The 144,179-nt window shown below is 43.5% G+C and overlaps 2 protein-coding genes across 7 annotated transcripts; both read left to right on the forward strand.

Annotated features, from left to right (window-relative positions):
• Positions 1-1,659: 1,659 nt before the first annotated feature.
• Positions 1,660-67,174, forward strand: LOC135025143 (toll-like receptor 8). 6 transcript variants are annotated; one of them, XM_063953509.1, is made up of 5 exons: positions 1,660-1,716; positions 5,445-5,570; positions 9,091-9,202; positions 32,860-33,121; positions 64,003-67,174. In XM_063953509.1, exon 5 carries the CDS (start codon positions 64,009-64,011, stop codon positions 67,144-67,146), a length of 3,138 nt encoding a protein of 1,045 aa, XP_063809579.1. In that variant the 5' UTR covers positions 1,660-1,716; positions 5,445-5,570; positions 9,091-9,202; positions 32,860-33,121; positions 64,003-64,008; the 3' UTR covers positions 67,147-67,174. The 6 variants fall into 6 exon arrangements, 5 of the variants coding, with proteins under 5 accessions (XP_063809579.1, XP_063809581.1, XP_063809578.1 ...); XM_063953508.1 differs by lacking the exon at positions 1,660-1,716 and adding an exon at positions 2,675-2,774; XR_010221983.1 differs by lacking the exons at positions 1,660-1,716; positions 32,860-33,121; positions 64,003-67,174 and adding exons at positions 2,661-2,774; positions 27,226-29,255.
• A 70,905-nt stretch (positions 67,175-138,079) lies between these two features.
• Positions 138,080-141,420, forward strand: LOC135050852 (toll-like receptor 8). The gene has a single exon (XM_063957146.1). It carries the CDS (start codon positions 138,090-138,092, stop codon positions 141,189-141,191), a length of 3,102 nt encoding a protein of 1,033 aa, XP_063813216.1. The 5' UTR covers positions 138,080-138,089; the 3' UTR covers positions 141,192-141,420.
• Positions 141,421-144,179: the final 2,759 nt, after the last annotated feature.

Raw genomic sequence — 144,179 nt, forward strand, 5'->3', positions numbered from 1 at the left:
GGAATAAATTAATTTTTGTCCTTAAAATTCTGCACACAATACCCAATAATGACCACGTGAAAAAAGTTTTTTTTAGAGATTTTTGCAAATCTATAAAAATAGAAAAACAAAGAAATCCCATGTACATAAGTATTCACAGCTTTTGCCATGAAGCTCAAAAGTTTCTACTGATCATCCTTGAGATGTTCCTACAGCTTAATTCAGGTCCACCTCTGGTAAATTCAGTTGACTGGACATTATTTGAAAGGCTCATACCTGTCTATATAAGGTCACACACTTGACAGTGCACGTCTGAACACAAACCAAGCATGAAGTCAAAGGAATTGTCTGTAGACCTCCGAGACAGGATTGTCTCGAGGTACAAATCTGGGGAAGGGTACAGACAAATATCTGATACTTTGAAGGTCCAAATGAGCACAGTGGCCTCTATCATCCATAAATGGAAGAAGTTCGGAACCACCAGGACTCTTCCTAGAGCTGTCCGGCCGTCTAAACTGAGTGATCGGGGGAGAAGGTCCCTAGTCAGGGAGGTGACCAAGAACCCGATGGTCACTCTGTCAGAGCTACAGCATTCCTCTGTGGAGAGAGGAGAACCTTCCAGAAGGACAACCATCTCTGCAGCAATCCGCCAATCAGCCCTGTATGGTAGAGTGGCCAGACAGAAGACACTCCTTAGTGAAAAGCACATGGCAGCCCACCTGGAGTTTGACAAAATGCACCTGAAAGACTCTCAGACCATGAGAAACAAAATTCTCTGGTCTGATGAAACAAATATTGAACTCTTTGGCATGAATGCCAGGCGTCATGTTTGGAGGAAACCAGACACCGCTCATAACCAGGCCAATACCATCCCTACAGTGAAGCATGGTGGTGGCAGCATCATGCTGTGGGGATGTTTTTCAGTGGCAGGACCTGGGAGACTAGTCAGGATAAAATGAAAGATGAATGCAGCAATGTACAGAGACATCCTTGATGAAAACCTGCTCCAGAGCACTCTTGACCTCAGACTGGGGTGATGGTTCATCTTTGAGCAGGACAACGACCCTAAGCACACAGCCAAGATATCAAAGGAGTGGCTTCAGGACAACATTGTGAATGTCCTTGAGTGGCCCAGTCAGAGCCCAGACTTGAATCCGATTTAACATCTCTGGAGAGATCTGAAAATGGCTGTGCACCAATGCTTCCCATCCAACCTGATGGAGCGTGAGAGGTGCTGCAAAGAGGAATGGACGAAACTGCCCAAAAATAGGTGTGCCAAACTTATGGCATCATATTCAAAAAGACTTGAGGCTGTAATTGCTGCCAAAGGTGCAACAACAAAGTATTAAACAAAGGCTGTGTATACTTATGTACATGTGATTTCTTAGTTTTTATTTTTAATACATTTTCAAAAAAATCTAAAAAAAACTTCACGTTGTCATTATGGGGTATTGTGTGTAGAATTTTGAGGGCTGTAACATAACAAAATGCAGAAAAAGTGAAGAGCTGTCAATACTTTCTGGATGCACTGTGTGTGTATGTATATATATATATATATATATATATATATACACATTAATAATGCATAAGTAGTGTAATATGCCATGTGTTTTCCTTCTCAGCATACATACAGTTAAAAATCTTGACAAATGAATATATTGTCCTATTGTTAAATCAACAGTTTCTTCAAAAAGACAAGGCCCTCCACCTCGCAACCTCTACATGAGGAAGTAGCAGGTGAGTCTGGCTAAAAAAACAAAAAAACAAAGTCAAAGTCAATACTAACCTGATGGAGGCTGTGTCACTCCAGCCTCCTTGCCCTGTGTCACTCTGGCCTCCTAGGTTACTCCTGCCCCCTGTGTCACTCCAACCCAATGCATCACCTCAAGAGCTAGTCCCATTCCAGGGGGCACCTCCAACTTACCTTCTTCAAATTAAATTGAGCAAATTGTAGTGCTCATATTCCTCAGCGGCATAGCATTGCAGAAAGGGCTGCTGTCAAGAGTTGCTGGGTCCTCGTGTCAGGTGGCTACTGGCCAACAGTAAAACAAGCTTCTAATAAACTGCGGCAGAACGCTGGCAGGGTGACTCCAGCTGCACCCTCCAGGCCGAAGTGCCCTGTTCAATAGCCCTGTCATACTGCCCCTTGGCAGCTCCTGCACTGATGTTAACATACAGCACACATCTTCCATTTAGTAAATATAGTAGTGTAATTTCCTTGAAAACATGGGCTGTGTAATGCTTTTCTTCTGTAAGCAGACAAACTGTGTACCACCTCCTTCCTCCTCCTCTTAAAATTAATCAAGACAAACTGGTGCATGCATCAATCCACCAAATTTCCTATAACTGACATTTTGCCACACCCAAAGCTGCAAACAAAAAGCTAGCAAATAATATGACACTAATATTTACCCTATCAAATATAACGGACACTTTGATAGTAAATTGAAATATAAAAATTGACTAAAAATCACAACTATTATAGTATTATAATTTAAGCATCTTTCTAAAGTTCTCCATTTTGCCAACTCCAGTGTTCACATTGTGTAGGTTGCTTGTCCCGTCTTTATTACTTCCTGTTATGTAGATGTAATGGTCCTAAACACATCAAGTTCTAAACATGCAACTATATTGTGAAACAAATTTGTTCTTGAAAGAAAGAGGAACTCTTCCATATTTAGCTACACGCAGTCATTTGTGGATCACATTACCATCAGTAAACGAAAGTGCTTAATGCAATCTGAAACATTAATCTAATCCTCAGCAAAACACCATGCAGCAGAGTGATATTACTGGTAAGTTAGTTTTATAAGTATTAAACCTAGAACCATAAATTTAAATTTAGATAGTGGCAGAACATAACAATATGTTTTGATTTGGAATTCGTATTTTGTGCAATCTAATTACATTCTAGATGTGTTACCAGCATTGTATTACAAAAAAAAACAAAAAACTTTACTTATGTATGTTAGTTATGCTTTTTTTTTTTTTTAATCTATGACACTCACAAAGATATGGGTCTCTAATTTTGCTAAATGAAGGTGAACTTAGAAGTTTAAGTCCTAGGAAAGATGTGAAGCAGCTTGCTGCGTGGATAGCATAGCCCTTAGCAAATAAATAGAAAATTTAGTATTAGGTGTCATTGTGTTGTTTTATTACTTGTCCTATAGGTCTGATATAACAATTGTTACATGCAAACTGCTGAGAAAAAAATATTATTTACATTTTAAGTCCGTTTAGTCTTTATAGCTTTCTGCTGCTAATATTTTCCCTGAAGCAATGAAAGCAGGCTTTTCTCAGGGTGATTTTACATGATTGCCTTTCATCCAATAGCCACATACAATATACATAGCAAACTTGAATTATTTTGTGCCTTAGGGGTGACACAATTTGGCATTAACTTAACAGTAAAACATTACACCTATAATCTCCAAGCCAGATAATTTATACCTTAAGCTAATTGCACATTTTATCCTAGGTAATTTATATGCTTTTTTCCCCCTGTGCATAGAAAATAGACTAAGCACTGAGTTTATCCTCTAGATCTGGAGTTCTTAATAATTTTCCACCTTGGTACCTCCTGGCAGCCCACTTACATTATTTGTACCCCAATATATGCAAAACAAAACATTTTTAATGTATTTAATTGCTATTAGATAATACGTTTAGGCATTGCCGTGTATAAAAGATTAAGCAATAAAATACACAAGACTAAAATGAATTGTACATACCCAGTATTGTGCTAAAGTTTTAGGCAGGTATTTAAAAAATGCTGCAAAGTAAGAATACTTTCAAAATTAGAAGTGTTAATAGTTTATTTTTATCAATTAACAAAGTGATGGACAGAAGAGAAATCTAAATCAAATCAATATTTGCTGTGACCACCCTTTGCCTCCAGAACAGCATAAGTTCTTGTTACACTTGCACCACAGTTTTTGAAGGAACTTGGCAGGCAGGTTGTTCCAAACATCTTGGAGAACTAATAACAGATGTTCTGTGGATGTAGGCTTGTTCAAATCCTTCTGTCTCTATATGTAATCCCAGACAGGCTTGATGATGTTGAGATCAGGTCTCTGTCGGGGCCATACCATCACTTCCAGGGTAATTACATGGATATTATTTTGAATCAACTAGAAACTGGTAAAACATATGTTAACATGCAAAGTCATAGGCTGATGTCATGTTACAGGTTCTGACATTAGAAACTCTGTGTCAAAAAAGTATCTAGAATTCACTAGATTCAATTCCCTACCCACCCATTCATGGGAATAAATAAATAAAAATCATAACTTTCCCAACCTGCGGTCCCTTGCCATCTCTCTACATGCGTCCTTACAGTGACTGGCTGTCAGCACTCTGGTGTAGTATAGTACCAGCTATCCACCAGTCAGCATGCTGATAGCCATTCACTGGCTGCAGGCTTGGAGGCAAGTACAGAACGCAGCACTCTGATTGGTAGATAGCTCCAGGCATCCACCAATCAGCATGCTGACAGCCATTCACTTGCTCCAGGCTGGGAGGCAGGTAGAGAATGCTGCCTGGCCACTTTGAGTGTAATTCACAATCTTAGTAGCCGGGCAGCATTCTCTACGTGCCTTCCAAGAAGCTCCAGAGGCACCAGTCTGGGGCCAAGCTCGACCCTGCTCAAAGGCCCTAGGCAGCTGGCCAGTGTGCCCATACATTAAGATGGCCTTGGGAGGATACCCATGCCCTGCTATTACAGAACATTTATTTGTACTCCTGAATGATACAGTAAGTATTGCTAGTTGAGAATCATGTGTTAACTGGCATGACAGACTCTGCCTTCTGTCTCACACCATCACCTTATTTTTCAACCTTGTACAGATGTAGCCACGCTCATCCATCCTGTGGCTTGGCCACACGAGCACATGCGCCATGCTGAGGTGCTGGTACGACTTAGTATGTCCATATATTCCTAGCTGCGGGCACACTTGCCACTCCTGGATTGCTGGATGACCACAGTTACATCTGTACATATTTGTTGTATATTGTGTAATATTTTTTATTTTTTGTGAGATTGCCTGTGTGCCTGTATGCAGGAGTAGAGTTAGAGGTCCTGTGTGACTCGACTAGTGCCTCTTTTTAGCTTGAATGTAGGACCGGTTTAACAATGGGGTGGGTGGAGCTACAGCTTCAGGACTCCCATGAAAATTGGCCCAGACGGTGCTGGTAGACATTGGTATAAAAATATATTTTTTTCTATCACCATCAGTAGCTGCCCAAAGCCCCGCCCACTCACTCCGTTGCCCCCTCCATCCTACCTAGTGCCCACATAAACTCCACCGACACCATCGCTGTTTTAAGTGCAGCGCAGCAGAATGCACTCCCTGCACCTCTGGTGAATCAAGTGCTAAGATGCTGCTGTGGGCTGAAGCAAAACAGGATGAGACGGTCCACGTTTTTTTCCCCTCCACTTACCTCCTACTTTCTGATACTGTTACCAGGGCTCAATATCACGATCTAGTGACTGGCCCTGGCAAAAAACCAGATGACAGGGGGACATGCTGCAGGCACTGATGATGGGAACCCGTTGCTGCCAGTGCTGATGAGAGTTGGACCCACTACCAAAGGTACACAATGACACCTCTACTGGGTAAGAGGGGGAGGGTGGAAGAACATAGTTCGACTTGTACTGAAGGGGAGGGAAAGGGGAATCGGAAGTACACAGTGATGTCTGTACTAGGGGGAGAGGTAGGGGATGTCTGTCTCAACCCATTACTTCTCTCTCGCTCTCTCTCTCTTTCTCTCTCTCACACACTTCACTCCTCCCCTCTCTCTGTGTCTCCCCCTTCTCTTTGTCTTCTCCCATCTCTTTTCTTTCTTTCTCTCCCCTTTCCTCCTTTCTATCTCCTCTCTCACTCTCTCCCTCTCTCTTACCTCCCCCTTCTATGTGTCTCCACCTTCTCTCTTTGTCTCATCCCCTTCTCTCTGTCTCCTTCCTTTCTCTCTATCTATGCCCCCCTTCTCTCTGACTCCCCTTCTCTTTCTCTCTGTCTCCCCCTTCTCTCTCTCCCCTTTCTCTCTTCCCCCTCTCTCACCTCTTCCCCTATCTCTGTCTCATCCTTCTCTCTCTCTCTCTCTCTCTCTCTCTCTCTCTCTCTGTGTCCTCACCTTCTCTCTCTTTCAATCTCTTTGCCTCCCCTTCTCTCTGTCAGCCACCCTTCTCTCTCTCTTTCTGTGTATCCCCCCTTCTCTCTCTTTCTTTCTTTCTTTCTTTCTTTCTTTCTTTCTTCCTTCCTTCCTTCCTTCCTTCCTTCCTTCCTTCCTTCCTTCCTTCTTTCTTTCCTTCTTTCTTTCCTTCTTTCTTTCTTTCCTTCTTTCTTTCCTTCTTTCTTTCCTTCTTTCTTTCTTTCCTTCTTTCTTTCCTTCTTTCTTTCCTTCTTTCCTTCCTTCTTTCTTTCCTTCTTTCCTTCCTTCTTTCTTTCCTTCTTTCTTTCCTTCTTTCCTTCCTTCTTTCCTTCCTTCTTTCTTTCCTTCTTTCTTTCCTTCTTTCTTTCCTTCTTTCCTTCCTTCTTTCCTTCCTTCTTTCCTTCCTTCTTTCCTTCCTTCTTTCCTTCTTTCCTTCCTTCTTTCCTTCTTTCTTTCTTTCTTTCTTTCTTTCTTTCTTTCTTTCTTTCTTTCTTTCTTTCTTTCTTTCTCTCTTTCTTTCTCTCTGTCTCCCTCCTTCTCCCCCCTTCTCTTTCTTTCCACGTATCCCCCTCTTATCTCTCTCTTTGGGTCTCCCCCTCACTTTCATTCTGTGTCTCTTTCTGCCTCTCCCTTCACTCGCTCTCTCTGTCTCCCCCCATTTCTCTTTCACAGTGCCCCTTCCCCTTCTCTCTCTCTCTCTCTGTCCCCCTTCTCTCTCTGTTTCTCATACCTTCCCTCTCTCCCCCTTCTCTCTCCCTCCTCTATCCTCCCTCTCTCTCTCTCCCTCTTTCTCTCTGTTACTCTCACTTCTCCCCTACCCCTTTCTCTCTGTCTCTCCCTTATCTCTCTCTCTATGACTATCCCCTTCTCTCTCGCTTTGTGTATTTCCCTTCTCTCTCTCTCTCTCTCTCTCTCTCTCTCTCTCTGTCTCCCCCTCTCTTTGTGTGCCCTCTTCTCTCTCCCTCTTATTGGGCCAGATGTACTAAGCCTGAAAAGTGATAAATATAACAGTGATAAAGTACCAGCCAATCGGCTCCTAACTGTCATTTTTCAAACACAGCCTGTGACATGACAGTTAGGAGCCGATTGGCTGGTGCTTTATCACAGTGATATTTATCACTTTTCAGGCTTAGTACATCTCCCCCTCTCTCTCTCTCTCTCTCTCTCTCACCTTTCTATCTCTCCCCTTTGCCTCTCCCTCCCCCCTTTCTCTCTCTCCCTCCCCTTTTCTCTCTCTCTTCCCGATTGAAGTATGCCATAGAGGGTTAGGGTTAGGCTGCGGTAGGGGAGGTTAGGGTTAGGCACTAGGGTGAAGGTTAGAGATAGGTTGTGGGAGGGGGAGGTTAGATTTAGCCTGTGGTAGGGTATGGTTAGGGTTAGGCTGCATGAGGGGAGGGTTAGTGTTAGTCTGCAGTAGGGTTAGAGAGAGGGTAAAGGGTATGGTTAGTTTACTTACCAAGAACTGTTGGGATTCTGACCATCAGGATGCTGCTGTTGGTATACTAGCCATCGGCATCCTCACTGTTGCAATCCTGTACCCAAACCATAGAGGAATCATATAGATATTGGCACATATGGACATAGAGGAGCACATACAGACATATAGGACACATACAGACAGACACATTTGGACATAGAGAAGCACATATAGGCATTGTAGGCAGATACAGACATAGTGGAGCACATATGGACATAGGCACAGAGGAGCACATACAGACATACATGAGCTCATACAGATATAGAGGAGCACATGAAGACATTGGCACATATGAACATAGAGGAACACATACAGACATAGACACATACAAACATACAGGTCCATACGGACATAGAGGAACACATATAGACATAGGCATATAGGCACCTAAAGATATAGGAAAGTACATGAGCTCCAAATTCTAACTTACCACTGGAATTGCATCCATGGATGCCACCCCACAGCACAGGGCACACCCCAATATCACTAGTCCCTCCTCCACAGCACTGGTCACACCCCGGTGGTGGCACACAATAGGCCCTTCATCAATTTCAGCTCCAGGCCCATGTGGTCCTTAATTTGGCACTGCTTGAATGTGTGTCTTAGTCGCACAAATTTAACTGCGTAACAAGACTGCACTGATCAATTTGATATGTGATTGAGTCTTTATCCGTATAAGAAGTGCCATGATGCTGTGAATGTGGCTTTATTTTCATACCAAGTTGTGCTGTGCTTCAATTGTGACTTTGTACCTACAGTATATAAAACTAATTCCTGTGTGATTAAAGTCATAACCTGGCATCTCTGGTGCAGATTGAGTGGTATTTCTGTGGTGCAAATGTAAAGAAATAGTCGCTAAACTACACTGCTTGGCATGGCTCACTCACGCAGGGTGTCTCATACTGCATGATGTATTGAGGTTTGGTACATAAGGAAGAGCTTGTATGGTTTATCTCACACACTGTAACCTTTATAGGGCACCCAAGATGGCTGCATCACCTGGTACACTTGTGGGTGGGATGAAAAATACTTGGAACTGATGTTTATGTAAGCGTTCTGCTTCAAGATTTAGTACACTGCAACTTCTCCATTTTGTGTCATCTCTATTCTACCCAGGGTAACCTTTGTAATTTGCCTAATATGGCTGCATTGCCTGGTATCTTTCATGGGTGGGTTACGTAACCAGTGGAATTTATTACCGAAAAATGTCTGCGCAAACCCAAAACAGAATTAATTATATTTCCACCGACCAATAGTAGTAACAAACCTGGTTATCTCTACCACTGTTCAAAACTCGACAATCAATCCTACCACACAAGCTCACTGCCTAGGTGTCATCCTCGACTCTGAACAGTCCTTTGTTCCTCATATTCAATCTGTCTCTAAATCATGCTACATGTATCTAAAAATATATCCTATATATGACCATACCTTACGCAAAACACTGCAATAACTCTAATTTATGCTTTCATTATCTCCCGCAGTGATTATTGCAATAATCTTCTTGCTGGTTTTTCCAAAAAGAGACTCTCACCATATCAATCCATTCTGAATGCAGCTTCTTTGCTAGACATTCATCGTCTGTGCATCCTCTCTGTAAGTCCCTTCATTAATTACCTGTATTCTATTGTATTCAATATAAAATACTTTTACACACAAGGCCATTAACCAAACGACACAAACATACATCTATTCGCTTTTCTTAAAATATCTCCCAACCCGACCTCTTTGCTCTTCACAAGATCCATGTCTCTCATTATTCGCTCCCATTCACGATTGTAGGACTTTCTTCGGGCTGCACCTACTCTGTGGAATGCCCTCCCATGCACAATAAGACTCTCCTCTAGTATCGGAACCTTCAAGTGTTACCTGAAAACTTACCTCTTCAGGCAAGCTTATCCAATTCTGGAACCGCACACATAACCTTCATAAACTTTCCTATCCATTTACAGCCCCACTGTTGAGTCCACATATTTCCACACATATTTTCTCTTTCTTCACTTTCCTATCCTCCTGACCCCAGGCCAACATTGCTATGTGGCCATATCATACAGCCTAGCAAGAACCTTTGCAATTTGGTAGACCATTATGCAATAAATAACACATATCTTTGTGTATCAATGCCTACTTCCCTATATATTGTAAGCTTGAAAGCAGGGACAGCCTACGTCTATGACTATTTGTTATTACCCACTTTTGTTTTATCACTGTTGTTTCCAATTGTTCTGTTTTATTTTATCACTGTTATTTCCAATTCATAAATAAAAAATTGGGCTGATGCAGAAGTGGTAGGAAAGTGGGTGTAATTTGCTTAAAAGTGCACAGAAAATAGTGTTTATAAAGAAATATGCAGAGCTGTATACATTGTGCATTGGTAGCATATGCTCCTAATTTTCTGCAAGTCCTCATCATTAGTGTATTCTTGGATCTGCTGAAGCAAAAGTTACACCTCGTAACACATCTGCATGTGCCGCATCTGCGTGAATACAAACTTACTGAACTTTGATTACCTGAGAAAGCGTCTTTCCTCCCCTACTCTCTCTCTCTCTCCCTCATGTTGTAAGGTTTACAGGGATGGATTGCTCATAAGATCAATGGAGAAAGATCCCCAGTGGGCCGATGTACATGTGGGGCCTGTTTTGTCTGTTGACATGTGAGGGGTCAGGTTGCTGCCACCATGGTTACATGGTATATCTCTGGTGCTGACCATGGGGGTCATTCCGAGTTGATTGCTTGTGAAAAATGTTCGCAGCGATTGAGTGAAAGAGTGGTACTTCTGCGCATGCGTATGCGGCACAGTGCACATGCGCGACGTACTTTCACAACGGCTGATGTATTTTTACACAAGGTCTAGAGACGCTTTTCAGTCGCAATGCCAGCCGCAGAGTGATTGACAGGAAAGGGGCGTTTCTGGGTGTCAACTGACCTTTTCAGGGAGTGTTTAAAAAAAAAGCAGGCATGCCAGGAAAAACGCAGGCGTGGTTGGCCGAACGCAGGGCGTGTTTGTGACGTCGAATCCGGAACTGAACAGTCTGAAGTGATCGCAAGGTAGGAGTAGGTCTGGAGTTACTCTGAAACTTCCCCTTTTTGTTTTTGTAGCCACTGTGCGATCCTTTCGTTCGCATTTCTGCTAAGCTAAAACACACTCCCAGAGGGCGGCGGCTTAGCATTTGCACGGCTGCTAAAGACTGCTAACGAGCGATGAACTCGGAATGACCCCCTATGTGAGGCCAGTTATACAAATTTTTCCAGGCCGCTGTTAGTTCCCAATCCGCCCCTGAAGGTTTCATACGTGCAAAAGTTTGCAGCAGCAGATGTGTGTGGTTGGGCATAGTGAGGCCATTCTTTATAAGTACAGAGTAAGTGCTATTTTTTTTTTTTTTTAACATCAATAGTTTTTATTGGATTTTATGTCAAATGCAAAAAGAAAAGGGGGGGGTACAGAAAAAAGAAAACAGGGTGGGGAGGGATGTACACGTCAATATAATACAACATACATATAAGACAGATAACATAGCACTAAGCAGGTATTCAGGTATCCTAGTCAAATTAACAGAGGGAAGTGTGCAGATCTAGTTCAATAGGGTTTATCTACTCCGCCCCTAGCAATAGGGTGTAAGCATTTAATAGCATTATAGACGTAATGGCTAGTATAAACGAAAAGGGAAATCTTGGGAGATGAAGCACTTAAGAAGTGGAAGATTCCTCATTTAGGCTAAATTGTAATGGGGAAGTCTTCCCTGGGTGTGTTATGAGAGCAGATCCTTCCCCTCCGTGACGTATTCGTGCCATTGGAACCATTTTACAATGGGAGAAGAAGCAGAGGAGGAATAAGGCACATACTCAGTTTCCATGGTATAATGGAAGTGAACTTTATGAAACACTTTTAGAGCAGGAGGGACTACCGCTTGTTTCCAGGCTTGGGCCAAGGTTGCCCTTGCTGCTATACAAATGTGTCCCAATAAGTAGAGATGAGCGGGTTCGGTTTCTCTGAATCCGAACCCGCCAGAACTTCATGTTTTTTTTCACGGGTCCGAGCGACTCGGATCTTCCCGCCTTGCTCGGTTAACCCGAGCGCGCCCGAACGTCATCATGACGCTGTCGGATTCTCGCGAGGCTCGGATTCTATCGCGAGACTCGGATTCTATATAAGGAGCCGCGCGTCGCCGCCATTTTCACACGTGCATTGAGATTGATAGGGAGAGGACGTGGCTGGCGTCCTCTCCGTTTAGAATTAGAATAGATTAGAGAGACACTTGATTTACTAATTTTGGGGAGCATTAGGAGTACTCAGTAGTGTACAGTGCAGAGTTTTGCTGATAGTGACCAGTGACCACCACTTTTATTTATAATCCGTTCTCTGCCTGAAAAAAGCGATACACAGCACACAGTGACTCAGTCACATACCATATCTGTGTGCACTGCTCAGGCTCAGGCCAGTGTGCTGCATCATCTATATATATTATATATCTGTCTGACTGCTCAGCTCACACAGCTTATAATTGTGGGGGAGACTGGGGAGCACTACTGCAGTGCCAGTTATAGGTTATAGCAGGAGCCAGGAGTACATAATATTATATTAAAATTAAACAGTGCACACTTTTGCTGCAGGAGTGCCACTGCCAGTGTGACTAGTGACCTGTGACCTGACCACCAGTATATAATATTAGTAGTATACTATCTCTTTATCAACCAGTCTATATTAGCAGCAGACACAGTACAGTGCGGTAGTTCACGGCTGTGGCTACCTCTGTGTCGGCACTCGGCAGCCCGTCCATAATTGTATATACCAGTGACCTAACCGTGGTTTTTTTTTCTTTCTTTATACATACATACTAGTTACGAGTATACTATCTCTTTATCAACCAGTCTATATATTAGCAGCAGACACAGTACAGTGCGGTAGTTCACGGCTGTGGCTACCTCTGTGTCAGCACTCGGCAGCCCGTCCATAATTGTATATACCACCTAACCGTGTTTTTTTTTTCTTTCTTTATACATACATACTAGTTACGAGTATACTATCTCTTTATCAACCAGTCTATATATTAGCAGCAGACACAGTACAGTGCGGTAGTTCACGGCTGTGGCTACCTCTGTGTCGGCACTCGGCAGCCCGTCCATAATTGTATATACCACCTAACCGTGGTTTTTTTTTCTTTCTTTATACATACATACTAGTTACGAGTATACTATCTCTTTATCAACCAGTCTATATATTAGCAGCAGACACAGTACAGTGCGGTAGTTCACGGCTGTGGCTACCTCTGTGTCGGCACTCGGCAGCCCGTCCATAATTGTATATACCACCTAACCGTGGTTTTTTTTTCTTTCTTTATACATACATACTAGTTACGAGTATACTATCTCTTTATCAACCAGTCTATATATTAGCAGCAGACACAGTACAGTGCGGTAGTTCACGGCTGTGGCTACCTCTGTGTCGGCACTCGGCAGCCCGTCCATAATTGTATATACCACCTAACCGTGGTTTTTTTTCTTTCTTTATACATACATACTAGTTACGAGTATACTATCTCTTTATCAACCAGTCTATATATTAGCAGCAGACACAGTACAGTGCGGTAGTTCACGGCTGTGGCTACCTCTGTGTCGGCACTCGGCAGCCCGTCCATAATTGTATACTAGTATCCAATCCATCCATCTCCATTGTTTACCTGAGGTGCCTTTTAGTTGTGCCTATTAAAATATGGAGAACAAAAATGTTGAGGTTCCAAAATTAGGGAAAGATCAAGATCCACTTCCACCTCGTGCTGAAGCTGCTGCCACTAGTCATGGCCGAGACGATGAAATGCCAGCAACGTCGTCTGCCAAGGCCGATGCCCAATGGCATAGTACAGAGCATGTCAAAACCAAAACACCAAATATCAGTAAAAAAAGGACTCCAAAACCTAAAATAAAATTGTCGGAGGAGAAGCGTAAACTTGCCAATATGCCATTTACCACACGGAGTGGCAAGGAACGGCTGAGGCCCTGGCCTATGTTCATGGCTAGTGGTTCAGCTTCACATGAGGATGGAAGCACTCAGCCTCTCGCTAGAAAACTGAAAAGACTCAAGCTGGCAAAAGCACCGCAAAGAACTGTGCGTTCTTTGAAATCCCAAATCCACAAGGAGAGTCCAATTGTGTCGGTTGCGATGCCTGACCTTCCCAACACTGGACGTGAAGAGCATGCGCCTTCCACCATTTGCACGCCCCCTGCAAGTGCTGGAAGGAGCACCCGCAGTCCAGTTCCTGATAGTCAGATTGAAGATGTCAGTGTTGAAGTACACCAGGATGAGGAGGATATGGGTGTTGCTGGCGCTGGGGAGGAAATTGACCAGGAGGATTCTGATGGTGAGGTGGTTTGTTTAAGTCAGGCACCCGGGGAGACACCTGTTGTCCGTGGGAGGAATATGGCCGTTGACATGCCAGGTGAAAATACCAAAAAAATCAGCTCTTCGGTGTGGAGGTATTTCACCAGAAATGCGGACAACAGGTGTCAAGCCGTGTGTTCCCTTTGTCAAGCTGTAATAAGTAGGGGTAAGGACGTTAACCACCTCGGAACATCCTCCCTTATACGTCACCTGCAGCGCATTCATAATAAGTCAGTGACAAGTTCAAAAACTTTGGGTGACAGCGGAAGCAGTCCACTGACCAGTAAATCCCTTCCTCTTGTAACCAAGCTCACGCAAACCACCCCACCAACTCCCTCAGTGTCAATTTCCTCCTTCCCCAGGAATGCCAATAGTCCTGCAGGCCATGTCACTGGCAATTCTGACGAGTCCTCTCCTGCCTGGGATTCCTCCGATGCATCCTTGCGTGTAACGCCTACTGCTGCTGGCGCTGCTGTTGTTGCCGCTGGGAGTCGATGGTCATCCCAGAGGGGAAGTCGTAAGCCCACTTGTACTACTTCCAGTAAGCAATTGACTGTTCAACAGTCCTTTGCGAGGAAGATGAAATATCACAGCAGTCATCCTACTGCAAAGCGGATAACTGAGTCCTTGACAACTATGTTGGTGTTAGACGTGCGTCCGGTATCCGCCGTTAGTTCACAGGGAACTAGACAATTTATTGAGGCAGTGTGCCCCCGTTACCAAATACCATCTAGGTTCCACTTCTCTAGGCAGGCGATACCGAGAATGTACACGGACGTCAGAAAAAGACTCACCAGTGTCCTAAAAAATGCAGTTGTACCCAATGTCCACTTAACCACGGACATGTGGACAAGTGGAGCAGGGCAGGGTCAGGACTATATGACTGTGACAGCCCACTGGGTAGATGTATGGACTCCCGCCGCAAGAACAGCAGCGGCGGCACCAGTAGCAGCATCTCGCAAACGCCAACTCTTTCCTAGGCAGGCTACGCTTTGTATCACCGCTTTCCAGAATACGCACACAGCTGAAAACCTCTTACGGCAACTGAGGAAGATCATCGCGGAATGGCTTACCCCAATTGGACTCTCCTGTGGATTTGTGGCATCGGACAACGCCAGCAATATTGTGTGTGCATTAAATATGGGCAAATTCCAGCACGTCCCATGTTTTGCACATACCTTGAATTTGGTGGTGCAGAATTTTTTAAAAAACGACAGGGGCGTGCAAGAGATGCTGTTGGTGGCCAGAAAAATTGCGGGACACTTTCGGCGTACAGGCACCACGTACAGAAGACTGGAGCACCACCAAAAACTACTGAACCTGCCCTGCCATCATCTGAAGCAAGAAGTGGTAACGAGGTGGAATTCAACCCTCTATATGCTTCAGAGGTTGGAGGAGCAGCAAAAGGCCATTCAAGCCTATACAATTGAGCACGATATAGTAGGTGGAATGCACCTGTCTCAAGCGCAGTGGAGAATGATTTCAACGTTGTGCAAGGTTCTGATGCCCTTTGAACTTGCCACACGTGAAGTCAGTTCAGACACTGCCAGCCTGAGTCAGGTCATTCCCCTCATCAGGCTTTTGCAGAAGAAGCTGGAGGCATTGAAGAAGGAGCTAAAAGGGAGCGATTCCGCTAGGCATGTGGGACTTGTGGATGCAGCCCTTAATTCGCTTAACAAGGATTCACGGGTGGTCAATCTGTTGAAATCAGAGCACTACATTTTGGCCACCGTGCTCGATCCTAGATTTAAAGCCTACCTTGGATCTCTCTTTCCGGCAGACACAGGTCTGCTGGGGTTGAAAGACCTGCTGGTGACAAAATTGTCAAGTCAAGCGGAACGCGACCTGTCAACATCTCCTCCTTCACATTCTCCCGCAACTGGGGGTGCGAGGAAAAGGCTCAGAATTCCGAGCCCACCCGCTGGCGGTGATGCAGGGCAGTCTGGAGCGACTGCTGATGCTGACATCTGGTCCGGACTGAAGGACCTGACAACGATTACGGACATGTCGTCTACTGTCACTGCATATGATTCTCTCAACATTGATAGAATGGTGGAGGATTATATGAGTGACCGCATCCAAGTAGGCACGTCACACAGTCCGTACTTATACTGGCAGGAAAAAGAGGCAATTTGGAGGCCCTTGCACAAACTGGCTTTATTCTACCTAAGTTGCCCTCCCACAAGTGTGTACTCCGAAAGAGTGTTTAGTGCCGCCGCTCACCTTGTCAGCAATCGGCGTACGAGGTTACATCCAGAAAATGTGGAGAAGATGATGTTCATTAAAATGAATTATAATCAATTCCTCCGCGGAGACATTGACCAGCAGCAATTGCCTCCACAAAGTACACAGGGAGCTGAGATGGTGGATTCCAGTGGGGACGAATTGATAATCTGTGAGGAGGGGGATGTACACGGTGATATATCGGAGGGTGAAGATGAGGTGGACATCTTGCCTCTGTAGAGCCAGTTTGTGCAAGGAGAGATTAATTGCTTCTTTTTTGGGGGGGGTCCAAACCAACCCGTCATATCAGTCACAGTCGTGTGGCAGACCCTGTCACTGAAATGATGGGTTGGTTAAAGTGTGCATGTCCTGTTTTGTTTATACAACATAAGGGTGGGTGGGAGGGCCCAAGGACAATTCCATCTTGCACCTCTTTTTTCTTTTCTTTTTCTTTGCATCATGTGCTGATTGGGGAGGGTTTTTTGGAAGGGACATCCTGCGTGACACTGCAGTGCCACTCCTAGATGGGCCCGGTGTTTGTGTCGGCCACTAGGGTCGCTAATCTTACTCACACAGTCAGCTACCTCATTGCGCCTCTTTTTTTCTTTGCGTCATGTGCTGTTTGGGGAGGGTTTTTTGGAAGGGACATCCTGCGTGACACTGCAGTGCCACTCCTAGATGGGCCCGGTGTTTGTGTCGGCCACTAGGGTCGCTAATCTTACTCACACAGTCAGCTACCTCATTGCGCCTCTTTTTTTCTTTGCGTCATGTGCTGTTTGGGGAGGGTTTTTTGGAAGGGCCATCCTGCGTGACACTGCAGTGCCACTCCTAGATGGGCCCGGTGTTTGTGTCGGCCACTAGGGTCGCTAATCTTACTCACACAGCTACCTCATTGCGCCTCTTTTTTTCTTTGCGTCATGTGCTGTTTGGGGAGGGTTTTTTGGAAGGGCCATCCTGCGTGACACTGCAGTGCCACTCCTAGATGGGCCCGGTGTTTGTGTCGGCCACTAGGGTCGCTAATCTTACTCACACAGCTACCTCATTGCGCCTCTTTTTTTCTTTGCGTCATGTGCTGTTTGGGGAGGGTTTTTTGTAAGGGACATCCTGCGTGACACTGCAGTGCCACTCCTAGATGGGCCCGGTGTTTGTGTCGGCCACTAGGGTCGCTTATCTTACTCACACAGCGACCTCGGTGCAAATTTTAGGACTAAAAATAATATTGTGAGGTGTGAGGTATTCAGAATAGACTGAAAATGAGTGTAAATTATGGTTTTTGAGGTTAATAATACTTTGGGATCAAAATGACCCCCAAATTCTATGATTTAAGCTGTTTTTTAGTGTTTTTGGAAAAAAACACCCGAATCCAAAACACACCCGAATCCGACAAAAAAAATTCGGTGAGGTTTTGCCAAAACGCGTTCGAACCCAAAACACGGCCGCGGAACCGAACCCAAAACCAAAACACAAAACCCGAAAAATTTCAGGCGCTCATCTCTACCAATAAGTACCTTTGGGAGGCCGAGACCTCTAGGGGATACATATGTAGGAGAGCTAAAGCTGGGGATGGGGTTAAAGATAGACATAAAACTTTATTTATCAGCGTAAATACTTCTGCCCAGAAAGCATGGAGAAGGGGACATGACCAGAAAATGTGGTACAAATGTCCTGTTTCTCCGCAGTTTCTCCAACAGAGTGGTGAGCAGGAAGGCCAGAATGTGTGCAGTCTGTCCGGGGTCAGGTATAATCTATTCAGTAATTTAACATGCATTTCTGAATGGTTTAAACAGCGTGACATGCGGAATGTTAAACAGTATAATTTCTCCCATTGTGACTCTGCTATGGGAATACCCAAGTCCCCCTCCCATCGCCTCTGAGCATTTGACTTGTGGTATGGGACCAATGAGATGAGCACATTGTACCAATAGGTAATATCTTTAGTTGATGTAGGTAATACCACGCGGGATAGGATAGACTGAACTAGAGAGTTGGGGGGAGTTTGTACGATGGGTAGACCCTTAAACCAATGTCTGATTTGAAAGTAGTGAAATAGTTCAGTACTCGGGAGGGAGAATTTATCGTGCAATTGGGCGAATGAAAGAAAGGCGGTTCCCTCTAGTAAGTCTCCAAGGGTATGAATATTACAAGCATTCCACGCAGAGATATGTAGGTTGGGAATTAACTTACTCACTGCTTTAAGTGAAAGGGCCTTGTAGGGGGTAGTAATGCCTGGGAGCCTACTTATCAAACTATCCCATATTCGTAAAGAAGAAGCCGTAGATGGAAGGATGGTCAAGTCGTTGGGACGTAGGGCTTTGGGAGTCCACAGCAGATCTGCTAAGGGGTATCCTATGCAACTAACATCTTCGATATGGGCCCACAAGGATACAGGATTGGAGGGGTTCCAGGATTTCAGTTGGGCAAGCACACATGCTTCCTGATACATACTCAGGTCGGGTTACGCGAGACCTCCTCTGTGTCGAGGAAGTATCATTCTAGCATGTGCCAATTTTGGGGGGTGCGATTTCCACAGATATTTCGTCAGGACAATTCTGCATTTATCAAGATATGGTTTGGGGAAAGTATAAGGTATAGTGCGAAATAAATACATAAGTTTGGGTAAAAGGGACATTTTAAAGGCAGATAAACGACCCAGCCAGGATATCTCATACAAAAGCCACGAGGATGTCAGGGTCTGGAGAGTGAGTATCAGGGGAGGGAGATTTAAATCAAAAACAGTAGAGGAGATAGGAGGAATATGTATCCCGAGGTATGTAAGTGAGTCGAGTTTCCAGTTGTATGGGTATTGAGATCGTAAAGCAGCCGTGAGTGTATCGGGTAAGTGGACAGGTAAAGCGTCAGTTTTAGTTGTGTTCAGTTTGTAGTATGAGGCCTCACTGAAGCTATGTAGTATCGAATGTAGATGCGGGAGAGAGGAGGAGGGTCGAGATACAAAGAGAAGAACGTCGTCGGCAAAGAGACACAACTTATGGGAGAGTCTCCCATGGGTCAGGCCGGGGAATGCAGCATCCACTCTGATTTTAGCCGCCAGGGGTTCAATGTCAAGGGCATATATCAAAGGTGAGAGAGGGCAACCTTGGCGTGTTCCATTAGTGATTGGGAAGGCGTCCGACAAGAATCCATTGCTAAATACTCTTGCTGACGGTAGAGTGTATAATGCTAAGATTGACGTCAGGATCTGGGCTGAAAAGCCAAATTTAACTAAAACAGTACGCATATACAGCCAATTTAATCTGTCGAACGCCTTCTCAGCATCCAATGAGAGTAATAAAAATCCCTCGGTGCCGGGGGCCCTGTCTATCAAGTTGAAGACCCTACGGGTGTTGTCCGAGGCCTGTCTTCCAGATACAAATCCAACCTGGTCAGGGTGAATCAACAATGGTAAATAGGCACTAAGTCGGGATGCTATCATTTTAGCATAGAGCTTAACATCACTATTAAGCAATGCGATTGGTCTGTAATTGTGGCAATGGGCAGGGTCTTTCCCAGGTTTGGGGATAGCTACCACCTGGGCCTCCAGCATTTCCTTAGGGATGGTACCAGTACTGGTTATATCATTAAACAGAGCAGTCAAAATGGGGGAGAGACGGTCCGTAAAGGAAGCATAAAAGTCGTTAATAAACCCATCGGGGCCAGGGGCCTTGTCCTTAGGGAGGGATTTAATCGTAGATTCGACCTCTAGTGCGGTCCAAGGGGCATTTAAGGCATCTAACTGACCAGGGGTTAAGGTAGGAAGGTTGACAGAAGAAAGAAACGCTTGTATAGAGTCAGGAGTAGGCTGGAATGTGAGGGGGTCAGCGTGTAAATTGTACAATTTAGTATAGTAGTCTGCGAATTGGTTAGCAATATCTAGAGGGTTTGCAAGCTTAGAGCCTGTAGAGGAGAGAATAAGTTTAATTCTATTGCGAGCTCGATGAACACGAAGTCTGCGAGCAAGCATTTTGCCGGGTCTATTACCTACTAAATAGAATTTCTGTCGTAATCTATTGAGGGCTGCTTGGGTTCTAAAAACCAACAGTTTTTGTAGTTGGCTGCGAATGTCAGATAGTTCCTTACGCAAGAGCCGGGTGGGGTGTTTCTTATTCTTATCTTCAGCTATTTTAAGTCTCTGTTCTAGGTCTAGTTGGAGTTGTTTGGCTTGCTTTTTAAGCGTAGCTCCAGCCTGGATAGCAGAACCGCGGACAGCCGCTTTTAACGCACACCAGTAATTTGGCAAGGAGGTGTCCGAAGGGGAATTAGTGTCTGTATACAGGGACATGCAATCGGAGATAATTTTTTTGGCCAGCGGGTCGTGCAATAGGTGGGGAGATAATCGCCATGGTCTGGGGGGCACGGGAGCAGAGTTAATGTGCCATTTCCAATATAGCGGTGCGTGGTTGGACCAGGTGATAGGTAGGATATCGACCGCACCAGAATCCTGTAAGGTCCATTTATCACATAACACAAGGTCAATTCGTGAATATGAATTGTGAACCGGTGAAAAGAACGTGTAGTCTCTACCTGAGGGGTTGTGAATGCGCCAGATGTCATACAGGTCGAACTCTGCTAACACGTTACGTAGCGCTAATGAGGGGCCAGGGCGGGATTTAGATGTAGTTGAAGAGGGTTGGGACGATTTATCAAGTTTGGGATCTAATACGAAGTTAAAGTCTCCTAGGAGGATTAAGGAGCCGACCCGGACCTTTTGGATAAGCAAGCAGAGCTTCCGAATAAAGGCCACCTGGTTTGAGTTAGGTGCGTATAGAGAGACTATAGTGACAGGTTTACTTTCCAAAACACCCGTGAGGATCAGGTATCGGCCTGCTTTATCTGCAATTTGGGAGTGGAGAGTAAAAGGAACATTATCTCTAAACAACAGAGCTACTCCATTTCTTTTAAAGGGGCCGTTAGCGAAATATCCTATAGGGAACCTGTGGTCTTTCAACACAGGGGGATTATGGGAGGAAAAGTGAGTTTCTTGTAAGGCGACTATATCAGCTTTGTATTTATGAAAGGAGGATAAAGCTAATCTACGTTTGTTGGGGGAGTTTAAACCCTTAACATTTAATGAGAGAATACCAACCATACTTATTTAGTAAAAATACAATGCAAGTGACGACATCCCATCCGGATGGGGGGGGAGGGGAGGGATATAAAAAACACGGAGAAGGGGCGATAGATTCAAAAGCAATAAAACAAAGGGGAAGGAAAAGTAAACTGACCCAGTACATCGGGTCTGCATAGCTACTGCAGGGGAAAATGAATGCAGTAGATAAACGAGGGGCAGGCGGACTCTTCAATCCACCCAGAGTCATTGAGAAAACAGATAGCTAAAGTGTAGGGAGAATAAATGCACATCTCCCTCCAAACAAAAGTGGCACATGGGGAACAAACATCTATTAAAGAAACACAAATGCAGCACAAAATGGTATGGCATATCTTACTAGCGGAAATACATCCGACTGCTGTAATCAGCGTGTACTGTAAAGATAGGCCATTTAAACAGATAAACAGGTAAACTGGGGCATGAACTGAACAGCCACTTTTAAGTAGGAGAGTATGCAGTATGAAATCCAGCAAGGAGAGAATGTAACTGACCTAGAGGAATTCAATAACCATAAGAGCAGCAATAAACAGAATTATAGTAAAGTTAATATCTCTAACGAAATATAGAAAGGCATGTTAGAACATTCATTAATTACGTAGTGCGTTCACTCAGTGGACCATTCCGAACGAGGTGGAGGACGTCTTTCGTGAGAAGATGGCAGTTTCACTGAGATGTCCCAGTCTTCGAGTAGTTTCACTCCGGCTTCCAGCTCCGATATAGTAAATGAAGAGCCGTCGTAAAATACAATCAGCTTCACTGGAAAGCCCCACCTATATCGGATATCTTGGGCCCGGAGGGAGGAGGTGATCGGAGCTAAACTGCGTCTCTTAGAGAGAGTGAGTGCGGAAAAGTCCGGGAACAATTGCAATCCTCCTAGAGTATCCGAGTTCTCTGCATCTCGAGTAGCTTGGAGAATACGTTCTTTGACGGTGAAGAAATGTACCCGGAGTAACGTATCTCTAGGTGAGGAGTTGGAGAGAAACCGAGGTTTAGGAAGGAGATGGAGTCGGTCAATTAACAGTTCCGCATCGGGTACTCCAGGTAGCAGTTTACGGAACAGGGCCATGGCATATTTCGTCAGATCCGAGTTATCGACTGAATCGGGTATTCCTCGTATTTTAATATTGTTCCGTCTGGAACGATCCTCCATATCTGCCATTTTGTTTTTAAATGTGTCCAACTCGTTTTGTTGTTGGTCATGAGCTGTAATGAGATCATTATGTGACGTCACCAGTTCTTCCAATTTGCGCTCTAGAGTGTCGGTTCTATCCCCAATGGCTGTCAGCTCAACCTTGACTTCACGTATGGCAGCTGTGAGGTCATGAGTTAAGTCCGATTTGAAGGCCGTCAAGACCTGGCAAAGGGTCTTCACAGTAAGGGGAGCATCAGAATTCGGATCCACGCCCGACACTGAAAGCGAGCTGGTCAGAACAGATGAAGAGGGGCTTTTCGTAGAAGGGGCTGACACTCCTCGAGATGGCGGGGACGCCTGATGTTGTTTCCGGATCGGGAGAGATACCTGAGGAGGTAGTGTGCCTTTTGCTTTTTTAGGCGCCATAGTGAGATAGAAGACACAATGGAGAAAAAATAAATGAATGATCTGAGAGTGTTGCAGCAGACGGATCCCTCTAGGCTGGTGCGTTATAAAGTAGACAGGATACTGGTTTTCAAACGTAGTTCCATGTTAAACGGTAAGACTCTGGGTGGGGAGGTCACATATTAGAGGTCACATCGCGACGGGCTGTAGGAGTGTAGAGGCGAGGGTCGTCTCAAACCCGATAGTGATGGTATGAAAGCACTAGACAGCACTTGAGAGCAGTCTCAGATTATTATGAGAGGGCACGATTAGATAGCCAAACGTACTGCAGCCAGCAGTGTATTATATGTCTTCAATAGGTTTAGGCCACTTGTATATATATATATAGCAGGCAGGGTTTGTGAATGGAAATGCTGCTATAGAGCTGCTGTGCAGTGTCCCTGTGTTATGCTGCTTGTGGTGACAAAAGCTGTGGGATGCTTTTCAAGATGGCCGCCGCCAGAAGTGCCAGCAAGGAGTCTCTCCTTCTACCTGCTAATCCAGGCACAGGAGAGGAGCCTTCAGCCCCCTGCAGGTACCTGGGGGTCTGGGGAGTGTCTCCACTGGCCAGGGGATGTGTGGAGCGCCCGCAGGAGGTCCGCCGGGTCCCGCCGCGGCCGCGAACGGGTCCCGGAGCTCGTCGCCGGGATGCTTCCTAACTCGAGGCCCCGGCTTCTGGAAGTGGTATAGGCCGCAAGCTCGTAGTGGCGGAAATAGACTCTCAGCGGTGCGGGACTTCTCTCCAGAGAGCCCAACGCTGTCAGCAGCTCACTGGGGTATAAGTCAGGGGCCAATAGAGGGTATATTAGATGCTTTGTGGATGTTTTGAGTTCCTTATTTGCAGGAGCTCTAGCCCGAGGTGACTGCAAAGCACAGCGTCCAAGCCACGCCCCCAGTGCTATTTATTTTAAGGGACATTACTTACTGTCAGAGTTGGCCCTAGGCATAGGCAAACTAGGCAATTGCCTAGGGCATCTGGTATGCCTAGGGGCATAAGAAGCTCCTGCTGATTAAAATGATATGTGGCATGCCTATATTCTGTGTGTAGCATTTCGTATGCAGATACAGCCACAGTCACACACAGTATATAGGCATGCCACATATCATTTTAATCAGGAGAAGCTGCTTGTGCATCCTAGCCACATAGCAATGCAAATAAGATGCATTTTCATCAAAAATAGGCACCCGACGTTATCAGAGCTACCAGTTGACTCGCGCCAGGCATCTCCTGCTGCATGGTGTATGGAGGCAAGATTTATGAGGACACATCTGTATCCAAGCAGAGTCAGAGGTCACAGAGTTAGCGGTCGTGTGAGTGCTGTGTGTGTGTGTGTGAGTTGGTTGGTTGTGCAATAGTGTTCAGCATATGTGTAAGGGTCATTATGCGTTTCATGTGTATAAATGCATTAATAATGTGCAGCAAATGTGTAAAGGGCACTATGTGTGTCATTATGTGTATAAGGGCATTAATAATGTGGGACATATGTGTAAGGGGCGCTATGTGTGTCATTATGTGTATAAGGGCACTAATAATGTGCGGCATATGTGTAAGGGACATTATGTGTGTCATCTGTATAAGGGCATTAATAATTTGTGGCATGTGTGTAAATGACATTATGTGTATAAGGGCATTAATAAGGGTTGTCATAATGTGTAAGGCATATTATGTTTATTAGGACATTAATAATGTGTGTCATGTGTAAGGGGCATTACTGTGTGGCATTATGTGTATAAATGCATTACTAATGTGTGGCATTATGTGTAAAAAATGCTCTACTGTGTGGTGTAACGTAATGAAAGGGCACTACTGTGTGGTCTAATGTGCATAAAGAGCAATATGGTGAGGCGTAATGTGAATAAGGATCAATATGGCGTGGTGTAATGAGAATAAAGAGCAATATGGTGTGGTGTAATGTGAATGAGGAGCAATTCAGTATGATGTTATGTGAATGAGGGGCACTACCGAGAGGAGTAACGTATATAAGGTAAAGTGGTACTACTGTGTGATGTAATGTGAATAAGGGACACTATCGCATGATAAATTGCAAACAAAGTTGCAGTACTGTGTGGCATAATTTGATTTGGGGGTACTATTGTGTAGTACTGCAGTAAGAACACATACCTTTTTTGGCTGTGCGCCGAATGTGCACAATGTTCTTATTTAAATTACAGGGGGTAGGAAAACCAAAATAAGGACTGCTATGGGTGAGGGGTGATGGTGCTGGGAAAGAGGTGCAGGGTCAGAGGCGGAACTAACGTTGGTGCTAGGGGGCATCAGCCAAAATCTTGCCTAGGGCATCATATTGGGTAGGGCCGGCTCTGCTTACTGTGCTGAAGGGAGCACTGCCATTCCCACTCCAATAACAGACTTGATTTTTGTACTAGCTGTGAGTTGGTAGTGAAAATCGCATCCTGTATTTTTAATGGGATGACTGGTTTATAAGTAGTAGTTATTAGGCAAGATATAGAATAAGAGATGACAGCTATCGCATAGCTAGACTATAGTTACAGTATTCAGCAGCAGTTACATCATTTGATTCAAAATAAAGCAGTAACAAAGTGTTGTTAGCAGTAACATGTTTTAGCTGTAATAATAGACATATAGTAGAAGTTGAACCATTGTAAATATGCTTATGTCCTTGTGCCCAGCAGTGAGTACAAAAGGTCTGAGATCTGTTTAAACTAGATATGAGTTTGGGGCTGGTGTGTGTCCCTGTTAATAATGTACATGTTTATATGAACTGACCTTCAGATAACACAGTTGTTGTTTTTCTTTGATGTATGAGATGTAGAGTTGCTATATGTCATGGTTTTCCTGGGATCGTACCGAATTGTTGTCTGCATCATGGCACCTCCAAATGTTCCAGTTTTCTGGGGAGGACAGCCATGGCCACTGTCACTGAGGGCAGACTGGTGGTCCGCCCCATCACAGTCACAGTGTTCAGGCACATTGGTTGGATATGAAATACAGATGATCGGGATTCCAATGGTCAGAATTCAGACAGTGGAATCCTGATGCTCAGAATGCTGGATAATGGTGAGAATTTGAACCCTAACCCTCCCCTTCCACAGCTTAACCCTACCCATCCCCTCCTGCAGCCTAACACTCTTCCCCAAGTTCCTAACCCTAATACTCACCATGGGCATCCATCGGTATTGTAAGCATCGGGATTCTGCTGTCGGAATTGTGACCATCGGGATCCCGACTACCTTACTCTCACACATTTACTATGAAAGACAGATCCTACAGCAGTCTGAACAGGTTCAGTATGAAATAATGGCGATTGGGATGCCGGCAGTCAAATCAACGACAGCAGCATCCCAACACTGAAGTTCCCGACATTGCAGGTTTTATTTAACCCTCCCCCGTCCCCTACCCTAACCATAACCCTCTAGGGGTAGAATCTAGGGATAACCCTCCAGTGGTGGTGGCTAGGGCTAACCTCTCTGGAGGTTTCGGCTAGGGCTAACTACACCCCCCCCCCAGTGCCTAACCCTCCCCCCCTCTAGGCCCTAACCCTGATACTTACCTTCCGGATGTCAGCATCAGTGTTCCGGTGCCTGTCTCCAGAGAGGTGTCGGGATTCCGGTGTTGGTCACATGGCCGCAAGCATCCTGACCGCTGGGATGCCAAACACATCCCGTCTGAATACAGAAGTACCCTGCATTCTCCCAGGGGCCAGCGACTGGTTGCACCAGTGACACAACTACTCCTACTGCCTTTGTCAATAGTTATTTGGGGATTAATACAGCCAAAAAGTAATTAAACTGTTTTAATTATCAGTAGTTTTAGACATTTTGTCTGGACTTGACAACCATAATTATAATTGCAGAAGCAATTTATAGACATTGGGCCGGATGCAATGGCTTGCAGGACGGATGGAACTCCGAGACTTTCTGCTGTCAGAAATGGAGGGACAGAGGTATATATGGAGATATGTACTGCTGTCCCTCCATGGTACATTCGTGGGATACTTAATCTTTGCATGTATACCCCAAAATTGCCTGTTTAAGGGGAATATTCCTCAAATATTGTTTGATAAATAGGCGATAGAGTAATAATGTAAAAGGAAGTAAACAAACAAAAGGGCTGCCAAGATTTCTGCTGATCTTTCCCTTACTGACCTCCCTCCTTTCTTTTTCCCAATGTTTCAGTATAACCAGAACTGTTTTTAAAAGGGTCATTTTTTATTTTGAACCTATTTTCCTTTATTTTCCATTTCCTTTCCTTTCTCTTACTTTCCAACCACCTTCCTCTATCTCAGTGTCTATTTTTTCAGTTTTCCAATTTCTGCTTACTCTCCCCTTTTCTCTCTTCTCTTTCTTGGGTGGAGGAGTAGGGGGTGCTAGGTGCACCTGGAGATAGGTGAATCTCCTGAAAAGGAGCGGTGGAAGGTGGGGAGCAGAAGGACCAGTACAGCGTGGCTGCGCAATGCTGACGGGATCCACTCTACAGAAATGATGGAATAAAAGTTGGTGGTGGCCGGAGTCTGAGGTGTTGGGAAAGTGCTTTAACAATACAACTTATACAGAACTATTTTGGTAAAGAATATGAACATACAAAAAAGAACTTCTACACCTGCCTACTGGATATCGTGGATACTGCAGGACAAGAGGAGTACACTGTTTCCTTTGCATGTTTGCAATCAACAATAGTAATTCATTTGCTGATATCAATTCTTTTTATTTCCTTACTGTATGTAAGGAAATAAAAAGAGTAAGACTCAGATGATGTTCCTATGGTACTTGATGGTAACAAATGTGATCTGCCAGCATAGCATGGAGAAGCTGGCCAGGAATTATGGCCTTTCATTGAGACATCTGCAAACACAAGACAAGGAGTTAATTCAATACAGGATGAGAAACACTGGACAGCAATAAAGACAACAGCCAGGGCTCCAGTAGATTGCTGTGAACTATCATGCAATTGGATTCATTATGGGAAAAGCATTAGGCAACTAGCTTATACCCCCAAGAACCCAAAACATATACCCCACCTGCATGGACTGTTACCACACACACACCACTTGTCAAAATGGATAGTCTCATCGCTGTGCACTTTTCACACTGATGCTGCCACATGAATCAACATATAAATTACACCTGTTGCTCTGCTCGATTCAAAGGGAATATCCTGGATATAACTTTTTACAAGTGGCTGAAGAAAAAAATTATGTTAAGGTGCTTTAGTGATGTGCCTTATCTCAAGGATTTCCATGGCTTAATGAGCAAATCCTCATTTGTGTGAATAACAGTGGGTATAGACTACTGTTTAAAAAACCAAAAACAAAATTCTACATGAAACAATTTTTCTTCCAGTGTCTAATGATTCTTGTATGAAAATATAGCCTTTGATTCTTTTGATGGTCTGGTCTGGAACAAAAGGAATATAATTGTTTTGTGAAAACTATTATCAAGTTTGGGAATTTAGACTTATTTGCTTATGTTTGGGACAGTGTTCCACTTTACAGTGTAGAGTCCTTATATATCATGTGAAATGGGTTTCAAGTGGATTTCAAGTGTCCATTGACCAGGCAACCCTTACAGAACATCATATCTAAATAGTATAAGCTGCTTAAATAAAGCCAGAAGTAAATAAACATCAGTTAACATCTAATTAAATGGAGTAATTTAATTCCGTCGCAAGGAATGTTTCGGCATGGGTAATTGGGTGGAATTCAAATGCTTTTCTGGCCAGCAGCCACTAGATGACATTGAACGGAGCTATTCTAATGTAGCTCCGTTTGGGCGTGATCGGTTGCCATTGTCTACATTTCCAAATGGCACTTTTCCCGATCGCACCTATTAGTTTAGTAGGGTTTAGCCACTTTACGTGGCTATATCCGACTCTAATGGGTGCGATCAGCGCGATAATGGGTGGGATAGACAGAAGATCAGGGTCAATAACATTTGAATCCCCCACATTGTGTCTGCTCTGTAGATGAAATCATAATTGTAGCTGAGAATGGCCTTCACAAATGATCAGATTTCCGCTCTGAAGTACACTTTCCAAAAACACAAATATTTGGGGTATCAAATAGATAATCCCAAATTCCAGCTGTCTGAAGCCTAAAACAAGACTTGTTTCCAGAAACTCAGAATTAAACATAAATTCAACAGTGTCTATTGTCACCCACCACGGTCCATTTCTGTCTTCCAGTATATGCAGCCCGGGGCAGCAGTTCTACACAAAAAACATCCTTGGGTACACCATGTCTGCAAATTATCCCAGTTCACCTCTGGCCTAGATGCTCTGTTCTTTTAGCTCTCCAACAATTTCTTTGATGTACCTGCCCCAACAGCCAGTAATGCCTTACCTTGCCTGTCAGCAAGAACATCACTTTGTGTAACATTAATATGTGCATGACGAACAATTATATATATATATATATATATATATATATATATATATATATATATATATATATATATGCAGTGGGTATTGTGTTGGATACATTTCATTTACTTGTATGTATCATATTTCCATGTTCTGCTTATCTCACACATTGTAACATAGGTAGTGTGCCCAAGATGGCTACCACACCTGGTATTCTCATGGGCAGAATGAATAATACATAATCCTTCTCCTCCTCCTCCTCCAAAATTTCATCCATGTTTTACTTTAACCCATAAAACTCATGAAATGAAAAAAGAAACCTAGAGCCAAACTTTATGGGATCATTAATATTGTATAAACTAGAGATGTGCGGGTTTGGATTTACCTGGATCTCAAAACGGTATCTTATTGGCTCTCAGATGTGACATGTTTTGTGCTGCTTACTGCAATCTGAAGCTCTGCAAACCATTTCTATACTAAATGTATGTTCATATCTTACCCTGTAATCTTCTTACTGCAATCTGAAGCTCCGCAAACCATTTCTATACTAAATGTATGTTCATATTTTACCCTGTAATCTGTTTACTGCAATCTGAAACTCCGCAAACCATTTCTGTACTAAATGTATGTTCATATCTTACCCTGCAATCTGTTTACTGCAATCTGCAGCTCTGCAAACGATTTCTGTACTAAATGTATGTTCATATTTTACCCTGTAATCTGTTTACTGCAATCTGCAGCTCTGCAAACCATTTCTGTACTAAATGTATGTTCATATTTTACCCTGTAATCTGTTTACTGCAATCTGCAGCTCTGCAAACCATTTCTGTACTAAATGTATGTTCATATTTTACCCTGTAATCTTCTTACTGCAATCTGCAGCTCTGCAAACCATTTCTGTACTAAATGTATGTTCATATTTTACCCTGTAATCTGTTTACTGCAATCTGCAGCTCTGCAAACCATTTCTGTACTAAATGTATGTTCATATTTTACCCTGTAATCTGTTTACTGCAATCTGAAGCTCTGCAAACCATTTCTATACTAAATGAACAATATGCAAACAATTTGTTAGATAGATCTGTGATTTCAGGATTTGTTTGTAATTTAAAATACCTGTGTTTGAAATTTTGGTCAGTGCCGCATATTTAATGAAGGCAGACTGGGTTGGTGTTTGCATAGTCAAACACTGTGCAATTTAACCCCTTTGATTAGTGGGACATTTGCCTCAGCTGTAGTTGTGTCAATTTACCATAGTATATCTGTAGCTTCAACCATGCACAGCTGTGCGTGTCAGCTGTGCGTTCCAATACTCAAAGCATTCCTATCTCTAAGCGTTTTGAAAATTATCAGTTAAAAAAACAGTTGAACAAACATTGAACAACATCAAGAAAGAATTCAGGAACATTGTTTACTCACCAAACCTCTGCAATGAAATCACCAGGACCAGGCCTACTAACCCTCTGGCAGAGAATATCAGTAGTGCCTTACATGCCTACCCCTCAAGGTGAGCAGGGAGCACTGGGGGGGAGAGCACCTAGGCCAGGGCCAGCAGGGTCATTTTCATCGGATTTTGGTGTGCTCCCCACATTCTCATACCACCCCTTACTGCTCCTATTAGACCAGGATAATTTCCCTCCTTTCGTTGTTTACCTGCAAAGGTGATCTCACCATGTGCTTTAAAAAAAACAAAAAAAACTTTTACTGCATACTTCCACCCCACCGTGTGGTATTCCTGTGAGGTGTACCTCCACTGATTACACACTCTGCCAGCAGCATCTAACATAGTGCACCCCAAATGGGGGCCTCTGATGGTTCCTCTGCGGGCAGGTTGTGCCTCACATGGATTGTTCATACAGGTTATATCATATGACTACACTAGTGCCCATTCTCCCATGTATGCATTGGGTGCATGTATGGCTTACCTCCCAGTGTAACCTCCGTAGTGCGCCCAACATGGCTGCCTCATCTGGTACGCTTGTGGATGGGATGAAAATACATGGACCTGATAGTTTTGTCGGTACCCTACTCTGAACGTTAGGACGCTGCAATCCCCCCCATTTTGTGTCATCTCTTCTAGGGGTGGACTATGATTACTATATGCATTCTAGGTTTTCATTTTTATGCCTGTGTGTATTGCTGTATTAATCCTCTGTATTATGTTTATTGTTCTAATGTCTGTAAAGCGCCTTGAGTCCTGTTTGGAGAAAGAGCGCTATATAAATAAAATTATTTTTATTATTATTATTATTATTATTATTATTATGTTTTGTATAGTCAATAAGAAAATTCTGGATAAATCTGAACTCACGTTAATTCTGGTGTTAAGAACCGCGTAAATACGAACCCGCACATCTCTAATATAAACCTATGTGATTATCGTATGATAATTTTCTATAGCTCATAATACAGTAAATGATGTGAGAAATCTACAGTATATCTCATAATATATGGTGTTAGAAATTTGCAGTAATACTTCAGAATTCTATACACTCCAAGAAAAATCATAAATGTGTATAACAGTGTAAAAAGTGTTTTAATGTGAGGTGGTGACTTCACACTCACGTTGAACCAGCATATATTCATTCACATCTCATCAGGCTTAGGGGCAGATTTAACAAGTGATATTGTTTTTAACACTAGTTACTAATCTTACATTTTTCTCCAATCAATCAGCAACTAACTGTCATGTGTTTAAAAAATGTCTGAAGCTGATTCGTTGGAACACCATTTAAGATTAGTAATAAGTGATAATGGCCCTCATTCCGAGTTGTTCGCTCGCTAGCTGCTTTTAGCAGCATTGCACACGCTAAGCCGCCGCCTACTGGGAGTGTATCTTAGCTTAGCAAAATTGCGAACGAAAGATTCACAAAATTGCGAATAGAAATTTCTTTGCAGTTTCTGAGTAGCTCGATACTTAGTCTGCCACTGCGATCAGTTCAGTCAGTTTCGTTCCTGGTTTGACGTCACAAACACACCCAGCGTTCACCCAGACACTCCCCCGTTTCTCCAGCCACTCCCGCATTTTTCCCAGAAACTGCAGCGTTTTTTCACACACTCCCATAAAACGGCCAGTTTCCGCCCAGAAACACCCACTTCCTGTCAATCACATTACGATCACCAGAACGAAGAAAAAAACCTCGTAATGCCGTGAGTAAAATACCAAACTTCTTAGCAAATTTACTTGGCGCAGTCGCAGTGCGAACATTGCGCATGTGCAAATAGCGGAAAATCGCTGCGATGCGAAGAAAATTACAGAGCGAACAACTCGGAATGAGGGCCAATGTCAATATCACTCGTTGTTAAATTTGCCCCTTAGTTTTATGATCAACCATAAACAAATTTAAAATATGGCCTTTATTGCATAAAAGTGAAAAACAAAATAAAGGTGTGATATCATCTTGAAAAACAAACTTAAAAGAATTTGAATAGCTAATACGGACAGTGTAAAGAATTCATGCAGTGTCCAAACTGACACTTTCTACGCATTTCATGATACTCTGCTCACTTTTTCTGGAAAAGTCTTTCTAATGATCTAAAAGAGGAAGTCTTTCTTTACAAATTGATGTTGTACAAGAAGATATAGCCCCATTAGTTTATTACACATGCTTAACAAATATTTTCTTCCCCCCCTCAGGAACTCTTTACATGTGAAAGAATCTGCAATGCCTCTAATTCAGAGTCTTGATTCCTGCTTGTGATACTGACTGTGTCAGTAACTACCATTCTCCCACCGGCCATACCCATGACAAACAAAAAGTCCACCATGTTTCTTACAACAGAACACTAAAGCAACTGAGCAACTGACTCCGTAACGTCAGCTTCACACAACAAGTTCCATTTAGGTCCAACTGCCTGTCTGCACCAATCATAATTTGCACATTTTGACAGACTCACAGGTTTGTAACCTTGTATATAGTATCTATACATTCAGCGCAACCTGTTTTTTTTTTTTTTTCTTTTCATTTTTTTATTATGGAAACCCTGTTCTTAGTGAATAGAGTTATTTAAGATGTTTTGCTGCATTTGATATGTTTTTACACATTTCTGTTACAGTACAGATTTTCACTCCCAATGTTTTTGGAGTTATCAATCCCAATAAGAATACCACTACATTTTACATCTAGTATTTATTCATTTACTAATTTATTTTAACACTGCAAAGTTCCATAATCATGATGATGATGATGATGATGATGATCATCATCATCATCAGTATGGAATGTGCACCAAGAATTGTATACCCACATTACAAGCCTCCTGGAAGGTGTATCAGTGGCTGCTTCTGATTGTGCAATTATGGGAGAATACCATATGGTAAAAGTTCTACTCTAGCCTTTCATTTCACTCCCCATTCTGCCTCCTAAGCGTAATTAGGAGTGCAATTAATGAATGCAAGTGTAAAAGTTTTTAGTGCCTCTGCACAGTACAAAGATGTGCATTTTATTCAAAAAATAAAACCATGTGCTGTACATCTTAATTAACATGAATTTCAAAGATACTACAAGTGTGAATTAGAACAAGAAAGACAATCTCAATATTACATAGGAGCAAGACCTACACTGTTTATGGGGGTATTCAATTTGGGCGATTCAGAAGCAGGGCTTTTTTTTTGCGAAGGCGAAAAATTTGTCAGGAGCGAAAAATACGTGTTCCAGGGAAGCCACGTGTTTTCGCACCTGGGCTGGAGAAAATGCTAGCAGTTTTTCGCAGATTTTGAGGCAATTTTTTGCCAAAGCCTTTTCAGAAAAAAAGAGTGAAAAGGCATTGGCAAAAATGCCTTAAAAACGGGCTAAAAATGGCCCTCAATTGAATACACAGGAGGGTGAATTCGATAGCTCCAAAATTGTTGGAGCTAATTGAATACACCCCCATTACTCCAATTAGAAATGGAACAATAAAGTTCCCACAAAAGTGGCTGTTGTGAAAGAAATTGAAAATGTAAATAAAAAATTGTTTTTGTAACCCCCTAACCGATATTTCTCAATTACACACACTGAAGAATTCAAAGGTTATCTTGCATTTCTGATCATATAGTGTTAGGACCACCATATCAGAGATCCCGTGAAGTGGCTGGTGGCTTTATCATATATTTGCAAATATATGTAAATGAGATCTCTGCATTTCTACTATTATATAGGATGTAAATGTAATTTACTGCTCCATTAGAGTGTGCTGGGGCAATTCTGTGTTGTTTTTTTCTTGTCTAGATTAGCCCATCCTTGCAAGCACCAGTAATGGACTAATACTGTAAATTGATTTGAGCAACTTACCATTTTTGTATATAATGGGCAAATATATAAGATAGAGGCCCTCATTCCGAGTTGTCCGCTCGCTAGCTGCTTTTAGCAGCATTGCAAACGCTGGGCCGCAGCCCTCTGGGAGTGTATTTTAGCTTAGCAGAATTGCTAACGAAAGGTTAGCATTTCTGCTATTAATTATTTCCCTGCAGTTTCTGAGTAGCTCCAGACCTACTCCTAGATTGCGATCACTGCAGACTGTTTGGTTCCTGGTTTCACGTCACAAACACGCCCTGCGTTCGGCCAGCCACTCCCCCGTTTCCCCAGCCACTCCTGCGTTTTCGTCTGGCACGCCTGCGTTTTTTAGCACACGCCCGGAAAATGCTCAGTTACCACCCAGAAACACCCACTTCCTGTCAATCACTCACCGATCAGCAGAGTGACTGAAAAGCGTCGCTCGGCCCTGTGTAAAATTGCATAGTTTTGTGTGAAAGTACGTAGCGCGTGCGCCCTGCGGCCCGTACCATGCGCAGAACTGGCGGTTTTTAGCCTGATCGCAATTCTGCTAAAAACATCAGCGAGTGAACAACTCGGAATGATCCCCAGTGTCCCAATGAAAGAAGTACACTGCATATGCACAGTCATCCTCTTATGTTAGCTATATGGTCACATTTCCTTAAATGTCCCATAGTAAAAAAAAAATCTTTGTAACCTTCCCCGCTAGTTAACTGTGCACAGTCTAACTGCTTGTCCATTATGTGCTGAATCATACATTAATTGCTATGACCGTTGTGCTAAATCTTGTCCTCGGAGCGATAATCCTCTTCATAGTTGCAGTAATAAATGACAAGCAAAGCATGTACACCGGATTATATTTTGAACGCAAGTTAAATGTAGGTTAAAATATGTGTAGTTAGCTATATTTTAAGTGTCAACATTTTCATTGTACAGATATTGATACAGGTTGAGTATCCCATATCCAAAATGCTTGGGACCAGAAGTATTTTGGATATCGGATTTTTCAGAATTTTGGAATAATTGCATACCATAATGCTATATCATGGCGATGTGACCCAAGTCTAAGCATAGAGTGCATTTATGTTTCATATACACCTTAACACAGCCTGAAGGTAATTTTAGCCAATATTTTTAATAACTTTGTGCATTAAACAAACTTTGTGTACATACACACAATTACACACAATTCATTTATGTTTTATATACACCTTATACTCATTTAATACAATATTTTTAATAACTTTGCGCATTAAACAAAGTTTGTGTACATTGATCCATTAGAAAACAAAGATTTCACTATCTTAGTCTCACGCAAAAAAATCTGTATTTCGGAATATTCCGTATTTTGGAATATTTGGATATAGGATACTCAACCTGTATAGTCAAAATGTCAAAAAACAAAATATAGTATGCTTATATTTAGAGATGTGCAGTTCGGATCCTCAGAAATCTGAATCCACCTGAATTTTGTGGATCTACACCGAGCCAAAACCCTGTCTGGATCCCCTGAGGAGATCCGAACAGAGTCCCAGTTTAAATTTGAAATCCGAATTTTGGGGTTTTGGATTTCCAAAAATAACATGATTTTATCTCTTTTTGTGAATCAATTTTTATTGATTTTAATCAATGATTATCAATATTTAATCTATTGTAATCCATACCGAAATCTGAATGGAAACCACTTGAGGGTGGTTTTTCAAATAATGAAAACATGGTGATGAATTAGAACTGAAACCAAAACACGGGGGTACGCACACATCTCTACCTGTATTATGAATGTTGACATTTTGACCATGTCTATACTTTAATATGGTCAAAATGTCAACAGTGAAAATGTTGTCATGCCTATATTTTGACTACAGGTTACACTACTGTATGTGCAGTTAACTATATTTTGAATGTCAACATATTGACCATGTTAACATTTTGATATGCTCAACATGTCAACATTTAAAATCCAGACATATAGGTACAATATGTGGACTTACTGGCATCTTCTAACTTCAATGCTAACTTGATATTAACTTAATAAATCTCTATCAATGGCATTCTTTGTGTTTCAACACATTTCCGATAATAATTAAAGACACTACTGTCTTATCTATATCAAATAAAGTGAACAAGTATTTCATGTTCATGCAAATTTCTTACACTGTTTCAAGCTATTCTTATGATAATTAAGGCTAAACTTACTAAAAGTCTATCATAACTCATAATGTAACCAGCACCAAACTGGTCACCCAGGACTGTAATTCCTCTGGAAGTTGGGACGACCAGTGCTTAAAGTGGTCGTAGAGAGGTGGTGGAACTCACCCCCCCCCGCGCGGCCTTGCAGTAAAGGGGGAGTGGTCTAAAAAGAAAGGGGTGTGGTCACACAATAGTAATAATGCCCACAGTAGTTGCACCCCCAATACACATAATGCCGACAGTAGTAGCAACCCGTAATACACAATGCCCACAGTAGTAGTGCTCCTTATTCAGTGTCCACTGTACTGGTAGTGCCCACAGTGGTAGTGCCCCTTATATAGAGCCCATAGTAGTGGTGCCCCTTATGCAATGCACCCAGTAGTAGTGCGCCTTATGTCCCCAGGAGTGATGCCTCTTATGAAGTGCCCCCTTTACAATGCCCTCATTAGTAGTGCCCCCATTACTAATGCCCTTAATGGTAATGCCCCTGTGTAGTATTGCACCCAGTAGTAATGTCGCCTGTAGTAATGCCCCCAGTCATTTAGCCCACGTAGTTTAGCCCCATGTAGTTTGCCCCAAGTAGTAATGCCCCAAGTAGTAATACGCCCATGTAGTTATGCCCCCAGTAGTGATTCGCCCCTGTAGTTTAGACCCATGTAGTTTGCCCCCAGTAGTTTGCGCAAAGTAGTAATGCCCCCAGGAGTTTAGCCCCCAGTAGTAATGCCCCTGTAGTTATACCCCCAGTAGTAATGGGCCCCAGTAGTTATGCCCCCAATAGTAATGTGCCCCTATAGTTATGCCCTCAGTAGTAATACATCACTGTAGATTTGCCCCATGGAGATTGCCCCCAGTAGTTTGCCCCAAGTAGTAATGCCCCCGGTAGCTTGCCCCCTTGTAGTTAGCTCCTGTAGTTTAGACCCCTTATAGTTATGCCCTCAGTAGTAGTAACACGTTTAAAAAAAAAACATACTTACCAATCCCCGCTCCCACTGTGATCCTCCTGGTGTCCACTTCACTCCGCTCCCCAGCACTATGAGAGAGACGTCATGACGTCTCTGTTCATAGCGCGCACTGAGCCGGGAGCGGGAAGCAGGAGTTCAGTTGTGAGCTCCTGCCGCCGGCTGTGCAGGGAGAGCCGGGCGCCGCTGATAACACAATCACAGCAGGTGCCCGGCATCTCCCTGCGGCGCCGACACACATCGGGTTAGGTGAGCCGGAGGAGGCGGAACTGCATTCCGTCTCCAAGTGGAACTGACGGAACACAGTTCCACCCCGTTTCGGCTCATTTTAACCCCTGGGGATGACCCAAAAATGTTTTATTCCCCCTCCCAAGGAATGCCCAGGCCTGGGCTGAAAGCCCGACGCTATTCCCAACACCCCCTGTGGCAGTGGGTGTGAGGTTAATGTGTAAACAATAGATTATAATATTAGTCTTTACAGTTGCATTACAGGTCCCAGCAAGCCTGCCCTATCATGCCAGCACTTGTAAATGCCTGGTCATTAAGTATTAGAAGTACCACATTACATGCCTGCTTGGCCAAACAACCTATATACTATTGCCACCAGGCCCCACAGTAGTGTAAGCTGCTTAGCAGCTTTACTGAGTACTGGGTGTGTTAGGGGCAGGCCGGCCGCTTGTAGAATAATAGAAATGCTGGGGAATCTGGAGACTTTTGGTTGTCAGGAGTTAGGACCCTGAGCTGCCAGCCAAATTCCTAAGGTCAGCCACAGACACACGTCAAAATCGAGCGCAGGACCTCCTCCATCCAAACGGCCCACCCACTGGTTTCCCGCAGAGAGGCTTTATGAAGAGAGCTCCTGTCCTGGCTTGTTTATCTTGAGGCATGTTAGTAAATAAAAAGCTGTAAAGGCAGAAAACTGAAAAATGTAAGTAGTCTGCTGCAATCATTACTCTTCTGCTACAGAATTTATCAGGCAGCCAAAATTAAAAATATAAAGCATGTTTTTTTTCAAAATGTGCCCCTATGCTAGTCCCACTGTACTCATCTGCTCTGCTAGTCCCACTGCTCCCCTCTGCTAGTCTCACTTTACCCCTCTGCTCTGCTAGTCCCACTGCTCCCCTCTGCTAGTCCCACTGTACTCCTCTGCTCTGCTAGTCCCAGTATATCCCTCTATTAACATTTTAAAAAAGAAACATTTTTGCACCCCATTTGAAGCCCCACCTTCACTAAAGCTCCACCCACATCTCTGCCAACCCTGCTCTTTCCCAGGGAGTTCCTGATCCTATTTTTCTACAAAAATAGCACTGAAATAGGCATTTATAGGACTTCTGAAAATTAAAAAATGCAAGCAAGCCCAAGTCCCACCTGTCATTATGCATTAGCACTGTGCACTATGTATCGCGATGTATCGAAAATATAGACAATAAAAATCTAGACAACTCCTCAGTATATTCTGATATAAAACTCCCAAAAATATAGAAAGAAAAGACAGTATCACTAGTGGTTGTTAATATAACAGATGTCAGTGTTGAGTCCACCTCCAAATGATATTGGTTATTGTGGACCATGGATGGGTTCAGAATGAATAGCCGGCGGTCAGGATGCTGGCGTTTAGTATACCTACGCCGGTATCCTGATCGTGGCATTGCCGACAAGGGTGCGCAGGGTAACCTAACCTCCCTCCCCTACCCCCTAACCCTCCCAATCCGCAGCCTAACCCTAACCTCCTCTTTCCCGCAGCCTAAACCTAACACTCCCCCTTAGTGCCTAACCCTACCACTCCCCTGGTGGTGCTTAAACCTAACCCCCTCTCTGTGCAGCCTAACCCTATCCTCCCCCCACCCCATACCCTAACCTTCTTCCCCCATGGAGTGTGCCTAAACCTAATCCCTCCTCCCACACGGTAAACCTAAGACGGCAATGCATACTTACCTTCAGGATCCTGACTGTCAGGATATAGTCATCGGGATCCTGATCCTCTCGGGATTTCCGGTGTCGGAATTCTGTCTACTGTCAGGATTCCAGCATCGGTATTATGACTGCCAAGATCCTGAACGCATACCCCATGGATGTGCCAGGAGAGAAAAAATGGAATACCAGTTGAACTGACTGAGAGATTTCCCCTGCATTGGTTTCAAATACCCTCAAAATAATTAAACAATAGACAGGTATTGGACAGTTGGACAACAGATATTTGTTGAATGCACCGTGGGCGCTCCCACCCTTTGAATAAGAGTCACGTGATAGTCTTAATAAATAGTCCCAAAGTGGATCCTGTGTTTCACTTATAAAATTCTTCTTTCTGGATATTGGTTTCTTCTCCAAAAATAATTCAAGGTTTTCCTTATGTAGAGATATTCGTCATAGAGAGAAGAAATAGCACATATAGTGTAGTAATTTGAATAAAATTGGGTTTATTATAATGCATAAAATATTCATATCCAATGAAAGTGACAAATTCACTCTATAATAAAATTGGAACCGTACCGTGTCTAGCTCCCAGCATGGAGCAATGAAAAGAGTAAAATTGGAAGGTTCCGGAATTCCTCCCTCCTCCTTTCACGCAAAACACCGGTCGCAGGACCTGGTAGGGTTCTCCTATTTTTCTGAATGCAGGTAGATGGATCAATAAGTGCCGCCAACGCGTTTCGAGTTGTATATAACTCTTCCTCAGGGCAGAATGATCCATACCTGCACATGTCTTCTTTTTATACTACATTTGACCTGGAAGTGAAAACGTACTTCCTGTTGATTACTAGTCAATTTTTCATTAAAAATTGCTTTCATGACTTATTTCTTATTTCTTAATATCTACAACATTTGAAACAAGATGCTCTTATTATAAAATATTGCAAAACAAACATATCAATAAAATTGGATCACAATCTGCTTCCTGTGTGATCTCCATAATTACATGTATTCATTCTAAAACTTCATACTTAATATAGAGATTGTTGTGTTCATCAATAAATCGTTAGCTAAACACTTTAAAACGAAAAGTGATCTTTATCTTAAAAGGTATTTCATTAGGAACGCTGTGCGTTCCATTCGCGGCCGCACCCGGAAGTGCCGTGCGTTCCACCGCCGCCGGAAATGCATACGTACTTCCGGGAGCGGCGTGAGCGGTCTGCGTTTCAGCTCTCTGCGTGCCAAGGACGGCTTCCTATTACCAAAGAATAACTCCCTGGTGTGGCGGCCATGTTATATGGGATCCTACCATTATGCATGTATATATTTAAAGTGCAAGATAAATATGCATGATAATAAAACATATTAAAAAACCAATAGATACAGTTTTAAAGGATCATAATTTTACAGCTCTCTATGTATCAAAGATATGAGAAGGCTTCCTGTTGTCAAGAATAACTCCCTGGTGTGGAAGCCATTATATATGTATATAGGTATGCATGATAATAAAACATATTGAAAAACCAACAGATACAAATACAGTTTTAAAAGATCATAATTTTACAGTTTGCGTGGAGTGTTCCTAATATGCATAAAATATTAAAGGAACCATTTTATTTCAAATTCCTTATTGAGTCCTTCAGGGGCAATGGTTTTTAGGTTAAAAATCCATCTCATTTCTGCTTTTGCCAATAAGCTCTCAGAATCCCTATCTTTCCAATTAATTTTTACATGTTGGATTCCTATAAACTATTTGATAGCATTCACTTTGCAATGATGTTTTAATTTAAAATGATTGGATAAATTATGTGATTCTAATCCCTTTGTGATATTTCTCACATGTTCTCCCATGCGTGTTTTTAATGCTCGGGATGTACGGCCTACATAAAATAGCCCACATTCACATTCAATAAGGTAGATGACATTATTAGTGTGGCAGGTTATAAAGTTCGTAATTTTATACTCTTTATTGTCTACTTTAAAATTTGATATTTTTGATTTATTTGCTTGAACCGTCTTGCACATCATACAACTTCCACAACGATAAAAACCTTCTGATCTTATAGGATTGTTCTGTTGATTTGGTAGTGCGCTTTTTACTAGCTTATTTTTTAAATTATGTGATTTTCTATAAATAAATTTGGGAACCTCAGGGATTATATCCTTTAATATTGGGTCCTTTTTAAGGACACACCAGTGAGTTTTAATGATAGACTCAATTTTTTTTATGGTTTGCTCCGAATGTCGTAACGAAGGCAACATTAAAGTTTTCTTCTTTTTTAGTGGATGTTTTATTTTTATATAATAAATCACTTCTATTAATTTTGGTTACTTCTTTATATGCCTTTTTCAATTCCTGTTCCGTATATCCTTGTGAGCGAAAATTGTTGAGCATGGCTTCACTTTGAAGGTCAAATTGATGCCGAAGGTGCACAAAGATCCATCAGCTCCCCCTGGTAGACCCATCATAGCTGGGATTGGTAGTCTTACAAGCAATCTATCTGAAATGATAGATTGTTTTTTACAACCCCTAGTAATTAAAAACAAATCCTATATTAAGGATACTATGGATATCATCAATAAATTAGATGATATCAAGGTTAATGATTCCACGATCTTAACAACCACAGATGTGACATCACTCTATACAGCTATAGAGCATGAGAAAGGTATAGAGGCTATTGATTAGTTTTTGAACCAATCAAACATACCAACCAAGACAAAAGATTTCATTATAGAAGGAATCACTTTCATCTTGAAAAATAATTACTTCTTCTTTGAAGGAAATTATTACCTTCAGCTAGTGGGAACTGCCATGGGGACCAAGTTCGCGCCTAGCTACGCCAACCTCTTCATGGCACATTGGGAGAACACCCATGTGTGGGGTAGTGTAGCTGAGGCATCGAACTTGGTCCTCTGGAAGAGATTTATTGACGATATCATATTTCTATGGGAAGGTCCTGAAGAAGACTTGATATCTTTTTGTAATGAATTAAATATGACAAGTGTTGGCATCAATTTGACCTTCAATAAAAGTCGAGAAGAAATTTCTTAGATTTAACTATATACAAAGTAGAAAACAGTCTTTATACTAAAGGGTACATTAAACCAACAGATTCCCAACAGTATATCAATAAACAAAGCCAACACCACCCGAATTGGACCAAAGGAATTCCAAAAAGTCAGCTGATACGAATAAAAAGGAATTGTAAAGATCAAGCAGAGTGCGAGAAACAAAGTGAAGCCATGCTCAACAATTTTCGCTCACAAGGATATACGGAACAGGAATTGAAAAAGGCATATGAAGAAGTAACCAAAATTAATAGAAGTGATTTATTATATAAAAATAAAACATCCACTAAAAAAGAAGAAAACTTTAATGTTGCCTTCGTTACGACATTCGGAGCAAACCATAAAAAAATTGAGTCTATCATTAAAACTCACTGGTGTGTCCTTAAAAAGGACCCAATATTACAGGATATAATCCCTGAGGTTCCCAAATTTATTTATAGAAAATCACATAATTTAAAAAATAAGGTACTAAAAAGCGCACTACCAAATCAACAGAACAATCCTATAAGATCAGAAGGTTTTTATCGTTGTGGAAGTTGTATGATGTGCAAGACGGTTAAAGCAAATAAATAAAAAATATCAAATTTTAAAGTAAACAATAAAGAGTATAAAATTACGAACTTTATAACCTGCCACACTAATAATGTCATCTACCTTATTGAATGTGAATGTGGGCTATTTTATGTAGGCCGTACATCCCGAGCATTAAAAACACGCATGGGAGAACATGTGAGAAATATCACAAAGGGATTAGAATCACATAATTTATCCAATCATTTTAAATTAAAACATCATTGCAAAGTGAATGCTATCAAACAGTTTATAGGAATCCAACATGTAAAAATTAATTGGAAAGATAGGGATTCTGAGAGCTTATTGGCAAAAGCAGAAATGAGATGGATTTTTAACCTAAAAACCATTGCCCCTGAAGGACTCAATAAGGAATTTGAAATAAAATGGTTCCTTTAATATTTTATGCATATTAGGAACACTCCACGCAAACTGTAAAATTATGATCTTTTAAAACTGTATTTGTATCTGTTGGTTTTTCAATATGTTTTATTATCATGCATACCTATATACATATATAATGGCTTCCACACCAGGGAGTTATTCTTGACAACAGGAAGCCTTCTCATATCTTTGATACATAGAGAGCTGTAAAATTATGATCCTTTAAAACTGTATCTACTGGTTTTTTAATATGTTTTATTATCATGCATATTTATCTTGCACTTTAAATATATACATGCATAATGGTAGGATCCCATATAACATGGCCGCCACACCAGGGAGTTATTCTTTGGTAATAGGAAGCCGTCCTTGGCACGCAGAGAGCTGAAACGCAGACCGCTCACGCCGCTCCCGGAAGTACGTATGCATTTCCGGCGGCGGTGGAACGCACGGCACTTCCGGGTGCGGCCGCGAATGGAACGCACAGCGTTCCTAATGAAATACCTTTTAAGATAAAGATCACTTTTCGTTTTAAAGTGTTTAGCTAACGATTTATTGATGAACACAACAATCTCTATATTAAGTATGAAGTTTTAGAATGAATACATGTAATTATGGAGATCACACAGGAAGCAGATTGTGATCCAATTTTATTGATATGTTTGTTTTGCAATATTTTATAATAAGAGCATCTTGTTTCAAATGTTGTAGATATTAAGAAATAAGAAATAAGTCATGAAAGCAATTTTTAATGAAAAATTGACTAGTAATCAACAGGAAGTACGTTTTCACTTCCAGGTCAAATGTAGTATAAAAAGAAGACATGTGCAGGTATGGATCATTCTGCCCTGAGGAAGAGTTATATACAACTCGAAACGCGTTGGCGGCACTGATTGATCCATCTACCTGCATTCAGAAAAATAGGAGAACCCTACCAGGTCCTGCGGCCGGTGTTTTGCGTGAAGGGAGGAGGGAGGAATTCCGGAACCTTCCAATTTTACTCTTTTCATTGCTCCATGCTGGGAGCTAGACACGGTACGGTTCCAATTTTATTATAGAGTGAATTTGTCACTTTCATTGGATATGAATATTTTATGCATTATAATAAACCCAATTTTATTCAAATTACTACACTATATGTGCTATTTCTTCTCTCTATGACGAATATCTCTACATAAGGAAAACCTTGAATTATTTTTGGAGAAGAAACCAATATCCAGAAAGAAGAATTTTATAAGTGAAACATAGGATCCACTTTGGGACTATTTATTAAGACTATCACGTGACTCTTGTTCAAAGGGTGGGAGCGCCCACGGTGCATTCAACAAATATCTGTTGTCCATTTGTCATTTGGGTGATTGGGGGTCACCAGAATACACCCAGGCTGCTTTTGTCTCCACCAAGCGCTATTCTCTGTTCCATTCACATTTGTTTTCAGGTATTGGACAGTTATTTTCCCGATGTGTGTCCATCTGTATTCTTCATGTAAGCACATGATCATTTTTTTATTGTTTTGAACTTTTAGAGCTCATGCCACTGCACATGGCTCTATAATACAAAATGAACAACATTTTTAATTGTAAACATTTTTTGAATAAAAATTAAATACATAGAAAAAAGTTTTGGATAATTATTTTAATTAAATATCAATAATTAAAGACAATCTATATAATAATTAAGGAAGGGACTAAAAAAGAGAGAGAGATGTGGAGAGAGAAAGAGAGAATGGAGAGGAGGATGACCCCTGTAATGTTGGCCACAATAGCTAGTGACCCAGAGTATGAGATGAGTCTAAAATACTAGCAAAGTATACTATATTATTATTATTAAAAACATAGAAAATAAAAAGGGAAGAGGAAAGGGTGTATGACAGATATAAAAATATTCTTTATTTAATTAAAGTTACCAAAAATATACGATGTTGCAACAGTGCAGCTTCAGAGGTGAGGCTGCAGCACAGTCCAAAATTCAAATAGGGGGCCCACACCAACTGCCATTGAGTCCCGGTCGGCGATGTTTGGCAGTGTTTCTGGAAGCAGTTTGGACTATGCTGCAGCCCCACCTCTGCAACTACCACTGATTACACTGATTAGTTGAAAAACATAAGAAAAATCAGGAAGAAAAAGTGATCAAGAAAAATTGTAGTTGTACTGCACCATCTGAGCATTACACTTAACACACCATTACCAATCATCACACACTGACTGTTCTCATCATTGTTTCTCATCATTGTTTCTGGCAGCTGGCTGATACATATAATGGGTGTCCATTCCTGCTCTCAGAGCTGTCGCTAACCAATATGATGTCCTAGGCAAGATATTGTCTGGTGCCTCCAGTACCACCGCTAGTTCCGCCTCTGACCCTGCATCCCTTTCCCAGCATCATCACCCCTCACCCACAGCCAGGGCCGCCATCAAGGGGGTGCCCTGTGTACACTTGTTCCGGGCCCGGCCACTCTGGCAAAGAGTGGAGGGCCCGGGCTGCTTAAACAGCCTGCCATTGCTATTCCCGGCGACGGCCGCCGCCGGTGGGACTGAGTGCGGATGTGCTAATGCTAAGACCCTAAACAGACCTCCTAATTCCGGCGGCCGCTGCCGGTGAGACTGCCTGAGGCCACCACCATTCCCCTTTACGTGAGACTGTCATCGGCTGCCATCACCCCCCCCCCCCCCTCCGCCCACCGCCCACCCCCCACTTGCTGTTTGTGGAGCCGGATCCGGCGCGGCGTGACGTCATGACTTCGTGCCACGCCAGTGAAGTGAAGAGGAGCCGCCACGCTGGACAACGGACAGGAGCAGACAGAGTGGATGAGAGGACGCTCAGGACGGAAGGGTAATATGTATGTGATTGTTGTGAGTGACTCGGGCCCCTTCCCCTAATGTCAGTACTGCTTCTCCTGGCTGTGCCTCCCCCATTGGCAGGTTATATATATATATATAATTTATTTTTAATTTTTTAGTAAGGTGTTAAAATACATTATGAAACGTGATGGGGGCTCATTACATATTTAAGGGGTGGGGGAATCATTAAATGTTTATGAGGTGGGGCAACATTAAATAAGGGGTGAGCGGGGGTCATTATTATATAAGAATAAATTATGTGTATATAAACACACATTCTATTATTCTTATATAATAATGACCCTCGCTCATCCGTTATTTAATGTTGCCCTACCTCATAAATATTTTATGTTTCCCCCACCCCTTAAATATTTCACGAGCCCCCATCACGTTTCATAATGTATAAATTTGTATTTTTTTTAATAAGGTGTTAAATATTTTTTGTAAAAGTGTGGGGGGGCCCTGCCTATTTTGTCAGTCCCGGGTCCCACAATTTCTGGTGGCAGCCCTGACCACAGCAGTCCTCATTTTGGTGTTCCTACCCCCTATATTTTAAATAGGAACAGTGCGCACATTCAGCGTGCAGCCCAATAGGGGCATGTTCATGCTGGGAAGGAGCTTGGCCACACAATAGTACTCCCAATTCAAATTGCACCACACAGTAGTACAATTTTTTTCACATTATATCATGCGATAATGTCCCTTATTCACGTTACATCACACAGTAGTACCACTTTACCTTATATACGTTACTCCTCACAGTAGAGCCCCTTATTCACATTACATCACACTGAATTGCTCCTTATTCACATTACATTACACCATATTGCTCTTTATTCACATTAGACCACACAGTAGTGCCCTTTCTATATGTTATGCCACACAGTACCCTATACACATAATGCCACTCATTAGTAATGCCTTTATACACATAATACCACACAGTAATGCCCCTTACACATATGACACACATTATTTATGTTCTTATAAACATAATGTGCCTTACACATTATGCCAACCTTTATTAATTCCTTTCTACACATAATGATACACATATGGCCTAATTCAGACCTGATCACAGATGTACTAAATTTACCACATCTACGATAAGTCTTCAGACATGCGGGGGGACGCCCAGCACAGGGCTTGCCTGCCCCGCATGTCAAGCCTGACCCCCCCACACACACAATTACAAAAGCATTGCACAGCAGCGATGCTTTTGTACTGGAAGAGTAGCTCCCAGCCAGCGCAGCTCCTGCATGCTGGCAGGGAGCTATTCATTGCTGCCCGGGTTGCAGCCGCTGCGTGTGACTACATGCAGCCACCGCGGCCCGCCCCCCCAATGGTCCGGGCATGCCTGCGTTGCCCAGACTGCGCCCCCTAAATGGCGGCCAAACACCATCGGCCCGCCCCCTCCCACCCAGCAACCGCCTCTGCTTGTCAATCAGGCAGAGGCGATTGCAGGGCTAAGACAGCCATTGGCTGTCTGGCATGTGCCGGCGCACTGTTCATGTGCAGTTCAGACCTGATCGCTGCTGTGTGAAAACGCACAGCAGCGATCAGGTCTGAATTATCCCCATAATGCCCTTACACATATGACCACATTATTAATGCCCTTGTACACATAATGACACACATAATGCCCTTTACACATATTATCACATTATTGATGCCCTTATACACATAATGCCCCTTTCACTTTTGCCGCACATTATTAATGCCCTTATACACTACACACATAATGCTCCATACACATATGCCGAACACTATTGCACAACCAACTCACCTGCACACAGAACTCACATGGCCACTAACACTGTGACCTCTGCCTCTGTTTGGATACAGATGTGTCCTCATACATCTTGCCTCAATACGCCATGCAGCTACCGGCCAACAATGCCAATGTTGGGCACCTTTTTTGCTGAAAATGCATCTTATTTGCATTGCAATGTGACTAGGATGCACAAGCAGCTTCGGCTGATTAAAACAATATGTGGCTTGCCTATATTCTGTGTGCAACTGTGGCTGTATATGCATACGGAATGCTACGTTACAGTGATTTCCAGGAATATACTGTAACATAGCATTTCATATGCAGATACAGCCGCAGTCACACACAGAATATGGGCATGCTGCATATCATTTTAATTAGCATAAACTGCTTGTCCTCCTAGGCATTTATCTAGTTTGCCTATGCCTGCTCCCTATGGTATTATACTTATACTTCATTAAAAAAATAATTTTAAGAAACATTGGACCTGATTCAGAGAAGGACGTAGATTGCTGCATACTCAGCCAGATCTGCGTCTATCTCCTCACATGCTGGATGCCGCCCAGCACAGGGCAAGGCCACCCAGAATGTGTGACAGACAATTAGATTGCGGATGCATCAAACTAAGTTTAACCATCAGGCAGTCAGCTGCAATATTTTTACTTGAAGCGGCTGCGTGTGACTTCATCCAGCTGCCACGAAAACGGTTATGGCACGCCCCTGTTTGGAAAGCCCTGCCCCCCAACACCATGTTATTGCTCCACGAAGGGCCGCCGCTGTCATCACACTTCGGCTGCATCCTTCTGGAATGCGACCGCAATGTGTAAGGTCAAGCATGCGCACTGCAGCCAATGCACATGTGCAGACCACTTGAATGTAGCCGGAGCGTACAGACACGTGGCTGCGTTCGGGTCTGAATGACCCCCAGAGTGTTCTTTTACTAACTAATACTTTTACTAATTCAATATTCCTAAGAATACTGTATTTTTTTTTAAAAACACTACCCATTTATTAGCACTTTCTAACTTCCCTTTTCAGCTAGTAAACATGTCAATCATACTGAGCTATTGCTACATATTGTCTAATCGTAATTGAACCATCTTGTTGCTGTTGTTGTTAAGTAAAAGACTGAATTGAAGTCAGACTTAGAAAACCAATTGATTATTTATTAGAAAGATCACGCCCGTATACAGGTTGAGAACCACATCCTCTCAGCCCGGGTCAAATACTTCAACAGAGAAAAACATGGCGATGCACTAGTTTTTATAATATTCAGTTACACCTAGTGATGAGCGGGTTCGGATTCTCGGGATCCGAACCCGCCCGAACTGCACCTTTTTTTGCACGGGTCCGAGTAACTCGGATCCTCTCGCCTTGCTCGGCTAACCCGAGCGCGCCCGATCGTCATCATCCCGCGGTCGGATTCTCGCGAGATTCGTATTCTATATAAGGAGCCGCGCGTCGCCGCCATTTTTCACTCGTGCATTGGAGATGATCGTTAGAGGATGTGGCTGGCGTCCTCTCAGTTTCTATGTTCAGTGGGCTGCAAATTGTGCTGCAAATATCTGTGCTCAGTGTGCTGCAAATATCTGTGCTCAGTGTGCTGCAAGTGCAAATATCTACGTTCTCTGCCTGAAAAACGCTCCATATGTGACTGTGCTCAGTGTGCTGCAAATATCTGTGCTCAGTGTGCTAATTGCTTTATTGTGGGGACTGGGGACCGGCAGTATTATATAATAGGAGGACAGTGCAGAGTTTTGCTGACCAGTGACCACCAGTATTATACGTTCTCTGCCTGAAAAACGCTCCATATCTGTGCTGCATTGTAGTATATAGTAGGAGGACAGTGCAGAATTTTGATGACCACCAGTATAACTATATATATAGCAGTACGGTACAGTAGTCCACTGCTCTACCTACCTCTGTGTCGTCAAGTATACTATCCATCCATACCTGTGGTGCATTTCAGTTTTGCACAGTTTGCTGACCACCAGTATATACTATATAGCAGTACGGTACAGTAGGCCACTGCTCTACCTACCTCTGTGTCGTCAAGTATACTATCTATCCATACCTGTGGTGCATTTCAGTTTTGCACAGTTTGCTGACCACCAGTATATACTATATAGCAGTACGGTACAGTAGGCCACTGCTCTACCTACCTCTGTGTCGTCAAGTATACTATCCATCCATACCTGTGGTGCATTTCAGTTTTGCACAGTTTGCTGACCACCAGTATATACTATATAGCAGTACGGTACAGTAGGCCACTGCTCTACCTACGTCTGTGTCGTCAAGTATACTATCCATCCATACCTGTGGTGCATTTCAGTTTTGCACAGTTTGCTGTCCACCAGTATATAATATATAGCAGTACGGTACAGTAGGCCACTGCTCTACCTACCTCTGTGTCGTCAAGTATACTATCCATCCATACCTGTGGTGCATTTCAGTTGTGCGCAGTATATAGAGTAGTAGGCCATTGCTATTGATATATTACTGGCATATAATTCCACACATTAAAAAATGGAGAACAAAAATGTGGAGGGTAAAATAGGGAAAGATCAAGATCCACTTCCACCTCGTGCTGAAGTTGCTGCCACTAGTCATGGCCGAGACAATGAAATGCCATCAACGTCGTCTGCCAAGGCCGATGCCCAATGTCATAGTAGAGAGCATGTAAAATCCAAAAAAATAAAGCTCAGTAAAATGATCTAAAAATCTAAATCAAAATCATCTGAGGAGAAGCGTAAACTTGCCAATGTGCCATTTACGACACGGAGTGGCAAGGAACGGCTGAGGCCCTGGCCTATGTTCAAGGCTAGTGGTTCAGCTTCACCTGAGGATGGAAGCACTCATCCTCTCGCTAGAAAACTTAAAAGAGTTAAGATGGCAAAAGCACAGCAAAGAACTGTGCGTTCTTCTAAATCACAAATCCCCAAGGAGAGTCCAATTGTGTCGGTTGCGATGCCTGACCTTCTCAACACTGGACGGGAAGAGGTTGCGCCTTCCACCATTTGCACGCCCCCTGCAAGTGCTGGAAGGAGCACTCGCAGTCCAGTTCCTGATAGTCAAATTGAAGATGTCACTGTTGAAGTACACCAGGATGAGGATATGGATGTTACTGGCGCTGGGGAGGAAATTGACAAGGAGGATTCTGATGGTGAGGTGGTTTGTTTAAGTCAGGCACCCGGGGAGACACCTGTTGACCGTGGGACGAATATGGCCATTGACATGCCTGGTCAAAATACAAAAAAAAATCACCACTTCGGTGTGGAATTATTTAAACAGAAATGCGGACAACTGGTGTCAAGCCGTGTGTTGCCTTTGTCAAGCTGTAATAAGTAGGGGTAAGGACGTTAACCACCTAGAAACATCCTCCCTTATACGTCACCTGGACCGCATTCATCAGAAGTCAGTGACAAGTTCAAAAACTTTGGATGACAGCGGAAGCAGTCCACTGACCACTAAATCCCTTCCTCTTGTAACCAAGCTCCTGCAAACCACACCACCAACTCCCTCAGTGTCAATTTCCTCCTTACACAGGAAAGCCAATAGTCCTGCAGGCCATGTCACTGTCAAGTCTGACGAGTCCTCTCCTGCCTGGGATTCCTCCGATGCATCCTTGAGTGTAACGCCTACTGCTGCTGGCGCTGCTGTTGATGCTGCTGGGAGTCGATCGTCATCCCAGAGGGGAAGTCGGAAGACCACTTGTACTACTTCCAGTAAGCAATTGACTGTCCAACAGTCCTTTGCGAAGAAGATGAAATATCACAGCAGTCATCCTGCTGCAAAGCGGATAACTTAGGCCTTGGCAGCCTGGATGGTGAGAAACGTGTTTCCTGTATCCACTGTTAATTCACAGGGAACTAGAGACTTGATTGAGGTACTGTGTCCCCGGTACCAAATACCATCTAGGTTCTATTTCTCTAGGCAGGCGATACCGAAAATGTACACAGACGTCAGAAAAAGAGTCACCAGTGTCCTAAAAAATGTAGTTGTACCCAATGTCCACTTAACTACGGACATGTGGACAAGTGGAGCAGGGCAGACTCAGGACTATATGACTGTGACAGCCCACTGGGTAGATGTATTGCCCCCCGCAGCAAGAACAGCAGCGGCGGCACCAGTAGCAGCATCTCGCAAACGCCAACTCGTTCCTAGGCAGGCTACGCTTTGTATCACCGCTTTCCATAAGAGGCACACAGCTGACAACCTCTTACGGAAACTGAGGAACATCATCGCAGAATGGCTTACCCCAATTGGACTCTCCTGGGGATTTGTGACATCGGACAACGCCACCAATATTGTGCGTGCATTACATCTGGGAAAATTCCAGCACGTCCCATGTTTTGCACATACATTGAATTTGGTGGTGCAGAATTATTTAAAAAACGACAGGGGCGTGCAAGAGATGCTGTCGGTGGCCCAAAGAATTGTGGGCCACTTTCGGCATTCAGCCACCGCGTGCCGAAGACTGGAGCACCAGCAAACAGTCCTGAACCTGCCCTGCCATCATCTGAAGCAAGAGGTGGTAACGAGGTGCAATTCAACCCTCTATATGCTTCAGAGGATGGAGGAGCAGCAAAAGGCCATTCAAGTCTATACATCTGCCTACGATATAGGCAAAGGAGGGGGAATACACCTGACTCAAGCACAGTGGAGAATGATTTCAACGTTGTGCAAGGTTCTGCAACCCTTTGAACTTGCCACACGTGAAGTCAGTTCAGACACTGCCAGCCTGAGTCAGGTCATTCCCCTCATCAGGCTTTTGCAGAAGAAGCTGGAGACATTGAAGGAGGAGCTTAAACAGAGCGATTCCTCTAGGCATGTGGGACTTGTGGATGGAGCCCTTAATTCGCTTAACCAGGATTCACGGGTGGTCAATCTGTTGAAATCAGAGCACTACATTTTGGCCACCGTGCTCGATCCTAGATTTAAATCCTACGTTGTATCTCTCTTTCCGGCAGACACAAGTCTGCAGAGGTTCAAAGACCTGCTGATGAGAAAATTGTCAAGTCAAGCGGAACGTGACCCGTCAACAGCTCCTCCTTCACATTCACCTGCAACTGGGGCTGCGAGGAAAAGGCTAAGAATTCCGAGCCCACCCGCTGGCGGTGATGCAGAGCAGTCTGGAGCGAGTGCTGACATCTGGTCCGGACTGAAGGACCTGCCAACGATTACTGACATGTCGTCTACTGTCACTGCATATGATTCTGTCACCATTGAAAGAATGGTGGAGGATTATATGAGTGACCGCATTCAAATAGGCACGTCAGACAGTCCGTACGTATACTGGCAGGAAAAAGAGGCAATTTGGAGGCCCTTGCACAAACTGGCTTTATTTTACCTAAATTGCCCCCACCTCCAGTGTGTACTCCAAAAGAGTGTTTAGTGCAGCCGCTCACCTTGTCAGCAATCGGCGTACGAGGTTACTCCCAGAAAATGTGGAGAAGATGATGTTCATCAAAATGAATTATAATCAATTCCTCCATGGAGACATTCACCAGCAGCAATTGCCTCCAGAAAGTACACAGGGACCTGAGATGGTGGATTCCAGTGGGGACGAATTAATAATCTGTGAGGAGGGGGATGTACACAGTGAAAGGGGTGAGGAATCGGACGATGAGGAGGAGGTGGACATCTTGCCTCTGTAGAGCCAGTTTGTGCAAGGAGAGATTGATTGCTTCTTTTTTGGTGGGGGCCCAAACCAACCAGTCATTTCAGTCACAGTCGTGTGGCAGATCCTGTCGCTGAAATGATGGGTTTGTTAAAGTGTGCATGTCCTGTTTATACAACATAAGGGTGGGTGGGAGGGCCCAAGGACAATTCCATCTTGCACCTCTTTTTTCTTTCATTTTTCTTTGCATCATATGCTGTTTGGGGACTATTTTTTAAATCTGCCATCCTGTCTGACACTGCAGTGCCACTCCTAGAAGGGCCAGGTGTTTGTGTCGGCCACTTGGGTCGCTTAGCTTAGCCATCCAGCGACCTTGGTACACCTCTTTTTTTCTTTGCATCATGTGCTGTTCGGGGACTATTTTTTAAATCTGCCATCCTGTCTGACACTGCAGTGCCACTCCTAGATGGGCCAGGTGTTTGTGTCAGCCACTTGGGTCGCTTAGCTTAGTCACACAGCGACCTTGGTGCACCTCTTTTTTTCTTTGCATCATGTGCTGTTTGGGGACTATTTTTTAAATCTGCCATCCTGTCTGACACTGCAGTGCCACTCCTAGATGGGCCAGGTGTTTGTGTCGGCCACTTGGGTCGCTTAGCTTAGTCACACAGCGACCTTGGTGCACCTCTTTTTTTCTTTGCATCATGTGCTGTTTGGGGACTATTTTTTTTTGAAGTGCCATCCTGTCTGACACTGCAGTGTCACTCCTAGATGGGTCAGGTGTTTGTGTCGGCCACTTGGGTCGCTTAGCTTAGTCATCCAGCGACCTCGGTGCAAATTTTAGGACTAAAAATAATATTGTGAGGTGTGAGGTGTTCAGAATAGACTGAAAATGAGTGGAAATTATGGTTATTGAGGTTAATAATACTATGGGATCAAAATGACCCCCAAATTCTATGATTGAAGCTGTTTTTGAGGGTTTTTTGTAAAAAAAACACCCGAATCCGACAAAAAATTTTCAGGGAGGTTTTGCCAAAACGCGTCCGAATCCAAAACACGGCCTCGGAACCGAATCCAAAACCAAAACACAAAACCCGAAAAATTTCCGGTGCACATCACTAATTACACCCAATTCTTATCACACTCCCAGATGATTTCATGCATCTGGAGTACAATGTTATGCTCATATTAGGACAAGGTACCAGCTAGAAGCTAGTTAGCCTTATTTGGTGTTAATTCCAATTCTATTTCACACAATGAGTCTGCTGTTTTCCAAACTCTGTTTAAAGGTACATGTATCTCAGGGCTGGTTCGAGCCCTCTCTGCGCCCCGGGCTGGAAATGGGGGCATGGCTTAATACAGGGGGCGTGGTAAGTTACGCCCCCTGTACAGTAGTAGCGCCGCTGAAATGCTGAGCAGTGCGTGATGACATCATCGCGCACCACACAGCAAAGGTCCTCTCCACGAAGGGAAACTAGACGCGAAGCGTCTAGTTCCCTTCACAGGGGGACACAGCCGGGGGACACAGCGGGCAGCGTAGGGCACTTCAGTAGCAGATCTTGCCATGGTGCGGTGCCCTCCGGAAGGCGCCCCGGGCAAAAGTCCTGCTTGCCCACGGCAAGATCCGCTACTGATGTATCTGATAAGTGAACTAATGTCTGTATAAAGGTCACCTATCTAACAAAATGGATTAAGAGTTAAGGTATGTTATATGATAAGGTATGTTACCGTATATGATAAGTACAGCTGTATGCTGTACCTATGAAATATGTGACTATTTTGTTTTAAGAGAATAAATTATATTCGTTATGCATTCAGATATTTAACAATATATTATAGACTTGTCCTCCTATCATGAGGTAGGAAAGGCGTTGCCCCGAGTGAAGGAGAACTGCCCTTCAGGTTTTGTATTATACACTCTACTAATATATATATATATATATATATATAGTCTTTTGAAAAAGAGGGCACTCACCAATTATTTCTTAAAAAGGTCAGAAGGTCATTTATTGGTACATTCTCTGGTCGACGTTTCGATCACATCCCAGTGATCTTTGTCAGGACAGCAAAGCGGTGTTGTGTGGTGACAGAGCACCAGAAGCAGAGTGCCAGACATGTTCAACATCTACAAGTATTTATACCATCATCAATTTGAGTATCACGCCCCTCCTACATATGTCACTTCCTGTTCTATACTAGACTGTCAATTAGGAGCTAAAACCTGATATGTATACAATGCAACTACTATGGGGGAAGGGTGTATAGCACCTTCGTGTTAACCCCCATGGAATATGTTTTTTATTTTAAACGGTGCTGGTTATCAAAAACCGCACCACATACAAGATTCAAAGAAACCAGGAAGTGGTCCATGCGTTCCAGCAGTTGCTGGAACGCACGCGCTAACCGGAAGTGACTTCCGTAAACCGGAAGTGGGGTAATAAGAGCCAAAAATAGGAAGTGGAGAATCAAAATGCGTTCCAGCGGTACCTGGAACGCACAACTATACAAAGGAGATGACATACATGTCAATAGAGATGACAACAAGTCCAAAAAAACCGGAGAATAATAAAAATATAGTAACATGTAAAAGAGTGACAAGCGCAGATGTTACAAAGTAGGTCGGCCGGGGATCTCAAATAGATGGTGGTGTACAATTTCTCCCACATATTAGAAAATTAAAAATTTATAATAAAACGTAACTTTTAATATATCATTAAAGGAAAAATGAATGAAAAAATATTTTAAACAATAAAAATATATATATTATGCAGGCCACGGGGTATATAGGGCTTTAATGAGGCCGCCATATTACTGGCTGGTATCAAAAGAGCCACAACATAAACCCGGGTCACAGAACTATATATACAAATATGCCTGAGACAAAGTAGATAAAATGTAAATGTAAATACACCATGACTGCAAATTATCCTAGGAAGATACCATATGGATTTGTCTCATTGAGACCTAATGGAATAAGTGTCTCTAATTCAAAAATCCACCGTGATTCACGTCGTTTCAATTTCAATTCTCTATCACCACCTCGGATCGTTGATGGAATATGGTCAATTAACATGCATTTTAGACTTGAGACTGAATGTTTTTGTTGTAGCCAGTGTTTAGCTACTGGTTTATCCGTCTTATTGGTCTCTAATGCCTGTCTGATGGAGTAACGGTGGTTCGCCATGCGTTCACGGAAACACCGTGTAGTGAGTCCCACATAGTATAGCCCACAAGGGCAGATGATAATGTATATCACAAAGTCGGACGTGCACGACAACTTGTGTTTAATTGGAATTCGTTTTCCACTTTGTGGGTGAACAAAGGAAGATCCACTCATCATAGATCTACATGTTGTACAGTCCGGACATCGGAAACAGCCCAATTTTCTCCTCGCAAGCCATGTTTGGTTTGTGGTGCATGGTTGTAGGGTCGGACGCATCAGCAATTGTCGCAAATTAGGCCCCCTGCGATAGGAGTGCATCGGTGGTCTTTGGCTCAGACCCACCAGTTTGGCATCTGATGCAACTATAGGCCAGTGTTTCCTGATCGTTTTTTCAGCATCCTTAAGTCCAAGGATGCTGAAAAAACGATCAGGAAACACTGGCCTATAGTTGCATCAGATGCCAAACTGGTGGGTCTGAGCCAAAGACCACCGATGCACTCCTATCGCAGGGGGCCTAATTTGCGACAATTGCTGATGCGTCCGACCCTACAACCATGCACCACAAACCAAACATGGCTTGCGAGGAGAAAATTGGTCTGTTTCCGATGTCCGGACTGTACAACATGTAGATCTATGATGAGTGGATCTTCCTTTGTTCACCCACAAACTGGAAAACGAATTCCAATTAAACACAAGTTGTCGTGCACGTCCGACTTTGTGATATACATTATCATCTGCCCTTGTGGGCTATACTATGTGGGACTCACTACACGGTGTTTCCGTGAACGCATGGCGAACCACCGTTACTCCATCAGACAGGCATTAGAGACCAATAAGACGGATAAACCAGTAGCTAAACACTGGCTACAACAAAAACATTCAGTCTCAAGTCTAAAATGCATGTTAATTGACCATATTCCATCAACGATCCGAGGTGGTGATAGAGAATTGAAATTGAAACGACGTGAATCACGGTGGATTTTTGAATTAGAGACACTTATTCCATTAGGTCTCAATGAGACAAATCCATATGGTATCTTCCTAGGATAATTTGCAGTCATGGTGTATTTACATTTACATTTTATCTACTTTGTCTCAGGCATATTTGTATATATAGTTCTGTGACCCGGGTTTATGTTGTGGCTCTTTTGATACCAGCCAGTAATATGGCGGCCTCATTAAAGCCCTATATACCCCGTGGCCTGCATAATATATATATTTTTATTGTTTAAAATATTTTTTCATTCATTTTTCCTTTAATGATGTATTAAAAGTTACGTTTTATTATAAATTTTTAATTTTCTAATATGTGGGAGAAATTGTACACCACCATCTATTTGAGATCCCCGGCCGACCTACTTTGTAACATCTGCGCTTGTCACTCTTTTACATGTTACTATATTTTTATTATTCTCCGGTTTTTTTGGACTTGTTGTCATCTCTATTGACATGTATGTCATCTCCTTTGTATAGTTGTGCGTTCCAGGTACCGCTGGAACGCATTTTGATTCTCCACTTCCTATTTTTGGCTCTTATTACCCCACTTCCGGTTTACGGAAGTCACTTCCGGTTAGCGCGTGCGTTCCAGCAACTGCTGGAACGCATGGACCACTTCCTGGTTTCTTTGAATCTTGTATGTGGTGCGGTTTTTGATAACCAGCACCGTTTAAAATAAAAAACATATTCCATGGGGGTTAACACGAAGGTGCTATACACCCTTCCCCCATAGTAGTTGCATTGTATACATATCAGGTTTTAGCTCCTAATTGACAGTCTAGTATAGAACAGGAAGTGACATATGTAGGAGGGGCGTGATACTCAAATTGATGATGGTATAAATACTTGTAGATGTTGAACATGTCTGGCACTCTGCTTCTGGTGCTCTGTCACCACACAACACCGCTTTGCTGTCCTGACAAAGATCACTGGGATGTGATCGAAACGTCGACCAGAGAATGTACCAATAAATGACCTTCTGACCTTTTTAAGAAATAATTGGTGAGTGCCCTCTTTTTCAAAAGACTATTATCAGGAACCCAAAAAATTCCTTGGAGTTGAGCACCACCGTGTTGTCCCCTGGAGATTCAGTACAGTGCGGATGCTTGCATGTTCTATATATATATATATATATATATATATATAAAAATTTTTTTTTATTATTTAGACATCATGAATCAAGTGTACAGCAAATAAAGTATAGCATTGTTAATACAATGAGACAATGGAATTTCTCAATTACTGAATACTAATGTCACAACAGAATTGTAGTAACCAGCATAAACATTATAATGACAGCTCAGATTAAAATAAAAAACAAAAACAAAGAAATAATAATAAATGACTGAACATTTTGTTAGTCACAATGTTGCATCATACTATATATCCATGAAGGGAGACGCCAAGTCTCCCTTCTTGACTTCATCAGTGAGATGAATGAGATGGGTGGATCCTGCACCGCCAATTGTGTGAGATACCAGGTAGTGTTTTTAAGGCTGGGGTGTATTTGTCTTATTTTTTTTTCTTCATAATTTATTGTAATGTTATCTAGGTGCTGCGGAACCCTCGTGGCGCCATACAAATAAACAATAATAGTAATATGTATTCGTACCTTTAATTAAATAAGGAATATTCTTGTCTCAACATACACCCTTCTCTCTTCTGTTTTTATTATATATATATATATATATATATATATATATATATAAAATGTTATTAGTTTTTACATTTTAAAATATATATAATGTAATTTTCCCAAAATAATTTTTTGTATTTTATTTAAAAAAAAAACTCAGGAAACTATTACTATTAGAACTAGTGTTCTATTGGCACTATAGATCCATTATTATTCACGCAAAATATAAAAGCTAAATAAGGATCATGAGTTTTCCTGAAGCATACAGTTGGACATCAGGAAATAAATTTATTATCTATATCCTTTCTTTTGCCTCATTAATGTGAGTATAGTTAACATCAAAGCATGGATAATATCCTACTCAGTTCCATCAGTGCACACTATTATTCAATTATTCATTTACTGGGCACACATGTTCCACAATAACCCATATTACCTGGTGAATGAACACTGACCACACTCCAGTGGCGGAAGTCGGGAGTGGTAGTCCCAGGTGCAAAAACATACTTTGGGCCCCCTTCCTCTGACCCACCCCAAGTTCATAATATGGCAAATGCCAGTGGGTGACAGGGAGGGTAGATGTTGATTTATTGACGGACACAATACCAACGGTCATAATCCCGACAGCCATTGACCTACAGTCAAAATACTGACACGGTCAAAATACAGACATTCATTATGCCGACATGTTCAAAATGCTGACATAGTCAGAATACTGACATTTGAAATGCCAACATGTCAAAATGCCAACATGCGTTTTTAGGCATTTTTGCCCCAAAACAGACTTGTTCATACTTTACCATCCTAGTGGACCTGGAGGGGGAATATAATAGTGTGCCAAGCACAGTGAGGCACCGTACCCAAAGCATGGCGAGTGTAACGAGCCATGTGAGGGGACGCAGAACACTTAAACGGTGTCCATGTTGACATATGTTGACATTGACACAAACCCCCCCCACAAAAAAATCATGTCAGTATTTTGACATGTTGGCATTTCAGATGTCAGTATTCTGACAATGTTGGCATTTTGAACATGTCGGCATAATGAATGTTAGTATTTTGACTAACTAGATATTTTAACTGTAGGTCATTGGCTGTCGGGATTATGACTGTCGGTATTGTGTCTGTCGGTAACTCATGCTGAACCCGACAGGGAGAGGCAGCGGATTACAGGGAGAAGCAGTGGGTGGAAGAAAGAGGTACAGAGTGACAAAGAGAGGTAACAAGTAACAGACTCTAGTCTTCTTGTGCTCACAGGAGGTCTCATGCCCTATCGCAAGATGGCCACCAAGATAACTATTGAGACTGTGCAGGGGCCATCTTATTTCTTTACTCCATAAGACTGTGTAGTGACATGGTGAGAGACAAATGTCTCCTACTTAGCTCATATGAGAAACCTAGTTAACAACTGCCATAAACCTGTTCCAGCATCCCTGCACAGCTACCTGTTTGCGGCATACACTCACTATCTGATGAGCTGTATGTAACCTCACTCTGCTCCAGCTTCGCCCCATCACCAGTGTACATGTAACAGTGGGTATGGCTGTACTTGCTATCTATCAATAAGCCAACACCACTTGTTAAGTAACTGGGCTGTTCATAGTCTGAGCCATCCGGTGGTGTGTCTATATAACTCTGTAATATCAACACCTGCACACATATCATGTCCTGCTTCGTCAGGACATGATGAAAGAGGATGTTATGTCCTCTGAAATGCTGACCAGATAAAAACTACTTCAAAGATTGATAACTGTCTCCTGTGAGTGCCGTCCTTCTATGCTGCCTGTACTATTCCATTGTTCAGGCACCGGGAGTGCTGATTACGGTAGGAGCCAGTGCCGACCTCTTTGCAATATACATATATGTGTGTGTATGTGTATATATATATATATATATATATATATATATATATTAGTGCTTAACCAACCTATTTCCAGTAAGGAGAGGATAGTGTCTCAAATATCCGAGGTTAACCTGTCACTTGAACTAAACATAACCGAACCTCTCAGAGAGCAATAGGAGGAAAGGAAACATTGATATTTTGAGTCCTAAATGTATTAAAGGAAAGCTTGGTAGTAAGCAACTGCTTATCTGCTGTGTAAAGGGCACCGACAGCTCTCTCAGTGTTGAGAGAAAATCTTTACTTTTTTACCTCAAAGAAGGAGCTCTAAGAAGAGTGAGAATGACGATATGTGTACCAACGACATGTCTGTGAATGCTGTAATTCACAGACATATCGCATCAGCTCTCCTGCACACACAATGCCCAATATATCTACAGAGATATTGGTGCATCGTTGTGTGTGTATGGGCGGTCAGCTGAACTTAACTGGGTGGGTGCATGTAAATGCATGCCCAATTTGTGATGTCAGACACGTCGGATCAGGCAGTGTGTGATCCATTGATCTGCAGATATATCTATAAGTATGTAACCAGCAGAAGAAGGACGAAGTGCAGTGAGGGACATACTAACACACAAAGGCCCATAGGAGCTGCCTACCCTGTTGTTCTGCCTGGCCAACTCAGTGACTGCAATGAGCATGCAGCAGCTCAGATCACAGCACAGCCCCTTAGGAATTCCAAGACTGGCCCGCAAAATATTAAATAAATAAAATAATTTGTGCGCTGTGGCAATAGATCGGTTGGATGGATGAACGGAGGAAGGGTTCTAGGTATCCCCTGTATACGCCACTGCAATCCATATTTATTACAGATATAAGGTGAGTGCAATTCCCTGCAATATCAGAATTTTTCATATACAGTTGCTTACACTGTACATTATTTAAAAAAAATGTCTTGATCTCCTTTTTGGGTTTTCACATATGGCTATACTAACTAACATTGATACATGTTACATCAAAAAAAACATTTTGTTGAGGATCTGTGTAAGCCAGAATTCAACCCCATTTCTAATTGCAAAATGAGTTGCAAGACCTAGGATAGAAATAAAGGAATGTAGCTAAAGCCCTAGTATGCACAAAACCTGAATGAGCAGATACAGTAAGTCAGTGGAGGAGAGGAGTCTACTCTACATATTGCTTATATAACAGCACAAGTCTGATGATCAGATGTCAGTCTGCTACTCACCCCTTATTCAATGCCCTATTAACCCTCACCACCCCTTACACTCTCAATACTTATTCCCCTTCTTAGTCCTGCAACGTTGTCACTGTCAACATAATGGCTGCAGACAAAACATACCCATGGAATGAGAAAGAGGGATGCCAGTTGGCTTGTCCTTTATTACTGAACCTGGTATACCTGTGCTTGTATGGGTTCGGTATGTATTACCGGCGGACAGGATGCCAGCTGTCCATATCCCAACAGCGGCATCCCATCTACCAGAATGCCAGCAGTAAGGCGAGTGCTAAGAGTCACATTTGAGGGCTCACCAAAGTCCCCTTGCAGGCTCGCTATTGGTGTCGTGGACATTTACACATGGGAATAGCCCTGTTGCACCTGAATTCCGGCCAGCGGCATTGTCAGCTGTTGGGATTTCAGCGTAGGTATCCTGAACTGTGGGATCCCAACCGCCTCCAAATTGACTGCATCCCATTTGTATATAGTGTTCTGCCACATGTTCATGGCTTCTTTTGTGGCTCTTTTAAAACCTGTTCAACCCTTAACTAGTTTAAAAACTATGAATATGTTCTCTATAAAGACATGGGACAAGATTAAACAGCAATCACTTTAGATTTAGAGATGAATTAATAGGAGTGTTGGGATCGGTATGAAATACCTACAAACAAAATCCTGATGGTCAAAATCCCGACAGCAATTGACCAACGGTCAAAATCCCGACAAGGTCAAAATCCCAACATGGACAAAATACCGACATTTAAAATACAGACAAGGTCAAAATACCGACATGTAAAATGTCGACAGGTAAAAATGCCGACATGAGGTTTTCATTGTTTTTGGTGTGCATGTCGACATAGGTCAACATGGACACCATATAAGTGTACTGCGTCCCCTCGCATAGCCGCGGTGCCTCGCTGCGCTCGGCACACTATTATATTCCCTCCAGGTCGACTGGGATTGTAAAGTATGAACAAGTCGGTTTCAATGAAAAAATCATGAAAAACTAATGTCAACATTTTACATGTCGGTATTTTGACCTTGACGGTATTTTAAATGTCAGTATTTTGTCCATGTCGGGATTTTGACCTTGTCGGGATTTTGACCGTCGGTCAATTGCTGTCGGGATTTCGACCGTCGGGAGTTTGATTGTCGGAAAATTGACTGCATCCCGGAGTGTTATTTCTGGTAAGACAGACCTTGCTTAGCAATGAAAAGCCAGTCTTGAAAGAAAGGAAAAGTCATACAGATAACAGTTCTAAATCTGATTTGCAAAGTCTTCAATTATGTTATAGTTTATAATATTTTGGTCTAATATTTTTTTTGTTTTTGTTTTCAGGACAGAATGTTAAGCTCTTTGAAGTGTCTGTTCTCTAAGCTGCTGATTATCTCTGGATGTTTTGCATTTTACAATGCAACATCAACCAACAAGACATTTCCATGTTCAATTCAAGAATATAACAACTCTATTGTTTTTGACTGCACTGCACGCAGTCTGAGAATAGTTCCTTATCCGATCACCTATGTGTCAAGCAATGTAGAGCTTCTTTTAAATCAAAACCTCATACAAAGCATATATAACCCCTCTTTTCAGCATTGGCAGAATCTTACAAAAATAGATTTAAGCATGAATCATTATCCAAAATCAAAGCTTGACAACCCAATTATATGCAAAAGAGGTCTAGAGATAAACAATGAAACATTTTCAAATTTAACAAAACTGGAACAATTAATTATTGATCACAATTTTCTATGTGAAATCCCTTCTGGATTGCCAGATACTGTAACATTATTAAGTTTTCAGTATAACAACATTCTCTCAATCACCAAGAAAAGTGTCTCCCGATTCAAGAATCTATGTGAACTGTATCTGGGGAATAACTGTTACTATGGTAATAATTGTAATGGTACTTTTGATATTGAAAATGGAACATTTAGTAATCTCACAGAATTAACGGTGCTTGACCTCTCATTTAACAATTTAACCAAGGTGCCTCCTGAACTTCCACCATCACTGCGGAAACTTTACTTAAGCAGTAACAAGATACAAATCATTTACAGAGATGACTTTAAATATCTAGTAAACTTAGAAATTCTTTTTCTGAGTGGAAATTGTCCAAGGTGTTACAATGCTCCATATCCATGTGAGCCCTGCACCGGAAAATCTTCTTCAATTGAAATAGATGATTACGCTTTTCAGAATCTCAAAAACTTGACTATGCTTCATCTAGGAAGCACATCGCTGAGCTTCATACCAAAAACATGGTTTCAAAACACAACTCAGTTGAAAGTACTGAACCTTCAATTAAACTACTTAGTGGATGCAATTGCAACAGGAGAATTTTTATCTTATTTACCTTTCTTAGAAAAACTTGACTTGTCTTTTAATTACAAGTTCAGATCATATCCAAACAATATTAACATTTCTGACAATTTCTCTAAATTAGTATCCCTTAGGGAGTTGCATATACAAGGCTATGTCTTCAAAGAAATTACATCTGAAAATGTGGCCCCTCTAACAAAGTTAAACAAATTAAAGATTTTGAACTTTGGAGTGAATTTTATTAGGCAAGTTGATTTTAAAGTATTTCAGAAATTTGCAAGTTTAGACATAATTGATTTGTCTGAAAATAGAATAACACCATTCTCAGAGACCACCAACAGAAGTAAAACATTGGAAGCATTTTACAACAAGCAATCAAAATCAATAGAGTCTCATTTTTCATCTAATATTTTAGACAATGCTAAAGTTTCTCCAAAAAACATTGTCTCATTCAATAAACTTGTGAAACCAGAGTGTAGTGCATATGGCAAATCATTAGGTCTCAACTCAAATAGTATTTTTTTCATTGATCCAGAAGAATTCCGTCCGTTTTCAGATGTAGCTTGCTTAAATTTGTCTTCCAATGGCATTGGACAGGATTTAAATGGAACAGAATTTATCTATCTGCCAAACCTAGCATATTTAGATTTGTCATTCAATAAATTAGATTTTGCTTCCTTATATGCGTTTCAGGAACTGAAAAACTTAACGGTCTTGGATGTCAGTTTTAACAAGCATTATTTTATAGTAGAAGGAGTTACTCATCATCTCAAGTTCATTGAAAATCTTCACAAACTTTCTATTTTAAACTTAAGCTATAATGACATCTCTACTCTAACAGAGTATCAAATTAATAGCAATTCTTTGACAGAGTTAAGGTTTGCAGGAAACCATTTGGATATTTTGTGGAGATATGGTGACAGGCGCTACATAGATCTTTTTAAAAACATTACCAACCTGACACTGCTTGACATCTCTCACAACAGGCTTCAAACAATACCTGATGATGCAATTAGTAACCTGTCCAAATGTCTTTCTGAGTTGTATCTAAGCAATAATGGATTAGAGTTTTTTGGGTGGAACAATTTGAAACATTTAAAAAATCTAAAGGTTCTTGACCTGAGTCACAATAAAATAACAATGATAGGACATTTGAGCAATTACACAGAATCATTGGAGACACTTATAATTAGTCACAACATGATTCAAACTTTGACAGAAGGATTTCTTACTAGTGTAAGCAGTCTTACCAACCTTGATTTAAGCTACAACAATATTCAGAGTATAAATAAATCAATATTTTTGTCTGGGAATGAAAACTATTTGGATGTTTTAAGCCTGAAAGGAAACCCATTTGAATGCACATGTGATATCATTGACTTTATACAGTGGATTAATAACAATAATGTCACAATTCCACGGCTGGCTACTGATGTCACTTGTGCCACTCCAGATAACTGGAAGAAGAGAGGAATCATTGATTTTGACATACATGCTTGTAATTTGGACATGATTGCCCTGTTGTTGTTCCTGATGTTCCTATTTCTCATTATTCCTATGACAGCATTGCCAATTATGAAACATTTGTTTTACTGGGATGTATGGTATATATACCACTGGTTTATGGCAAAGCTGAAATATAACAAAGTCTGTCATTCTGAAAGTCTCTATGATGCATTTATCACGTACGATGAGACAGACCCAGCAGTCACTGACTGGGTTTATAATGAACTATGTTACCAGGTGGAGGTCAAAGGAGAAAAACGCATACTTCTCTGCTTAGAAGAACGAGACTGGGAGCCGGGAAAAGCTGTTATTGATAATATCGTCCAAAGCATTAACCAAAGCAAAAAAACTTTATTTATTCTTACTAAAAAATATGTAAAAAGTGGAAAATTCAGAACAATATTTTATCTGGCCATGCAAAAACTGATGGATGAGAATATGGACGTGATTGTCATTGTACTACTGCAGCCTGTTCTTCAGCATTCTCAGTATCTGAGACTCAGGAAAAAAATTTGCAAGAGTTCCATCTTGGAGTGGCCAAAAAATCCCCATGGGGAATACTTATTCTGGCAAAGAATGAAACATGTTTTACTGACAGAAAATGTTAGCCGATACAATAAGATGTACACCGATTCTATTGCTATGCATAAATAAAATATTACAATTTTACTGGGCGACCACATATGTGGTGCAACACATCTATGTCATTACATTAGAGTGGAGTAAGGCATGAAGAATATATTATCTATCATAATTCTTTGAGGCTTAGTTAAGGGACAGGCGTTAAATAGCTTAATATTAAATTGGCCTAAGATACCAATTTTAGGTTTGTTTAATTTTTTAAGATAACAAATAGATAAAAGAAAGACTGTCTGTCTTGTTATGGCAAGAGGTTTGCGTGTACTAAGCACGTCGCATGTTGCTTCCTAGAAGTGTTTTGCAAGTGTGTATTTCTTACATTGTGGTTCACATTGTGGTTTGTGGGGAATACAGTATTGCAGATACAGTATGGATGGAGGCTATAATAAAAGTGAATTTTGATCCAAGGCAGGGCTATCTTAACAGCATTGTAGGCCCTGGGCAAAGCATGCACTGGGGCCCCTACCTACCCATCCACGGGAACCAATTAAAAATCATAACTTAACCCTCCTGCTGTCCTGCACTATCTCTCCACATGTTCCCATACAGTGAATATCTGTCAGCACTCTGATTGGTGGATAGCTCCAACCATCCACCAATCAGCATGCTGACTGCCATTCACAGTCTTACTGGAGACTGAGAGGCAGGTAGAGAATACTGCCTAGCTGCTCTGATTGTGTATAATTACAATCAGAACGGACAGGCAGCATTCTCTACCTGCCTTCCAAGAAGCTCCAGAGGCACCAACCTGGGGTTCAGATACGTCCCCCCCCCCCCCCCCCCCTGCCCAGTCTTCCCCTGCTCAAAGGCCCCTAGAATCATTAAGATGGCCCTGCTCCAAGTTACTTCTGCACAATCAGTTCTCAGCAGTAGAACATTGGAGCAACCTTCAAACCCCATCCAATATCTGTAATATATGAAGTGCATTTTTACTCCAGTTTGTGTTGATGGAATTGCATTTAGATTTTTTTTTATTTTTTTGTTAAATTGAGTTTATTTCAATCATTTAATCCAGCTCAGTCTAAAATCGTTTTCAATAATTTTGCCGAAATAAAAACTTTATTTGAAAACCCATACTTTTAACATGCACAACTAAGATATACGGTAGGGCTAGATGCATCATCGCTTGGAGAGTGAAAAAATGGAAAGTGATAAAGTACCAGCCAATCAGCTCCTAACTGCCATGTCACAGGCCCTGTTTGAAAAATGACAGTTAGGAGTTGGTTGGTTGGTAGTTTATCACTTTCCATTTTATCACTCTCCAAGCAATGATGCATCTAGCCCAGTCTACTTAAGCATCCAGTTTTGGTGACTGAGAACATACTTATATTTTTATTGAATCAATCAAACACCATGGTTTGCACTTTGTATTTTTCCCTTTTTTTTTTTGCTTTAATCGAGCATCACAAATCCACTATCACACAGAACTGAACATTAATCCTGTTTGTTTGCTTTTAACTAACCAAATAAGCAGATAAACAAATTGAATTAAAAATAATTGTGTTTACTCAATGTATACTATTTTTATGTACACATATGTCATTTTACACATAAAGGGATGTCCCAACAAACACAGATGATTGAAAAAATTCAAAAATATTGAAAAACACCTTATATAGATTTCTTCAGTGAGACAAATTTTATACCTGCCACATTTGTTTGGATTAAACACATACTTTATCAGGGGCAAACACAGGATTTTTATGGGGGGTTTCTGCACATAGCATACACACACAAACATACAAGCATATACATACACAGCATATACACACAAACACACACACAGCACATACACCCACAAACACATCATACATACATACATACATACATACACACACACACACACACACACACACACACACACACAACATATCGTACACACAGCATATACACACAAAAACACACATAGCATACACACAGCATATACACACAAACACACATAGCATACACACACTCAGCATACACACACAGCATATACACACAAACACACAGCATATACACACAAACACACACACACACAGTATGCACACACTCAGCATACACACACAAACACACACACATAGCATATACACACCAAGCATATAAACACATATATCCTACACAAACACACATAGTATACACACAGCTTATACACAAACACACATAGTATACACACAGCTTATACACAAAACACACAGCATATACACAAACAGCATATACACATATCATACAAACATATCACACACAAAAACACACACACATAGCATGCACACTCAGTAAATACACACAAAGAGCATACACACACAGCAGACACACACAAACACACATAGGATACACACACAGCAGATACACATATCACACACACATATTGCATATACACACATATCATACACACATACACATAGAATATACACACACAGCATACACCCACATAGCTGCAGAGGACAGTCACTACCTCACCAGTCACTCCAGCAGCTCTGTCCTGTAGCCACATCGAGGTCTGCCTGGAAGGAGCTGCACACTGCCTCTGCAGTTAGCTCCCGCCCCCATATTTAGAGTATTCAGCCAGCGGCCAGCCTGTGTCTTCAAGCAGGAGCAGGAGGCAGCTGCCGGCAGCCGCACAGGCTGCACTGTTTAAAATTAAATAAACATCAGACAGCTGAGTAGATCAATGGGCAGGGTGGGTTTCTAGGTACATAGAAACCCCCCTTTGTGCGCGTTAGTATATATCTATATCTATATATATATATATATATATATATATATACTATTCTCATATTTGGGATCCAATGGCAACAGATTATTTTCTGAAAATACACTGGCTGTTATGGAGAGCTGTTGGAAGCCTCTTGACATTTTTACAAACCTATGGTGCAAGTTCTTCCACATATCTTTTTCACCTTCTCAAGGCTGGAAATGCTGGAGTGTCACTGCAGGTGGGATGCAGTACGCAAGGGCACACTTGGCTAGGATTTCCTGTTGCCAAGAAATCCCATCCTGCAACTCTTTTTAAAAACATGTATTAGGTAGGTGCTGTTGTGAATTGTTAGGGTCAATCTGGCATTCCTTGTCTGCGAATTACTAATAATAATTATTATAAAGTTGCGTCTGTAAATTCACATTACTCAAGATGGACTACTTTAGTTGATGTTTGATTTGTTAAAGAGGAGGGGATGTTTGTATATAACTTAATGTGTATGTGGTGTTTGTATATAATTATATCTTATATTGTAAAAGTGACATCTCTTAATAACTATTAAAATAACGTAATCTTGTGTATATGGTACTTGATTACATTAATATATTGTGTAAAATAGAGTAATGTGTACTGCCAAGCTAACTGGTGGCATCGTGAACTGTACTGTTACAGTCCACCATGTGGTTCGTACTAGTTGCAGGTCCTGGTCGTTGCCAGGTTAATGAGACACTGTGTCTCTTCCAGCCGCAAGGGCTGTTGGTCCCCACCTGGTGCATAGCAAATCAGATGGGGCAGCTGCACTGCCTGCTGGGAACTGCCGGGTGCTTGGCAACTGGGACACCGGATGCATGCGGTGTTCCCAGTTGCTAGACAACCAGGAGGCAGGGCGGTTACACTCTGCTGGAACGTGCAGCAGTGCAGGTGCACGTTTTTAAGTAATTTCTGCTCACTATCTCTGTCAGGTAGCTGATTGTTTCAGCTACCATTTATATCCCCTCTTTGCCACTCCCTCAGTGCTGGTTATAGCTTATGCCTGCAGTATAAGCCGCTGGTCCCTGATACCTGTACTTGTATTTCCTGTGGATACTCTGCCGGATTTCCTGCCTGTTTATATCTTGGCTCCTGCCCTGCCTGTCCCTTCCTTAAGCCTATTGTGTCATCCTTTCCCTGCCTCCCAGTGTATCAGCTCTCAGCTTGCATACCATCTACACAGCGCTACACCTGCCCAGGCTGAGACTCTGACCCAGCTCTGACCTCACTTCCCGGGCTTCAGTGTGCCTTCACCGTCTGTTAGACCTTAGGGACAGATGTATTAAGCCTGGAGAAGTGATAAAGCAGTGCTAAAGAAGTAATAAGTGGAAGGTGATGCACCAGCCAATCAGCTCCTAACTCTAATTTTTCAAACCCGTAATGATTGGCTGGTGCATTATCACCTTCCACTTATCACTTCTTTATCACTGCTTTATCACTTCTCCAGGCTTAATACATCTGCCCCTTAATACTTTATTCCATAATCTCCAACCTATTGGGTGAGCCCCTACAGCTGGAGGTTCAAGTCCAGGGGGTCCCCTATGTACTGTTGTACGCATTTAGCACTAAGGGAACAGTGAGGGGTTGCTATTGGGGAAAACACTCTTGAGAGCTCTAGGGGCCTCACAGCAATAGTGATGGAGTTCCTCATAATATTCCGCAAGTCCAAGACTTACAACACTCATCAAGTCCAACAATCACAATATTAAGCAAGTCCAAGAACTTACTCCACAAATGTACCAAAATATGTTGTTTTTGTGTTCTCGTTTATGTGTTCAGATCACAAATGTTTCCTCCTTTTAATTATCATTGTTGAATGGGTGGTTCAAGGTGTGGGCTGACTGTAGCCTTGAAGGGCGCAGCACTGTGCCCCTAGCTGAACCTCTGCTGCTTTGTGTGGCCTGGCTGAGGAGATGTGCTGGTGACTGCAATGTCAGTGCATCCCCACCACCCTCTCTGTCACTCCCAGCATAACCCACATCCTCCTCTGTATTCATTGTGGGCTGTGGCTATAGGCAGGCTCCGCTTTGCTTACCTCACCACACAGAGGAGTGCAATGAGTGGTCTCAGAGCTGGCCCAGATGCAGAAGCAGCTGCAGAAGGAGGCACATAAGCCCGGGTCCACAGCGCAATAAGTGAGTGAGTGAATGAGTGTGTATGTTTGTTGTGATTTGCATTGTAAGTGATGTGATCCACTTTATGGAGTTTTGCCATGTGTGTAACCGTGGGGGCAGTGTGTGTGGCTGTGTGGGCAGGCTATAGGGCATTGTGTGAGGCTATGGAAGCAGGCTATGCGGCAGTGTGTGTGGCTATCAGGGCTTTGTGTAAGTGTGTGTCTATGAAGGCAGCATGTTTGTGAGGCTACGGGCAGTTTGTGTGTTTGGATATGGGGGTAGGCCATGGGTCAGTGTGTGCGTGACTATGGTGCAGTGTGTGTGGGTGAGGCTATGGGGTGGCATATGTGTCAGACTATTGGCAGTAAGTGTGTGTGTGTATGTGTATGGGGTTGCCAAAGGAAATTCTTGCCCTGGGCTCCACTTGATGTAGAATTGACACTATTGCTAGTAACTGATAATATTGTTGGCAGAGTGTATTGGAATTGCCTGGTGCAGTGACGTCAGTCCACACACTTAATGACTTAAACGGTAATGCAGTTTTATTCAGTGAACACAGGTTACTCAGATGTAATACTGATATAGGCAATTAGGGGCCCTTATATCATACAAGGTAACAGCAGTGGTAGCGATACTTATCAGGAGTTGTCTCTGGTGGTGAGGGACGGAGGACTGCACAGCTGTGCAGTCTGACTCCCGCTGTAGAGAAGATGCGGCGCCCGGCTCAGCATCAGCTCCTGAGTCGCGAAACATGCAATGGAACACTGTGAGTCTCTGTAGCTGAGATCCGCTCCCAGTCTCAGCTCTGCACGCTTGCACACACCAGGACTCAGTCTCTCTTACTCGCTCACTCTCAGATGGAGGAGCAGGAATTACATCACATAGCTCTGCCTCTGAGTGACTCTTGGCACTATGGAATTAACACTGGGGGATGCGCCCATGGACTTCTGTGTAGAAGGAGCTTTCTCCGTTTCTCCTATGGTATATGTGCAAAAGCTTTGCTCCCAAAGACACGAAGATGACTGATACTTGGCTTTTCTTGGACCACGCCTCCAGTGGCAGTTTACCTTTGATGGCCACTGTAGGTGCACAATTCTTTTGTTATACTGCAGTAGATACTGCTTCTGCCCAAAACTTATTTTCCAGGCCAGCGTCACTTAATATAGTTCGTGCTCTTTCAACAATTCTGCTCACTAATACCACTCTGTTCCGGTGTGTAAGCAATTGTTAGCTGATGCTTTATGCCATATTTCCTAAGGAATGAGGCTAAGACTTTGTTATCATACTCTCCACCATTGTCTGATCTCAGGAGCTTTAGTGTCAGACCTGTCTGATTCTCCACTAGGTTTTTGTATGTACCATTTTGTTGACAACTTCACTCTTTTCTTTAAGGTAGTACACGTGTGTCATTCTTGTGGCGTCATCAATAAGAGTCATGAAATACCTGTAGCCACTGATTGATTCTCCCTCAATTGGACCACACACGTCTGTGTGCACTAGAGCTAGCAGTTTATCTGCTCTACTAACTGACTTTGGGAATGTGTTGCGAGTTTGCTTGCCTTTTATGCAACTCTCACATACAGTATGTGTCTTTCAGTGTTGCTCACAGTGATCCCTGTTACTATTCCATCTAGCAGTTTCTGGACGTTGTCATATCCCAGATGACCCAAGTGTTTGTGCCACAGCTCCATTGACTGTTTTTCATCAGTAGCCATCATTGCAGTACACTCCTCAGTGTCCAGGACATATCGTTGGTTGCACCGGGTTGCTGAAGCAATAACAGTCCCTCTTTTATTCTGCACCATACACTTGCCCTTCTGAAATTGGACTTTGTAGCCTTTTTTTTCTAGAATGCTGATAGCAATGCGATTACTTCCTAAATCAGGCATGTACAACACATCTTGGATATCTGTAAGAACTGTTTCTCCTCCAATTCTTAAATGTACTGTGATTGTCCCAGCTTGTGATGCAGTAAGAACCTTGGCCCTCATTCCGAGTTGATCGGTCGCAATGCGAATGTAGCAGAGTTACACACGCTAATCCGCCGCCTACTGGGAGTGTATCTTAGCTTCTTAAAAGTGCGACCGAAGTAATCGCAATATTGCGATCACAAACCTCGTAGCAGTTTTGGAGTAGCTTCAGACTTACTCTGCCTGTGCGATCAGTTCAGTGCTTGTCGTTCCTGGTTGACGTCACAAACACACCCAGCGTTCGCCCAGGCACTCCCACCGTTTCTCCGGCCACTCCTGCGTTTTTTCCGGAAACGGTAGCGTTTTCAGCCACACGCCCCTAAAACGCCGTGTTTCCGCCCAGTAACACCCATTTCCTGTCAATCACATTACGATCGCCGGAGCGATGAAAAAGCCGTGAGTAAAATTACTTTCTACATAGCAAAGTTACTTGGCGCAGTCGCAGTGCGAACATTGCGCATGCGTACTAAGCGGATTTTCATTGCGATGCGATGAAAAATACCGAGCGAACAACTCGGAATGAGGGCCCTTATTTCCAATCCCTGTAACTGTAGTGGGAACACACACTGTTAAAGAATTGAACAAATGCTTATTGCAACTGAAATGTCTAGTGGCCCCCCAAGTCCATGTACTAGCAATCCTTCTTGTGACTGTCTGCTACATTCAGTGCTGACTCGTTTGGCTTGTCACACTGCTTCTGCGCACCACTGGAATTTCTCATTCTGCAATTTGAAACTTTATGTCCTATCTTGTGATATACAAAACATTTGAATTTGTGCTTTTTGGACTTTGTGCCCTTTGTGATCAAGGCAGAACCCTCAGCTATGGTCTCAATTGGAAAACGTTCTTGGAACTGCAACAACTTGGCCCTTACAATCTCCATTGTCAGCTTAGTGTCATTTGACACTAACGGAACCACCAAAAAAATCAAATTCTGGCGTCAGATTCTGTAACATAGCCATTGCCACATCTTCCTCATCCACCTGTGCCCCCACAGATGCCAACTGCTGAGCTATCGACAATAACTTATCAATGTAATCATTCATGTCCTTGCAGGCACTCAGTTTCGTTCCATATAGTATGCACCTCAAACTTATCCTTCTCATTAGACCTTTGTCTTAATATGCATTTTGAAGGGCTGTCCACATGTCCTTAGCTGACACTTTCCCACTGACTATTAAATAGACATGCTGCTCCACAGCTAAACCTATCGTCCCGATGGCTCTGTCTACGTCTTCTTGGTTTGGACTAGAGATGAGCGGGTTTGGTTCTCAGAGAATCGAATCCTAGCGGACTTCACTATCTGAGCCCGGATCCGAGCCGGGCTCGGGTTTTCCCGCCTGACTCTGAAACCAAAACAAGGCAAAACGTCATCATCCTGCTGTCGGATTCTCACAGGGTTTGTATTCCATATAAGGAGCCGCGCGTCACCGCCATTTTCACTCCGGAGAGTGTAGAGAGACGACATGTCTCCATCCTCAGTGTCCTGCATCAGTTCAGTGTTAGTGTCCTGTGCTGCATCAGTCCAGTCACAGTGGTTGTGTCCTCTGCTGCCATATGTCCAGTGCTGCTGTATAAGTCCAGTCCGGTGGTGCTGTGTTGTCCTGCATCAGTCCAGTGGTAGTGTCTTATGCTGCATCAGTCCAGTCACAGTGGTGGTGTCCTCTGCTGCCATATGCCCAGTGCTGCTGTATAAGTCCAGTCCAGTGGTGCTGTGTTGTGCTGCATCAGTCCAGTGGTGGTGTCTTGTGTTGCATCAGTCCAGACACAGTGGTGGTGTCCTCTGCTGCTATATGTCCAGTGCTGCTGTATAAGTCCTGTCCATTGCAGTGGTGCTGTGTTGTCCTGCATCAGCCCAGTGGTGGTGTCCCTGTGCTGCTGTATATGTCCAGTGGTACTGCCGTAAATGTCCAGTGATACTGCCATATATGTCCATTGCCGTATATATGTCCAGCGGTACTGCCGTATAAATACAGTGATCCTGCTGTATAATTCCAGTGATCCTGCCGTATAATTCCAGTGGTACTGGCGTTTAAATCCAGTGATCCTGCCGTATAATTCCATTGGTACTGGCGTATAAGTCCAGTGATCATGCTGTATAATTCCAGTGATCCTGCTGCATAATTCCAGTGATCCTGCCGTATAAATCCAGTGATCCTGCCGTATAAATCCAGTGATCCTGCTGTATAATTCCAGTGATCCTGCTGTATAATTCCAGTGATCCTGCAGTATAATTCCAGTGATCCTGCCATATAATTCCAGTGGTACTGGCGTATAAATCCAGTGATCATGCTGTATAATTCCAGTGATCCTGCTGCATAATTCCAGTGATCCTGCCGTATAAATCCAGTGATCCTGCCGTATAAATCCAGTGATCCTGCTGTATAATTCCAGTGATCCTGCAGTATAATTCCAGTGATCCTGCCATATAATTCCAGTGGTACTGGCGTATAAATCCAGTGATCCTGCTGTATAATTCCAGAGGTACTGGTGTATAAGTTCAGTCCAGTGATACTGCCGTATATGTCCAGTGGTACTGCCGTATATGTCCAGTGATACTGCCGTATATGTCCATTGATACTGCCGTATAAATCCAGCGAAACTGCCGTATAAATCCAGTGATCCTGCCATATAATTCCAGTGGTACTGGCGTATCAGTCCAGTGATCCTGCCGTATAATTCCAGTGAGCCTGCCGTATAATTCCAGTGAGCCTGCCGTATAATTCCAGTGATCCTGCCATATAATTGCAGTGATCATGCCGTATAAATCCAGAGATCCTGCTGTATAATTCCAGTGATCCTGCAGTATAATTCCAGTGTTACTGTCATATAAATCCAGTCCAGTGATACTGCCGTATATGTCCAGTGATACTGCCGTATATGTTCAGTGGTACTGCCGTATATGTCCAGTGATGCTGCCATATATGTCTAGTGGTACTGCTGTATATGTCCAGCGGTACTGCCGTATAAATCCAGTGATCCTGCCGTATAAATCCAGTGATCCTGCCGTATAAATCCAGTAATCCTGCCGTATAATTCCAGTGGTACTGCCACTTAAATCCAGTGATCCTGCCGTATAATGCCTGTGGTACTGGCGTATAAATCCAGTGATCCTGCCGTATAATTCCAGTGGTACTGGCGTATAAACCCAGTGATCCTGCCATATACTTCCAGTGATCCTGCCGTATAAATCCAGTGATCCTGCAGTATAATTCTAGTGATCCACTGGTACTGCTGTATAAATCCAGTGATACTGGGGTATAATTCCAGTGGTATTGTCATATAATTCCAGCGGTACTGGCGTTTAAATCCAGTCCAGTGATACTGCCGTATATGTCCAGTGGTACTTCCGTATAATTCCAGTGGTACTGCCGTATAATTCCAGTGATACTGCCGTATAATTCCAGTGATACTGGCGTATAATTCCAGTGGTACTGTCATATAAATCCAGTGATACTGCTGTATAATTCCAGTGGTACTGCCGTATAATTGCAGTGATACTGCCGTATAATTCCAGTGGTACTGGCATATAATTCCAGTGGTACTGGCATATAAATCCAGTCCAGTGATACTGCCGTATATGTCCAAGGATACTGCCGTATAAATCCAGTGGTACTGCCGTAAATTACAGTGATCCTGCCGTATAATTTCAGTGGCACTGGCGTATAAATACAGTGATACTGCCATATAATTTCAGTGGTACTGTCGTATAATTCCAGTGGTACTGGGGTATAATTCCAGCGGTACTGGTATAAAAGTCCAGTCCAGTGATACTGCCGTATATGTCCAGTGGTACTGCTGTATAATTCCAGTGGTACTGCCGTATAATTCTAGTGATACTGCCGTATAATTCCAGTGGTACTGGTGTATAATTCCAGCGGGACTGGCGTATAAATCCAGTCCAGTGATACTGCCGTATATGTCCAGTGGTACTGCCGTATAAATCCAGTGGTACTGCCATTTCATTCCAGTGGTACTGGCGTATAATTCCAGCGGTACTCTTGTATAAATCCAGTCCAGTGATCCTGCCGTATATGTCCAGTGATCCTGCCGTATAAATCCAGTGATCCTGCTGTATAATTCCAGTGATCCTGCAGTATAATTCCAGTGATCCTGCCATATAATTCCAGTGGTACTGGTGTATAATTCCAGCGGTACTGGTATAAAAGTCCAGTCCAGTGATACTGCCGTATATGTCCAGTGGTACTGCTGTATAATTCCAGTGGTACTGCCGTATAATTCTAGTGATACTGCCGTATATTTCCAGTGGTACTGGTGTATAATTCCAGCGGGACTGGCGTATAAATCCAGTCCAGTGATACTGCCGTATATGTCCAGTGGTACTGCCGTATAAATCCAGTGGTACTGCCATTTAATTCCAGTGGTACTGGCGTATAATTCCAGCGGTACTCTTGTATAAATCCAGTCCAGTGATCCTGCCGTATATGTCCAGTGATCCTGCTGTATAATTCCAGTGATCCTGCCATATAATTCCAGTGGTACTGGTGTATAATTCCAGCGGTACTGGTATAAAAGTCCAGTCCAGTGATACTGCCGTATATGTCCAGTGGTACTGCTGTATAATTCCAGTGGTACTGCCGTATAATTCTAGTGATACTGCCGTATATTTCCAGTGGTACTGGTGTATAATTCCAGCGGGACTGGCGTATAAATCCAGTCCAGTGATACTGCCGTATATGTCCAGTGGTACTGCCGTATAAATCCAGTGGTACTGTCATTTAATTCCAGTGGTACTGGCGTATAATTCCAGCGGTACTCTTGTATAAATCCAGTCCAGTGATACTGCCGTATATGTCCAGTGGTACTGCCATATAATTACAGTGATCCTGCCGTATAATTCCAGTGGTACTGGTGTATAAATCCAGTGATACTGCATGTATAATTCCAGTAGTACTGGCATATAATTCCAGCGGTACTGGCGTATAAGTCCAGTCCAGTGATACTGTTGTATATGTCCAGTGGTACTGCCGTATAATTCCAGTGGTACTGCCGTATAATTCTAGTGATACTGCCGTATAATTCCAGTGGTACTGGTGTATAATTCCAGCAGGACTGGCGTATAAATCCAGTCCAGTGATACTGCCATATATGTCCAGTGGTACTACCATATAAGTTCAGTGGTACTGCCATATAATTCCAGTGATCCTGCTGTATAATTCCAGTGGTACTGTCATATAAATCCAGTGTTGCTGCCATATAATTTCAGTGATACTGGCATATAATTCCAGCGGTAATGCAATATAAATCCAGTCCAGTGATACTGTCATATATGTCCAGTGGTACTGCCGTAAAATTCCAGTGGTACTGCCGCATAATTCCAGTGATACTGCTATATAATCCCAGTGGTACTGGCGTATAAATCCAGTCCAATATTACTGCCGTATATGTCCAGTGGTACTGCCATATAAATTCAGTGGTACTGCCGCATAATTCCAGTGATCCTGCCGTATAATTCCAATGGTACTGGCGTATAAATCCAGTGATCCTGCCATATAATTCCAGTGGTAATGCCGTATAAGTCCAGCCCAGTGGTGCTGCCTTATAAATTCAGTGGTGCTGTCCTGTGCTGTTTATTATTTACTCCAAATAAAGGGGGTTTTAATATTTAATCCAATTAATTTTCACAGGGTTTGCCCTGTGTGGTGTAGAGGTACGCTCTCCTGTACCGCATATTGTTATATAACTCCAGAAAAATAATGGGGAACAAACATTTTGAGGATAAAATAGGGAAAGATCAAGAACCACTTCCTCCTAGTGCTGAAGCTGCTGCCACTAGTCATGACATAGACCACAGGTTCTCAAACTCGGTCCTCAGGACCCCCACACGGTGCATGTTTTGCAGGTAACCCAGCAGGTGCACAGGTGTATTAATTACTCACTGACACATTTTGAAAGGTCCACAGTTGGAGCTAATTATTTCACTTGTGATTCCGTGAGGAGACCTGTAAAACATGCACTGTGTGGGGTCCTGAGGACCGAGTTTGAGAACCTGTGACATAGATGATGAAATGCCATCAATGTCATCTGCCAAGGCCGATGCCCAACGTGATAGTAGAGGGCACGTAAAATCCAAAATGCCAACGTTCAGTAAAAAAAAAAAAAAAAAAAAAGTTTAAATGGTCTGAGGAGAAAACGTAAACTTGCCAATATGCCATTTACAACACGGAGTGGCAAGGAAAGTTAAGCTGGCAAAAGCACAGAAACCCGTGACGACCGCAGGTCGCCACCAAGCCCGCAGCGTGGCAAGGAAAGTTAAGCTGGCAAAAGCACAGAAACCCGTGACGACCGCAGGTCGCCACCGAGCCCGCAGCGTGGCGAGCGCAGCGAGCCCGCAAGGGGCTTGCTGCACTCGCCCCTCCCCGCCGGGATCCCGGCGTCGGTAAGCTGACCGGCGGTCAGGAGACCGCCGGTCAGCAGTACTACACCCGCTTCCAGATGTATTCCTCTATCCATGATGGTTTAGGTGATGACGGCGTTAAATCTTATGACAGCACTGGATGTCATTGCTCAAGTAGTAGAAGCCATCCCATGGGTGTTGACTATGGTTGCTGCAGTAAAAAAGGACAGTTCATTATGCATCTGTATTGTTCCTGTGCATTTGAACAAAGTACTGATGAGACTGAATCACCCTTCTCAGAACTGTGGAGCAAGTAATACAGATGTAGCCATACTCATCGTGGCTATATTGTACTGTGATCGCACCTTGTTAGGCGCAACCATGTGTGTGTCTGGGGTGCACGAGCATCTTAGATGTGCACGCGCCCCATTCGCACCTAGCCGTGCAAAGAGTTTGTGTTTAACGCAGATGTAGCCACGATGAACGTGGCTACATCTGTAGCTCATATGCCAAATGCAAAGATATTTACCACTCGGGATGCTGGCAAATCACATTAGACAAGGAATCATCCATGCTCACCACATACATGACACCTGTGGGCAGGTACGCCTTCCTCCAAATATGCACTGACAGTGAAGTATTCCAAAGTATTCCAAGATTCCAGTGCATCTCTTTGAGGGATAACCTTGTGAGACTATTGTGGATGACATCCTCATTTGGGGGTCGCAGCATAGAAGAACACGACATGTGTCCACAGAAGGTCCTCCAAAGAATCAGAGAAATCAACATGCAGTTAAACCCTGACAAGTGTCATTTCAGAGTCACTGAGGTACAGTATGTTGGTCACCTCCTAACTTCAGAAGGTGTTAAACCAGATCCTGCCAAAACACAGACAGTCCAACATATGCCTACTCAGTGGTCAAAGTGGGAATTTAGAAGTGGGAGTATGGAAAATTGAATATACTGTCCGGGGTCTGTGGTACACCTAAAACCCTAAAAGCTTTAGAGATTTTGATAATGTGAATTGCATTTTAAATACTTATTAAAACTATAGAGAATAAAATAAACCATATGTTATGATATAAAGTTATCCAAACTGTGTTCCCCACCTACCCTCTGTCCATCCACCACTTCCCCATATCTGTTTTTCACCATTCCTAAATATCTTACGTCAACCCTGCTCTTCTTACCTTTTCTTTGTCTTAATTAACCCCTGCACCTGTTATACCCTCTATCCCTCTTTAGCCCTGCAGTTTTCACTCCCTCATTCCATCTCTCACCCCTGCACCTCTCACTTCCTCCTTCCATCTATCACCCGTACATCTCTCCTTTACTCTCTCACCCCTGCACTTCTCACTCCCTCCTTCCATCTATCACCCCAACTCTCCTTTACTCTCTCACCCCTGCACTTCTCACTCTCTCCTTCCATCTATCACCCCTACATCTCTCCTTTACTCTCTCACCCCTGCACTTCTCACTCTCTCCTTCCATCTATCACTCCTACATCTCTCCTTTACTCCCTCACCCTGCACTTCTCACTACCTCCTTCCATCTATCACCCCTACATCTCTCCTTTACTCCCTCACCCCTGCACTTCTCACTACCTCATTCCATCTATCACCTCTACATCTCTCCTTTACTCCCTCACCCCTGCACTTCTCACTACCTCATTCCATCTATCACCTCTACATCTCTCCTTTACTCCCTCACCCCTGCACTTCTCACTACCTCCTTCCATCTATCACCCCTACATCTCTCCTTTACTCCCTCACCCCTGCACTTCTCACTACCTCATTCCATCTATCACCTCTACATCTCTCCTTTACTCCCTCACCCCTGCACTTCTCACTACCTCCTTCCATCTATCACCTCTACATCTCTCCTTTACTCTCTCACCCCTGCAATTCTCACTCCCTACTTCCATCAATCACCCCTACACCTCTCCTTAACTCTCTCACCCCTACACTTCTCACTCCCTCCTTCCACCTATCACCTCTACATTTTTCCTTTACTCTCTCACCCCTGCACTTCTCACTCCCTTCTTCCATCTATCACCCCTGCATCTTTCCTTTACTCCCTCACCCCTGCACTTCTCCCTCCCTCTTTCCATCTATCACCCCTACATCTCTCCTTAAATCTCTCACCCCTTCACTTCTCACTCCCTCTTTCCATCTATCACCTCTACATCTTTCCTTTACTCCTTCACCCCTGCACTTCTCACTCCCTCCTTCCATCTATCACCTCTACATCTCTCCTTTACTTCCTTACCCCTGCACTTCTCACTCCCTCTTTTCATCTATCACCCCTACATCTTTCCTTTACTCCTTCACCCCTGCACCTCTCACTCCCTCCTTCCATCTATCACCCCTACATCTCTCTTTTACTCTCTCACCCCTGCACTTCTCACTCCCTCCTTCCATCTATCACCTCTACATCTCTCCTTTACTCCCTTACCCCGGCACTTCTCACTCCCTCCTTCCATCTATCACCCCTACATCTCTCCTTTACTCCCTCACCCCTGCACTTCTCACTCGCTCTTTCCATCTATCACCCCTACATCTCTCCTTAACTCTCTCACCCCTGCACTTCTCACTCCCTCTTTCCATCTATCACCCCTACATCTTTCCTTTACTCCTTCACCCCTGCACTTCTCACTCCCTCCTTCCATCTATCACCTCTACATCTCTCCTTTACTCCCTTACCCCTGCACTTCTCACTCCCTCCTTCCATCTATCACCCCTACATCTCTCCTTTACTCCCTCACCTCTGCACTTCTCACTCGCTCTTTCCATCTATCACCCTTACATCTCTCCTTAACTCTCTCACCCCTGCACTTCTCACTCCCTCTTTCCATCTATCACCCCTACATCTTTCCTTTACTCCTTCACCCCTGCACTTCTCACTCCCTCCTTCCATCTATCACCTCTACATCTCTCCTTTACTCCCTTACCCCTGCACTTCTCACTCCCTCCTTCCATCTATCACCCCTACATCTCTCCTTTACTCCCTCACCCCTGCACTTCTCACTCGCTCTTTCCATCTATCACCCCTACATCTCTCCTTAACTCTCTCACCCCTGCACTTCTCACTCCCTCTTTCCATCTATCACCCCTACATCTTTCCTTTACTCCTTCACCCCTGCACTTCTCACTCCCTCCTTCCATCTATCACCTCTACATCTCTCCTTTACTCCCTTACCCCTGCACTTCTCACTCCCTCCTTCCATCTATCACCCCTACATCTCTCCTTTACTCCCTCACCCCTGCACTTCTCACTCACTCTTTCCATCTATCACCCCTACATCTCTCCTTAACTCTCTCACCCCTGCACTTCTCACTCCCTCTTTCCATCTATCACCCCTACATCTTTCCTTTATTCCTTCACCCCTGCACTTCTCACTCCCTCCTTCCATCTATCACCTCTACATCTCTGCTTTACTCCCTTACCCCTGCACTTCTCACTCCCTCCTTCCATCTATCACCCCTACATCTCTCCTTTACTCCCTCACCCCTGCACTTCTCACTCGCTCTTTCCATCTATCACCCCTACATCTCTCCTTAACTCTCTCACCCCTGCACTTCTCACTCCCTCTTTCCATCTATCACCCCTACATCTTTCCTTTACTCCTTCACCCCTGCACTTCTCACTCCCTCCTTCCATCTATCACCCCTACATCTCTGCTTTACTCCCTTACCCCTGCACTTCTCACTCACTCTTTCCATCTATCACCCCTACATCTCTCCTTAACTCTCTCACCCCTGCACTTCTCACTCCCTCTTTCCATCTATCACCCCTACATCTTTCCTTTATTCCTTCACCCCTGCACTTCTCACTCCCTCCTTCCATCTATCACCTCTACATCTCTGCTTTACTCCCTTACCCCTGCACTTCTCACTCCCTCCTTCCATCTATCACCCCTACATCTCTCCTTTACTCCCTCACCCCTGCACTTCTCACTCGCTCTTTCCATCTATCACCCCTACATCTCTCCTTAACTCTCTCACCCCTGCACTTCTCACTCCCTCTTTCCATCTATCACCCCTACATCTTTCCTTTACTCCTTCACCCCTGCACTTCTCACTCCCTCCTTCCATCTATCACCCCTACATCTCTCCTTTACTCCCTTACCCCGCACTTCTCACTACCTCCTTCCATCTATCACCCCTACATCTCTCCTTTACTCCCTCACCCCTGCACTTCTCACTACCTCCTTCCATCTATCACCTCTACATCTCTCCTTTACTCTCTCACCCCTGCACTTCTTCCTCCCTCCTTCCATCTATCACCCCTACACCTGTGACTTTCACTCCCTCCTTTCATCTCTCACCCCAGTGCCGCTCACTCCATCCTTCCCTCTATCACCCCTGCACCTCTCACTCACTCCCCATTCTACCCCCCTGCACTTCACACTCATCATTTCTTCCCTTTCTTATTCCATTTTCCACTTATTCATTCCCTCTCACTCCCTGATTCCATCTCTCACCCCTGGGGTAGGCAGATACAATTATTGGGGAGGATGAGGAATATATGGAGATGGCAGACTTGGGCATGACAGAGGCACAAATGGGTGTGACACAAGGTGTGACAGAGGTACCAGCACCCATGACGGAGGATGAGTCACCAATAGGGGTGGCAGGTAGAGAGATGATTATACTGTATACAAAATTTGAGCCAAAGAGAAAAAAAGAGGAGAGACAGACACTGAAGCAGGGGTTCGTACTGAGGACTTCTAATATCAGGAGGCAGCAGCAGCAGCAGTAGTGCCCGATGTGACATGCAGACTTCCAGGGGAGCTGGTCAGTAACTCACAGGCCAGGCTGGGCAGTGGCAGTCACACTATATCTCTGGCTTGTTACCAGGGGGACAGTAATGTGGGTGACACTCACCATCCTCCCACACGCAGCGTTTTTTCTCTGCCAGTCCTGTCTCTTAGTGCGGGCTGTAGCTGCTGCTTCAGTGCACTGATTATGCAGCAATAAACCTGGAGGTGCTGGTAGCATCACAGCTTAGTAGGATTGCAGCAGCTACAGGCACTTTATATTGCAGCAGGGGTCCTGCCACAGTAGCAGCTGTGGCACTAAGAGGCAGCCTCAGGGACCAGGGGTAGAGTATATGTCTCGGCAGCCTGCAGTGGAGAGTATTCCAAACAAGGGGACCAGACAACAGCAGACAAGAAGGAGGATGTGGGGGATGGGCCCAGAGGTCACCGAAGCTACGAACAGCAACTCTGGCGAGGTAATGGTATCTTACAGCAGGAAGAGTAGACTGGTATCCAGGAAGGCAGTGTTCACAGGAAGTTCTTAACAGTCTAGATCAGTGGTCGTGTAAAAGGGGTAAATTACCCCACATGGGGTAAAAATTAAATTCATGGGGGTAATGGATGGTCGCGCTGCAGAGACACAGCCCTGTCCAGCACCGTCCGGCTCGCGATGTACCACACTCCCTCCTGCCTGCCCTGTGCTATGCTCCTGGCTGCCCTGTGCTGTGTTCCTGGCCACGGTGTGATGTGCTCACATCACACCGCGCCCCCTCACGCCTGCCCTGTCCTTTGCTGTCCTGTCTTCCCGCCAACCCACACACAGAACTTGAAGTGATCTGTGGCTGACCGCTGACGGAGTTCCGCAGGATCAGACAGTGGCCCACATAACAGTGGGAAATTCCCACTGACATTACTGAGGTGAGGATGTGACCATCTGTCTCCTAAAAATTGTGTCCCCTTCCCCCCTCACCCATCTTTCTTACATTCATTCTGGTGTTTTGGGGGAGAAAGTGTTAATTAACCCATTCATTGCCAAAAAGTAATTGTCAAAAAATAAATAAAAAGAAATAATTATATATATATATATATATATATATATTATACAGTATCTCAGAAATGCCATATAAACAGTGATAACCAGTATATATATATATGCACAATAATATATGATTTCCTTCCTTTCAAATTAAGGGGTTAACGTTGGCGTATCTAAATATATTTTGGGGTAAAAGGTAAAAAAGTTCCCTGACCCCTGGTCTAGATGGTGGCTGTGGCAGTAACGTGCTCCAAAAGGGTGGTCTTCTGTATGCCGAATGTCGGGATCCCGGCGCACAGTATACCGGCGCCGGAATCCCGACACCCGGCATACCGACAACTATTCTCCCTCGTGGGGGTCCACGACCCCCCTGGAGGGAGAATAAAATAGTGTGGCGCGCGTAGCGCGCCACCGTGCCCGCAGCGTGGCGAGCGCAGCGAGCCCGCAAGGGGCTCCTTTGCGCTTGCCACGCTGTCGGTATGCCGGCGGTCGGGCTCCCGGCGCCTGTATGCTGGGCGCCGGGAGCCCGAGCGCCGGCATACCGTACGACACCCCTCCAAACACCTCCCGGCCCCCCAGTTCACTGATTATGCAGGTCACAGCTCACTTGTCCAGGTAGAAACAAGAGGAGCATAGTCAGTGGTTCTCAGGTCCTATCTTTCTTATAGCTAGGCAGTTCTCCCTCGTCTCTCCTACATGTGCTTGTAGATGTGTCCTACTGCACTTGTCTGTGTAGTGGGGTTGAGCACTGTGCGGCTTGCTGAAGATCAGTTCTGCAAATTCATTGGGGGAATAGTGGCGGTATGCCACGCTGTTGTATACCACCACACTTTGACCGCTGTACCTAACCCCACAGATAAGCTGAGTCTGAGTGCTTTTTGGATATGACCAACTACCTTTCAAAATTTCTGCCACACTGTAGTGAGGTCACAGCCATGCTTGGTGACTATACTGAGAAACACGTTACAGAGACACAAGCACTTACTTTCATGTGAGAAGTCCATTTCTATTTTTTAATTACTTTACCTTTTTATCTTTAATATTTTATTATTGCCTATGTCATTTTACAAGTTTAGTTTTTGTGCTGTTATATATATGTTATTGGTTCAGAAACATTTTAAAAACAGCTGTTTTATCTTTATAGAAAAAACTGTTTTTAATAGACTGTGGCCCCGATTTATCAAGCCTTGGAGAGTGATAAATTGCACAGTGATAAAGTACCAACCAATCAGCTCCTAACTGTCATGTTACAGGATGTATTTGAAATATAAGTTAGGAGCTGATTGATTGGTACTTTATCACCATGCTATTTATCACTCTCCAAGACTTGATAAATCTGGACCCTGGTTTGTATTCCCCGTGATTTATTCAGTGATGCACTGCGAGTGAGACTAATACCCTAAATACAATCTGCTATATGTCCTTCTATACTACACTGCTCAAAAAAATAAAGGGAACACTAAAATAACACATCCTAGATCTGAATGAATGAAATATTCTTATTAAATACTTTGTTCTTTACATAGTTGAATGTGCTGACAACAAAATCACACAAAAATTATTAATGGAAATCAAATTTATTAACCCATGGAGGTCTGGATTTGGAGTCACCCTCAAAATTAAAGTGGAAAAACACACTACAGGCTGATCCAACTTTGATGTAATGTCCTTAAAACAAGTCAAAATGAGGCTCAGTAGTCTGTGTGGCCTCCACGTGCCTGTATGACCTCCCTACAACCCACACAAGTGGCTCAGCTAGTGCAGCTCATCCAGGATGGCACATCAATGCGAGCTGTGGCAAGGTTTGCTGTGTCTGTCAGCGTAGTGTCCAGAGCATGGAGGCGCTACCAGGAGACAGGCCAGTACATCAGGAGATGTGGAGGAGGCCGTAGGAGGGCAACAACCCAGCATCAGGACCGCTACCTCTGCCTTTGTGCAAGGAGGAACAGGAGGAGCACTGCCAGAGCCCTGCAAAATGACCTGCAGCAGGCCACAAATGTGCATGTGTTTACTCAAACGATCAGAAACAGACTCCATGAGGGTGGTATGAGGGCCCGACGTCCACAGGTGGGGGTTGTGCTTACAGCCCAACACCATGCAGGACGTTTGGCATTTGCCAGAGAACACCAAGATTGGCAAATTCGCCACTGGCGCCCTGTGCTCTTCACAGATGAAAGCAGGTTCTCACTGAGCACATGTGACAGAGTCTGGAGACGCCAAGGAGAACGTTCTGCTGCCTGCAACATCCTCCAGCATGACCGGTTTGGCAGTGCGTCAGTAATGGTGTGGGGTGGCATTTCTTTGAGGGGCCGCACAGCCCTCCATGTGCTCGCCAGAGGTAGCCTGACTGCCATTAGGTACTGAGATGAGATCCTCAGACCCCTTGTGAGACCATATGCTGGTGCGGTTGGCCCTGGGTTCCTCCTAATGCAAGACAATGCTAGACCTCATGTGGCTGGAGTGCGTCAGCAGTTCCTGCAAGACGAAGGCATTGATGCTATGGACTGGCCCGCCCGTTCCCCTGACCTGAATCCAATTGAGCACATCTGGGACATCATGTCTCGCTCCATCCACCAACGCCACATTGCACCACAGACTGTCCAGGCGGATGCTTTAGTCCAGGTCTGGGAGGAGATCCCTCGGGAGACCATCCGCCACCTCATCAGGAGCATGCCCAGGCGTTGTAGGGAGGTCATACAGGCACGTGGATGCCACACACACTACTGAGCCTCATTTTGACTTGTTTTAAGGACATTACATCAAAGTTGGATCAGCCTGTAGTGTATTTTTCCACTTTAATTTTGAGTGTGACTCCAAATCCAGACCTCCATGGGTTTATAAATTTGATTTCCATTGATAATTTTTGTGTGATTTTGTTGTCAGCACATTCAACTATGTAAAGAACAAAGTATTTAATAAGAATATTTCATTCATTCAGATCTAGGATGTGTTATTTTAGTGTTCCCTTTATTTTTTTGAGCAGTGTATTAGTTTCTGGAAGTGAGGGAATGAACAGCCAGACGTGTGCTTTTATAATTTAATTCAATAAAAACAATTTAATTCATTAACCCATTATTATACATTAATTTCTAATTATCATATGAGTAAGAGATTAGGGGGGTCATTCGGAGTTGATCGCTAGATAATAATGTTTGCAGCACAGCGATTAAGTGAAAAAGCGGCACTTCTGCACATGCGTATGCGGCGCAATACACATGCGCAATGTACTTTCACAACAGCTAATGTAGTTGTACACAAGATCTAGCGAGGCTTTTCATTCGCAATGTCCGCCGCAGAGTGATTGACATGAAGGGGGCGTTTCTGGGTGTCAACTGACCATTTTCAGGGAGTGTTCTGAAAAACACACGTGTGCCAGGAAAAATGCAGGCGTGGCTGGGCGAACGCAGGGCGTGTTTGTGACGTCAAATCCGGAACTGAACAGTCTGAAGTGATCGCAAGTGCTGAGTAGGTCTGGAGCTACTCTAAAACTGCACAATTTTTTTTTTGTAGCCGCTCTGCGATCCTTTTGTTCACACTTCTGCTAAGCTAAAATACACTCCCAGATTTCCACTGCGTGGGATTAATTCTGATCACAACTAGAGCCCACAAAATATACTTTTTTTTATTAGGGCTTGTACATTGTTGGTCTAACTAGTTTTAAAGAAAACATATGTGATATCCAATGCCCGCAACACAAACTTATCTCTTAACCCCGTGGGACTTTTTTGGGAAATCCTTCATTCTCCCAGGCTGCAGGACAATCCTTTTCAATTTATTCATTATTTTATTATATTTGGTATTATTCGGATGGTGCCAGTTAGAACATAAGCCTGTGAAATAAGGATGCCACTATAAAGAATGTCGTGAGAAATGTCTCCTGGAAAGGGGGTTTGGATTAAGGGAATTTTAAAAAGTTTGAGATGTTTTTTGAGAAATTGATAGTTCTGTGTGGTCCGCCTGGGAATTATGAACCATCGTTCCAACCCAGTGGTCAGCAAGCCTAGATGGTGATCTTGTGTAAGGTGATTATTCTGTTTTTTACTTTGCATTTGTTTCATACAGTTTTATTAATCATTATTTCATTCTGTAAGCATTGCATTTTTTTCTATATTAAATTCCAATTTAATAAATGATGACCTTATTGCACCCAAAAATACACAGCTTGTTGGAAGAGTCAGATTGCTGCCATTACATTGTGAAATGTGCATGAGAGAAATACTAACTGGCTGACTAACTGTCGCTGAGTTATGCCATTCTGTAATTATGGTATAGGCTTATACTGGCTTGGTAACCCAGAAACAGCACAATTTGTTTTCTACTTTATAGTATCACAAAACTGCTTATAAGCCTGCTGTGCTTGACATTAACTATTATGAGATGTTCTTAACTTCGAAGTGTGACGTGTGCAAACCTGAAAGTGTTCTTTTAATTTGCAAGACATTCCAGAGATTCCTCACTATGCAATATGTAAATGTAATACCATGTCAAATGTAATATTATCCGCTACTAGCAATAGTGTCTTACCCTACGCATGTAACAGAGCAGGACCTGTTCTGCTTCAAGAGGAGCCCAGGACAAGAATTTCCTTTGCCCCCCCCCCCTCCAAACAGACCGACATACATACATTCAATGCTCAATAGTCTCACACACATACTATCCCATAGCCTCACACACCCAACCTCGTTTTCAGGATCACAGCTTGGCAACACCCCGATCTGCCCTCAAATAGCTGCAGCCTGTCCAGCAGGCTGTGGCTTAGGGGGCATTGCATGCGATAACGCAGGACCAGTCCTCCCACCATTAGCGTTGTATGCAAACTATCAAGTCAGTGAACTGGGAGATCAACAAGGCTTCCCTGTGCTGGTCTTTGCATCATGAAAATGCAGGGCCACTGCAGGTGCCCTGCACACACGCAGCGTCCATCCCAAAGCCTGCATATTCTTTTCTTCTTTGGAATAAAGTGCTGGGATATGAGATTATAGACCATAAACAAATGCCAGAGTCCCAGCACTTGACCAATATGGGCATAGCATAGGTCAGTGGGCAGCTCCACAGGTAAGTCACTCTCCACTGCTGTTCTATCTTGTGAGCTGACATTAGTAAAGACACTAAAGGAGTGACATAATTTACACATTCAGTCAAGGGTGAATTTAGGGCTCAGGCTGCACCTAGGCTCAACAATATTGGTATTGGTCCTCCCTCTTCATGTTGCCTCCAGACCGCCAAACCAGACCCAACCTCACCTCTCTCCACCTCCAGCACCAAGTTTTACTGTCCATTCCCCCCCCCCCCCCCCCCCCCCACCTGCCGGTTACAGCATATATAATATGGGGTATATTTACCTTGATGGGAGTTCTATTTAAGATGGGATTCCAGGTATTATCTTCTAGAAGGTACTAGATAAATGAGAAGTAGAATCTGGTTGCTATGGGCAACATCCCATCTTAAATAGAACTCCCATCTTAGTAAATTTACCCCTATGTACAAAGAAAAAGAGAAAGAAAAAAAGCGCTTGGGAGCAGGATATTTATTACTGCAAATAAAAAAGCAAATTTTTATCTAATACATTCAATACTCACCGGTGGTATGGCATGGAAACAATCATTTAAAATCAATTTAGATAATAAAACCAGCAACCCTATCACTTCATATGCAATTCCAATTGTAATGTTCATATATCCCATGTTATTATTTTATTATTCAAAGCATAGTTTACCACAACAAGAGTCACTGTATTGTTAGTGCAAATTAGATTTTAGGATTACCAAAGCAGTTTCCTGTGCTTAATAGTGTTAGTGGCAACAGTCATAATAATATTAATAACAGCAGTCCTTAATATAGGAAATAGCTCATAGCAGGTTGTTCATGAAAGAAAGCCAGATTAGATTACAAGCAATTTATAATCTCTGATTGTTCACTTTTCAGGCATTAACATCAATTAGCCAGCAGGATTAAAGTACCTCATCCAATTTATATGCCTGCCAGGCATAGGGCTGGATACAAAGATGTTTATCCGGTAACAAGTCCCAATTTGATCAATCTCCCATACAGATAATGCAGAGGACCTATAACGCAGCCTTCTCTGGAGTGTCCTTTTTCTCACTGTCCTTTGGATGTATTGGGAAATCCAGCAGCTGTGTAGGAAACCGTTGGTATAGAGACTTAGGGGTACATTTACTAAGCAGTGATAAGAACGGAGAAGTGAGCCAGTGGAGAAATTTCCCCATCAACCAATCAGCAGCTCTGTATCATTTTATAGTATGCAAATTATAGATGTTACTTCAGTGCTTATTGCAGTGTTTTTCAACCACTGTGCCGTGGCACACTAGTGTGCCCTGAGCAGTCTCCAGGTGTGCCGCCATAAAAGCAGAGCCAGGCCCGTCAGTGTTTTGCAGCAACTGAGGCCCTGGAACAATCAATACTGATGGGTTTAGTGGTTGCAGAGCCAGTTCTACTTTTGGGCCCGGGCACTGTTGGGCTCCTCTGGCTTTCTCAGATGTGGCTCAGGCGTTACCTATGGAGAAGCTGCAACATGACATCCAAGGACATGCAACTGCACCATGCATCACTATTATATTTGAGTGTGCCTTGGCAATATTTAAATCTTGTTCAGTGTGCCGCGAGTTGTAAAAGGTTGAAAATCTCTGGCTTATTGGTTGCCATGGGCAACTTCTCCACTGGCTCACTTCTCCACTCTTATCACTGCTTAGTAAATGTACCCCTTAACGTGTTTCCCCGCCTATAGGGCTAGTTAGCGGCTTCCTCAGAAGATAATAATTAATTGTAATGTAAAAAAAAAGAATAAAATCACCTGGCCTCATTTGGGCAGTGGCGTAGCAGGGCTGTCATGCAGCCCCTCCCTTTCATGCACCTTTAAATGGACCAATAAATTGATTTGAACAGCTTGCCTTGTTTGTGTTTCATCTCATGCAGGGGAGCCCTTCCGTCCCTCAGCAAGTGGCACCCCTAGGCATGTGCCTCACGTGACTAGTGGGAAGTCCATCACTGCACTCAGGGGCAGATTTATTAAGCTCGGTGAAGTGATAAAGTGGAAGGTTATAAAGGACCAGCCAATCAGATTTTAACTTCCATGTCACAGGCTGGGTTTGAAAAATGACAGGAGCTGACTGGTTGGTCCTTTATCACCTTCCACTTTATCACTTCACCGAGCTTAATAAATCTGCCTCTCACTCACTAGTGGTTAGAGGACCCCTAGATCTCTGCACCGTAAGACTGTGTAAGTTCATCTAGTGATAGCGCCTGCCTGAACACTGGTTCATCTACTGCGATACTATTTTGCTGTAATCTTGTTTTGAACCTTTAGGGTCACTATGTGATACTTAAAATTAGTATTTTTAATACTGACAAAGTGACAATACAGTACTATTCTGTTTACATGAGGTGTACATTTTCTTAGACCTGTTCAGCAACATGGCTGATGTGTACAGTACAGTATATCTATCTGAATGGGTTGAGGCTGGATGACCAGCGCTGGGGATCCCGGCAGCAGAATGCCGGCAGGTGGGGAGCCAGGGCAACAAATCCCCTTGTGGGCTCACTGCACTCACCACAGGATCTATTCCCACTCTATTGGTGTCATGGACACCCACGAGTGGGAATAGTCCCTGTCAGTCGGGATCCCGCGCGCTGGTCTCATGACTGGATCCCATCTGAACAGTAGCTTAGTCTCCAAAGTGGGTGTGCTGTATTTGAGTTTTCATGTATTTTCCTTTTGTGTGAATTGATTTTGTTAAAGAGGAAGAAACTGATTAAACATTACTCATGCAACATACGGTAATTAGTGAAGAAAAGACAGTTCCTGTAAAAGAATATGATAGTTAGAGGCTATAAATATGAATTATCACCTTATTGGTCTAGTCCTTTCTCTGAGTGATGCAAAATAACAGTTACTAAAGTGCAGGTTTATAGAAGTGGAGATGTTACCCATGGCAACCAATAAGATTCTGATTGGTTGTTATGGGCAATATCTCCAATTCTGTAAACCCGCACTTTAGTAAATATACACTTTTTATTAACGCTGTCAGCATAATAATGCCAAAAACAAATTGATGTAGATTACAATCATTGTGGGGTCCCAGCCTTGGATGCTGACTGCTTTCCTCCATGAGACTGCAGAACTGGAGAAATCACCACTATAAGTATAGTGGGAATTGATATACGGCTGTCTGCACCTTCTCAGTTCTTGGTACTTCAGGAAATCACAGCGTCATGTTTTAAAAATGTATCACTCAAATGTAAAACTACTTGATTTTGTTGGAAAAGTTAATGCCCAATGGTGGTCATTCCGAGTTGTTCGCTCGCTAGCAGTTTTTAGCAGCCGTGCAAACGCTATGCCGCCTCCCACTGGGAGTGTATTTTAGTTTATCGCAGAGTGGCTACAAAACAATTTTGTGCAGTTGCAGAGTAGCTTCAGACCTACTCATCGCTTGCGATCACTTCAGACTGTTGAGTTCCTGTTTTGACGTCACGAACACGCCCTGCGTTCGCCCAGCCACGCCTGCATTTTTCCTGGCACGCCTGCTTTTTTTCGAACACTCCCTGAAAATGGTCAGTTGACACCCAGAAACGCCCTGATCCTGTCAATCACTCTGCGGTCAGCAGTGCGACTGAAAAGCTTCGCTAGACCTTGTGTGAAACTACATCTTTCGTTATAATAGTACGACGTGCATGCACATTGCGCCGCATACGCATACGTGCCTTTTTTGCCTGATCGCTGCCCAGTGAACGAAAGCACCTAACGATCAACTCGGATTGACCCCCAATGTCGGAAGCAGATGAGGCAGTTTCCCCAAGCAGCATGATGGAAGGGCATAACAATGTTTAGTGGAACCATTAAGAACACATATGGATGGACAGATAATGATTATTTAGCTGGTCGGTGACTTATAATTAGATGTGAACATTCTAATATGTGTAAAGCATCTCATACAGATTCTTTTAGACAAAACATATATTGCTTATGCACTATACATAAGGATTCACAAAACATTACTCTATTAATAATTTATTGGGGACAGATGCCCCAAGTCAATACTTTCAGAGGTTGGGTCACTACATTCTGTCTAAACTCATGTAATGCAGTAACAGCTCTCAGCTGAAGAATCCCAAAGGAGCCAAGCAATGGGCAAGTAACACGCTGCTACTCTGATCTAATGGATGGAATAGGCTGCATATTATCTACGGAAAGAAAATCAAAAAGATTTCAACTGCATTAATAAGCAAGTTATAGAGCAGAGGTTCTCAAACTCGGTCCTCGGGGGCCCACACAGTGCATGTTTTGCAGGTCTCCTCACAGAATCACAAGTGAAATAATTAGCTCCACCTGTGGACCTTTTAAAATGTGTCAGTGAGTAATTAATACACCTGTGCACCTGCTGGGTTACCTGCAAAACATGCACTGTATGGGCTCCCGAGGACCGAGTTTGAGAACCTCTGTTATAGAGGATTCAGTATGATATGCCGACTGTCGGGATCCCAGTGGTCAGGAGACCAACGTCGGGATCCCAGCAGCCGGAATACTGGCTGCAAGCGCAGCGTGTCCCTGGTGGCGACCTTTGATGGCCACAGGGTTATATTCCCCCTCGGGTGGTGCCGTGGACCACCACCCAAGTGGGCATTCTGGCCGGCGGTCGGGATTCCATATGGCGGTCGGGATTCCAGCCGCCAGTATTTCACCGGGTGTCGGGATTCCGGCACCGGTATCCCAACAGCCGGCAAAATGAGTATGTAATACAATTTAATGCAAAATCATCTATAACTACAAAATCTTCTATATGCCAGCAGACATATTTTAGCAGAGGCCATACATCAACATAATTATGACAATTAGGATTGCATTATAAAAGAGGAATATTTGCTTTTTATTTTCCAAATCCATGCCAGTATTATTTGGTTAATATTAATATGCTATTTTTCCCGAACCAATTGTTGCAGACAGTTTTGACAGACAAGGTGTATGTACTACTGTATTTCCTTAATTTTGAATTTTTCACATAGTACTTTAATACCATTGCATTACATACAGTATTATAGGGTTTATTTTTCACTGATTGTGGGTACTACACATGACGTTAACCCATTGAGCGCAGCTCCCTTTCGATGGGTAGGAGATATGAGATATGAAGAGGGATCCATTCAGATCCCTTTACATCCTCTGGTTCTCGAAGTGCACACGCATTACCTAAAGTGTTGCACACACAGTAACACTGCTCGGAGGAACCCAGACGTATAAACTTTGACCGCTACTAATAAATGGTGAAAGTGTGCATGTAAGGAATCACAATTGTCTTGACAATTGGAGCAATACTAAATTGCTCTGGTAGATATGGATCAATCAGATCTATAATTTGCACAGCGCCTTTGCATTTATTAATGAATAGGTCACTAAGGGGGAATTCAATTGATGGCGGGAGATTTAAAACCCCCACAGTGCAGGGTTTTTCCTGCAGCACCAAGGTTTTGCTATTCAATTGCAGGTTTTTCCTGCAGCACCAAGGTTTTGCTATTCAATTGCATTATGATTTCTTCTTGCACCCCCAAATCGTTATTTTTAGGGAAAATCACTGAGACTTGCTCCGGCACCCCAAAGGCACATCCCCTGAGGACTAATTAAGCAATTGGAACTCCCTATAGATGTGCTAACTATAGATGCTCTCACTGTAGATGTACTCCTTATAGATGTACAGTAGTTTCTATAGATGCACTTCCTATAGATAGATGCACTCCTTATAAATGCGTTCACAGGCTGCAATCTCCCATGCACAGAGGTGGTTGCCTGGGGCCAGGTGTCTGAGGGCAGTGGGCTGCACAGAGCCGGCCTTAGCTATAGGCAGGCTAGGCATTTGCCTAGGGCATTCAAGCATGTCTAGGGGCATCCAAGCATGTCCCTGCAGCATCTCATGCTGAGAGGGACAGTCCGCAAACTAACTGTTACTTTCCAAATGTATTCAATCAGTACTTGTATACACTGCTGTTTACATTTGTCAAAAAAATGCACACTGTGCCTTAAACTTCCTCTGACATGCTTGAATGCCCCTGACTTGTGAGACCTCAGACAGACAGCAGAAGCCCAGTAAATGCAATTCCTGGACCTGTGACATTTTTACTGACTATATAAGGTTATTACTGGATGGCTTCTTATGATAACACATGTGTATTTTGGAAGACTGCTTCACAGAAACCTGACATCACCTATACTGCTTGTGCACATGGGGGAGGGGGACCCTGCCATCCTGTGTGTGTCCCTTATCCCTGTGCAAACCCCAGGTGTCTGCAGGGACATAACATGGGCAGTGTTCTCCCCACACTTTATTTCCTAGTCAGTCCATACCGTAAAATTCCCCTGCCATCTAGCACTGTAACGTGGTCAGTAAGTTGCGTTGTGCTATTTCTATATGAAACATCAGTGCAGCGTGACTTTTGGACATATCAGACTGGAGGGCAGAGAATTTAGCTTCCACAGTATAAAGTAAAGTGCATGCAGTTAACGGGAGTAACAGACACCAGCAAACACACTGAATAGTGAAGAGAATGGACAGTTTCTACATGTTTGATACTGATCTTTTTGTATAACCAGCAAGTGTGGCAGTATCGGTGGCAGTATATGTGTATTATGGGCATTACTAATGTGGGGCATATGTGTAAGGTGCATTACTGTGTGGCATTATGTGTATTATGGGCATTACTAATGTGGGGCATATGTGTAAGGTTCCTTTACTGTGTGGAATTATATGTATTAAGGTCATTACTGTGTGGCATTGTGCAGAGTTGAACTGGCCCACAGGGTAATCCCCCGGTGGGCCCCACTACCTGAGCGTTGCAGGTACAGATGCAGAACTAGCGGCGGAGCTAGGGGGCAGTGGCACCAGACAAAATTTTGCCTAGGGCATCAAATTGGCTAGGGCCGGCTCTGGGGCTGCAGCAAGTATGCACCCTCCTCTCACCCGTCTGTGTGCACATGCAGGATGCTTGCCAGTGCGGAGGCTGCAGAAGCATGCCAGCACGTTACTCTTTGTCCAGCCCGAACTCCCTGGCATAGTGCCCTAACTTGGGAGGGAGCAGAGCTACTACAGTGTGGTAGCCGCTGCATCGGCAACCGGAGGGGGGTACACTGGCATGACAGCCCCTATGAGCATGTACTCCCACCCAGGATTGCAGCATTGGGGAGATTCTCCTCTACAGGTAAAAAAAAAGGGGGGCTAGCTGCTCAGATGTGGCAGTACTTGGGGAGGGGGAATAGCCTCCGCCCCCTCAAATCCAGCGCACTGTGCACGTGCCCATCCTCCACCACCCCACCCCACCCCTAAAGTTTTGGCCCTGCCATAGGCCACTAAATGCCAACTGGAAATAACCTTATGTTATTCTGCACGCTCCGGAAAACGTAGTAAATCTGACATATTCACAGCTCCCATAGAAATCAAAAGGTGCATACACACGGTGCGATGTAACCTTACGATTTTGACTAATTAGTCAAAATCGTAAGGAAAGTTAGCACATATCGCACCGTGTGTACACAGCTTGCAATACCGATGCCGTGGGGTCGGTATCGCAAGAAAAGATAGACTGTGCAGGCAAGTCAATCTTGACTATATTGTGTACAATCTAGTATACAGTATAGTCAAAATTGGCACATAGTCAAAATCTCAAGTAAAGATAGTCAGTATCGGTGGTTCAGGGCCCCAGGGAGTTCAGGGGAAATTGCAAAGTCAAAATTGGAGCTAGTCAATATCTCACTGTGTGTATGCACCTTAAGTCTGCTGTTGTAAATGGAGGGTCCGCAGCAGATATTAGAGATATCTCCATAGAACATATGGCTCTGTTATCTACCTCTTCCTTGTCACAAGCTCAGAGGGGACTGTAGCAGGGCTAGGGGCACAGGTACCATCTCCTGGGGTAGATGGTAGTGCATAGCAGCCAAGAGATCACACAAGTCCAAGGTTTCTAATGAAATTGGCCTCAGCAGTTTTATTAAGCAGAAAAAATAAAATAAAACATCCAAATAAACACCTTGCCTGTTCGGCACTAACTACACAGAACCATACCCGACTATCCACAACAAAAATATTTTAAAGCAAGCAGAGCTCAGTTGTCCCAAGTGCAGGTTTGTCTCACAGAGACTCTGCGGTCTCTTTCCCCCTGGCAGTTAGAGAAAAAATGACCAGGCTGACCATTTCTGAATACCCTCAAGCAGATGCAATCACTAATTAGCCTACTCTGAGGCTAAAGGTCCTAAGACCCGAACTGGGCCTAATCGATGGATCCCGACCTCACTCTCCATTAGTGATGAGCAGGTTTGGATCCTCGGGATCACCCTGCACCCATTTTACATGGGTCCGAGGCAGACTCGGATCCTCCCGCCTTGCTCGGTTAACCCGAGCGCGCCCGAACGTCATCATCCCGCGGTCGGATTCTCGCGAGATTCGTATTCTATATAAGGAGTCGCATGTCGCCGCCATTTTTCACTCGTGCATTGGAGATGATCGTGAGAGGACGTGGCTGGCGTCCTCTCAGTTTCTATGTTCAGTGGGCTGCAAATTGTGCTGCAAATATCTGTGCTCAGTGTGCTGCAAATATCTGTGCTCAGTGTGCTGCAAGTGCAAATATCTACGTTCTCTGCCTGAAAAATGCTCCATATCTGACTGTGCTCAGTGTGCTGCAAATATCTGTGCTCAGTGTGCTAATTGCTTTATTGTGGGGACTGGGGACCAGCAGTATTATATAGGAGGAGTACAGTGCAGAGTTTGCTGACCACAAGTATAACTATATATATATAGCAGTACGGTACAGTAGTCCACTGCTCTACCTACCTCTGTGTCGTCAAGTATACTATCCATCCATACCTGTGGTGCATTTCAGTTTTGCACAGTTTGCTGACCACCAGTATATACTATATAGCAGTACGGTACAGTAGGCCACTGCTCTACCTACCTCTGTGTCGTCAAGTATACTAGTATCCATCCATACCTGTGGTGCATTTCAGTTTTGCACAGTTTGCTGTCCACCAGTATATAATATATAGTAGTACGTTACAGTAGGCCACTGCTCTACCTACCTCTGTGTCGTCAAGTATACTATCCATCCATACCTGTGGTGCATTTCAGTTTTGCACAGTTTGCTGTCCACCAGTATATACTATATAGCAGTACGGTACAGTAAGCCACTGCTCTACCTACCTCTGTGTCGTCAAGTATACTAGTATCCATCCATACCTGTGGTGCATTTCAGTTTTGCACAGTTTGCTGTCCACCAGTATATAATATATAGTAGTACGTTACAGTAGGCCACTGCTCTACCTACCTCTGTGTCGTCAAGTATACAATCAATCCATACCTGTGGTGCATTTCAGTTTTGCACAGTTTGCTGTCCACCAGTATATACTATATAGCAGTATGGTACAGTAAGCCACTGCTCTACCTACCTCTGTGTCGTCAAGTATACTATCCATCCATACCTGTGGTGCATTTCAGTTTTGCACAGTTTGCTGTCCACCAGTATATAATATATAGCAGTACGGTACAGTAGGCCACTGCTCTACCTACCTCTGTGTCGTCAAGTATACTATCCATCCATACCTGTGGTGCATTTCAGTTTTGCACAGTTTGCTGACCACCAGTATATACTATATAGCAGTATGGTACAGTAGGCCACTGCTCTACCTACCTGTGTGTCGTCAAGTATACTATCCATCCATACATGTGGTGCATTTCAGTTTTGCACAGTTTGCTGACTACCAGTATATACTATATAGCAGTATGGTACAGTAGGCTACTGCTCTACCTACCTCTGTGTCGTCAAGTATACTATCCATCCATACCTGTGGTGCATTTCAGTTGTGCGCAGATATATAGTAGTAGGCCATTGCTATTGATATATTACTGGCATATAATTCCACACATTAAAAAATGGAGAACAAAAATGTGGAGGGTAAAATAGGGAAAGATCAAGATCCACTTCCACCTCGTGCTGAAGCTGCTGCCACTAGTCATGGCCGAGACGATGAAATGCCATCAACGTCGTCTGCCAAGGCCGATGCCCAATGTCATAGTAGAGAGCATGTAAAATCCCAAAAAATAAAGCTCAGTAAAATGACCCAAAAATCTAAATCAAAATCATCTGAGGAGAAGCGTAAACTTGCCAATGTGCCATTTACGACACGGAGTGGCAAGGAACGGCTGAGGCCCTGGCCTATGTTCAAGGCTAGTGGTTCAGCTTCACCTGAGGATGGAAGCACTCATCCTCCTGCTAGAAAACTTAAGAGTTAAGATGGCAAAAGCACAGCAAAGAACTGTGAGAGGTTGCGCCTTCCACCATTTGCACGCCCCCTGCAAGTGCTGGAAGGAGCACCCGCAGTCAAGTTCCTGATAGTCAAATTGAAGATGTCACTGTTGAAGTACACCAGGATGAGGATATGGGTGTTGCTGGCGCTGGGGAGGAAATTGACAAGGAGGATTCTGATGGAGAGGTGGTTTGTTTAAGTAAGGCACCCGGGGAGACACCTGTTGTCCGTGGGACGAATAAAGCCATTGACATGCCTGGTCAAAATACCAAAAAAAATCACCTCTTCGGTGTGGATTTATTTCAACAGAAATGCGGACAACTGGTGTCAAGCCGTGTGTTGCCTTTGTCAAGCTGTAATAAGTAGGGGTAAGGACGTTAACCACCTAGGAACATCCTCCCTTATACGTCACCTGGATCGCATTCATCAGAAGTCAGTGACAAGTTCAAAAACTTTGGATGACAGCGGAAGCAGTCCACTGACCACTAAATCCCTTCCTCTTGTAACCAAGCTCCTGCAAACCACACCACCAACTCCCTCAGTGTCAATTTCCTCCTTAGACAGGAAAGCCAATAGTCCTGCAGGCCATGTCACTGTCAAGTCTGAAGAGTCCTCTCCTGCCTGGGATTCCTCCGATGCATCCTTGAGTGTAACGCCTACTGCTGCTGGCGCTGCTGTTGTTGCTGCTGGGAGTCGATCGTCATCCCAGAGGGGAAGTCGGAAGACCACTTGTACTACTTCCAGTAAGCAATTGACTGTCCAACAGTCCTTTGCGAGGAAGATGAAATATCACAGCAGTCATCCTGCTGCAAAGCGGATAACTCAGGCCTTGGCAGCCTGGGTGGTGAGAAACGTGTTTCCGGTATCCACCGTTAATTCACAGGCAACTAGAGACTTGATTGAGGTACTATGTCCCCGGTACCAAATACCATCTAGGTTCCATTTCTCTATGCAGGCGATACCGAAAATGTACACAGACGTCAGAAAAAGAGTCACCAGTGTCCTAAAAAATGCAGTTGTACCCAATGTCCACTTAACCACGGACATGTGGACAAGTGGAGCAGGGCAGACTCAGGACTATATGACTGTGACAGCCCACTGGGTAGATGTATTGCCTCCCGCAGCAAGAACAGCAGCGGCGGCACCAGTAGCAGCATCTCGCAAACGCCAACTCGTTCCTAGGCAGGCTACGCTTTGTATCACCGCTTTCCATAAGAGGCACACAGCTGACAACCTCTTACGGAAACTGAGGAACATCATCGCAGAATGGCTTACCCCAATTGGACTCTCCTGGGGATTTGTGACATCGGACAACGCCACCAATATTGTGCATGTATTACATCTGGGCAAATTCCAGCACGTCCCAAGTTTTGCTCATACATTGAATTTGGTGGTGCAGAATTATTTAAAAAACGACAGGGGCGTGCAAGAGATGCTGTCAGTGGCCCAAAGAATTGCGGGCCACTTTCAGCATTCAGCCACCGCGTGCTGAAGACTGGATCACCAGCAAACAGTCCTGAACCTGCCCTGCCATCATCTGAAGCAAGAGGTGGTAACGAGGTGGAATTCAACCCTCTATATGCTTCAGAGGATGGAGGAGCAGCAAAAGGCCATTCAAGCCTATACCTCCGCCTACGATATAGGCAAAGGAGGGGGAATGCACCTGACTCAAGCGCAGTGGAGAATGATTTCAACGTTGTGCAAGGTTCTGCAACCCTTTGAACTTGCCACACGTGAAGTCAGTTCAGACACTGCCAGCCTGAGTCAGGTCATTCCCCTCATCAGGCTTTTGCAGAAAAAGCTGGAGACATTGAAGGAGGAGCTAAAACGGAGCGATTCCGCTAGGCATGTGGGACTTGTGGATGGAGCCCTTCATTCGCTTAACCAGGATTCACGGGTGGTCAATCTGTTGAAATCAGAGCACTACATTTTGGCCACCGTGCTCGATCCTAGATTTAAAACCTACGTTGTATCTCTCTTTCCGGCAGACACAAGTCTGCAGAGGTTCAAAGACCTGCTGGTGAGAAAATTGTCAAGTCAAGCGGAACGTGACCCGTCAACAGCTCCTCCTTCACATTCTCCCGCAACTGGGGCTGCGAGGAAAAGGCTAAGAATTCCGAGCCCACCCGCTGGCGGTGATGCAGGGCAGTCTGGAGCGAGTGCTGACATCTGGTCCGGACTGAAGGACCTGCCAACGATTACTGACATGGCGTCTACTGTCACTGCATATGATTCTGTCACCATTGAAAGAATGGTGGAGGATTATATGAGTGACCGCATCCAAGTAGGCACATCAGACAGTCCGTACGTATACTGGCAGGAAAAAGAGGCAATTTGGAGGCCCTTGCACAAACTGGCTTTATTTTACCTAAGTTGCTCCCCCTCCAGTGTGTATCCCGAAAGAGTGTTTAGTGCAGCCGCTCACCTTGTCAGCAATTGGCGTACAAGGTACCTTCCAGAAAATGTGGAGAAGATGATGTTCATCAAAATGAATTATAATCAATTCCTCCGTGGAGACATTCACCAGCAGCAATTGCCTCCAGAAAGTACACAGGGACCTGAGATGGTGGATTCCAGTGGGGACGAATTAATAATCTGTGAGGAGGGGGATGTACACAGTGAAAGGGGTGAGGAATCGGACGATGAGGAGGAGGTGGACATCTTGCCTCTGTAGAGCCAGTTTGTGCAAGGAGAGATTGATTGCTTCTTTTTTGGTGGGGGCCCAAACCAACCAGTCATTTCAGTCACAGTCGTGTGGCAGACCCTGTCGCTGAAATGATGGGTTCGTTAAAGTGTGCATGTCCTGTTTATACAACATAAGGGTGGGTGGGAGGGCCCAAGGACAATTCCATCTTGCACCTCTTTTTTCTTTCATTTTTATTTGCATCATGTGCTGTTTGGGGACTATTTTTTTGAAGTGCCATCCTGCCTGACACTGCAGTGCCACTCCTAGATGGGCCAGGTGTTTGTGTCGGCCACTTGTGTTGCTTAGCTTAGCCATCCAGCGACCTTGGTGCACCTCTTTTTTCTTTGCATCATGTGCTTGTTGGGGACTATTTTTTAAATCTGTCATCCTGTCTGACACTGCAGTGCCACTCCTAGATGGGCCAGGTGTTTATGTCCGCCACTTGTGTCGCTTAGCTTAGCCATCCAGCGACCTTGGTGCACCTCTTTTTTTCTTTGCATCATGTGCTGTTTGGGGACTATTTTTTAAATCTGCCATCCTGTCTGACACTGCAGTGCCACTCCTAGATGGGCCAGGTGTTTGTGTCGGCCACTTGGGTCGCTTAGCTTAGCCATCCAGCGACCTTGGTGCACCTCTTTTTTTTCTTTGCATCATGTGCTGTTTGGGGACTATTTTTTAAATCCGCCATCCTGTCTGACACTGCAGTGCCACTCCTAGATGGGCCAGGTGTTTGTGTCGGCCACTTGGGTCGATTAGCTTAGTCATCCAGCGACCTCATTGCGCCTCTTTTTTTCTTTGCATCGTGTGCTGTTTGGGGACTATTTTTTGGAAGTGCCATCCTGTCTGACACTGCAGTGCCACTCCTAGATGGGCCAGGTCTTTGTGTCGACCACTTGGGTCACTTAGCTTAGTCACACAGCTACCTCATTGCGCCTCTTTTTTTCTTTGCATCATGTGCTGTTTGGGGACTATTTTTTGGAAGTGCCATCCTGTCTGACACTGCAGTGCCACTCCTAGATGGGCCAGGTGTTTGTGTCGGCCACTTTGGTCGCTTAGCTTAGTCACTGTCAAGTCTGAAGAGTCCTCTCCTGCCTGGGATTCCTCCGATGCATCCTTGAGTGTAACGCCTACTGCTGCTGGCGCTGCTGTTGTTGCTGCTGGGAGTCGATCGTCATCCCAGAGGGGAAGTCGGAAGACCACTTGTACTACTTCCAGTAAGCAATTGACTGTCCAACAGTCCTTTGCGAGGAAGATGAAATATCACAGCAGTCATCCTGCTGCAAAGCGGATAACTCAGGCCTTGGCAGCCTGGGTGGTGAGAAACGTGTTTCCGGTATCCACCGTTAATTCACAGGCAACTAGAGACTTGATTGAGGTACTATGTCCCCGGTACCAAATACCATCTAGGTTCCATTTCTCTATGCAGGCGATACCGAAAATGTACACAGACGTCAGAAAAAGAGTCACCAGTGTCCTAAAAAATGCAGTTGTACCCAATGTCCACTTAACCACGGACATGTGGACAAGTGGAGCAGGGCAGACTCAGGACTATATGACTGTGACAGCCCACTGGGTAGATGTATTGCCTCCCGCAGCAAGAACAGCAGCGGCGGCACCAGTAGCAGCATCTCGCAAACGCCAACTCGTTCCTAGGCAGGCTACGCTTTGTATCACCGCTTTCCATAAGAGGCACACAGCTGACAACCTCTTACGGAAACTGAGGAACATCATCGCAGAATGACTTACCCCAATTGGACTCTCCTGGGGATTTGTGACATCGGACAACGCCACCAATATTGTGCGTGTATTACATCTGGGCAAATTCCAGCACGTCCCAAGTTTTGCACATACATTGAATTTGGTGGTGCATAATTATTTAAAAAACGACAGGGGCGTGCAAGAGATGCTGTCAGTGGCCCAAAGAATTGCGGGCCACTTTCAGCATTCAGCCACCGCGTGCCGAAGACTGGATCACCAGCAAACAGTCCTGAACCTGCCCTGCCATCATCTGAAGCAAGATGTGGTAACGAGGTGGAATTCAACCCTCTATATGCTTCAGAGGATGGAGGAGCAGCAAAAGGCCATTCAAGCCTATACCTCCGCCTACGATATAGGCAAAGGAGGGGGAATGCACCTGACTCAAGCGCAGTGGAGAATGATTTCAACGTTGTGCAAGGTTCTGCAACCCTTTGAACTTGCCACACGTGAAGTCAGTTCAGACACTGCCAGCCTGAGTCAGGTCATTCCCCTCATCAGGCTTTTGCAGAAAAAGCTGGAGACATTGAAGGAGGAGCTAAAACGGAGCAATTTCCGCTAGGCATGTGGGACTTGTGGATGGAGCCCTTCATTCGCTTAACCAGGATTCACAGGTGGTCAATCTGTTGAAATCAGAGCACTACATTTTGGCCACCGTGCTCGATCCTAGATTTAAAACCTACGTTGTATCTCTCTTTCCGGCAGACACAAGTCTGCAGAGGTTCAAAGACCTGCTGGTGAGAAAATTGTCAAGTCAAGCGGAACGTGACCCGTCAACAGCTCCTCCTTCACATTCTCCCGCAACTGGGGCTGCGAGGAAAAGGCTAAGAATTCCGAGCCCACCCGCTGGCGGTGATGCAGGGCAGTCTGGAGCGAGTGCTGACGTCTGGTCCGGACTGAAGGACCTGCCAACGATTACTGACATGGCGTCTACTGTCACTGCATATGATTCTGTCACCATTGAAAGAATGGTGGAGGATTATATGAGTGACCGCATCCAAGTAGGCACATCAGACAGTCCGTACGTATACTGGCAGGAAAAAGAGGCAATTTGGAGGCCCTTGCACAAACTGGCTTTATTTTACCTAAGTTGCTCCCCCTCCAGTGTGTACTCCGAAAGAGTGTTTAGTGCAGCCGCTCACCTTGTCAGCAATTGGCGTACGAGGTACCTTCCAGAAAATGTGGAGAAGATGATGTTCATCAAAATGAATTATAATCAATTCCTCCGTGGAGACATTCACCAGCAGCAATTGCCTCCAGAAAGTACACAGGGACCTGAGATGGTGGATTCCAGTGGGGACGAATTAATAATCTGTGAGGAGGGGGATGTACACAGTGAAAGGGGTGAGGAATCGGACGATGAGGAGGATGTGGACATCTTGCCTCTGTAGAGCCAGTTTGTGCAAGGAGAGATTGATTGCTTCTTTTTTGGTGGGGGCCCAAACCAACCAGTCATTTCAGTCACAGTCATGTGGCAGACCCTGTCGCTGAAATGATGGGTTCGTTAAAGTGTGCATGTCCTGTTTATACAACATAAGGGTGGGTGGGAGGGCCCAAGGACAATTCCATCTTGCACCTCTTTTTTCTTTCATTTTTATTTGCATCATGTGCTGTTTGGGGACTATTTTTTTGAAGTGCCATCCTGCCTGACACTGCAGTGCCACTCCTAGATGGGCCAGGTGTTTGTGTCGGCCACTTGTGTTGCTTAGCTTAGCCATCCAGCGACCTTGGTGCACCTCTTTTTTTCTTTGCATCATGTGCTGGTTGGGGACTATTTTTTAAATCTGTCATCCTGTCTGACACTGCAGTGCCACTCCTAGATGGGCCAGGTGTTTATGTCCGCCACTTGTGTCGCTTAGCTTAGCCATCCAGCGACCTTGGTGCACCTCTTTTTTTCTTTGCATCATGTGCTGTTTGGGGACTATTTTTTAAATCTGCCATCCTGTCTGACACTGCAGTGCCACTCCTAGATGGGCCAGGTGTTTGTGTCGGCCCCTTGGGTCGCTTAGCTTAGCCATCCAGCGACCTTGGTGCACCTCTTTTTTTTCTTTGCATCATGTGCTGTTTGGGGACTATTTTTTAAATCCACCATCCTGTCTGACACTGCAGTGCCACTCCTAGATGGGCCAGGTGTTTGTGTCGGCCACTTGGGTCGATTAGCTTAGTCATCCAGCGACCTCATTGCGCCTCTTTTTTTCTTTGCATCGTGTGCTGTTTGGGGACTATTTTTTGGAAGTGCCATCCTGTCTGACACTGCAGTGCCACTCCTAGATGGGCCAGGTCTTTGTGTCGGCCACTTGGGTCACTTAGCTTAGTCACACAGCTACCTCATTGCGCCTCTTTTTTTTCTTTGCATCATGTGCTGTTTGGGGACTATTTTTTGGAAGTGCCATCCTGTCAGACACTGCAATGCCACTCCTAGATGGGCCAGGTGTTTGTGTCGGCCACTTTGGTCGCTTAGCTTAGTCATCCAGCGACCTCGGTGCAAATTTTAGGACTAAAAATAATATTGTGAGGTGTGAGGTGTTCAGAATAGACTGGAAATGAGTGGAAATTATGGTTATTGAGGTTATTAATACTATGGGATCAAAATGACCCCCAAATTCTATGATTTAAGCTGTTTTTGAGGGTTTTTTGTAAAAAAAACACCCGAATCCAAAACACACCCGAATCCGACAAAATATTTTCAGGGAGGTTTTGCCAAAACGCGTCCGAATCCAAAACACGGCCACGGAACCGAATCCAAAACCAAAACACAAAACCCGAAAAATTTCCGGTGCACATCACTACTCTCCATACATAACCCCAGGAACTCTTACCCAGCTTTTACCAAAACTCAAATGTGTTAGTAGCATAACTTAAACATTTTCCTGGGGTTTCAAAATATGCAAATGTGCAAATATACCTGCCTTCAAACACTATTCCCGTGTTCTTGTCACAGGACACGTAGACATGACAGTCAACTTTTTAAATTATTGGAGGTGTTCATATTACATCCACAATTTGACTCCAAAACACTATGCATAGACATGACTCCGAACAGCACAAATATTTGGAGTGCGTATGCACCCACAGAGCTTACTCCTATGCACACAGACACGTACCCTCCAACTGTACCTTTTTTTATGGTCTGTACCGATTTTTGGCTCTCCAAACTTCCATTGAAAGTATAAGAAAAGGAGCATGACCACGACCCCTTTACCTGTGACCACGCCCCTTATTCTAATTTGTACCGATTTTTATGTGTAAAATGTTGGAGGGTATGCAGACATACATATATAAAACGGACTATAAGACTGATTATGACAGGTTTGTACATTCTGCTGAGGAACTAAAGTCCATAGGTGTATCTATAATGGATGCAGAGTGTCCAGGGGGGCCCACATCGTACACCCTGCACCCATGTTCAATTACGTACCTCTCCGAAGTCCTGTGTCGGCACTGCTACTGCAGCAGAAATCACTCAAGAAAGGTGCAGCTGCCATTTTCCTGGTGATTTGCGCATGCGCAGTAGAGAATTGTCACTGGTAACATGACGGTAGCCATAATTCCAGAGACCTGCGCATGCCAGGATCATGGCGGGTGCTATGTTTCCGGAGACCAGTGCATTCTCAGAGTCTACTGTATCACAGAGAGGAGGAGGACCACACGAAGTGTGCACACAGGGACCCTCCTCCCTTAAACTTACCCTGAGTGTGTCTATATTCATAAATAAAAAGAAAGAAGTTAGTTAAATTTAATGTGATGCAATGGGGTCATTTTCTAACTGCTAGAATACAAATTCTTTATTTGAAAATTATTAACAAGGGTTGTTCTCTCTCTCATGGGGCGGGATGTACTAATGTACATCGTCGCCCTGCGCCACGATGCTGATTGCATATGTACTAACATATGCGATCAGCATTGCGGAGGACAGCTCTTCCGATAAGAGCTGACCTCCGTGATGCGCAGCGGCAGCCTGACTTCCGGGATTCGGCCCAGGAGTCAGTCTGCGCATGCGCGGGGTGATGGGGGCGGCCGCAGGGCATGTTGGGAGGGATCCGATCGGATCCCTCACACAGCGCCGCGGAGAGAAGCCCATAGGCTTCTATGGACTATCGCCAGCTAAAGCTGGCGTACCCCGCTGCGGCGCTGACCTGCCGGCCGGGGGTTAGTACATCAGGAAAATGCGGTAAACAGGGAGTTTACCGCATTTTCCGCTTTGTACATCCGGCTCATGGACTCAAAAACATATATAGTAAAAATTGCCTGTTATTATATATGCTCATTCTTCTGTTTGGGCAGTAATTTATTATACTGAAGCATAATAGTTATAAATAGGTGAATAGAAAAGTATGGGGGAAAAAAAGAAGTATCAGTGGTTAAAATAGTTGCATAGTGTCCTCTTATATATAATCTCGCTATGGGGTCTATCCATTCATTTCTACAAAAGTAGGTGAAAATTTAAATTTTCACCTACTTTTGTAGAATTTAAGTATCAGGGTCATTCATTAAAAAGGTAACGCAGGTTTCATTCAAATACAATCACATCTATTGTGATCTATTGCTTCAATAAAGAAAAGTACAAAAAAAAAAAAAAAAAAAGGTAATGCAGAATATATCACAGATATCTCCTGGTTTCCTTTTAGCCCTGATCTGGCTCAAACTCTGAAATTACAAAATTGTTGGAGCTTGACATTGGGAGTCTTTGCCATCTTCAGCTGCGCTAAATGTAACTTCTACTGAAGTAACAGTGATAGGAATTATTGGGGACAATGTTGATTGCTCTGGAGAGATGTTATTCACAGCTGATACTCACAGCAAGTTGGAGACTTAATTATCGGGGGCCAGGTATTTTATCAGCTTGAAGAATCTCTGAATTATGAGCTCTATCCTGTAAATCTCCTTTCTCTTACGTCCTAGAGGATGCTGGGGACTCGTAAGGACCATGGGGTATAGACGGGCTCCGCAGGAGATAGGGCACCTAAAAGAACTTTGACTATGCGTGTGCACTGGCTCCTCCCACTATGCCCCCCCTCCAGACCTCAGTTAGATTCAGTGCCCAGAGGAGAAAGGGTACAAAGCAGTGAGCTCTTAAGAGTTTACTGTTTTAAAGAATTTTGTTAGGTTTTTTATTTTCAGGGAGTCCTGTTGGCAACAGGCTCCCTGCATCGTGGGACTGAGGAGAGAGAAGCAGAGCTGGCTTGTAAGTGTCAAAGTCAAAAATATTACATAAAGAGAACATACAAACTACACACATATAGGTCGCTATACTTGCAAATATGCGCAGTGAGCACAGCAATATATGGTAACTCACGCATTTACACGGACATGCCACAGAGATGGATTCGACACTTATTTCATACAGTACATAATTATAATAATATCAAGCACCAGACATCATGGTGATTTAAGATTACCTAATGAATTAATGTCATGAATGTGTATTATTTGAACGGAACCAGATACACCTGTCATGTTTACTATTAAAACAAGCAGATTGGTGTGTAGATTAATTTGATACTTGTTGTGAAGTTGTGGGACATTGCAGCAGATAGTTATGATTATATGTATAAAAGCTAAAATCACTTTGTTAGAACAATGAATGATACAGTGAACAGGGAACTCAAGCCAACCCTTTTGGCAGTTTTCATAGACAACCTGATCAGCATATACAAAGAAAATAGTGACTCAATCATAGAAGGAGAGAGAGACCCCTCCCCCAGGAACTAGTCACACAGGAAAGTAGTTCCTGGGGAGGGGGGGCTCAGAGTTCAGTTGCTTGTGGTCTCAGAGGGAGATGGAGGTCTTGCATGATTTTACAGAGGAAAGAGAGAAAGACAGAGTCATATGGAGGGACAAACTAATAATGAGAAAGATCTGTTAATTGTATCGCTGGCATTTAACTATAACTATATGTAACTGTGTTTTAACTATGTTCTAACTGTTTTCTGTGTGAGTGTAATCATGTAACTATAGGTACACTGTACTTTGTAATATATATTGTATCCATATCCTTTTAACAAGAAATATATACTTCATTGAGCTTTGGAACTCAGATAATGTGTGGGTGTATCGTTTTTCTCTTATGGGATGCTGTGGTATGCTTATGAGGTGTTGTGCAATGTAAGCACACATTTATGGGATTTGGTAATAAGATGTGCAGGCATTTACAATATATATATATTAGGGCGGGCATCTTAAATATTTGTGAGAAATCTAAAAATGGCATTCATAGATGGGGGCTCGTCCGGGATATCACGTTCTTAATAATGCACTGTACATTACAAACGCGGCTGAAATTGACCGGCTCCAATGGACGCATTGAGAAGCTGATGAAAATATCATATCCGTGTGTGTTGTATTGTGTTAGTAAGATGCTGGTATGAAATTTAAGGGACAATTCGTTTCTCATAATATTTAAAATGCTAAAATGTATTTTTATTGTTGCAAAACAAGGTTCAAATGGGTCATATTGTGTTTGATTCAGATTGGATTGTTTATCTGTTTAAGTAGGTTTAAAAGTATTTTTAAAAGTTTGCATAGCTTGATAGTTTTATTTTTAACCCAGGCCTAAAATAACTTCAGGTGATTTTCTTTACAAAAGAAGCCGCATGGTCTGTCCTCCATTTTGTGTAACCCTCATGGATGTGGAAGGGGGAGGAGCAGTGGCCATTTTGGGAAGGTCAAAATTTTTGTTTTTTTCTGAATGGCTGATTTTCAGTTGACTCAGGAATAATCAGCCATCCCTCGTCAAAAAGAAATCACCATTTGAGTTACCAATGCATTTATTTAATCCGTATCATAATCAATTATAAATAGTTTAGATGGGGTTTAATGTAAGTTAATAGTAAAATGAATATTTGATTTAGGAAATACACAGATAAAACAAAGTTTTGGGGGTTTTTTTTTTGGTTTCTAGGATTCTCTACTGGTTGTAGGATGGCCATTGAAATGCAAATTAACCTGTGTAATTGGTTTCTTTTTCTCCCAGCAGTGAAGGAAATCGCCTTCACAGATAGTTAGAAGCACATTCATATGCAAATTAGAAGCACTGAATAAGGTCTCATAGATGTAATATTATATGTGTGTGACATCAATGTATGTTATTAGATTAATTTAGAATTGCATTTTCATCTGTGTATTTTCAACTATCTACCTTCCTGTTTACCATTTGCATTGATAACGTGCTGAGAAAGATTTGTTGCTATTTGTAGTTAAAAGTAAAAAAAATAATACGTTAAGGAGTAATTTGTAAAACACGCACACGGCTTGCCTAAGATACAAGGAAGTTCTGTGTGGTGTTCAGTAGATGATTACAGTTAAAATCATTTACATTGATATAAACGTGTAAATTGTATTTCTGTGGACATATCTGGCCTGCGTACACGTGTCTCTAACAAGGGACAGGGCGAACGTACGCGACGCAAGGGTCGACGCACGGAGCGTATATTACGCAACGGAAGCGTACGGATACGCCCACGTAATACAAATCACACGATAGTATTGTTTTAGTAGGCAATAAGGAGGAAACGCGATAATAGCGCAAATCAGTCTCAGTGTCCAAAATTTTAAGCTAATAGATCCTTCTCTAGTTGCAACTCCTCTGGACTAGACTGCGATACTGAATGAAAGGGATTTCTGCGCAGAAACGAAAGTAAAGAGTACATGAGGTGAAAGAGTGTATATATATATATATATAAGTTTCTAATTTTTGGGGTTGAAATCATCGAGTTCTCGTGAGGTACATACGTGTAAGTGACTGCACGGTGGCTTGGGAGGCATCCCTTGTTAAACATATTAATAAGAGCATTAGAGTATAGCAGACCAGGAGGTCTACTGTAGCACAGACCAGGAGGTCCAGACAGACCAGGAGGTCTAGGTACAGCAGACTAAGAAGTCCGCTATAGATAAAGAGTAAAGGAGCACAACACCAGGAAGGGTTGGTGCGGTACCCATATAGGCCATTAAGCTCTGGCTGAAGGAATTCGCAGCCACAATTTTCGATTCCACTGGTCGCTCCGCACATAAGATTAGTTGCTTATGTGCAGAACGATTGTACAACACGTAATTGTGTGCATTAGTTAGTAACTTGACCCAGTACCATTTGCGTACGCTAGAGGGGTCATAAACGCTATTTGTACATTCTAACGTGATTTGTGTAATTTTTTTATTTTAAGAGAGGTTCGCTGGTCCCTCGGGAATTCTCTAAAACCAATAGTTACTGGGAAGGGTTAAATGCTCTTCGGATCACACCCACATGTTCCAGTAAATAGAGGTTCAGGTCGCAGGGGCCCTAGGTCGAGTACGCCAGCGCTAGGGCAGTGTGTGGGCATATTGGTCGACGTGGGCGAGTGAGTGGAGGTACTCGGTAAACTTCCGCCGCCGGCCTACCCTGGACATCTTGGTTTTTGTAAGGGTTCGCTGAAGACCCTGATTTGAAGGTCAGAGGTAGTGAAAGCAACACCTGCAAAGATGGGGGCCAGTTGTTCAGGTAGGGGGTGATCAACCTCGGTTCGGGTTGACTTAGTAAACTGGCCAATAGAGTCGGCAAGGATAACGTGTGATACAGACAGGGAAGTCCGAAATGGATCACACGCAAAGGTCAATGAATGGGAAAGAATGACTGTACATGATGGGGAAAAGTTCCCACGAGTAGGCAGTTTTAGCCCAGAGGTGTTACCAAATCTAAGGAGAAGGATATGTCTCATTAAATCTGTAAAGAGACGGATCCAACATTATGATTGTTTACAGTTATGGCAACAGGAAGGTGAGAGACAAGGAGGATTGGCTTGCACAGCTGACTCTCACTGTGGTAAGAAAAATATGGCAACAAGAGAAAAGATGGTTACAGAGAGTGGCACACTGGTGTATGATAAAAATGCACTTAGCAACTGTATTATAGATGATAAGAGTAATTGTAACAAATGTGACAAAGATAAAAGTAAAACTGTTAAATGTACAATTGTTAGCCCGTGCAAGTTGCACTCCATGTTAAACTTCCCTCAGGATTACCAGCAAGAAAGTGAGCCCAGCACGATGTCGGCACCTTTTCCAGCAGCCATCATACAAGACATCCAGGTGGACGCGACCAAATCGGTAAAGGCAGTAATCAAACCCCCTTACGGAGGGTCAGGTGAGGTCGTGTCCACAGGTACGTACAGTGTTATATATCACGCACAAACAAATGTATCTCATATTGTAGAGCCAACACAAGATGATGTAGTTGAATTTAATCCTGTCAGGGTGATCGCAGTCCCAGATGGGAAGATTGATGCTCAGGGAATCATTCCCGCCAGGAGCTGTGTAATGCCCTGCCCCTGGTCCCGGACAGAATTAAGGACAATTATGTCTGAATTTCCTGATCCTAGGAAAAATCTAGTTGCATGTCAAAGGTTTATTAAAGAACTAGGAAACTCCACAGAACCCACCAACAAAGATTGGCGGACAGTGCTGAGGGCATGTTTGCCCTCCAGCGTTGACCCTGCGAAATTTATTGCTGATTGTAAATTAGACACAGAGGTACCTCGTATGGAGGAACACAATCAGGAATGTATTAAGCAGATCAACCGGCAGTTAGGAGTATATTTCCCAGCCATTGTCAAGTGGAACAAAATCCTCTCCATAAGACAAGGAGAAGGGGAAAGTACTTCTGATTACTTCAATCGAGCACTGCAAGTAATGGCTAGAGACACTGGGATCACGGACATCAAAACAAATGCACCGCATAGAGAGATAGCGGTTAAGGTATTAATGCATGGTTTAAAGGAAGTATTGAAAACAGGGGGACAGACCACCAACCCAAACTGGAGGAATATCTCGGTGACTGCATTAAGAAAGTCCGCTGTTGGGCATGAGCAAAACATCAGCAAGCACAGGGAAGCACAGAGAGGTAAGAGGCCTCAGATCCCTGTGGGTAAGTCAAAGGTGATAAGGTGTTATAATTGCCAGAAGGAAGGTCATTATGCACGAGATTGTAGGTTTAAAGAACCACAGAAGGTATATAAACCCCCTAGACAAAGACATGAGCAAAGTTATGAAACACGAAATTGTAATCAGGGATCATATAGGAAGAAGTTTGGGCCGCACCTGTAATATGTAGTCAGGAAAGGTGATCATTAGGACTGATAGTAAACCTGAGGTTACAGTTAATGATATTGGGAGGTCAGTTCCTTGTAGACACAGGAACGGCCGGGTAAACGTTGTAAAATTTATTTGCAAATGTTTCTTTTTCCCCATCTCTGACGTTCATCGGCAGAACTCAAACATCACATAGCTACTTGGTCTTTGCAGAAGTCTACCTAACCCCAGTGTGACCTACCGACATCGGTGTGTCCTGGCCAGACACAAAAGGGTGCAGTGTGGGAATACTGGTGGGGAGAGGACTGCGCAAGGATATCGGTGGATGTGTTGGTGTGACAGCCTGATGGTGAACGGAAGATCTGACAATGGTTTTTTTTTTGTTTGTTGTTTAATGTAAAATGTGATGAATTGTTCTCTCTCTTGTTTGTTTTTTTTTTTCTCTTCTCTCTCATGTTCTTATGTTTTAAAGATGGTATGTCACACATCAGTTAGACAAATGGTAATGCAAGATTTTTGCTCCTTACAGAAAGATCGCAGATTTGGAAGGAATATTGTATCACCGGAATGTTCGTTTGGAAGACTGAGAGACAGCACCTTTGAGATGACAGCAGAGCAAGAGGAACAACAAGACTAGAGGACATAAGACATCGTAACATTTTTCTTTCCCTCAAAGTATTTTTTTGTGCCCCCATTACAAATTTCTCTTTCTCCTCCTGTAAGATGGACTCGCCCCAAGAGACTGCAGTCCGTGTTTTCCTGTTGACCATGATGTTGACCAGAGCAGTTTGTTTCGGTGAGAGTACCAGTGAGGTCGAGAGAGGATCCGGAATGGGTTTCTGATGACTGAGACGGAGGCGTAAATTTCCAATAGAAACACAATCACCGAGCAAAGGCAAGTACCAGAAAATGATCTAGCAGCCATGTTATTTGTAGACATTGTGAAGGATTGTTAGCTAAAGAGAACTGCATCTGTACTGGCATTGTGACAATATAGTTGAGGATGGGTGCATCAAGAAATGTCAGTCCAGTTTTAATATCCACATGGACCGGCATCCATTGAGTGACTATCACTCCTTAGTGGGTAAAGTGTTAAATCAGACAGACTGTTGGGTATGCTCTCAAGTACCTCAAGGTCATAGCAAATCAGGACTAGTACCATTCCCTTTAACTGTAGGAGAGGTACTTGAGCTAAGTGGTGGGAGGCCGGTGGACAAGAGGTTTAATATCTCTAGTCCTCCTAGTTTGAAGCTCCACCAATATCATGTGGATAGGTCCTTAGTATGCTTTAAGATTTCCAATCCCCGAAAGCCGGGAAATTGGGAAGTGTCATGGAGTAATCAAACCATGACATTTTCACATAGAGCCGACCGAATGTCCATAGACACAGAACTTATACGCCAGATAGCCGACCATGGAAAATATTTCCGGTATAGGTACACTCTAGGAAGTAGGACCATGCGAGTTGGAGAAGTATCACCAGGATACTGTGTACATATCGTACAACCTGATACGTGTACTAAACAGATGGGAGAATTAGGGTTAGGAGATTTCACATGGAAAATTTGTAACATGATAATGTCATACTCCGTCCCATATGTTCTCCCCGATGATGCATATTTCATATGCGGGAGGAAGGCGTATAAGTGGCTTGCCCCAAACTCAGAGGGATTGTGCTATATTGGAAAAGTACTGCCTGAAGTAAAGACTGTAACCCATAACAAAATGAAAGATATTCACCGCAGTGCCCAAGCTCCTTATACTCATACTCATTACGAGCACGTCGTTAAACGGCACCTGATAGAGAGGACAGAGCATTCAGCCTCTGATCTGATCCATGAATCCACCGGGATTCAATTCCTACTCACGTTAGATATCACTCGTACCGCCAGAGGAGTGATAAATTATAAATATAAATCTGCACTTGCAAATTTATTAGACAATATCACCGAAATGTATGACGACACGTTCAGGTATACTGGGAGAGAGTTACAAGCCTACAAAACAGAACTGGTTCAGCATAGGATGATTCTCAATTATCTCACAGCTGTGACAGGCGGGTATTGTGTCACCCTAGCAACTCAGTATGGAATAAAGTGCTGCACGTACATTCCAAACAGCACTGAGGACCCGGTCGAGGTCATAGACCAAAAGATGGATGACATTTTGCAATTGAAGTGAGAGTTCCGAAGGAAAAATAATCTCACTCTCACTGCTGTGGGTAATGAGTTGACCAGTTGGGTGTCATGGTTGAACCCACGAAATTGGTTCTCTGGTTTAGGAGAATGGGCCCAAGGTATTATTATGGATGTAGGAAAATTTCTCTTGTGTATTCTGGGTGCCGTCATATTGGTTGGCCTGATATTTAGATGCGTTCAGGTTTTAACGAAGTGTAAAGATAATACCAGAGTGATGAGTTTGAGGAGCGAGGACACTGTAATAACAACAACTAATTTGATTTATGACCCAACGATAGAGACAATGTTGTGATGAAAATGTGATTCCACGGTCCGTTTCTTTCACCCGTTTCTCCTTTGTTTTCCTCCAAGGTACAAAGACATCCGCTTGGAAGAAGAATTTGACAACCTCTTTTATACAGACCATTGATGAACTATGCTACAAGCCCCCAATTTCCCTAGTGACTTTAACTTTTACGATAGCCCAATACTTTAGAGACTGTAACTTTATGGACAATGGAACAACTTTTGCTCGTTATTTATAGCAAAAGCACCGAGAGACATCAGACAACATGTACATCAAGACAAGACTTCAGACAAGACCTCAATCGGCGAATGCATATTAAACTCACATAGTTTACGACTGCATTTATAATAATGGCTCCTTATCTTCACCTCTACAACCTTCAGGTAATGACACACATAGTCAATAGGGAATACAGATACAGATATCAGCACTCACATATCCCCCCATTCATGTATCATCAACTAAATGTGCTCCCCCATTTGTTGCAACCAAAAGCCGAAAAGAGCTCGGTAAAGTTTGACAGCCCATCCACAGACCTGTAATACGGGATAAGAAGGAATTCAAATGTATACTTCGCAATACCTCGAAGCTTGATTTAAAACACGTACGGCACGATGATACATGACCCCTCAGACATGGATTCCATACACACATGCTTTTACTATCTCACTAGGTCATATCTTTCCCACCTTCTCCTCTCCTCCCTACTCCCAATCATAATGAGGTATTTCATGATAACATATATTTTTCTGTTTGGATTATTTAGATAGTGGCAGTTATTGTTGACTGCCAAAGGGTGGACTGTCAAAGTAAAAAATATTACATAAAGAGAACATACAAACCACACACATATAGGTCACTATACTTGCAAATATGCGCAGCGAGCACAGCAATATATGGTAACTCACGCATTTACACGGACATGCCACAGAGATGGATTCGACACTTATTTCATACAGTACATAATTATAATAATATCAAGCACCAGACATCATGGTGATTTAAGATTACCTAATGAATTAATGTCATGAATGTGTATTATTTGAACGGAACCAGATACACCTGTCATGTTTACTATTAAAACAAGCAGATTGGTGTGTAGATTAATTTGATACTTGTTGTGAAGTTGTGGGACATTGCAGCAGATAGTTATGATTATATGTATAAAAGCTAAAATCACTTTGTTAGAACAATGAATGATACAGTGAACAGGGAACTCAAGCCAACCCTTTTGGCAGTTTTCATAGACAACCTGATCAGCATATACAAAGAAAATAGTGACTCAATCATAGAAGGAGAGAGAGACCCCTCCCCCAGGAACTAGTCACACAGGAAAGTAGTTCCTGGGGAGGGGGGGCTCAGAGTTCAGTTGCTTGTGGTCTCAGAGGGAGATGGAGGTCTTGCATGATTTTACAGAGGAAAGAGAGAAAGACAGAGTCATATGGAGGGACAAACTAATAATGAGAAAGATCTGGTAATTGTATCGCTGGCATTTAACTATAACTATATGTAACTGTGTTTTAACTATGTTCTAACTGTTTTCTGTGTGAGTGTAATCATGTAACTATAGGTATACTGTACTTTGTAATATATATTGTATCCATATCCTTTTAACAAGAAATATATACTTCATTGAGCTTTGGAACTCAGATAATGTGTGGGTGTATCGTTTTTCTCTTATGGGATGCTGTGGTATGCTTATGAGGTGTTGTGCGATGTAAGCACACATTTATGGGATTTGGTAATAAGATGTGCAGGCATTTACAATATATATATATATTAGAGCGGGCATCTTAAATATTTGTGAGAAATCTAAAAATGGCATTCATATAAGGTTGGGCACTGCTTCTAGGCTACTGGACACCATTAGCTCCAGAGGGAGTCAGAACACAGGTCTCACCTGGGGTTCGTCCCGGAGCCGCGCCGCCGTCCTCCTCACAGATGCCGAAGATAGAAGCCGGATGAGTATTGAGGAAAAGACTTCAGGCGGCAGAAGACATCAGATCTTCATGAGGTTCTTCATTGCTCCCAGTCACACACACACAAGAGGCACTGTAGGGTGCAGGGCGCAGGGGGGGCGCCCTGGGCAGCAATAAACCTCAAATTGGGCATAAATATGTTGGATTAGGCTGTGGGACAGTAAATCCACGGACCCCCGCTATTTTCTTACAATATCATGAGGGGACTGAAGCCCGCCGTCGGGTGGGCGGGGCTTGATCCTCGGCACTAACCAGCGCCATTTTTTCCACAGAGGCTGCATGAGAAAACGCTGGCTCCCTGTTCTCTCCCCTGCTGAGCTTCACAGGCTGGAAAAAAGAGAAGGGGGGCACATTGGCGACGCAGTGAGTGGAGATTAACATTATAAACATATAAAAGCGCTATCTGGTCATATATTCCAGTGTTTGGGCGCTGGGTGTGTGCTGGCATTCTCTCTCACTGTCTCCCCTAAGGGCCTGGTTGGGGTTTTGTCCACTTATAGGTAACCCCCTGTGTGTGGGGGGTGTCGGTAAGTGTGTGTCGACATGTCTGAAGCGGAAGGCTTCTCCAAGGAGGAGGTGGAGCAAATGAGTGGTGTGTCCCCGTCGCTGGTGCCGACTCAGGATTGGATGAGCATGTGGCATAGGTTAAATGCAAGTGTGACATCTTTACATGAAAGGCTTGATAAGGCTGAATTAAGGGGAACTTCAGGGGGTCAATCCTCGGATTGGACCGATTCACAGGGCCCGTCAGGGTCTCAAAAACGTCCATTAACACAAGACACTACTACCGACACGGACTCTGATTCCAGTGTCGACTATGACAAAGTAAAATTGCACCCTAAAACACTAAAACCATTCAATACCCCTTCCCTAAACAGGACAGGGAGATTTGGGAATCACCTCCCACTGTGGACAAGGCCCGGACGCGCTTGTCCAAGAAGGTGTTGCTACCGTCTCCTGACACAGCTGCCCTTAAGGACCCTGCAGATCGCAGGCAAGAAACTACCTTAAAGTGTATTTATTCTCATACGGGTGCTGTACTACGACCGACAATTGCGTCGGCATGGGTGTGTTGCGCAGTTGCAGCTTGGGCAGATGAGCTGACAGATAATTTTGAAAATATGGATATGGATATTATATTCTTAACTCTAGCCCATATAAAAGACGCAGTCTTATTTATGAGAGATGCTCAAAGAGACATTGGATTGCTGGCTTCTAGGGCCAATGCCATGTCGATCTCAGCGAGACGATCCTTATGGACTCGCCAATGGACGGATGATGCGGATTCCAAAAAGCATATGGAAGTACTACCCTATAAGGGTGATGTACTGTTTGGGGATGGGCTGACGGACCTGGTTTCCACAGCTACAGCAGGTAAATCACATTTTTTTTACCATATATTACCCAACAGCAAAAGAAAATGCCACCCTATCAGATGCAGTCCTTTCGGTCGCACAAGTCCAGAAGAGGTCGGGGATCCTCCTTCCTTGTCAGAGGTAAGGACAGAGGCAAAAGAGCACCTGCTTCGGCAGGCGCCCAGGAACAAAAGTCCTCCCCGGCTACTCCAAAACCCACAGCATGACGCCGGGACTCCCTTGAGGGAGTCCGCACCGGTGGGCGCACGTCTTCGACTTTTCAGCCAGGTCTGGGTCAGCTCAGGCCTGAATCCCTGGGTGTTAGAAATAGTTTCCCAGGGTTACAAACTGGAATTCGAAGAGGTGCCCCCGCGCCGATTTTTCAAGTCGGCCCTACCAGTTTCCACGTCGGAACGGGATGTAGTGTTAGCTGCAATTCAAACGCTGTGTATACAGCAAGTGATAATCAGGGTTCCCATGAACCAGCAGGGAAGAGGTTACTACTCAACCCTCTTTGTGGTCCCGAAACCGGACGATTCGGTCAGACCTATATTGAATCTGAAATCCCTAAACCTGTACATAAAAAGATTCAAATTCAAAATGGAATCGCTCAGAGCGATAATAGCCAATATGGAGGAGGGGGAGTTTATGGTGTCTCTGGACATAAAGGATGCGTACCTTCATGTCCCCATATATCCCCCCATCAAGAATTCCTGAGATTCGCTGTACAGGATTGTCATTACCAATTTCAGACGTTGCCGTTTGGACTTTCCACGGCCCCGAGGATTTTCACCAAGATAATGGCGGAAATGATGGTGGTCCTGCGCAAGCATGGAGTCACAATTATCCCATACTTGGACGATCTCCTGATAAAAGCGAGATCAAGGGAGAAATTGCTGAGCAGTGTGGCGCTCTCTCTGAGAGTGCTCCAGTAACACGGTTGGATTCTAAATCTACCGAAGTCACAGTTGATTCCGACAACTCGATTACCGTTCCTAGGTATGATACTGGATACAGAACAAATGAAGGTCTTCCTTCCAATGGAGAAAGCCCAGGACATCCAGAACATGGTCAGAGACCTGCTGAAACCGAAAAGGGTGTCTGTTCACCAGTGCACTCGAGTTCTGGGAAAGATGGTGGCGGCCTACGAGGCCATTCCATTCGGAAGGTTCCATGCAAGGACTTTTCAATGGGACCTTCTGGACAAGTGGTCCGGGTCCCATCTACACTTACATCGAAAAATTACTCTGTCCCCAGGGGCCAGGGTGTCTCTCCTGTGGTGGTTGCAAAGTGCTCACCTACTGGAGGGTCGCAGATTCGGAATTCAGGATTGGATTCCTAAAATCACACTGGTTTGAACCGCTTAACAAGGTTGAGTTGAAATTTCTTACTATGGAAGGTGGTCATGTTGTTGGCCTTGGCGTCGGCAAGGCGAGTATCAGAATTGGCGGCTTTGTCACAAAAAAGCCCCTACTTGATTTTTCATGTGGATCGAGCTGAATTGAGGACACATCCGCAATTTTTGCCTAAGGTGGTTTCTTCATTCCATGTGAATCAACCTATTGTGGTGCCTGTGGCTACAAGTGACCTGAAGGATTCCAGATCCCTGGACGTAGTCAGGGCCTTAAAGATTTATGTAGCCAGGACGGCTAGAATTAGGAAAACAGAGGCCCTGTATGTCCTGTATGCGGCCAATAAGATTGGCACACCTGCTTCGAAGCAGACTATTGCTCACTGGATCTGTAATACGATTCAGCAGGCTCACTCTACGGCTGGATTGCCGGTACCAAATTCGGTTAAGGCCCATTCCACTAGGAAGGTAAGCTCTTCTTGGGCGGCTGCCCGAGGCGTCTCGGCATTACAACTTTGCTGAGCGGCGACTTGGTCGGGGTTAAACACTTTTGCTAAATTCTACAAGTTTGATACCCTGGCTGATGAGGACCTAGCGTTTGCTCAGTCGGTGCTGCAGAGTCATACGCACTCTCCCGCCCGATTGGATGCTTTGGTATAAACCCCATGGTCCTTACGGAGTCCCCAGCATCCTCTAGGACGTAAGAGAAAATAAGATTTTAAACCTACCGGTAAATCTATTTCTCCTAGTCCGTAGAGGATGCTGGGCGCCCGCACTGGGACTTGCGGAAACTCTGCAAGACTTGTATATAGTTGTTGATTACATAAGGGTTATGTTACAGTTGGAATCGGTCTTGGACCGTTGCTGTTTTTTGTTCATACGGTTAACTGGTTATGTATGATCCAGGTTACATGGTATGATTGGTGTGGGCTGGTATGAATCTTGCCCTTGGATTTCCAAATCCTGCCTTGTAGTGTCCATCTCCTCTGGGCACAGTTCTCTAACTGAGGTCTGGAGGGGGGGCATAGAGGGAGGAGCCAGTGCACACCCATAGTCAAAGTTCTTTTAGGTGCCCTATCTCCTGCGGAGCCCGTCTATACCCAATGGTCCTTACGGAGTCCCCAGAATCCTCTACGGACTAGGAGAAATAGATTTACCGGTAGGTTTAAAATCTTATTTTTCTGATTTTTCATTTTGATAGGGTGGGGTTATTACAATTCTGCTATTTTAGCCTAAGGCAGTACCTAGGTTTCACCTTAATCAGGAGATTATCATTTCTGTTTTTAAGGAGTCTGGTTCTTCCTCTGAGCAGGCCTGCTTGAAGTTGTAGAACTGTGGGGCAGATTTATTAAGCCTGGTGAAGTGATAAAGTGGAAGGTGATAAAGCACCAGCCAGTCAGCTCCTAACTGTCATTTTTCAAACCCAGCCTGTGACATGGTAGTTAGGAGCTGATTGGCTGGTACGTTATCACCTTCCACTTTATCACTTCACCAGGCTTAATAAATCTGCCCCTGTGTTTCTAAGCTCATATATTGTGTGTAAATCTAGATCAGGTAATAATAGCCAGTGCCTCCTGTCCACACATCCCGGGTTTCTGTTGGCATAGTGCGATGGATTGATACCATAGGTGTGCAGCAGGAGGTCTTATAGATAAAGGATCACCTCAGGAGTTACCTTGTATTCAGACAGAACGAGACTTGAGATGTATATCTTCTTTATATAGTACTGAGTACCAGGATCAATATAACAACAGGTTTCAGTAACAGCTTCTTTCTTAAACATGTCAGTAACATGAGCTGCTCAGCTCACCTCCTTTCCTCAGAGACTTTTCTAGAACACACACGTGAGGAGGAAGAACAAACAAGTACATGCATATACAGCAGACAAACAATACACCTCTGTAAGTATACAGCGCCATCTGCTGCTCCTGTACGGTAACTACATGCATATAAACAAACCCATAGTCTGTTGTACATATTTCAACACCCCTTCTCAACAGACTAGGTTTCTTCAGTTAGACCCATCTTTGACGTAAGTCTCCAATGTCTCTCTCTGGTAAGAGGCTTAGTCGTGATATCAGCTGTCATATCTTCTGTTGGGCAATAGTTCAACTCTATAAGACCTTGTTCCTGTAGATCCCTTAGGAAGTGATGCTTGACATCAATGTGCTTGGTTCTTGGGTTCACTCTTTCTGTTTGCGCTAATGCAAGGCATCCGTGAATATCCTCATATATTTTGATAGGTTCTTCTTGAGGCATTCCTAGGTCTGATAGTAGTTGCATTAACCATACCACTTCTTGACTGGCGTGAGCTGCTGCAATATATTCAGCTTCTGTAGAGGATAGTGCTACGGTAGACTGCTTCTTGCTTGTCCAGCTGATTAATCCTTCTCCGATAGGGAATAGATATCCACTTGTGGATTTTCTGTCACTTGTGTCTCCAGCCCAATCTGCGTCAACATATTCTGTTAACTTGTGACTTGTGTTTGCTGAGAGCTTAAGCTTCTTGTTAATCGTTCCCTTTAAGTAACTAATTACCCTCTTAACTGCATTCCAATCCATCTTGGTTGGTTTAGAGGCTTTTCTGCTTAAAATCCCGACTGCTGTGGAGATATCTGGTCTGGTGACGGTTGCAATGTATAGCAATTTTCCTATGGCTTTTCTGTATAAATGGTTATCCTGTAACAGGTTGCTCTGATCATTTGGTTCCTTTTCATAACTTGTCTCCATAGGAGTGCTTGCTGTCTTTGCATCTTGTATACCAAATTCCTCAATGGTTTCCTGAATTTTGTATTTCTGACTTAGTGTGAATGTTCCATCATCTTCTCTTGAGATTTGCATTCCCAAGTAATGCGTTATGTGGCCGAGGTCTTTTGTTTCAAACTGACGGTTTAGTTCTTGTAGCAATTCAATTTCGTCCCCTTCTTGTTCAAAACAAACTAGCAAATCGTCCACGTAAATCAATACATAGAACCATCTTTCCTCTATCAACTTTGTATAGAGACATGGGTCTGCTTTGCTTCTGATGAATCCCTTTTCTGTCAGAACTCCATTTATCTTTGTATTTCATGCTCTTGCTGCTTGTTTAAGACCATATATACTCTTGTTAAGTTTACATACATGATCTGGGTTCTGAGAATTCACGAAGCCTGGTGGTTGTTCCATGTATATATCTTCCTTTAGTTCACCATGTAGGAAAGCCGTCTTTACATCGAAATGTTTCACTTGCATACCCTTTATGGCTGCTGTTAGGAGTAAGGTTCTAATGGTAGTGTGCTTCACAACTGGAGCAAACGTTTCATCATAATCTTCACCAAATTTCTGTGAATATCCTTTAGCAACCAGTCTTGCCTTGTATCTTTCTATTTTTCCTTCAGAATCATATTTGACCTTAAAAGTCGATTTACATCCTATGGCCTTTTTGTCTACTGGTAGTCTGGTCAATGTCCATGTCTGATTGTCTTCCATTGATTCCATTTCTTCTTTTGCGGCTCCTAACCATTTCTGTGCTTCTCTTTCAGAAAAATTAGCAATTTCTTCCCATGATGCAGGTTCTTGTATGTTAATAGCTTTTGCTTTGTAAGATAAACGTGCAGGTGTTTTTCCCTTGTTTTCTCTTGAAAAGCGTCTCACCCCCTCGGATGTACTCTCACGAGTGTCGCTGGTATTTGTCTTGTGTTGTACTTCAACTTCTTGAGTGATCTCTACTTCATCTGTTTCTTTGGATTCAGTGCTTTCTTCTTCAGTAGAGTCTACTGGAATTATGACATCATCTTGTGTTTCTTCTATGAATGTCACACTGTTGCTTATAACTACTTTTCCAGTTCTTGGATTTAAGATTCTGTAGCCTTTTGAATGTTCGCTGTAGCCGACTAGAACTCCCTCTTCTGCTCGGTTCTGCAACTTGCTTCGTTTTTCAGCGGGAATGTAGACGAAGGCTCTGCATCCAAAAACTCTAATGTGCTTTAAGCTGGGGTTCTTACCGTGCCACAGCTCATATGGTGTCTTCCTTACTGCTTTGGAAAGTAGTCTGTTTTGAAGATAGGTGGCTGTTGCTGCTGCTTCACCCCAATATTTATCAGGTAGTCCTGAATCTGTAAGCATGCACCTTATCATTTCTGTTAGTGATCTGTTTTTCCTCTCAGATACACCGTTTTGCTCTGGTGTATATGGTACTGTCTTCTGATGCTCAATACCGAGTCCTCTTAAGTACCGTTCTATTTTCTGTCCTGTGAACTCGCCTCCATTGTCGCTGTGAAGAGTTAGCATATTCCTCTTGAACCTGTTTCTGGTCATGGTCACATAGTCTTGCAGCTTTTCTAAGACTTCATCTTTACTTTTTATTAGATAAGTGACTGTGAACCTGGAGTAGTCGTCAATGAATGTCAGCATATACATTTTGTCTCCTACGGTTCGCGTTTTCATAGGTCCACATACATCACTATGTACCAGGTCTAGTGGTCTGGAAGCTCTGTTTTCACTTTTCTTAGGAATTGTCGTCCTTGTTGCTTTTGCTTTTATGCAGCATTGGCACTTCATCATTTCCTAACAGTCTGACACTTTGAGATCCCTGGCTAGGTCTCTCCTCTGCATTTCCTTTATGCAATCTGGGTGTCTGTGTCCTAATCTTCTATGCCACTTGTGAATACAGTCAGCGTGTTTCTGTGTACTCAGCTTTGCCTGCTGTGCTGCGATATCCAGACAGTATAAATGTTCTTTTATTCTGGCTGTAGCTAGCGTTTCTCTTCCATTTTGGATAAAACACTTATTATTCTGAAACTTTACAGTAAGTCCTTTTTCTACTAGATTCTTTACTGATAGCAGTGCTCCTTCAAGCTTGGGAACATATAGCACATCTGTTACGGGTATTTCTGCATAGCTGCCATTACCCTTGGAGCATAGGAATTGACCATTCCCTTTCCCTTCTGCAATGATATTTGTTCCATCTGCTAGGTAGATTGTTTCTTTATGGTTCAAATCAAGTTCAGTAAAGAAGTCCTTGTTATTTGTCATATGACTAGTCGCTCCTGAGTCTACATACCACTTTTCTGACAATTGGGTTACTGTCGCTTTAAATGTTCCATTCCAATTGTGTGCTCCTGTATCTGTAAGTGTGGCTTTGGCTCTTTGTTTGTGTAATCTTTCTGGTGGTTTGTGCTGCTCTGTCTTCCATATGGTGCAATCTTTTTTCAGGTGACCCACTTTCTTGCATCTGAAACATGCTCTTGTTTCCCTGGTGTGTGGCTTAGTGTCCGCCATTTTAAGTGCTTTCTCTGTGTCACTTTCAGTATTGCACTCTGTAAGCTCCTTTCTGCGTTGATACTCCTCTATGAGCCTGTTCTTCACAAAGTCTAGTGTGATTTCTGCTTCAGGTCTCATTTCTAGTGCATTTATTAGTGCACTGTATGTATCTGGTAAACTGCACAGGAGGATAGCTACTATGTGGTTGCTTTTGATTTCTTCTCCCATTGACCTGAGCTGTATGGTTATCTCTAGTAGTGCACTGATGTGTTCTTGCATTGTCTTGCCTTTATTAAATCTCATTTGGTATAATTTTCTTAATAGGAATAGTTTGCTGTTCAAACTTGATCCTTCATGCACTCTCTGTAATGCTGTCCACATGTCTTTAGCTGTACTCTCTTGTCTTATGTGTATAAGCTGTTCATCTTCCACCAGTAAACTTATAGTGGCTCTTGCCTGTCTGTCCTTCTTAATCCACTGCTGATCCTCTCCTGCAGGTCTGTCTGCATTTATAACATCCCATAAATCTTCTCTGGTTAATAGCATTTCTACTTTAAACTTCCATGTCTGATAGTTCTCATTAGAAAGCTTGCTAGCAGCTAGTCTGAGATCTGTGTAATTTGCCATAACCCTTCCTTGTATAGATCTCTCTATTCTTCTGTGGTATTAAACTTGTTTTACTCACAGTTTTCTTTCCAAGGTTCTCCTGGGTTGTTTCTTGTGTACGTTACACAGTCTGCTGTCTGCGCCTGCTGGGACTTGCAGTGCAACTCGTGATCTGGATGCTGCTTAGGATGCACTCCTGAAAACTTTATCTTGTATAGACTCCAGTCTGGGCCCATAACCTGTTGGCATAGTGCGATGGATTGATACCATAGGTGTGCAGCAGGAGGTCTTATAGATAAAGGATCACCTCAGGAGTTACCTTGTATTCAGACAGAACGAGACTTGAGATGTATATCTTCTTTATATAGTACTGAGTACCAGGATCAATATAACAACAGGTTTCAGTAACAGCTTCTTTCTTAAACATGTCAGTAACATGAGCTGCTCAGCTCACCTCCTTTCCTCAGATACTTTTCTAGAACACACACGTGAGGAGGAAGAACAAACAAGTACATGCATATACAGCAGACAAACAATAGACCTCTGTAAGTATACAGCGCCATCTGCTGCCCCTGTACGGTAACTACATGCATATAAACAAACCCATAGTCTGTTGTACATATTTCAACAGTTTCTACATATATACTACTGCAAATCTTCATAATGGACAGTTTGCCTATTCTTTACAATGTGCAGAAAAGAGGTTGGCATCTAAACAGACAGTAGATAGGTGGATCAGATCCACAATTTAGCAGCCGTATACTGGAGCTAACCAATCAGTTCATGCTCAGATTTCACTTTTTTTTCCACCAGATCTGTTGATTCATGTTGGATGGTACAGCAGGGAGCATATGCCAAGCACTTGTCAGGCAGCCACATTGTCTTGTGTCCACACATTTACTAAATTACATTGTTTTTAGGGTTTTGCATACTTGGATGCTTGATTTGGGCAGGAAGTTCTGTGCCAAGTCTGAGCGTACCCTACCTTAGGGGTAGCTTTGTTGAGCAGGGACTCTGCAATAATGAATACTAAAAGTCCTGTTTTGTTAAACGTTATGATAGGGATACACTAATTGTTATCTAGAAATACATAATAAAACGTTAAGGTGTCAGTATGAAAAAAACATACAAGTTAGCAGCGTTATGAATTCCTATTTTGGCATAAAAAAAAGGAGAAAAAAGCAGCATAAAATCTTTATTTAAAAAGCTCACTGTATGTCATACTTGAGGTTACTCAAGTATGACATACACTATGGTCAGGGGCGTTTTATGAGGAGGGGGCCCGTGTGCAGACTGCGGGTGGGCCCCCTCCTCTCCATGATGCAGACGGAGCTGGAAATGTGCCGGAGTCTAATGTGCATGCGCAAGTCTCCGGAAACATGGCGCCTGCCATTTTCCGGAGGCTAATTTGCTACTGCGAAATGTGCCGCGCCCATTTTGGGATTTTTTTTGCCGCTACGGCTGCGGCTTCAGCACCCGTCGCTGGACTCAGGAAGATCCAGGGGCCCATGTGCATCGCACACATTGCACCCATGGTAGAAACGCCAATGGGTATGGTAAATATATAAAAATCTCAGCTAGATGATACCATCAAGACACATGTTATATCTGCAAATAGGCTCTTCGACTCTGAGTATACATATTGGGTTTCAGTATGATATACTGGTGGCATGGCGAGCGCAAAGAGTCCCCTTGCGGATTCGGTGGCTAGCTGTGCTCACCACAGGTTCTATTCACACTCTGTGGGTGTCAAGGACACCCACGAGTGGGAATAGTCCAGGATTCCGGCTGGTGGCATTGTCAGCAGTCAGGATTTCAGCGTCGGCATCATAACTGCCGGGATCCCGACTGCTGGCAACCTGACTGCATCCCACATTGCTAGTAGTAGACAGTATAAAGTACATGCTTCAATGATATTATCAGGTCTTATTGGTAGTGACTCTACAGTATTAAGCTCCAATCATAGATGTAAAAGACAGCACAAATTGTAAGTATTATTTACGCACTGGATTGCCATCTAAATGATTCTCTACTGGAGTCATCTGGGTGATAACACTTTATTGGCAGCACATTGGGGCAGATGTATTAACCTGGAGAAGGCATAAGGAAGTGATAAACCAGTGATAAAGCAGTGTTAAGTGCAAGGTGATAATGCACCAGCCAATCGGCTCCTACCTGTTAATTTACATATGGGAGCTGATTGGCTGGTGTGTTTATCACCTTGCATTTATAACTGGTTTATCACTTCCTTATGCCTTTTCCAGGTTAATACATCTGCCCCCATTATTAGCTATTAGAAGTTCACTAGCCACTTGATCACTGTCTGGCAAGGTTCAATGTTCAGCAATATGTCAGTAGGCACATGGGGCCAGGCAGCCATCCGGTCAGTCAGACTGTGACATGTAAGGTGCTCCAAGCATTAGCACCCCCCTGGGTCTCACTGATCAGTGAGCTTGCTGGTGAATGTTATTGCATTGGGTATATCCAGTGATCCAGTGTTAGATTATGGCATTGTTAGCAGCATTAGTCAAGTTCATTTGCCAATAGGGTTACTTCCAGAGATATAGTAGAAATCTGTCAATAATATATGAATTGTTAAACTGCCACATTTCAGTGTGGGCTGACAGTTTCTTTATAGTGCCCCACAGATGGACTCGGTGATGTGGAGTGAACGGTGAGATCCACCCACATGTTCTCTTTTCTAAAACCCTTAAAAATGATAGTAGGGATACACTAATTCCTAAATAGAAATACCGTATATACTCGAGTATAAGTCGACCCGAATATAAGCCGAGATACCTAATTTTACCACAAAAAAATGGGAAAAATGACTGACTCGAGTATAAGCCTAGGGTGGGAAATGTACGGTGCCAGGGGTGTTCATGCTCAGGGTGTCATGCTCGTTGCCAGGGGTTTCATGCGGTAGGTGTTATGCTTGTTGCCAGGGGGTAATGCTTGTTGCTAGGGTTGTGCCCCCAGTGCCACATATACCCCCAGTAACAGATATCCCCCCACAGTGCCAGATAAAAACATGCTGCCGTTGCTTTGCCCCCAGTAGTTATGCCCCTTCTTTGCCCCCAGTAGTTGTGCCCCTCTTTCTTTGCCCCCAGTAGTTGTGCCCCCTTTCATTGCCCCCAGTAGTTGTGCCCCCTTTCATTGCCCCCAGTAGTTGTGCCTCCTTCTTTCTTTGCCCCCTGTTGCAGTGCCCCCTTCTTTCTTTGCCCCCTGTTGCAGTGCCCCCTTCTTTCTTTGCCCCCCTGTTGCAGTGCCCCCTTCTTTCTTTGCCCCCTGTTGCAGTGCCCCCTTCTTTCTTTGCCCCCTGTTGCAGTGCCCCCTTCTTTCTTTGCCCCCTGTTGCAGTGCCCCCGTCGCCGCTTACAAACACACAAACACACACAAAAACAATACTTACCACTGCCCCGCTCCTGCTTCCCGACCGCTTCTTCTGCTGCTGCGCTGCTCCGCTCCGTCCGTCCGCTCGCTCCATCCGGCCGCACGCTCCGTCCGGCCGCCGCTCTGTGCGGCCGCCCGCTCCCCGGCACCCGATCATCTCTATGGGAGAGACGTCATGACGTCTCTCCCATAGCAACGCGCACAGACACTAGAGGTCAATAATGACCTCTAGTGTCTGTCCTGGAGCCGGCTGCAGCGGACGCCCACACAGCCCACGGCGTCTGCTGCAGCCATTGACTCGAGTATAAGCCGAGGGGGGCTTTTTCAGCACAGAAAAATGTGCTGAAAAAGTCGGCTTATACTCGAGTATATACGGTACACATAAAATCCTTTAGGTGTCAGTATATACTGTAACTATGTGTAATTATTCCTACAGTAAAAGGGAAATGAAACCAATAGGACAAAAATACAAATTAATAATAAAGAGCAGATAAATATTAAAGACACAGACACTGTTTGCCTGCTGGTCTGTTCACCAGGATTATCTAACAAACAGTAAGTAAGCACCACACCCTGTATTTTTGTGTTTTAGTTGTCCTGTATAACAGTTACAATATGTGTTGTTGTTGTTGTTGTTGTTGTTGTTGTTGTTATTATTATTATTTTGTTGTGAGTCTTTGCAGAAAAAATAATAATCAGGATTTCTGTTTGTACAGTACCTCTCATAATTTACATTTTCTTTGTTCTGTGTGTCAGTATCAGTCAGTTTGGAAATATGTGTTACACACCTGTTTCAAATAAGACAACATCCCCTTCCCAACAAGCAAATATCCCTTTTCATTACCCAGCAGGACTGTTAAATAGTATACACTATGTATGTATAATATTTAACAGTCCTGCTGGGGAATGAAAAGGGATATTTCCTTGTTGGGAAGGGGATGTTGTCTTATTTGAAACAGGTGTAATTTAGATGAATCTGGGCATGGAATGGGTGGACTGGCATCAGGGCATGTCTCAGCCTACAAGTGTGATCATGGCACCAGCGACTCAGGTATTGATGTATTCATTGGCTATATGGGGGAGAAGCGTTATCAGCCCCATTATGTACATTGATACTGCTTCTACTCTACAATGTATGACTCTGGCAGTGTGTGCTGCCTGACGGGGACGTTATGCTATCTGCAACATACTGTAGCATGCCGATATGCCAGGCAATGTATGAAGGGTCAGTGGAACTGATTTTGATAGCTGCAGCAGTCATTGCCTGGCACACAGCACTGTCCCTGGCTGTCAGCTCCGACAGCTGGTGATTGTGCTCACAAGAAAATAACGTGTTTTTTTTTATTTTCCCCTAATGGAGTGGAGGCTGCTGGGAGTAGTAATAACTGTGCATGTGCACTGCTGCTGCGGGTGCCGAAGAAGAGTGCTGAAGTAGGAGTACACGCATCATCGGAGAGGTGATATAATGCGCTCCCATATTGGCAACTGGATGCTTAATGCATGTTCTCGGTGTGTGTAACTATTTCACCGCGATAATGTGTTGAAAGCAGGACCGCACATTTAAGGAACATTATAAGCATAATGGTACATCATCTACCCATTAGTCCCCAGAACATTCTGTGTGACGGTGGCGATGCTTGGGGAGTTATGCTGCTGTGTATTTGTATGCAGTTGCTTTGAACTGTGAAGCCTTTGGTCGGCTTCTCAGTACATTTACAGAAGGCTACAGAATTAGCATATTTTCACACAATAGTTGAGTTTAAATTCGGAGCTGGGAATGCATTAGCATCCATCCTTGAATAAGGACCATTGTCTATATAAGCTAAAAAGGCACAGGCTCTTCTACCAGTGACGTGTGGTGGAGCGAGGCAAGTGAGGCAGAGCCTTTCCTGTCATACTAATGTGTAAACCAGAGGTTTGACTATAAAAAGGGGTTGGGTACGGGATCCCGGCGGTCAGAATACCGACGCTGGGATCCCGACTGCCAGAATGCCAGCAGGGGGGCAAGCGCAATGAGGCTCTATTCCCACTCCATGGGTGTCGTGGACACCCAGGACTGGGAATAGCTGTGGTAGCGCTGCCGGCATTCTGGTGGTCGGTATCCCAGCATCGGTATTCTGACTACCAGGATCCTGACTACATTCCATATAAAGTATATGAAAAACACAATGAATAGATTAGAAATATCTTCTTTATATTATTCTAATCATTGCTGGAGCAAAAAGTCTATGGCAGGTGAGGCAGTGCCTCCCCTGTCTAGCTTATCCGCACATCTCTTATCATAACTCATAACTCACCAAATTTCCAGCAGTATCTCCCATCTGTCCTGATTTTTTGGGTCTGTCCCACTGCCCCACTCGTGGTCCGCAGTGTCCTGCGGTGTGTGTGTGTGTGTGTGTGTGTGTGTGTGTATGTGTTAGGGGGGGGGGGGCAGTTGGGAGGCTTAGCAGAGCAGCGGAGAATAGACACGGCTTAATTCAAGGTTGATTGCAAAATAAAATTTTCCTCTAATGGGCAAAACCATGTGCACTGCAGAGGGGCAGACATAACATGTACATAGAGAGTTAGATTTGGGTGTGGTGTGTTCAAACTGAAATCTAAATTGCAGTGTAAAAATAAAGCAGCCAGTATTTACCCTGCACAGAAACAATATAACCCACCCAAATCAAACTCTCCTAGCACATGTTATATCTGTCCCCCCCTGCAGTGCACATGGTTTTGCCCATTCTAGGAAATTTTTATTTTGCATTCAACCTTGAATTAGGCCAACAGTGCGCATGCGCACAGTGTCTATTCAGTGGAGACAGGGGGACTGCGGGCATGCCAGCAGCTCACAGGGCGTTGGGCATGCCCCCTCACTGACAACAACGGGGGCGTGGCTATTGATTGCGGCACTGCCACACAGCCATGCCCCTTTCTGTATGTCACCCCCCCTTTTTGATCGTGCATGCGCAGAAGTCCTTCTCTGGCCATTTCAAATGTTGGGAGGTATGTATATACTGCTGCATCTTTGCATAATGCCCACATGAACCCTTTGGCTCATTTATTGTGTGTAAATCTGGCTCTGGTACTAGCCAGTACCTCCTGAGTCATTTTATTCGCCACACGTCTCTGTCTTCTACCCATGCATCAAAGCATGAGAAGAACAAGTGAGTTCTTGTACTTTGGCAGTGGGGGCGAGATATAGTTTAATTATTTAAACCTTTATTTTAGTTTCTTAAAATCACAATATCATGCAATTACAATTTTTAATAAGATTCTCTCAGCTAAGAAAAATATAAAAAAAACAATTATAGTTGTGTAGAAAACAAAGTGGTTCTTAAAGAACTGTTATGATTCACTCCTCTAGATATGTGGTTTAAAGACCCTATGGCTCACCCTTACTTTGTATAGGACAATGTTCCCATGTGTGGGCAAAGGTAAGAATTATCCATAGTTATTGGGCATAATTAAATATTTTTATTCTTTCATTATAGAGATTCTGATAATCTGTCATAATTATACTCGTATGATATTTGTGTGGTACCCAAATGTTTGGAAGTGTGGGCATAGCTAAATTAGGTATACTGTAGACATAGGTATTGCTAGGTGCCATGGTGCCTGGAGCAAGGGTATGCTTTTGTGCCCTCCTCCTCTGTACTGATTTGGAGGCCTGGCCAATATGTGGTGGCATGTTACATTTGCAAAGTAAAAATATAAAAAAAATTGGTGACAGGGCTGGTTCTAAACCTTGTGGAGCTCAAAGTGGAAGTTTCCTTTGGGCGCCTCCCATGTTTAAAACAGGGACCGTGTATGCTAAGGGAAGGAACAAAAAATATAGGGGAGTGGCTTCATGGGGAAAAGGCGTATAATAGAACCAATTCAGAGAGAGGTGCTGCAGCAGACAGGGCAGAGAGAGGTGCTGCAGCATCTGAAATAGAGATATATGCTACAGCTCCCAGAAAAGAGAGAGATGCTGCAGAAGCTGGGACAGGGAGAGATTATGCAGCAACTGGGACAGGTCATCTTTTCATATGGGCTCAATGGGCAGTTGCCCAAGGGCCCCAGGAGTATAAAAGCCCTAGACTGATAGCTGAGGGTTCCCTTTTTCCAGGGTTACCAGATTTTTGAAAATCTGCCCTGGGGAACCGGAGATATCTGACATCAAAACAGTTGTCCCCATCCAAGCCTGTTAATTGCTCTTCCCAGCCAGATATCTCAGGTTCTGTCTGACTGAGAGTTTTTTTGAGTGTATACTCCAAAAGCTGGGACAGTCACCTTACGGTGTACACTGGCAGCTTGTCTCTACTATGCCCAGAACCAGAGATAGCAGCCTTCCAGCAGCTGGTCCCTGCTCCAGCTCCACTCCTGGTATGCAGTTTTATATTTTCATCGGTGGATTGCTCTGACTCCTGAACTCTGATACCCAAGTCCCCAGTACCTCCTGAAAGGTGGGATTCTCTAGTTGTTTATTCCATTGAAAGCTAAGAAATCTCTCTCCAGGAACTGGAGATATCTGCAGTCAAGCAAGCTGCCCACCCACTGAAACATTATGAATATTGAGCCTACTCCACTATCCACGCCTCTCCTGTGTATTAAACAGCCCTCTACTACCCAATAAATCATGTACCAGGGCCCTCTTCATTCAGCCCAATGCCCCTTCTACAGTTTAGTGTTCTCCCTCCCGCCCCATCTCCCACTATCTGTACAGGAAAGGAGTAATTAGCAATAATTGCTTCTCCAGATCCTACATGCTGAGCAGAAGAGACACAGCCCGCTCCAGGTCCTACAGCCCGCTGGACATCAAAGCTACCACCGATAGCATCCCCACCCCTACCGCTGGAGAATGGGTAGGGGCCCCAGTGCATTGTTTTGCCCAGGGGCCTACACTGCTGTTAAGACGGCTCTGGGACTGAAAGAGGTGCTGCAGCAGCTGGCTAGACAGAGAGAGGTGCTGCAGCAGCAGGGGCAGAGAGTGGTGCTGCAGGACAGAAGCAAGTAACCCTGCTGCACAGCTACAAGCAGACAGTGAGACATACAGTATAACGAGGGTGGGCAGAGCTCCGGCATGTGCAGTCTGTCAGTGACTCCTACTGTTGCCTCTGACCTGCCCTGTTCTTGTCTCCAAGACCAAGACAGTGCGCACCCCTGCTCTGCTGCTCCTCCTGCTCTGCGGCTGCCTGTAGAGTGCCCTCTAACTTTTTCAGCACCCTCGCTATGCCTGTGACTATAGAGCAGGCATCCTAACCTCTGTCCTCAAGGCACACTAACAGCCCATGTTCTAGTGATATCCAGGCTTGAGCACAGGTGACCTAATTAGTACCTCAGTTATTTTGATTTAACCATCTTTGTTGAAGCCCGGACATCACTATAACCTGCACTGTTAGTGTGGCTTGAGGACAGAGGTTAGGAATCCCTACTGTAGATGATGCCTTAAGGCAGATATGTCAGCTGCAGTGGATCGTCCTTCTTTCTGGCAGTGACGTCGCCAGTTCTCCCGCCTCATACTGTAGCATAGAAGCAAGGTCTGTCTGTACACAGTCAAATGACTTAACATGACAACATTAACAGGTGGAATAATCTGAATGTCTTATTATTAGCAATGTGTTGACTAAGGGCATATATAGAGATAAAGCAACCAATCAGTTTCTCTTATTTTATAGACAGTGCAAGATAAATGACAGAAGCTGAGCAACTTCTCTGCTTTATCTCTCGTTAAGGCTTGATGTATCCCTCCCAGGAAGCACTGCACACTGTCTTATTGTGTTTTTCTTCTTTATAACAAATACTTATCATTTTGATGTTATTTTTTGCAGAAACAAAATATTCAGAATGCTGTTTAATCTGCTATCTGAAGCTCTAATAATCTACATTTACATTGGATTATGCATTGCAAATGCAGACAACAGAACCTTTCCATGCACAATTGAAGAAAATAACTCATCAGTTGTTTTTGACTGTCATGCACGACGGCTGAAAAACGTTCCATCTCCCATCACCTACTTGGCTAACTCTGTACAGCTGCTGCTGTCTGAAAATTATCTGCAGACTATACCAAATACTGCCTTTCGGAAATGGCATAATTTAACAAAATTAGATTTAAGCTCAAATTACAAACAGTACAATACTAATCCCTGTGAAGTAAGGCTAGTAATTGGGGATAAAACATTCACCAACCTAACAACACTGAAACAGCTAATAATTGATAACAATAATTTGCACAAAATACCCACTGGACTGCCCATTTCACTATCTCAATTAAGCTTACGGTATAATAATATTTCCTCGGTCAACAAAAAAAGTTTCTCACAAGTCAAACTCCTCAAGGAGCTGTACCTGGATCATAACTGTTACTATGGTAATAGCTGTCCGGGAGTTTTTGAGATCCAAGATGAACCATTTTTTCAATTACAAGAGTTAACCGTTTTGTCTTTGTCGTATAACAACTTAGCCAAAGTTCCCCCAAAACTGCCATCATCCCTAAAAGAACTTTATTTGAGCAGTAACAAAATAAATGTTATTGACAGAGAAGATTTCATCAGTCTAACTAATTTGGAAATCCTACATTTAAGTGGTAACTGCCCAAGATGTTTCAATTCTCGTTTCCCATGCAAACCTTGTGTTGGACAAACTTCACTTAAAATACATCCTTACGCATTTCAGAACCTTAATAAATTGTTGGAGCTTAACCTGGGAAATGCCTCTCTGACGTCAGTATCAAGTTTGTGGTTTCTAAACACAACTCGTCTAAAAGTGTTAAACCTTGCAAGGAACTATTTGGTGAAGGAAATGGCATCAGCAGATTTTTTAGTTCATTTACCTTACCTTCAAAAACTGGATTTATCATTCAATTATGAGATAAGAAAGTATTTCAAATATATAAATCTTTCAGATAACTTTTCAAAATTATTATCCCTCCAAGAGTTGCATATAGAAGGTTATGTCTTTCAAGAAATTACAAGTAATAACATTGCACCGCTATCACATATAAGCACACTGAATATCATTAATTTTGGAGTAAATTTTATTAGGCAAGTTGATTTGAAAGTGTTTCAGAAATTCAAAAACTTAACACTGATATACTTGTCTGACAACAGAATATCCCCATATTCTGAGAGAGGTAATCAAAGCAGAAGATTTAAAAGATCTACCAGTCAAAACATTCAACGACGTTCCACCAATGATGATGTTGTACATACGGCATCTTTTACAGAAACTGTTAACTGGTCTGGTCAAATCATTAAACCCTTGTGTAGTTTATATGGAAAAACTTTAGATCTTAGTTCGAACAGCATTTTCTATATAGCTCCAGAAGAATTTAGTTCATTATCAGATGTAGCATGTGTGAATTTGTCCCACAATTACATTGACCAAAATTTAAATGGGACAGAATTTATCTACTTATCAAATGTAACATATTTAGATCTTTCATATAATAAATTAGATTTTGACTCTTCTACTGCCTTTAAAGAATTGCCAAAGCTAAAAGGTTTAGATTTGAGTCACAACAGCAAATATTTTGTTGAGGCGGCCGTGACTCATAATTTACAATTTATTCATAATCTTCCCAGTCTAGAGGTGTTAAATTTAAGCTGGAATGGAATCTCCACTTTAACAGAGTATGAAATGAACAGTATCTCCCTAAAAGAGTTACGGTTTTCAGGGAACCGTTTGGATGTGATGTGGAGTAACTGGAACCAGCGTTATTTAGATATTTTTAAGAACTTTACCAATCTTAGTATCCTCGATTTATCTAGAAATAGGCTTGTAACACTTCCAGAGAAAATAGTTGCCAACTTTCCGGCAAACCTAACTGAACTATATTTAAACCATAATATAATATCATTTTGGGAGTGGAAAACATTGGAGTACATTCAATATCTGGAGCTTCTTGACCTCAGCTATAATAGGTTGACAACGCTATATAATGGCATCTACAAGTATACATCATCTTTGCAGAGACTTCTGCTCAGCAACAATCTAATTTCAAGCTTGCCAGACGGGTTTCTTTATAAAGCTTACAGCCTTACTGCACTTGACTTGAGCTACAACCATATTCAGAACATAAACAAATCAGTATTTTTATTTGGGAAGTATAACTATCTAAAAGTACTGTGGGTGAAAGGAAATCCATTTGATTGTACCTGCGAAATTGTTGACTTTTTACAGTGGATCAGAACAAATAATGTTACTATTCCTCTATTGGCCACTGATGTCAGATGTGCTGTTCCAGATTATAGAAAGGCAAAAAGCATTATATACTTTGATATACATGCATGTAGTCTAGATGCTACTTCTTTGATGCTTTTCTTTATGTCATTTTCTGCTATTGTTCTTATAATTATATTATCAACTATGAAACATTTATTTTACTGGGATGTATGGTATGTATACCATTGGTGTATGGCAAAGCTGAAACTTAACAAAGTCCGTAATTCAGAAAAGCTATATGATGCATTTATCACGTACGATGAGACAGACCCAGCAGTGACTGACTGGGTTTTTAATGAACTATGTTATCAGTTGGAGGTCAAAGGAGAAAAACACATACTTCTCTGCTTAGAAGAAAGAGACTGGGAGCCGGGAAAAGCGGTTATTGATAATATTATTGAAAGCATTAACCAAAGCAAAAAAACAGTATTTGTGCTAACTAAAAAATATGTGAAGAGTGGAAAGTTCAGAACAGCATTTTACTTGGCGATGCAAAAATTGATGGATGAGAATATGGACGTGATTGTCATTGTACTATTGCAGCCTGTTCTTCAGCAATCTCAGTATCTGAGACTCAGGAAAAAAATATGCTCAAGCTCAATTTTGGAATGGCCCAAAAATCCTCATGCAGAAGATTTTTTCTGGCAAACAATGAAAAATGTTTTAGTGACAGAAAACAGCAGCAGGTACAATAACTTGTACACAGCGTCTGTCGCAACTTAGTAATATGGCTGTAAATAAATTGTAATTGTATATCACATGGTGTCAGTCGCACTGACATCAGATCTGTAAAATCCATCCATTAATAAACTGATTTATCCAGCAATAGGTGGATTTACGGGAAAGGCAGACAACTGAGGATCTAGGGTAGGTTCCAGATGATATATATATATATATATATATATATATATATATATATATATACATACATACACACAGTATATATGTTTACACAATGGGCCTAATTCAGATCTGATCGCAGCAGCAAATTTGTTAGCTAATGGGCAAAACCATGTGCACTGCAGGGGGAGGGGGGGGGGGCAGGTATAACATCTGCAGAGAGAGTTAGATTTGGGTGGGTTATTATGTTTCTGTGCAGGGTAAATACTGCCTGCTTATTTTTACACTGCAATTTAAATTTCAGTTTGAACACACCCCAACCAAATCTCTCTCTCTCTGCACATGTTATATCTGCTCCCCATGCAGTGCACATGGTTTTGCCCAACTGCTAACAAATTTGCTGCTGCGATCAGATCTGAATTACCTCCAATATTTGTTCCTCTTTGATTAGAGTGCATTTCACGTTTACTCATTTCAATTGTTCAACATGTTGCTATATGTGTCAATTCCAGTACACTCCAGAATGTACCCTGCTGATTACTTTGCAATACAAGATGTTTTTCATCCTATTATGTTTTTAAATCTCTACTTTTGTGGTGTATTTTTCTGTGCATTGTTCTGATTGGTTAGTTCTTAATTGCATCTGTTAGATCATTAATTGGTGCAGCTGTTTATTGGATCCTATTTGGCCACCCTGTAACCTAATTAAAGCCATTACATTCACTTATACTGTAAAATTGCTTGATAAATGGGAAAACTGTTCCTAAAATGTAGCTGATATCTTTGGTTATTTTTTAAGCCTAATAAACAAATCTTGGACTGCCGTGCATCTTTATAATTCTCTGGCACCCTAAGTTGATGTACCTTTGTGTGGCTGTTGTAGGCAGCCTGTTGCTGCCAGCTACAGGCTGCTGAGTCTGCGCATGGCACTTTTACTCAGCAGAGACTCGACAATACCTGGAAGACTTCCCTGAATCCAGAAAGCCTGTGCTGTGTTGGCAATGGAGACCATATCACTACATTATCTACATATAGTGTGACTGGTACAATGTCACATTGGTAAGTTAATATAAGCTTACCACTGTTTGTTAGATACTGAAAGGAGGAGTGTTATGTCTTCAGGGCCAAAACTAGGATTTTGATCACCCATGGCAAGGCGGTAATTTGCTGACCCCCCCACCCCCCTCCCAAAAAAAAAAAAAAAACAAGCAAAAAAAAACCCCCATAATGCAAACAAACCCTGTCAGACTAAAATAATCGGATTATCAAAAATTTCGGGGGGGGGGGGGGAAAGGGGATACTATTGGATACTATATTCCTCTATGTGCCCCAAATGCCCTAAGCGTCACATGCAGTCCCAGCAGCGTCTTCCACTACATGCCCCCCTATGTGTCCCTATACATTGCACTATATCACTGCACTACATTCCCATATCCACTGCACTACATCACTATACTACATCCCCTACATGCTGAACTACATCACTACACTACAGCGTGTCCTCTTAACAGGGCCGTAACTAGGTGTGTGCGGAAGGGGCACCGCACATAGCGCTGCAGGGTAGGGGGCGCTGTTAGCAGCACTTCTCAATTACCTGTTTTAATTACTTTCACTTGCTGCTTCCCCCCTTTTTGAATCCCAGAATCTCCTGACCACCCATGTGTCCTACCCCCACCACTTCTGTCACTAATACCTATACAACATTTATGAACTCCACTAAAGATTTCTTCTGAGCAGGGTGTTTGATTAGAATTCAACAGGTTATAGGTTTGAATCCTGGGTGGGGCAGTATATTGAAATATGTCATGTAATAAAGGGTATTGTAACTGAATAACAACGAGCTCTCAAGTAAAGTACATGGATGTGGTATAAAGAGGATTTGTGGCCAAATCCATTTTCTTGCAGTGGTCTATAAATGTGTGTGTATTATATTATACAGATATAAAAATGTGGGAAGGGGTTTCATAACACGGGCTTTCTCTGGGATCAATCTTGTCATGCCCCTTACCCACGAAGCATGCACCTTATGTCCCTATTGGAAAAATGGGGAGGGGGGAGGCACCAATTCTCTCTCTGGCACAGGGCACCAAAAAGTCTAGTTACGGCTCTGCCTCTCAATGGTTGGTGCAGGGCAGACTGCTGGGATCATAGCCTGCTTATAAACACAGCACCAACAGCTCGCTTCTATAGCTTGTATGGTGCACTGCAAGCTATCGCAGCACTGCATGCGCTAGTCGCAGCACTGTATGACAAAGAAGAGAGTTTAAGACAGTAGCCGGCATAGGAGAGATCCCAGTTACTGGAGCTCACCCGCAGAGCGTCAGAGCCAGCTGTCGGCAGACAGGTGGGTCAGAGACACTGCCACGAGAGCCGTCTGCAGTCTCACTGGAACAGCACAGCACTGCTGGTAAAAACAAACAAAAAAACCCTCTGTTCCTCTGTAACTCCTTGGTACACCCTCAAATCCTGCACCCGGGGCACACGCCCCCTTAGTCCCCCCTAGTTGCAGCCCTGATGTCTTGTTGTTAAATGGAGCCCATAGTGTAGTATATTTAAGTGTAAACAGATACAGCTTACATAAAGTCAATGTTCATTAGTAGGGCCAGATTAACAATGGGGCGGGTGGAGCTGCAGCTCCAGACTCACCATCAAAATAGGCCCAGAAGATCTGTTGTAGACAGGAAAACTATTTTTTCCTGTCACAGCCTGCCAGCGGCCATCCAATCAAGCCGACTTCCCTCCCCATTCTTCCTCATGGTTCAAAGCTAAATAAAAGTCTGCAGCATAAATTCACACTGTAACCTTTGCATACACTATAGCAGCCACGGTGCAGGGGAAGGCATATCCCTCCCTGCACAGTGTTGTGAATGT

The sequence above is a fragment of the Pseudophryne corroboree genome, chromosome 2 (genome assembly GCF_028390025.1).
Source record: "Pseudophryne corroboree isolate aPseCor3 chromosome 2, aPseCor3.hap2, whole genome shotgun sequence".
Taxonomy (NCBI): Eukaryota; Metazoa; Chordata; class Amphibia; order Anura; family Myobatrachidae; genus Pseudophryne; species Pseudophryne corroboree.

Coding starts and splice junctions, on each gene's coding strand:
- LOC135025143 (XM_063953509.1), top strand. CDS start 64,009: ATGTTAAGCTCTTTGAAGTGTCTGTTCTCTAAGCTGCTGATTATCTCT.
- LOC135050852 (XM_063957146.1), top strand. CDS start 138,090: ATGCTGTTTAATCTGCTATCTGAAGCTCTAATAATCTACATTTACATT.